The sequence below is a fragment of the Lonchura striata genome, chromosome 4 (genome assembly GCF_050655825.1).
Source record: "Lonchura striata isolate lonStrDom1 chromosome 4, ASM5065582v1, whole genome shotgun sequence".
In the NCBI taxonomy this organism is placed as follows: Eukaryota; Metazoa; Chordata; class Aves; order Passeriformes; family Estrildidae; genus Lonchura; species Lonchura striata.
This window is the reverse complement of record NC_140706.1, coordinates 31,035,902-31,180,080: the sequence shown is the minus strand read 5'-3', so window position 1 is coordinate 31,180,080 and position 144,179 is coordinate 31,035,902. Positions and strand designations below refer to the sequence as shown.

The 144,179-nt window shown below is 35.9% G+C and overlaps 1 protein-coding gene and 1 long non-coding RNA gene across 2 annotated transcripts; one reads left to right on the top strand and one right to left on the bottom strand.

The window, feature by feature from the left end:
* Positions 1-85,018: 85,018 nt before the first annotated feature.
* On the bottom strand, positions 85,019-135,584 carry MTNR1A (melatonin receptor 1A). The gene is made up of 2 exons (XM_021538652.4): positions 134,730-135,584; positions 85,019-85,887 (listed from the first exon to the last, which is right to left on the bottom strand). The coding sequence occupies exons 1-2, from the start codon at positions 134,920-134,922 to the stop codon at positions 85,019-85,021; spliced, it is 1,062 nt and encodes a 353-aa protein (XP_021394327.3). The 5' UTR covers positions 134,923-135,584.
* LOC110474933 (uncharacterized) lies at positions 102,992-119,797 on the top strand. The gene is made up of 3 exons (XR_014954774.1): positions 102,992-104,903; positions 105,764-108,699; positions 109,218-119,797. It is a non-coding gene; the product is annotated as an uncharacterized LOC110474933 (long non-coding RNA).
* Positions 135,585-144,179: the final 8,595 nt, after the last annotated feature.

Sequence of the window (144,179 nt, the reverse complement as noted above, 5' to 3'; positions counted from 1 at the left end):
AGCTGAGGCCTATTTACTGTTTGCATTTCTCTTCAAGTACAAAGCAAAATTTTCAAACTAGAAAATGGACACCACAAGAAAAAAAATTAAACTGCCTGTTTATTTTTTTTCCTCTTGTTTTTTAATAACGTACAGCCTAAAGGAAATTACGTGAACGCCTCTGAAAAACTGATGACAATATTGAACAAAAACTGAAGACTGCTTATTCAACTCCTATGCTTTAAAAAGGTTGTGAGAGATAACTGGGAAGTTATGAATCATTTAGTGTGAGCTCAAAGCTGAATATCTAATGGGGTGTTTAATTTAAGATTAAAAATGTAAGATTAATTTGTGCTAATCATTAGAGGTTTTTTGGAATTTCATCTCCTTAAACAAACTCCATGGTGTTTTTAGAGACTAGCTGGAAGTGATGATAGCTATGATTAAAGACAGAGGGATTTCTTCAGAGCTTTTGATATACATTTTGATTAAAAAACATACATAGGGGGAACTCACAAGATGACTGGACTAGAAATAGGATCATTGATAAATTTTGAATGTGACATACAGAAATGAATAAATGTATTAAAGTAGGATTTTTAGAAACCAATTCTTTATTTGTCCCTACTTCATTTCTTCCTCAGCTGTTAGGAAGAGGACATCAAAAATATCCTGGACAAGTTTGCAGATGGATACAGGCTAGGAATTATGTTACACAATATAGTCATATATATATATATATATATATATATATATATATATATATATATATATATATGACATATATATGTATGATATGTATATTACATTATAGAGTCATGGAATAATTCAAATTTCTCAATTAAAAGATCACCAATGTGTTTGCATACTACCAAGAGACAATGAAACAAGGACAACAGACTAAAGCTACTGAAATTCAAGTACAGAGAATTGTTTTAGTTCTCAGATTATTGCTCAGAAAATGCTACTGTATTCATAAAAAGAATATCACAGAGCAGAGGAAAACTGTAGTTTGTATTTGCATGTTACATTGATGAACCAACTACTGAAGATTGCTATGTCTCCTCCTGGGAACCATATGTGGAGAAGAGTGTTGAAATAATGAAGACTTTTCAAACTAGTACTCCAAAAATTATGTGTAGCTGGAAAAAAAGCCCTTAATAGGCTCATTTGATCAAGGAGTTGTGTGAAATATTTCTAAATCCCTATGGAAATATGTCTATACATGGGGAAAAAAATCAGATAATGAAATGCTTTTCAATTTTGCTGATCAAAGTGTAACAAGATCTAATAGTTGGAAGTTGATGTGAAGCAATTGCAATGGATGTAAGAAGCAATTTCCTGGATGTAAGAGTAACTGAAAAGTTTCCAGAGAAAATGGTAGACTAACCATTTCTTAGTGTGTTTTGGATGAGACTCCCTTTTTTCCCCTTAAATATTATAGTTTGATATAATATCAAGGAGAAATTCCATATGAGTATTTGCATTAGTTCACTAGGACTATTCTTTTAAAGCAAAAAAAAATTGAATTTACATGTTATTTACTGATTTCCTTCCTTGCTAAACTGTAAGAAAATCATATTGCCCTGTGGCTTTATCTGCTCACCCACAGGGATTAGGAAGAGCTGTATCCCTAGAGGCACAACTGATCAAATATGGTTATGGTTGCAATTGTTTTTTTCCTTCTTTCCCTGAAACATCACTGGGTAGTATAGCACTAACTAAATGTAAGAATAGGAAGACACTTTTCCACAAAATGGGCTGTAAAGGGGAGGAGAGAGAAGGAGGAAAAGGACACTTGCATTCAAACTTGAATGCAAACTTGACAATTTCATCTCCTTGTATCATATGTATGCAGCTGGTGAGTCCCCCGCCTTTGCGTTGATCTTTGTTCTCCCCACTCTCTATGGAATGTGGTTCAGCACTGCACTGGAACCAGAGTCTGTGTAGGTAACACAGGCATATTTGGAATGCTTATATGGCTGCACATGGCTGCATTGTATCAGAGGTCTGAGCAGATGCTATAATGAGACTTTTTGTAATAATTAATTTTATCGTGTTCGGTTTTCACCTCATAACTTGCCAGGTTTCCAGTACACCGAGAATACAATCATGGTAATCATCTTATCTGCGCCAGCCTTTGAACCTAACAACTCACCATTGCTTTATACTGGCTTTACTGTTACAATTTTGCATTAACACTGAAACTGTGTCAAGAGCTGACCACTGTTCCATTTGTGAAGAAATTTACTCACTGTTTTTCTTAAAAGTCTGGGCATAAGTTTGATGAAGTTCACTTGTCAGTGAAGGCCTAAGTACTCTAAAAAACTGTGAGAAGCAGATAAATAAGAGAGAAACCAAGTGCCATACATTGTCTGCATTTTCTCCTTTGAGCATTCCACTCCTCAAGGCCATTGTCAAAAGTAACAACTTCTCATTTTATGACCTCACAGTCATTCTAATTCACTGGAATAATTTATGACAACAGTGGGTTTTTTGCTTTAGAAATACAAATCTTTGTTTGAAGCCAAATTTTTTACTTTTAAGCTGGAGAAATATTCATTAGGACTAGACTGTAGTTTAAAAATATGTTAAAACATAGCAAACAGACTTCAGAAAAACTGTGGAAAATATAGTAAAGGCATTTACACAAATTATTGTCTGTAAATAAATTTTAAAAGTATAAAAATTGACTACTGGAGTACAAATTATATTAGGAATACCTTGTAATTTTTGACTGTCCATGAAGGATAATAGTAACAGTCAAAAACTATATCTGAAACTATCAAAGGATTCAGATCACTGCAAAGACGTTACTAGGAGCAAGTAAACCATAAGCATCTATATCTACGTATCTCTTAGCAAAGAAGAAATGATCTCCTAGAAAAGGAGTTTCATTTTCTGCCACTTCAGGCCTTTATGCTCCTTTGTAGCTTTTTGGTGTTTTCAAACATAGCCAGTACCATCCCTCATAGCATCTTATTGGCCTTTTTTTTTCCAAGTTTTTTCTATCTTTGCTATAAGGATGAAGGGAGCTAGCTAATTCTTTAAATGGAAAAAACAAAAAAATCTCTTTGAGAAAGGAACTAATTGCTAAACAAATGTAATGGACTGAAACTGAGATGGTGTACCAGTAAAGAGACAATGTGAGCAAATTGTTTCATAAATGATTGTCAGCATGCACCAGAGCACTCATCTGAAGTGCTGTACTAGACAATACCTTCAGGAATAACACAAGAGATGCTTTCCCCCTTGAGATGTTGAACACTCATAAAATCCATTGACTTGGTAGAAAGCAGAAATAATCCATCTGTAAAGTGACTGGATGCTACTGAACATATTTAAAGCAGCAGATGAAAATGATGGGCTCAGATAAACTTGATAGTAAAATTCCCTAAGATAGAATGAACTTTCTTAGCACAAATATTTATTTCAAACTGCATTATACACAATGATTTTTTACTTAAGGTATTTTATGTATGTCTAGGCTGGAATCCATGTTTTTGTCCATGTGATTTTTACCAGGGCAAGATCTTGAAAAGATTCACTGACTTTAAGTTTTCACAGGCTAGTCTGACCATATGTTGTCACTGAAGACTGTTAATTATAGATTTGAAGAATTTTTAAGGGACTTATTTTAAAGGTAAAAGGGCAATTTTGAGATGTTTCTCTTTCTTCTGGAGACTACTTACTTATGATAAAATTATATGTGCTTCAAATACTTATCCTTTTCTTCTCCAAATAAAAACACTGAGGGTTTCTAAGTAAAGCATAAACATTTGTAACTGCTTAAATAACTGCCAATTAAATTCTGCTTTGCCCTTCAGACCCAGGAAAACTGTGAGATGATACACTTTAGCATCCACTAATCCCCATGAAAACATGTTATGTAAAATGGACTTTGCTATCATAACAAATTAAACAGCATTATTTTAAACTAAAATAATTGCTATCAATTTAGTTTTGCCACTTCTCTGCATATTGAAGTTTTGGTCTTTTTTTCAAAATCTTGAGGAAAGAAGGTGCATTTTAGAAAATTAAATGCAATTTTTTCAGCAACTGTCAAGACTTCAGTATTACCTTGAGCACACGCTCTGCAGCTGACATGAAAGGAGTTGTGGCTGCATTTTTTTATGAGACCAAAAGACTTTATTAGGCTATTTGCATTCTTCTCAATTCATTCTCTTTGAATATACCCTGAATTTTTCAGTTGTCCTCTACTTCCAGATATCATAAGACAAAATAAGCAATTATCATCTGACCCAATTTTCTCAAGTCATGCTAAATGTTAAGCTGTCCATCTTGTATTGAAGTTCTGCAGATTCTCCAAGGGAAAAATTCTCAGGTTCTCTATTTAGTTTCCTCTAAATTCAGAGGTTGCACCTACAATTTGTAGCAATCAGTCCTTTGGGGCAGCAGAGGTTCTATAGAATCATTCAGTGCAAGTGTATCCCAAGACCCCAAGATAAATTGGTTGCTGGATTGTTTCTAGAGGGCCTCCTTATCAAAAGTTCCTAGAGAGAAAAAAAAATGGAATTTATTTTCAGCCAAAATTTGGGTAGCTCTTACATTTCTCTGGGAATTGGTTGCCAAGCACCAAACATTCAGTTCCTGTGCAAGTATAGCCTGCACTTCCTTGCTCAAATAAACCTGATAGTGCATGAGGAAAAGAAAAAAATTCAAAGAACATTGAGCTGAGGAACAATAATCTCACATATCTAATGCAGTATCTCAAGAATACGAATTTATATCAAAACTATTTCAAAGCAGAGAGCTTGGATTGTATGACAAAGCATACAAAATTCTTCTGGACCAATGAAGTTTGGGAGGGATGGAGGTGCACAGATATTATTTGTAGTCATGTGGAAATTGATGCCTTTTAAAAATATAGAATCTCATCCAGCTGAATTAGTGTAAATTTTACTGCAAGGTTTATAGTTGAACAATGTAGTATCAAATCAGATACTTAGGATGAAGGATGATGCTGTGTTTACTCAATGACAGATTCAGCATGTCATGCTGCTCAGTGTGTGGGAGAGGTTGCAGATACATCTATGCTGAGTGTGCTCAGTGACTGTGAAATATCTGAGCAGTTTGACTGGGAGCACCTATCATGCTTCTTTTTACAAGCAGGTCATCACGGCATCATGAAAATTACATGCCTGGAGAAAGGGGTAATGAAACACTGATGATCCTTCTCTGCACTGGACTCGGAATTAAGTCTCCATTCTGTGATTTAATTCCTTTTTAATATTTCTAATTTGAATATTTATAATCTTTCCAATCTAATGCAAATGCAGAACACAAATATATAATTACTCCTTGAAACAGATGGCCCTAAAAGAAAACTCCCATAAAAAACATAATAACCCTCCATCAAAGTCTTTGAAATTAAGGGAAACATCCTAATGGCAATGTTTTGGTCAAAGGTGTTTATTAAATAATATAAAAATTCTTTTTGACCAGGAGCACGTAAAAATTTTAAATTTCATTTAAGTGTATAAATTATTAGATTTAATTTAGTGAACTGATGATAATGGAGTCAGTCATTCTAACTCTTTCAATGCTTCTGATACTTCATCTGTAAATGTTCATAGCTCACTTTCTGTACATATAAGTTAAGTATTTAAGAATATGAATCTGAGGTAGCTCATGGGTTAATGAGTCTAATGTCTTGGAATTACAGGAAAATCTAATCCCCTTGGAAATTGCAAGATGTGTTTTCCTGTACAATTCCCCAGAGAAGAAGGAATGACATTAAGAAGATTGTTTTATATAAAAATTTTAATTGTAGTATTAATGAGCCTTTTACCAGTATATACAATGTAAAAATCTTTGGCCATAAGAATATTTTGACTGCTACTCTTGGAGATCTTCTCCTCTACAATATGAAAGTTATTCTACACCTTTCTTAAAGCTTTCTTACTGTCATGGTTGAAAGCTTTCTCAAGGGTTCAAAGTATTATCATAGTTAGTTTATTTCCAGTTATTCTGATGGCAGCATTACTCCATGGATTTTATAAATTTTTTGTCCCATGTTTCATTTATTTTGCTGCTTTAAATTGTGTTTCCTTTAAAATTTATTCTGACTTTTGCAGGGTGCCAGCTGTGTGATATCAATCTGTATAAGGTCTGGTAAAAAGGAAAAGTGAGAAGAATCAACAATGCATATCATCTTATGCAGAGCCATCTTCAAATGAATTTTCTTGGTGTTGTGTTTCTTTTTTAAAATAAAATATAAATACTAGGGATAAATTTAAGTATAACAGCACCTACTGGTGGATTTAAAGCATGAACAGAAACTTCAGACCAGAGGCAAATTATTATTCTTTTCCATTGTTCTTTGACATGTTACATAATGCCAATTATAAGTAATCAAAAGTTTCCTGATTAATGTCAGAGATATTTCAATTGTGGGCCTCATATGATGAGGCAAGTGATTAAGATAATGTGAAGGCAAGTGAATAAGATAAATGCTAGTAATTTAACAAAGCCTTGGAGCTGATAAAAGTAACCTAAAAAGCGCCACAGAAATTTGGGGAATGAATCTGTGTATGCTCTGCTGAGAAATTGTAATCTCACACATCAACAATAATCTCCGATGCATGATAAAAGTTACATAAGAGAAGAGATTAAGAAAAAAGTCAGTGGTAGGAAACTATCAAGATTCTATAGTTTGAAGTAAAGTTTAGCTTTCGGAATCCCACTGGTTACTTGCAGCTTGTAGGGGATTAAAAAACAGAACTTAATGCAAAAACTTTTAAAATACTATAAAAATAGATAATTATTAGCAAAACAGTAGAATTTCAAGCACAGAAATAGGAGAAGAACAGATGGACACTGAAAATTGAAATCTTTAGAAGATTTCATCAACTTCACACCTTCTCCAAGCAACATGGAAATTAACACAAAGAGCAGCCATTTAAAATACAATCAAGGGACAAGACTTCAAGCAATGTCAGAAACGCAAGTTCCTTTTCAGGAAAGGGAATGAAATCTTGAAATCAGAGAACAAAGGTTAACAAACACTCTGGAAAGGAAATACGATCAAAAAAAGTGCAATTGGAAAAAACCAGAAAATTTGGAAATGGAATGTCTACAACTAAATGGACTAAGATGAAATGAGGGGAAGTGAAGAGGAGAAAACTTGCGAAAACTATTCCAAATAAAATCATAAAATCAGGGAAGAAAGGTACAAAAAGAGAGAGGAAAAGACTTTGAAGAAATTAAATGCTAAAAAAAAAGGAGAAAATTCTGAAATCAAGTGAAGACAATAAAAGTGAATGGGATGACAAGTAATGCAGGGAAATGGACCAAAGCTTGCCCAATTAACCCTCACTGAAATAGCAACATTTCCTTCCCTTTCCTGAAAGGACACCAGAAATTTCTTATTTGTATGATCCTTAACCTGACAAAATATAGTGTTGAGAAAACGTGACTTGGCACTGCAGGCCAGAGTGGCCAATAACTGACAAACCAATCCATACAAAGGCTTCTTTCAAGTTCATTGACTTTCAGTGATTCTTTTTCTCACATTAAGACTGAAAGTTGGGAGAAGCTGTTTGGGGTAGAGAAAAGGCATTTAGATTACTGCTCTTTTAATCATCAGTCTTTCTCCAACTGATTCTTCTGGCCAGCTTCATCCTTTTTGGCACTCTTTTAAGGCTTGTGGGAGTTGGCCGGAATGACTTTAGTTAGCTTGGTAGGCTGGGATAAATAGATCTGTATTGTGTGTAAATTCAGATTCTATTCTAGCAATACAGAAAGCAGCTTTTGTGCAACAATTATCCTGCATAATCAAGCACTGCTACTCCTCACTGATTAGAGCAGAGCATGAGGGTGCACATCAGTATGCATAACTTATGAGGTTAGGAAACACGTAGAGCAACCTGATAAGAGTCTAACCTTATCCATGAGATTAGCTATTCTGAGGGACAGCTACAGCAACAAAAATATAAGATAGAACCATTCAAAGTTTTTTCCACTTTAGGCATCCATAATCAATAGATTTAACATTTCTCTGCTCACTGTTGTCTGTCTCCTGCTCCTCAAATTTTTAGTGGCATTCCCTATGAAAACATCCAAAAACGGAATTTTAGTTGCATAGAGAGTAATATAAGGGAAAATAATTTTACTTTATGAATATTTTCATCATGCTGGAATTCTAGATTTTATCCACCAGTTCCCATACTTCTGACAGTCCATCAGTTTAAACCTCCCTGAAAATTACACCAAAAAAAGAGGAGCATCAAGAAGTAGGAGCATGTTGATGACTTACAGCTATAGAATAATTTTGCAGGAAAAAAAACAAGCAGAAGGTTGCAAGTATTGCCTCAGTCTAAAAAGCTGCTGGGAAGAAAAAAAGACAGCTGAGAATTATTAGAAATGCAAACAGAGTAATAAGGATATGTCTCCATGTCACGTCGTGACACCCCCAGGCACCTGAAAGGACAGAACTACGTCTGACAATTTTCACTGCAGCATCAGGGAACAGAGTGCTACTTATGTTACCCACAGGATGCATTATTGCAGGAAGGTGCTACTCTCTGATTAGCTCAAGTAGCTCCACACAGCCCTGTAACCCGCAGCGTCAGAAGAGGAGCAGAACTCCAAATTGAAACTGATGACTGAACTAGGCTGCAGTTTCCTACTGTGGTTGAATGTTCCTTTGGAAAGTCCTGCTTATTATTTTTACCCCTCCTGACCAGATACATGTGTGTCAGAAGATCTGCAATCTTCAGCTAGGTGCTTTGCTGCCCTATTCTGAAATACTGATCGATCAAAGCTAACAGTGTTTATAGATAAGAGTTGTGTGCCTACTTGTCCATTTTTTGTAAAATGTAAGGAAATGCTTTATTTAATGTCAAAACTAATTTTACACAGTTGTAATTTAAAATACAAGGCATAGTAGGCTCAAAAGTTAATAAGCAGATCAAAATACGAATTGAAGTAATAAAATAAAGTTATGCTTATTAAATGTATTATTAATTAAAATAAAAATATTTTTTGAGAAAAGGAACTGAAGGGGTTGAATGAAGATGAATTTTGTGCAGAAAAGTTGATGTATTTTTCAGACAGGAAGTTGAAACTTTCAATATACAGCAGGCAAGAGAATTAATTATGAATAACATGATTTGCACTTAGCAATAGCTTAAAACTCACTGATCCCAATTCAAGCAAAAGAAAAGATCTTGTTTAAAAAAACCCAAACCATAATGTTTTAATTAAAGTACCTCTCTAAGCAGCAATTCTTATTATGTTTTAACGTGACTGTCTTTAGATTTCTTAGATTTATGGAGGTCCTATACATAATTTAATATCATATTTACGCTCTGTGTATTTGCAGAGTGCTCTATAGCCCATGCATAGTAAGAGATCTGTGGGTTCCAGCTTATGAAATTACTATGCTAATAAGGCACAAATCCTGTAAAGTAACTTTACATCCCCCACAGTCTACCAATAAATTAATTCTGGCCCTTTGAGTCATCAGACTAGCAGGGCCTGAGATACAACACTGGAAATAATAAGAATTATTATTCAAGGACTGATCAGCTCAAAAATGTTAAAGCAAGTGCATTGTCTGTACCCAGCAGAAACATTTAAATTATGTCTCATATAATGTATGTTTCAGCTTGGAAAGGCTTAAAAATTACATATTGAATAAAAAGCCAAAGGTTTCTAAAGATCAAATAAACAGTCTTACTCTGTAGGAGATATCACTTCATAGAAGAATTTGAATAGGAGTAGAAGAATGACTTCAACAGCAAGCAAATGCAAGTTTCATGGGATTCAAAATCCTAAGGATAATTAACAGTTCAAGTTTTAGTAGAGTTTACTGAAAAATAATGGTGCCTGTCTGCTACTGTAGTAAAAATTTAACTTCTTCAAACATTTAAAAATATTTTTGTGATATTCCTGTTCATTTGTCTTCATAACCAGGGGATGTCTTCTCTACTAGTCCATCTCCAGTGGCACAATGACACTTTCATAATGCTGTTGACAGGTATCAGTTGATTCACTTGCTGCTAAAGTGCAGGATGCTGAAAAAAAGCTCTCTTTTTTCACAAAAAAATTGCATTTTATATTGAATATATGGTGGATGCACACTTAGTGGAATTGTTAAGTTTAAAGACTTTTTAGCACCCTCATCTGAAAACAGAACTGATCAATTCACTCTGGCAAATGCAGGAAATCCAACATTTAAAGCAAAAGCCAATATATCCTGGAAAGTTGCTCTCTACACAGAATTACTTTACAAACTAATAAGCAATTCATCTTATGTTTTTTTCAGTGAAAAAAGTTAGATTAAAAGTATGAGAAAATATACTTATGATTTTTTTCCCTAACCATGCAGCTTACAGTAATTACAGGTTATTTTACTTTCATTGTGCTTTGTGATTCAATTTAGGCAGCTGTTCAGTTTCAAAACCTTTTGTGAAAGTATATGAAGGTGGTTCATCAGCCTTAATTCTTCTTTGCCATACAAGACCATGATACATTCTAAATGTATAATTACATATCCTTTTACTTTGACCCTCTGGTGCACTTAGTGCAGAAAATGCCTATTTGTACAGCAGCAGTATGCTGTGCACCAGCAACAAGTCTGTTTGACTCATCTCCACCTGAAAGTGCACCATTTCCCAAAAAAAAAACACTCAATAATAATAGTAATACACTATTTGGAAGCGTAATACAGAATCTATGATTCAACGTCTCAGTAGGTACTGTAGTCACTGAGTATAGCTAAAAAAGAGTGCAACTGGTGCTTTCTTCCCCACCAGACAACTGCTTTTTTTTGAGAAATATTTGCCACTTGATATGTCTCAGTGATTTCAAACCTTAGAGTCCAATATGACGAATTGTAGCATAGCAGCAATGAGTTAAGTGGTTCTTCACTTCTCATGCTCCCTATTCCTTGCAGTCCAGGATCATTTGCTTAACCTATTTATTTTTTCCTTCCTCATGCTTGGCTCAATCATCAGTTCAATCATCGGGGAAAAGGTTCAGCCAGAGGCAGACACATGGCATGAAGAAAGTTGGGGCAAATCACTGAAAAATTGATGAAGTTACTTGCAAATTTAAACAGGGTGAAATGCCAAGAACACTTGTAACTACTCTGTCCCCCTGTATACAAGGCTATTCAATGATTGCATGTTACAGATTTTGCCTGTGTGGGTATTAGGATGCATCTAACAGTGGGTGTTCTTAAGAATCTAGAGGTAAAGGGACTTTTTCTGAATGAGTACAAACCTCAGCTCTACAAAGACCTTTTATAAGTTTTCACATAGAAAACAGAAATGAAAAGGCACAAGTTAGAAGTGGGATAATACACAACAACAGATTCTAGATGCCTCTACGAATGCTTATGGTAACCCTTCTCTACAGCTGCATCTACCTGGATTCACCTTTCTCTGGGCAAGGTGGTCAATTACAGACACTGCAGGCAGCCAAAATTATTTCAGTGGTGCTTGGTAATAATGGCAATGCTATTTGTTTCCATTGCATGCAAAGAGAAACCTTTCTCTGTAATTATTTTAGTTCCTCTGACACTACAGGCTGCTGTAGAGATTACATTCCAAGTTATGTTTATAACCTACTTTAGACTTTTTTGGTTTCCTAACCTTCAAGTTGCTTGAGGCATAGCTTGATCATTCAATCAATAGCCATGGCTGCTCATTCACATTCCTTATATCTGCTTCTTAATATATTTTCTTTCTGTGGCATGTAGGTTTAAAGGATATAATTTATTGAATGATGCCATTCAACTCTAAGGCCTTTGTGCATAAGGAAGATATTTAAAGTATTTTACAGGCTACACATCTAAACCAGCCATTTCTTGACATATCTGTCCTCAAGCAATGGCCCAACTTAGTGAGCATGTCCTGTTGTGCTAACAGATGGCCATTGGTCTAGACAGCTGAGGGACATGAATTCCCATTCAAGGGATGTGAATTAATTCATCTGGGTGTTAAGTGCATGATACACAGCCAAAAATTTCAAACAGTTGGATTTCTTGAGGCTTTGTGCCTTAAGTAACTGAGAGATTTTGATCTGCTTTTATTAGCAAGGCATCAACATTTAAGCATCTGTTGATTTGGTCTTCTAGATGTGCTCAGGAGCTGAAATATGTATCAAAAGTAGATTTATTAATGATTATTCTATAACATCAGAGCACATTAATTAATTCTCTTTGAATTCAAGTTCTTATGCCTGCAGGAAAATTGACAAAATGGGGGATATTATGAAATGTTTCTGTTGAACTCAGTCCAAAACCAGACCAACAATGATTGCGTATTATTTGGGATTTGTGTGTGCATTAAGTATACCTATGTACTGCACTAACTGTGGCAGGAAAATAGATGGGATTTACAACCTCAGTTACATACTGACCATTTCCAACAATGATTATGGCCTTGGATTCAAGAACATCTGTTCTATGTGCTATGTAATCCACACAAAGTGAAAAATACCATAGAACTTTCCCTGTTAAGGGTCTGCAATAAATTTTCTATTAAGAAAGTTGGAATTTTCTTCTTGTAAGAAGAAAAAGTATGCGTCTTCATACCTGCCTACCCCACTGAAAGAAAATCCACTTATTTCAAAGTCATAAAATTGGCACTGTCTATGCTACCAAAACAGAAGTCATAAAACACACTGCAGATCGGGCCTTGAATAAAAATTCACAGTGATAAATAGTTGTCCAGATGTTTTATCTGCTGTAATTCTCAATATAAGAAATCACTTAGATATTGTCATGGTCACTGTTCTGTTAAAGGAAACTTATTCCCAACAATTAAGTATCAATGAAAGGAAATATTGAATTTTTATACAATGTCACTAATACCAATAAAAATGTTGTCAGAAAAAATAAATACTGATGACAATTAGTCTACAATGTTGTGCTGGGGATGTATTTCAGAGCCTTATCTCAAATACCATTCTATTTTTATTACTACTAGTCTGTTTTGTAACGATTATGATTATAAATCCTACCCAGAAATGACAAGATAAAATAGCTGCTGATATTTGATAAAGACACACACTAGAAAAACACTTAAATCTTAATTATATAGCTCTTGTAAGAAATAATCAGTCCACTAAAATTCCTTTTAAAAAACAATCTTTTTATGACCCCAGACCTGTATCTCTGAGTTTTAAAAACCTTCCTAAGGTGCCTTTCCCCAGAAGAGAAGACAACTACTATGGTCATTTTACTAAAAAACAAAGACAAACATGGGTATGACAATCTTTGGTGTGTACCACTGTGAGGTTGCTGTTAGTTGAGAGAGCAGGAGTCTAAAATTTATTTCATTTACTGCTAATAAATTAAGAAATTCATGCAGTGCTTAATTTTTTATCCAAGTTCCAAAAGGAATTATTCTGCTGAATTCTCAATAATAAGTGAATTTACATTAAAAGTTTAAAAATTTCTTTAGTCATCTTGAATATAAGATATAATAATTTAGAAAACTATTAGAATATATTGCTACACTGTAAATTGTATGGGATCCCTGAGGGTTTATGGGAATATTGATCAGTAAAAGATGTGAGATAGATATTATCACAATTTTGTGAGACACAGAAAAGAACCCCACACATTCTGTTAAACTGCATCAATGTATTCTGCTTTGGTGAAAAATTAAGTTGCAGGTGATGTGTCTCACATTTATTTGTGTTTGTTTTATTTTCAGGCACTATCTAAACTACAGTGTAGAATATAGTTTGGCTCTATGGAGCTATGACCATTTTCTATTGTGAAAATGTCAGTTACAGCTTTTACCAAGATCATGCTGGCTAAAGACCACATTTCCCACTCAATGAGGTGCTTCTAGCCATCCCTAATCCATGGTTACTGATCATATCTATTGATGACAGGGGCTTGTGTGATGTTTGGGATAGCAACAGTGTGATGACATTTCTTGGATCAAATACTCCCTTTCAGAAAAAAGCAAGAGGCAAATTATAGGAATTTAAAAGAAATGTTGAAGAGGGTAGATAGAATTCCACTATATGATACAAGGACTGTTATAATGTTTAAAGATCCAGGGAAGGTCTCAAAAGGGAGGAATAATTTAATGACTGCTCCACAGATTCATCTTTTCTTTCATTGTTAAACAGAATAACCTCTACTTCTTTGCTCGATAAAGCAGTACTGACAGATTTCAGTATATACACTGTCTTAAACACCACATCTTTTCTAAACATGTAGTTGGGTTTTTTTGGTTTGAGACTTCTATTTCATTAGGTCTTACCTAGGGTTTTACATGTTTTAGTATTCCTTCCTGACTCTAACATTTGGTTTGATGTTTCACTGAGGTTTTTGAGTATGCCAAATTATTTTTGTGTGTACGGGTCATATGATAAAAGCCTTGTGAAAGATATGCACCACCTTTGGATCTAGTGACACTCCTTGAGTGCGTTGTTGAAAACTTTTCACTATTTATACATCTTAGCAAACACAGTAAGTAATGCTTATTGGCTACACAGCTCACTTACTTTATTGGTTAAGCAATTCCCTCATTTCTAATTCTACCACTTCTAATGGTAATTAGTCCACATGCTTTGGCTTTCCCACAGGCAGGTGTCCAGCCATCTCTGGGAGAGCAGAGCTCCATCATGTGTAAAGGCCTGGGAAGAAAAATGTCATCTCTCCAGGTGCCCCCCACTTCCTTCTTCCCCAGCTTTATATGCTGACCATGATGTCATTGTTATGGAGTATCCCTTTGGTCAGTTAGGGCCAGCTGCCCCACCTCTTTTCCCTCTCAATGTCTTGGACACTCCACGGATGACATCTCCTCATCATCCCCCATCCTCCTTGGTGGGGAGGGTGAGGAGCAGAAAATACTTTGACTGCGTGCAAGTGCTGCTCAGCAGTAACAGAAACCTCCTTGTTTTATTTACAGTTTCCAGTGCCAGACCAAAACATAGCCCCATATCAGCTACTCTGAGAAAATTAGCTCTGTGCCAGAAAAAACGCAGAACTTGGACTTAATGCTGGGCAAAGAAGGCTAATTACTTAGATATTACTAAAGTCAGTCCTGTCTGTTAAATTTATTGGGAATTAAAAGTTATTTCTTCAGGTTTTCTATGAGAAATTGATTTTTCCTACAAACTCCTGCTAGCATCTCTGTCCTAACATTTTTCTTTTTCTACAAAATAAAAGCAACATTGTCAATTATATGACAATGCTTAGAAGGTACATGACTTTGCAATCTTTGCTCTGTTCCCATTCCTGAAGTCTTTCACTGCTGTCTGCTTTAATTTCTTTACTGCCTCTAGAATTTATCATGCCATAACATGTATGTGGTCTCCAAGAATTACAGAATCAAAGAAAGTGCTCCTGAACTGAGAGTTCACAGATGGAGGAGCAAGCCATTACCCCAGATTTAACTATTCAGACAGTGTACTTCAAGAACATAGCTAAGAGTCCACAGAAAGACAGTAGCGTAAGGATTATTTTGTCTGCATGGAGATAGGCCTACCTGAATGACAGTAGGCAAAATATATTTTTTTCTAGTTACTGTCTAGTTGGCCAGTGAGAGCTGCATCTGTATTTTGTACTTCCCCATGCTTCTCTAGAAGATTGTCCATCACACTAATAAGAAAAAAGTACATCCACTCCATAAGAGAGTTCCCTCATACCTAGTTCTATATAGGGTAGGATTTCCAAGTTCTACCAATTTCCAGAGATTCTTTTGGAGTCCCACAGATCATTCATCCTTGTGTTAGAAAGGATGTTTGGGATCTAAGTGGGCCTATGGTAAATACAGGGCAGTAACTGCCTGTAGCACGAGTAGGGTGTGAATCAACTGCTGCCAAAACTGTTGCTGTTCTTGAAAGAACCTGATAAACTGATACTTAGGTCTAATTATTTCCCAATTGTTACTTTGGGGCTATGGAATATGGCTGCTACTCTTCTCCTATCTATTTGAATACATACAATCTTGTCTTTATGGAGAGTCACTGTTTCACACCTAATTTGTGCAAAATTTTCATTGGGAAGACAGAGCGCTCTAGAGATGTAGCCAATGTTATAGCTGGAATCAATCATCAATATTGAGGTGGATGGAAGAGGTAAAATTGCAACCAGAATACTATCTGAACAGCAAGGCCAGAAAACAGAAAAATTTGTGCCTGTGTGACGTAGTAAGTCTTTAGAAAGTAGAAGAATTCCTACCAAAGAACTTAGAGCAGCTAAAAGTGTTTGTAGTGCTGTGAGTTGTTCATCAGTCATTTCAGAGAGGCAATAAGATGAACCAGGTCTCTCAAAAGGAGGTTTCTCCATATTCCTTACATCCAGAAAGAAAGAAGTGTGAATTCCTTAGTAAACAACTCACAAAGGAAGCTGATAGAGAACATGTATGTATGTATGTATGGATGGATGTATGTGGGCTTGTGTTTCTTCTGACTTTTTGTTCTGAGACTGTCTAAAGAAAAATGTGCCTAATTCTGAAACTCTCTGAGTTCAGAAACAAACACACATCTATTTAGTTCAAATATACATTCTGGAAGAGGTGAATTGAAAAGATCCAAGAAGAGTATGTTTATGCATGTGGGAGGTTCTACATTGAACTGTGAAAGAATAACAGAGACATAACTCAAAAATGTGCTGAACAAAAATGAACTAAAATTGTTTCAACTCAGGCTTAGAGGAAAGACTGAGCTACAAAGTCTGCCTTGACTGACACAAAATTGGTCCTCCAGAAAAACAACTTAATTACTGAAGCATGAAGTTTTAAACTTGTTCAAATTAGTTGTAAAATAATTCCAAGGAATAGAAAGGATTCCATTCAGGAAAGTAACACAAAAATATGCTATTGTTGACAAAATTTGAAAAGAAAATGTCTTAAGTTTTTATTTGAACCTTAGTTCCCTCTTTTTTTTTTTTTAAATAAGTTACATATCTTTCAGTGCTATCTTTATGCAAACACAGCAGCTCTTCTGTAAGACAAATTTTCATGTGTCTATTTTGCAAAAGTATGAGATCTTTGACTACCTGGAACAATCATTTATACCATTCAGGTTTTTGTGCAGTCTGAAGTTAGAGAGTGACTGTACCTACAACAAAGAAGGGATATAAGTCCTATTTTGAGTATAGAAACATGGCTACAAAGTGTTAATACACTGCACAACAGCTGTTTTACAATCATCACTGAGTTGACTAGAAAATTAGGACAGTATTTTAAATTTGCATTGTCTAGTTAATTATGCTGAATTATAAGTGCAATATTTCAGAAGTAATATAAAAGAAAAAAAGAATGCTGTCACAAAAAAAGAAATTTCAGGGTAAGATATAAAGAAAATCCAGTAATTACTTTTAAAGCTGGAGGCATTGATTCGGTTATATAATTTTTTATTAAAATTACTTTATTCTACTGCAAGTGTTTGACAGCAACATAATTTTCTTGTCCCATAGATGACGATGAAGTAGCACAGTAGTTTCTCAATGGGTCATTTTTATACAGAATTTGAGCTCCCCATGGAAATGTACTGTTTATTTCTGCAAGGTATTTCTCCATCTTTTCTAGAGATGAAGCCCTGAATTAATTTACCCTTCAGCACTCACATCCATGACAACTCCCCTACTAGTAATCACCCTTATTGGATAGGAAAAAGTCTATGTTTTTATTTAAAAGTTATCTGCAATTTTTAACCACATAACCTCAAAATGGCTATTTAAGATTTTGCAACTAGCAGTTGTAGTTAATAATAATTTTCATAGAATTTCATCATGGACTTTGCAGGGGAGGAAAACCTTTTAAATAGCATTACTTTCAAGTAGCATTTGCTAGTTGCAAAATGCTCTCTTCTCACATATTCAGCTCTTTAATGGTGCTGGTGTAGTGTTTGGGAAGGAGACTCAGTCACATGCCCTGAAAAGCAGGGTCACATACTATCAAATTACATGTAATTACATGATATTTCATACTATTACTTTTTTTAATCAGTTCTCAGGCAATGCAAATAGGCTGTATGACAGCTTCTACACAAATCCAATATGGTGAACACAAACTTTTAAGCTGTAAGAATTAAATTACTTCAGAGTTTTAAGTTAAAAGGGCTAAGTTTACAGTGGAGTGATGTCAGCCCTTCATGCAATTTGTTCTGCTGACTTTAATGAAAAAAGTGATAAAAACATCTGGGGTAGATTCCATATAAATTCTTGCCTTGCTGGTAAGATGCTGTTACTCTGTGCTACATGAGCCCCTGTTCACCATGAATGAGAAGATGAATCAAATGTTTGTTTCAATGCTGTCACGAATACAGTGAAATCTATGACTAAAAAAACCGTCTGAATTAAATATTTCATTTCTGTTGCCAAAACTACATAAGTTTAATAAATTATTTGATAGGAATATCAAGAGCTTTGGATATTTAGATTAATATCTATAGTATTAAATTAGATTTGCTGTAGTATGACATAATATATTTGAAATAATGTTATCAAAATGAGCTAATTTTCTGTGTCTCTTCTATGAAGTCAATATTTACTAAAATATTGAGGTATAATATTTGTTGTACCAGTAAGTGAAGACGGATATTTTATTATGTCCCAAGGCAAACAAAATCAAACACAATTTCTCAGTTTAAACATTGCATCTAGAACTGTACCTGATAAGGCAACTCTTGAGTTAATTAATTATGGCTATTTTATGCAAATTTTAAAAATTAATCTAATTAAAATGTGAGCTGGTCCACTTGATTGTGCTCTGGCAAAGGCAGTGCTGGGCACTGCAGACTAAATTTGGACAACATGTCATTCTAACACATTCTCAATGTGCCTTTAATTTCCTATAGACTGTCTCTATTGCTCTCAATATTCTGTGTCAAACAGCAAGTAACTGTACAAATAAAGACTTCAGTGGTAGATAAACTGATTAAACTTGTGTTTCAAAGCTTATCAAGAAATGAAATTCCTTTGTTGTGGCTCTACCATTTAAATTAGTTACTCAACAGTGTAACAGTGTGACTAATTGTACAGGGACTGAATTAATCCAACTCTTTGCCTCAAGACTGAACAGATTATTTACATTTTCATGGTAAACAATTTCTCTTCCTGTTTAATTTTATGTTTATGAAGAAGATACTCTATATCTGATGTGAATGATTCTGTTCCTGAAAACTTTTACCTATGGCAAAAGATCTCCACCTATTTAGTTTGTGGAGGTATACCAGCTGTTCAAACAGAAAATAACACCAGTCATCCTTATTTTATTTCTTACTTGATTCCTTTATATTTTTAATCCATCACTACAGCATGGTATGCTAGGAGTCTGGGAAAATAAAGTAATCTCACTGAAAAGAATGAAAGGTTTAGTGGAATTAACAAAATAAATATTACAACTATATCATTTCTATAATCCAGCTAAGACTGTTCCTGACCTCCTGTACCATTAAATTCACTTTTATTTTATTCCACATGTGTTGTCTTTTGCAATTTAAGCTTTTTCAGTCATCCCAGCAGATGTGCCCTTGGACAGAAATTCCAATCTAAAAAATTTTTCCATTTATTGTGTAATCATTTTTTTTCCCTGCACTCAGTTCTAATTTACTTCAGTTGTATTCAATTCCCCTCCTCTGATTCTGCTTCTGAGCTAGACTGAAATTTCCAAATTGTTTTGTTTTGCTATTTCGTATTAATAATAAATTCCCTCACATATTCACCATGCTCTTTGACTATTTTCTCTGTGTTTTTCTGTTAACATAGAATAGTATTTAATCAGTTGTTAAATGCATGTTGGAATTTTATAGCCTCTATTTTTCGCTTTGCAGCAACTGGGTAATCAACAGCCTACATTAGTCAGTATAGGTGCTAAGAGATGACTTTAATTTGTAAAGTCATCTCAGGTACTATTAATATTGACAAGTACTGTTGACAAGATGAAAGAAAATCTGAAAGTTGCAAAACAGGTTTCTCAAAGAAACAAGAAATTTTCTTTAAAATTAAAATTATTTAAAAACTCGAAAAAGATTGTGCAAATGGTGAAAGGCAAAAATGCAGTCCTTATTTTATTTTTCTTTTCTATATTTTTGTAGAATATGTATAGAATGTGTATATGTTTCCATATTTTTAAGACCTAGAATGGCTTTGATCTTCTTTGAACAAAAGGTATTGCACAGATCTTTTGCTTCTAAGTGGCCTGACAGGGGCTTTGCTCAGGGGAAAAAACATTTGAAGTTCTAAAACTATCATATAATTTTTTTGGTTCTTGGGTGAGGTCAATAATATAAACATAAACAAAGAACAGGCTACACTCCACTTGCTACACACAGCTTATAACATTTCACAGTAATAGCAGTGTATGACAGTAAGCACCAAAGTGTGAAATAGATGTACATGTAATGATATTAGGTAGGTAGACCAAATCTCCAGTGGAGCTTCATGAGTAATTTATGTAAGACCTAGATTGGTGGACATAATTTAGGAAAGTGAGTATCAGGTATTCATAGACAATAATCACTGCTGACAAAAATGCCATGTGGCTTTTTAGTACACAGAAGTTCAGAACATTTGAGTTTTTGTAGTGCTCCATATAGTTTTAGATATAATAAACCATAATAACTGCTTTTCAAGGAAAAAAAAGCCTGTGTGGTAAACCAGAACATTAAATGCTTGACATTTTGATGGAGGAGGGAAATTTTGGGTGGCATAAAGTTGAGCACCAAAAATCATTACTTCAAATAAATCTGCTAATATATTCCAGCTAACACAGTTATTTAATTTTCTAGGCAAAATGAAATGGCTTCTCCAATTATGAAATAGTATTTGTTACTTACTTTTCAGGGTTTTCTCCCCCCAAGGGCTAGTTTGAGCGGTAGACATAGTGGAGAAAAAGGAACAGCACAAACAAGAGCATGTAGGCCTAAACTAATGAACTAATACAATTTATAATGAAGAATACCTATCAGGCCCTAAATTTTGTAAAGAACTTGCATATGTATTTGAGTCCACCTGTACTCTATAGGATAAATATGTGGTTTATATTTGGTGTTTATTTACATCTCCTTTTCAGAGGAGGTATTAAAATAAATTATGGGGGGCTTCAGAACTGCAACACCTTCTTGAATGACAGATAAGTGACCCTTTTGTGTGTACTCTTGCTCTTATTTGTACTATGACTGTTTTTAGAATAGCAACTGTCCCACATAGATTACTCCTGGAAAATTACTGGCATAATTCTATACCCTCAGTCAGGTTTAAACAAGTCTGTTTCACTCAGTGTTTCCCAAACCACTACAGAAATTCTAAAGAGTTATTCTTTTTTCCACTAAGTACCAGACCAGCTAAGAATTTTGATACTAATATCAGTGGAATGAGAATGCATTTTTTACTGCGTACGAAACATCATGTTGAGAGCTACTGTTGGGTGTCAGAGACATTCTAGCTGTTCTTGCACTTTCAGTTCAAATTAGCTCCTTTACTGGCTTATTCAGGTGCTTCTGAAGAGCAGAGAAGCAAAGGAAAGGTGAATAAAGGCAATAAAGAGTGAGCAGAAGCAGAAAAAGCATGGTCTCTGAGATAGAGTATTGGGGTGTGAGCATGAGCATACAGACACAACCACATATAGGCTGTAGTGTGGGCTCTGCAGAAGGCAGGTTTCCCCTAGGAGGCAAAGCCTATTGATACAAAGCTACATATTGGGGAAAATAAAAATCAGACTTTGGAGTAAGCATCTGTTAAATTTTCCTCCTGGGATTTTCCTTGTGCTTCTATTAGCCTTGTGAGCTGTTCCCTGGTGGAGCATCTAATTTCATGTCTCTGTATATCAATCAGCTGTCACTTATGAAAAGACTGCCTTGAGTCAAATCCTACAATTCTGTTCCAAAAATGCTCCCACAAAAAGAAAAGGGATAGTTTTGATGGACAAGATAATACAAAACTCAAGCCTTGGTTTATAATCTTCAACCAAATTTGGCTTTTTCCCTTGATGTCAGACTAGATTTTTATCATTATTATGATGTAAAGTATTTGGTTGAAAATCAGTTATATTTACACTTCAAAACCACCAAATCCTTAGTCATGCAGTCCTGTTCTTAACAGCTGAGATCATTACAAAAGACTGACTGTAGCAGTTCAGTCTGCTTTTATTTCCTTTTGGCTTTGAAGTGTTTCAGTTAAGTTTTTCTACTTCATTAATAAAAAACAACATTTTCTTAGTTTCCTCTAGGCAAACTGAACTATGTGAAATAGTCATAACCTGGCTTAAGATTGAATGTCTAATAAAATGTCTTCAGTTAAGTCTGAAGTATGCCTAAAGTAAAGCAAGAATGTGAATGTAGTAATCAGCACACCTCAGTAGGAACTTGATTTCCATTAAAGCTTATCTACGTTCAATCTTTATTCACCACTGAAGCAGGTTTAATTAATTTTATCGTATTTGAACTGTTCATGGCTGTTGCTCTAGGAATTGCACAAAGCAATTAACTGCTTTCTTTGCTATATTTAGGAACTTGAAATGTGGTGGGAAAAATGGGTGTCAAGCATTTTGTTACTTGGTTTCATATAGAAAATCCTACTGCCATAGAGGTCAATCTGACTGTGCAACTGCAACATGAAATCATGCAGAGGATTCAAATTAGGATCTTAATTTTCAACTGATAGGAACAGCTAAAAATACAGGGAAAAAAAGCAAATAAGGAAAGGAGTGTCTATTGTTCAGTGATATTTGAAATCAAACCAAAAAAACCCACTAAAGCACTCTGAAAACAACTGACAAGCTATGCTGTAAAAGATACAAACAAGCAAAAATTCAAGAGAACATAAAAATTGGAGAACTGTTTTCTATTTCTTCAATTTATACTGAGAAGACAGAACATACTGGGCAAAAGGTTCCTGATATACATTTGGAGCAGACAAAACATTGTGTCATCTTTTATGCCGGTGTTAGTAAGGCTGTACACACAAACTTGCCATAAGAAGGATTAATTGGTGTTTCTTAATGCCATTTTTAAGGCAACATTCAATCTCTTAGAGGCAGAAGCAGATTGCACAAGAACAAATACAAAAGTTTTTCAAATCAAAAAAGACCTTTACATATTGTTTGGTGTTGAGGCAAGTTAAGACATAAAACTCATCAAAGCTATACCCCTAAAATTTAAATCTGTTCTGATTGCTAGCCTGAGACACAGTTTTTCAGTTCTGCTTTAAGAGATATAATAATTGGGGATTGAAGTAGATAGTCAATACTATATTAGACTGGATTTGTTCTCCGAGCAAAGTGCAAAGTGTTCCACTGATACCTCATTGTAAATACGGAAGAAGCTTTCCACCTGAAGTTATTTCCAGAGGAAACCAGAAAGTACTTATTGAAAGAGTTGGTTGCTCTAAAAACTTCAGTGTTTGGAAACTTTACTCTCTATTTCTAATTTTCCTGCAACTATCCTAATGCTCAAGTCTCCTACATCTACAGAACTTCTCTAGGAATAGGAATGGATTTCCCCAGGAATGCAGGAAGAATTAGTTGCTTTTTTGTGAGTTAAGTGCCACATTCACTTTCCATCATATAAGATGGTTCTATTTCCTAAGTGGAATCATATTATTGGGATGGCTTCATATATCAAGACCACAAAACATAGGGACAGAATATAGAGTAGGATACACCAAACATAAATCCATGGACACGCTTTCAGAAGTCAAATGCCATAGTGCTATGCAAACACTGAGATATCTGATTTTCACTGGTGGTGGGTATACAGGAAAGAGGATTGATAATGAGAAAAGGGAAAGGCAAGAAAAGTTAAAGTCCTCTTAGAGATTTCCATAAAGCTGCAGCTGAAGTTATCCCTCCTAGAAGCAGAAACAGGAAAAAAAGTGGGTTTATGTATTCTCTTGTTTTATGCAAAATAGGCTTAAAAAAGTTATTTATGTGCTATGACATAATAATCCCTTCATGGAATATAATCTCACTCAAATGGGGTGCAATTTCAAAACCTTTGCAAAAGGTTTGGCTATGTGTGAGCTACTGAAGCTGCTGCCAGTAGATGCACTATCTATACAAGAAGAGGCTAACTGTGTCAGGAGAATGGGACAAAAGGAGTTGTGCTGTCAAAAGAGAAGAGGGCAGAGAAATTTATTAAGTGCATTATAACTAATAGAAGGCCTTGTGGTAGAAATGAAATTTGAACATCCTGATCAGGACACGTGGAAATTAATACCCATTTAATGTGAATACTATAGAGCATACAGTCTGAAACCACGAGACTTTTGTGTTTTGCTAGGGAATATAATGCCATGTCATAACAGCAAAAAGACTTAATGCCTTGTCAAAGAGGGTTTATTATAGCTTTCCAGACTCCAAAGCTGAATGAGACTGTCACTAAACTTCAGCTCTTTTTTTATAAGACATAATTAGCACTGGTGTTTCCAGACTGCAGCTGCTCTGACACTAATATATTCAGGGTTACAACTCTAAAACACACTTCGCTATCAGATAGTGGATACAGCTCCAGGAAACAGATAACAACATTTTATTTAAGAGCACTTTTTTCATAGGCAAAGCCTTGTTTTGGAAAATTTCTCACTTCATGGAGAAAAAAAGTAAAAGATCTGGCTGAATATTTCTTATCTATTTTGAGTTTTCCAAATGTTAACTGGACTAACTCCTATAAAAATGGGAAAGTTCAAATTGTTTTGAGGTTGTTGAAGCCTATTGTTTTATATATACATAATACATAAAATACACTTTTGACTGGAGAAAAGGAAGATTAGTCCTTGAAAATTTTGAAACTTTGACTTTTAATTCCAATTGAGAATAAGGTTCTTCTAAATTTCCATAGTTTTCCCATGGTGAAAAATTGAGGACTGTTAAAATATGAAAAGAATAGTGAGATTTATAGATTTTGTAAATTTGTCCTTCAACACTAAGTAGTAACCTACTGAAATTGGTAATCACTGAATTAGACTCATTGAGACTCATTCCACCATTATCCAGTAAAGAATTACATAGTCTTTATCCCCAAAAAATTGCAGGGAAGAAAAAAAGGTTATGCCATTTTTAATGGAAGTCAGTCAAAGCTTAATAGGAATGTAATAATATCATTGTGCTGATACTTACATTCCTAATGAGCATCCCAAAATTCTCCAAGTGATCAAAGTTATAAAATCTTCTTGGTGCCAGGAGATGAAAACAGCTCAGTAGAATGTTTGAGCCATTTTGATTAACCAAGTGCAGAAAAACTTCTGAAAAACATTAAAGCAGCCACTTGAAGAGGGTCAATAGGGATGAAGACAGTATGTTGATAAACCCATACAGAAGAGTGAATAAATGGATTTATTCTTTAACTTTATAGGGTTATAAACTTTTGGTATTAATTCAGTAAAGGGCCTGGACATCATTGCAGGCTGCTCAGTGGAAACTACAGCTCAGTGAACAGTTTCAGTCAAATGAATAATCAGGTTACATGAATGCAAGGTGTAGAAAGTGATTATGCCTTGAGAATACTGGAGACAGTGCAAGTCTTCTTTCTCTCCCTCAAAGGAGAACTTGAGTTTGGATTAGAGATTCAGAGAGGGCTAGTGAGAAAGAACAAGTGCACAGAGCAATTTCCCGTGAAGAGAGACTGAAACTACTTGATTTGTTTACCTCAAAAAAGGGATAAATGAAAGTCTGTGTGCTGAAAGTAGTTAACATTTCACACACATTCTCTAGCAACAGAATTAAGATGACAAAATCAACCACTAGGAGGTTGGAAAATGCCAAAACTAATAATACTTTAACAGATGTGTCTCAAAAGAGAGAGAAATAATACTAAGAAAAATGTTTTGCAGAGTTGCTTAGTTGCTTTCTCAGACATAGAAGATTTCATTCTTTGAAAAGAAATTTTATTTCAGGTCAATTTTTGCAATTTAAAATCTTCTTATGATATTTACATTACAAGAACTCTTTCTAATGATACTTGTGTTTACACTCATCAGAGACTTATATTGCATAATTGACAGATGAACCGTAACCTGTCACAAAGACATGCACTTCAAACTTCATGTTAATGTACCTCTAGATAATACCAGAAATGGAAATAATTATTTTCAAAACATTCACCTCTAAAACAGTTTTCCTAGACTTTTTTAATCCCTTCCATTTTTTTCCTCTTCCTGATTGCAGCAGCAACAATTTTAATGGTTAAAAAAATTTTACATGTTTATTCAAAATGTCAATATTTTATTAGTTATATATTCCATATAGAGACAGTTATATAAATACAGGGAGGATATATAAAGCATAAACAATTTTCATGAGTGCAAATATCTTTAAGTCATAAAAATAATTTGCCAGCATGTTAACCAGGGAAAGTAATCCAGTCCTGATTTGCAACTTAATCTAGTAAGAGATGGAAACATTAAGCTTCTATCATGCAGTCAATTTTGAACTGCCAATGACTCTTCCTTACTTCAGATCTTCCAAATGAAAACATTATTCCCATTGGGTGGTTCCAACATTATTTTGAAAGGATTCTAAGATGTAATGTGTAGTATTTTCTGATTGTTAAACCAAGGAGAAAACATTTAGGACTAATTTTCTCAAAACCATAAACATGAACAAGATAATGGAGATAACTGATAAATGTAACTAAATTGCATATGATAAGTTAGATAATACAATATTTAGATATTGTATAATTACATAATTATATTACATATGCATGTTTCTACTTATGTCAAAGTCTACCAACATGGTCACAATGTGAATATGAATATCTGAAATGTAAACATATCTTACATTCTAATGTTTTGGGAGATACAATTTAATTTTGAATAAGACCAACAAATCATATCATGTTTTACATATCATTTACAAAATTATTGCTTGTGAAAATAAATTACAAGGTGAAAGTCTTTTTATCACACTCTGTAATCATTTTTTTTTGCAGCAGTTCTACAGAGGTGATAATCTTTAGTCTTGAAGAATGACGACCTTTTGAAAACAGACAACGTCCTACTAAATTAGCACACAAAATATGTTTTCCTTACAATCATGCAATTCCCACCCCCACAGTATCTCACTTATATACTTACGGGTAATAAATTATCTATGGACTTGATTATGGCTCTGTGTGTCATGACTATTTGCTGACTCTAGTCTGAATACTCAATGATGATTATGTCAAGCTGCAGTCCATACTTTCTACTGTTGCTTCTAACTGCTTATTAAGGACTGAGTTTAAATTAATTCTATTTCAGGCACAGTATATTGGTGAAATAAAGCTTGAAAGGGAAGAGCCAGTGGTACATGCAAAGTGCAAATTTCTTCTACATATGATCATCTTCTTTTGACATAAATTTGCCAATAATCAAACTAGGTTTATTCATTTAATTCCAGAGATCTTTTCAACAGACTGAATCTGTATATTTTAATTTTAAAAGTAGTTATTCAAGAGATTTTCATGGCAGCTGAGAATTCAATACTGCTTTGTTTCATCTGAGTATTAGAAGTAAGAGATCAAACTCCATTCTTATTTGGCCTGAACTATTGTTATTTTTTTATGTAAAATACATGGACTCCTAAACAAACTAATTTCAACTGCAGTAATAGAATGTCATAATTAATAATAGGCAGAATAAAAACAATTTCTTACCCTATTTAAAGATGGTCTTAACCTGCTTTCTCAAACAAACAAAACTCCAGAAAGTCACTATATTTTTTTCATGTAATGTAAAAACTAGTAAAGTAGATAAGACATGGAATCTAATATGGTGTACTAAAATAAAACATTGAATAGAGCAACTTAATACCAGCTACTGAATCCTAGAATTCTCCTCAAAATGTAGCCATTTATGTTTAAAATAGGTATCACAGTAAATAAAGTAAATAAGTATTTACAATACAGGAGAATACTTGACAATGAAAACATGAATTACTTGGTTTTTGTCCATTAATAAGTCACAGCATTCATTCAATTACTTTGTCATGACCTTCACATGAAAAACACTAAGGATAAACTGTGGATTAGCATGTATATTTCCAGTTTCTATTCAAAATTAAATTAGATAAATTAGGAGTGCACTATGCCAAGAATAATCCTTCCTTAGTCAGGGAGTTTCAGAAGTATGGCTTATCTGAATGAGTAACTGAGCTGGGATCTGTATCCAAAGGAACTTATTCACTTTATTACATGTGAGGAGAGTGGCTACTGAGAGTCTGTATCATACATTAGAAAAAGTGATAAGGGAAAGAGAAAGGAAAGACATAGCAAACTTGACTATATGCCAAAATGATCATGTTCCTAGAGACAAAATTTGATCTGTTTTAATACCACAATTATCAGTAAATGTCCCTTCTGAGTCCATTGGTGGATACCAACTTGCTTTCCTGGAGAATGGCAGTTTTCTCTCTTCTATATTTCTTTGTCTTAGGTTGTTTCCTTGAATGATGCCAAGATTCCTACAACATTTTGCTGGGAATATATTATGATCCCACTCTTTTCTTCTTTTGCTTTTTCAACATCATTATTTCTTCATTCCCTGCTGTAGTAATAAATACTCCATTCCCATTTTGAAGTAAACTCAGGCCTCTTTCATGATCCTCTTTCATTCTCAGTGACATCTCCTTCTTCCACCAAATGCCATTGCCATTTCTTGGGCTTTGAGTGTCACAGGTTTGCTCCTGTCTCTTCCACTTCTCCAAATTTTCATTATCAGAAATCTCCTCAAAATATAGTTTGAAATGTAGAGAACTATAGCTTATAGTCTTCTGTATATCCCTGAAACTCTGTTAGTAACACAAGACCTATGAATATTTGGATACCTAAGTTTCATGACAGTGCAACCTAGATATCACTGTAAGTAGGACTGCTGTGATCTGTGAGAAAGCATACATAAATAAAAATAGCAAAGGAAGGAATAATGCATCTCTGCAGTTCAGCAAGATGGGGCAGATGGAGCTCTGTAGTGGAAGGTTAAAAAGCATTTAATTTGAATATGTAGTGTATCACAGACTAGATTTTCTATGGACAACCACAGAGTTCACCCACATTATGTCACTAAGTTGGTATTTTGAAAGAAGCCTAGAAAATTCAAAAAGTGATATAGATTTCAGCATGAAAAGTAACACAAATAATGTGTACCAAACTAGGTAGTATTTCTGTGACTTTCTGGTAAACTTGAATGACATATTCTACCTGAAATAAACAGAAAAAAATAAAATTTAATTCCACAGAAACTTTTTAAAGGTTTCCTGTAACTAATAACACCAGTGAAGCAGTACTTTCAGCATCAATGTGTATGACTGCCTAGGGAATAAAGAAAAGAAGAAGCTATTTCAATAATATTTTTACAAATCTGTATAATGTTAAGCATAAATGTGATCTGGAAAATATTCTGCTATTACTAAGTCAGCAGTATGCCAATTTCTATTATCTCTGTTATGGTCATGTATAAAAGCTTTAATCAAGGATAATTTCTATTTCCTTAAAGCACTGTAAACCCATCTATACTTAAAATCAACTATTTGACTAATAAGGTACCAGTAGGCATAACTACTGTCAAAGTTCAAGTAAATATGTGATATTTAATCACAATTAAATTTAGTTTTGTTCAATGTCATGCAAGCACACACAAATCATGGTTATTTTAATTTTAAAGAAATTCAGATTTCAGGCAGTAGCTGGTGTAAGATACTGAAGCTAATTAATCTCTAATGATATATCCAATATCTTTAAACAGATCTATATGTCTGTCTGTATATGCCTGTGGAAAATAAGAATATAATCGAAGAAACACAAATGATGCCCTTTGAAACAGACAACTCTACAAAGACACTAAAAGAGCAATGAATAGACCCTTGCATAACAAAGAAAGACTAGACAGTGGCAATTAAATAAGAAAATAGGCAAGACCCCAAAACATACATCAGACAGAATAGTGGTTATGTTTAGCCTGAAGTGTCAAAGTACAAGAGGGGACAGACTGGAAAACAAGTCTGGTAAAGAAAAACTACTCAATATAGGTAGAGTAGAGGAAGCAAAAAAGCTTCAAGAGAAATGACCATATAACTTCTGAAAATACTAAAAAGCCTAATAATGGCTTTGAAAGCAATTGTAAGGTGTTAAATAGAAATTGGATCATGGTATTCTTAAAGTTGGAAAAGACCTCTCAGATTTCAAGTCCAATGATTAACCTAGCATTACCATGTTCACCACTAAACCACATCTAGTGCCACATCCCTTTTCAGTAATGATAATTCCACCACTTCCATGGGCAGCCTGTTCTAGTGCCTAACTCTTTAAGTGAAGAATTTTTTCCAAATATGTAATCTAAACTTCCTGTGGTGCAACTTGAGGCCATTTCCTCTCATCCTATCACTTGTTACCTGAGAGAAAAGAGTGGTCATTGAGAGATACTGGAGGTCCTGTAATTTAAATGCTTAATATCAGATCCTATGTATACCTTAGTTTTGTTGGCATGTTTGATAATTGAAAAACCAAACACGTAATTTAAGTGATGAAATACTATGTCTTTGTAACCAAATGTGTCCATAGGAACAGCATTTATGTCAGCAAAATCCTATTACAGCATTAACCTTATCCAATTGATCTGAAAGTAGGAAGTAAAAACAGAGTTTAGAAAGTTGCTAAAATTGTCAGTGTACATTCTACATTGTAGCATGGGGTAAATGGGAAAAAGGAGAAAATGAAAAGCTGCATCATCAGTTCAGAAGTGCTTTTAAAGCTTCTGGTGGTAGAAGGAGAGCCAAATCTAAAGTTTTAATATAATTTGACTTTGTGCCATATTCATTTTCTGTATAACAAGTACTCAAACTCATCTGTAAGCAGTGTAGAAGGATAAGGCAATGACACAAGCCAAGTAGAAAAGCATGAACTATAATTTTGAGGAGATTTGTGTATGAAAGTAAAGGAATTTTAGTAAATATATGCATATAATATTATAATTTTCTGACTTTAAAGATTTAACAAAGAAACCAAACAGGATTGCCTTACAATTATGTCACAAAATACAATCTACCTCATCATATTTCATTTTCATTTTTTATCTGAACCAGTTTTGCAAAACTCCTGATGTTCATAACTTGCAATGAAATTACCTTTTAAAGTTTTCTAAAAAAGGTGAAATGTGGGAGTTGCAATTTTTATTGTTCTGTAAATAGCAGTACATAGAGTACAATGAGTCTGAATTTCTAACTGATCATATGTTTTGTAGGCTTTGAAAAACTTAAATGAAAAATCCCTCTGAAAGCAAAAAAAAACCCATTCTGATATTTTGAATTGGAAAAATAAAAATGAATTTTAAAATTTTCCAGTAAAATATATAAACATATTCTGATTTGGAGTTCTTGAAATATTTAAGTCTGTATAATTTCATTGTATTATTTTCAATAATTATGGTATACCATATTATGTATCATTAACTTGTAAAAGTGCTAGTTTAAAAATATGAAGCTAATTATAATGAATAAAAAAATGATTATGATTATTAAGTGTATTTTAACTGTATTTAGAATATTTAATTATAATCTTTAATTTTAAATGTTTATGTGAATGAAACACATATGTTAGGTTATGTGCATGAAAGTTACTCACAGGCAACACAGCCGTCGTGCCAGGACTGTGGGAAAAGCACAGGCAGATGGGCACTGATGACCCAATGATGTTCTACAACCAGTGTTTCCAAAGACCATCAGAGAAGACTCACTTGGCCATTGACCCCAGTGGAAGCCCCACCAGGATCAGTCAGCTAAACTCTCTCCCTCTTCATCAGGATATCTGTTCTATCAGGGGTGATTGCCTGAGTGGGTATAGAACTTACTACTGATGCAGGAGGAAGAGTATTTTGGGGTGTGAAAGCTTCTGATATGGCTTAAAGAGGCTATGGGAATAAACAAGACTTATTGTGGGATGCTGTACTTGGACTGGCTGGACTGTGTTTAGCTTCCTCTGTAGTGGCCCATACAGTGCTGTGGCTTGCATTTGTGATGAGTAAGAGCACTGATAAAACACAGGAATTTTGGCTACTGCAGAACAGTGCTCTCACAGCATTAAGGTTTTTCCTTTTATTCATCCACCAGCAGGTTTCATTACTGAGCAGCCAGAGAAACTGGACCAAGTTCCTGCTGTTCCAGCTTATGTGAGCGCCGTGTCTGGTGGCATGGGTGCCCTCCAAGGCACTGTTTTCTCTCTGTGTTGACCTGTGCAGCAAGATGTGTTAACAGTGTGGGTGTGCTAACAGGAATTCTTGACACTGTCTGGACCTGGGGACATGGAGCCACATCAGCCTCATGTGTATGAGGCTGAGACCCGAGAGGTTCACTTGAGCCCTGATGTCCATCAGATGTGGACTCTAACAACTTAAGGTCCATGCTCTTAATTGACACACCCAGACCAGGGGATGCTACTGAATTTGTGAAAATCTGGTGGCGCGGCTGTTTACCTTGATGTCCTTGGTGCTCTTGGGTATTCTAGAAATGGAACACCATCCTTTTATAGTCTTCTCTCCTGAACCTGATTTAATTTCCTTATTTAGGTGCCTCTTACAGATAATACAGTCTCCTCTCTGACCTGTACAGCAAGTTCCTCTCAGCTTCAGCTGATGTGGCAACTAAAGATTTCCTCTCTGCCAGGAAAAAATCCTTTGTTCCTTCCTTGAATTAACCTCTGTTTCTAGAGGTCTTCAGCAGCCTTTTTTGTGTTTCTTCTTTGTCTGAAATATTTTCCCTTTCTAGTCTTCTCAGTCTCTGAAGAGAAGTACTTTATTTCAGGTGCAAGGTTTACACATTTATTCACGGATGTTCATCATCCTATCTGACAACCACTAGAGATGGCAGTCACATGACTGTTAACTGACTTACTGTCACTGCCAGAAGTCCAGTGCAGGAAGCAAGGACAGTACCATGGCAAAAACTTGAATGGGACTCTTAATCACAACATTTTAAATAGATAGGATTTTGTCAACCTATAGAATAGGGTCCTGAATTTTATTGTAACATGCACTTACTCATACCATGTCAATAGCTGGAAAGACGTACAAGCAAAAAATACGTTCTAAAAACTATATGTATAGTAGAAGAGATCTGTGACTTTTTACAGAGATTAATTAAATTCTTATGCCAAGAATTATGATATCACCATTTTAAAGAATACTGTGGCTTTAGTTTAAAATTTGTAGGTGCTCAATTAATTATTTGCTACCCTATTTTTGCTTTAGGAAAGAAAAATAGAAATTAATATATTTAGAAGGCAATAAATACCATATGAGTTGGAAGTGTAATTTATGGTAAATTACAGGAAAGTTTTCCTTTTCAAAAGGAACATTTCTGAAATATGCTCAAGCAATTCTAATATTTCTAAACGCTGTCCAGACTATATATATCAAACACTCTGTTTAGAATAATAGCTTTTTGTGCTTGAAGAGTTTATTTTTTTTTTCCTGAACAGCAAAAGAGGATGAAAAAAATTATTTTTTCCTATTTTATTTCAATTTATCCTATTTTATTGAAGCCCATAACTGTTCAATTAACAACTGAGTTTAGTAGCTAACTATCAGTAAAAATAATTCAGAAGAATTATACAAGGTATTAGGAAATTATCTGAACTGATATAAAAGGTCTGTTGCAATCTGTGGGTGCATTAGTTTTTGAAAGATGAGAATCAACTGTGCTGGACAGTAATTGAACCTCATGAGGTCATGCTATTTCTATGCTGAATCTGATTCTTATCTGAAGCTATTTTTTGATGGATTTTTTATGACAAGAACAAACAAAGACAGCTTGTCCAGTAGTGGAACAGGAAGATACATATATTTCTATTCATATTTTGTGATAGCTGATTGGCAAATGTTGCTTTTCTATGCAACACCAAAGTACTATCAAAAACCTGTTAGGAAAGTTTTACACTCTGTTTAAAAGCTTTTTTTTTTTTTTTTTTTTTTTTGTCATCATATCTTTTATTCTATATATCAAGAAAATTTTGGAATTATTTTTAGAATACATAGTTTAAGCTATTGATAGAGGTCATCAATTAGGATTTAGGATGCATGATCACAGGTCATAACTTTTGTAGATTTTTCTTTTCCTTCTGTTCAGAAATAGTGTGCAAAAAAACATACTTTTAATGAAAAAACACCAAAATAATCAATGTATTGATTTCACAAAGTTGAGTCAGAATGAATATAGAGGAGAAATAAGGAAATTATAAAGAGGGAGACATTTACTATTGTACTAAAGAATGTTTTGGTCACTGGGATTATAAACTAATTAATATAATAAAAGAAATTGCTCAAAAATATTCTAGAGACAAACTGAATATTTTTGTATCTGCTTCTCTACAGCCAAATAAGCTTGAACTCTTTCAGGTTTGTATCAGCAGGTACCTACCTGCTTTTGCCAATCTGTAGCACCACTTTGGCCACAGTGCAGCAAAAAATTTCCCCACTAGATGGTAGTGGCACCACTAATTCCTGATCCTTCATCTTAAAACTGTATTTTTCAATTGCGTTGATGCTTGTATCTTCAAGATCATAATTAAATCATACTATTTTTTAACCCAATTATAAGCCTATAAAAGGTACTGATAAATTTAACAAATACTGAAATTTCCACTCTATTGGTAGCCATTTTACTAGCATTTGTTGTTGGGCTAAATAGAATAAAAAAATAAATATCGAAAAGGAGCTGCAAAATTCAGAAATCAATAAAGGACACTAAATGAATAAAAGAAAAAAAAAGCCAAAACCTTTCATTTTGATTCAATTCAAGATTAAACTATAATTTTATATAACACCCTGACAATCATCATTTAGGGAATGGGTCTTTTGTTCTCTAGATTTCAGTCCTTTACTGAATTATACTTTTCAAGACTCACCATGCTTCTTTATCCAAAAAAAAAAAAAAAAAGTTACTGTGATTTAGAAGAAAAGGTCATCCTAAAAAGCTCATGAGAAAATTGTTGTAAGCCACAATTTTCAAGAGACTCTTTGCCATTAAAGAGATGAACATTCTTTATAACTAAATGGTTTCAAACTGAAAATTTATAATCAGTTCAATAAATGATAATACTCAACATCCATTTCCACACACAAAGTGGTTTAGCAAAACTGTATACAAAAATTTTTATACACAAACAAATAGTGCTATCAGGAAATCATTTAAACCAACATTCCCAGTCTGCTCTGGGGGATATCAGTCCTATGTTATGTACTTTGGCTTGTCTTGATGCTTTTCTGCCATTATCATTATATCGTGTGCGTGCACTAGCTCTCTTGCTTTGCCCCTGTTTTAGGAAGTGTCTCTGTGAGCTATTCTAGCCTCTAATACAGTCTCTATATACTTTTTTAAATGGCTTTTTTTTTTCTTTCTGAAGTACTCCTCTATAGGCCATTTTTTGCAAAAAATCTATATTAATCTGTATCTTCATGCAATCATATTAGTCTGCTAATTTTAGAGAAGCTTTCAGTAACTTGGGGTTACTGCTTCTAGATTATTTGATGCTTGAGAAGATAAAAGAAAGGAGCCCAGAAGTAATAGCAACAAGCTAAAAATTAATACCAAGGAGGAAACAAATCAAATTAAATATATTGGGTCCATGTGTTGGGCATAATCTGAATATCCTAAATCGAGTAAAACTCTATTCACAAGTAAATCTAATTCCCCAATGCATCTACAGATTAAAAATACCTTCTTCTAGAAATTCCACTAATTGTTTTCTTAGGGAGGATATTGATGTTTATATAAGCTGTTCTGTCTGCTGGCAGACGTTTTCTTTAGTGGAAGAGACTTCAAGGAAACAATTCCCTTTTCCTGGCTATAGCCACTGAATATCATGAAAACCGAGTCTAGTCATCTACCCTGCTAACTTTTGTTGTACTTAATGCTCATTTCAGACTGATTTATGCATTTTTCCGGGGTGCAACACATGGACACAAGAAATCCTCCACTAAACATCAAGATAGTTTCACAGGGCTTTTTACCCTTTTAAAGCTTACAAAATCTAGCCTGGAGATGTAGCCTTCAGACTTCAGCTGAAATATCTGCAGTCTGTAGTCTGTGAAACAATTTTGTTTCCCTGAAACAGGGAGAAATGTGGGTAGTTCCCTGAAACCTTGAGTGCACTTTGTTGAGTTTCTCTTTTTGAGAAAAGGAAACCCTATCAACTTTTTTATATTTATATTATTCTGTTTGTTTTTCTGTGATTTAAGTGGCCAGAGGATATCATCTGGTGGACTTCAGGAGCCAGTTCCAACTTCATATGAGGTTGCTACAGCTCCAGGTCCAGCTAGTAAAAATTTCCCCTGTCAAATTTTAACCCAGGTAGTGAAAATAAAAGGCCTGGTAGATCATCAAAAGAAGATCAAAAGACTTAGACAGATGTCTAAAGTCTGAATTGTGATTCTTAATTCTCTGCTTAATTCCTGACTAGTTCCTGAGGTCCAGAAACTCAAATAATTTCTCAATTTCTCTTGGCATCTGTGTTCTATTAGTGTAAATGACCCTAATATTTCAGATCTGACTCTGTGGGGATGTTTTGACCCCATCTCCTAGATGGTGTCTAAATATACAGCTACAAACTGAATGGGACAATATCTATCTACCAAAGGACAGTAGAACTAGCTGCTGCAGTAGCTATAGGATGGAATATAGTTCCCATGGAATTGGAAGGATTTATGTTAAACTGCTGGCATCTCAGTGACTACAGCTCTCACTCAGGACCGCAAGACCAAGGTTCAGTTTTCCCCTTTCCCTGGGGATGTGACTTCAAATCACCTGCCTCCCTGATTAGATAGTAAACTGCTCCTGTTGAAGCCATTTAATCCAAATAAAAGCCAGTTGAGCCAGGAGAACTGTTATGTATTTTTTAATACCTATGTCAGTCTCCTGAACTGAAGAACCAAAGAAGGAAGTTGAAACCACACTAGCTTTAGCATGAGTTGTAAGTTCTATGGCTCTTTTCTTTCTCTCAACCAAAACCAAAGAAAGCCTAAAAACAAAGAACAGCACATTTTATTTTTCAGAAAAAATCACAGAACTTAGTCTAACAAAGAAGTTTCTGCAGACGTTCTGCAAGGAAGTATTCACCTTGGTGAAAGAAAGTACCCTAGTTCTAAAGAGAAAACTTGTAGAAGCTTATTTCAGCTTTTCTGTCTCAGGATACTCAATACCTAGACAGTCCAGTATTTAATTTTCTTCAGACATCATGCTGAGGGGTTTTATCCTTAACACACTCATTTGGATCTTCCTTGGAGAAGTAGGAACTTCAAAAATACATTTTTAGAGCCTCTGCATTGTGTTACACATACCGTTTTTCAGACTATAGCCCTTTAATCTTTTATTATGTAGAGAATATTGTAGTCTGAGGTATTAGTTGATTCGATTATTTTTGGAGCTTACAAAGAAAAGTGCCAATTTTATCCCAGAGTGATCAGTTTGGAATTTCTCAAATTCCAGCTGCACATTTTAGATAGTTCTACATATAACTGAAAATCCTGCTGCTGTAAAGAAAGGCTGCTCATCTCAGGAATTTATTATAAATATTTTATAATCCAGGAAAATTAATAGGGAAATTAGACAGCTTCATGTAACAATTTCTAATAAACAACATTACAATATATCATGTGTTAAAGAGGCAGAGAGAAAATTAGTTTTATTTTAGTTTATTTGGGGGGTGGGTGGGTTTTGTTTTGAGTTTGATTTTTTATTTTAAAGGATCTCTTCTTTCATACACAGGTTTATGGGCAATATGTTCTGGAAGGAAAGATTTTTACAACAAATATTAATATTTACAATATTTTGATAAATCCAATTGAAAGACAATAACAAGTTTGAAGTCTATAGGAAAGACAATTGCAAGTTTGAAATCTTTATGATTTAATATTATTCCAATTTAAGATTAGTTAAAATACTTCACACAGAAATCAACCCCTCATTTTCCTGAGGATAGGAAAGTGTATCTCCCACACTTTTCCCACATATAACTTAATGTTTATACTAATCACTGACAGCAGGGTATGTGCCAACAACACTTTTTCAGATGGCTGTCATTTTAAGGTAAAATGAAAATATAGATCCCAGAAGCCACTAACACCCCCCATGATTATTCTTCTTGAAAGTCCTCTGTGATGACAGTGTAATCACTGAAAGAATAGCAATGGGGACTCTGAGTGACCTTGAAGACTCAATAGATTTCTGAGTTGTGATGACTTTCTTAGATAACTCTTACTGGGTTTCTCTTACTGCCATAGAAAAATCTATGCTCTTCTCCTCTCATATCACAGAATAATGGAATTCTGGAAACATAAAGTTTACTGAAGACTTTACTGTGTAAGAATCCAGTACTAGTTATTTTTTAGAAACAGCATAGCAAAGTGTGAGTATTAACAGATAATGAGGTAATTGTAAATTTGGGAGCCATCATATTGGACTGGAAATTCAGATTCTGTCTGTTTGGACAAATATTGTTTTCTCCTAAAACATATTCTTCACACTTCTCTGACACTTCTTTCATGTTTGGGATCTGAAATTACTGGAGTGTAAAAATAAGATTATCCAGTTTTTTACAGACAGAGAAATTAGGGCACTATGTGGGCAAATGGCTTGCTTAGATTATGGCAGAGTTGAGAATTAAAACAGCATTTTCTAACTGCTAGTTTTGGTAGCAAATATTATCCTGGGTTTGTTACCTTTTCTGGAATTTGGAGAGCTGGGATTTTTTGATCCCATTAATGTTAATTCCATTTTTATTATAGTAGTTTAGTAGCCTAGGGTCTAATTTGTAGTCACCTGCAAATTGGTAATCCAATAGACATTTATTCCAATTTTTTATGTGCAATGGGTTAGCCTATGGCAATGTCATGTACAGAAGAAATAAGCAAACCTGAGAAGAAGTTTCTGATTAGCAGCTGCATACTGCTAATATGAACATATGTTGCACATACAACATATGTGTTGTTCGACTGCTCATACAACCTTGAATTTAAAAGGCACTTGGAAAAGTTTTAATTTTTCATCTGTCTTGGCTAAAAGAGTTAACTTGTTTTAAATCATGCCTTGTGTAATCCTGTCCATAAGACAAATAAAACAAATAAGACAAATAAGTCTACAAATCCTTTGGAAACTCAGCTCGTGATAAAGGTTAGTGGTTTTGTAGTTTATTTTCTCAGTCTACTTGCTAAAGAAAGAGAATAATACATAATTCTTTTAAATGTTTTCAAAAATGTAAGTTAAATCTTGTAACTGATGTAATTAACAAAAATGTTTATGTTCTCTATCTCACAGTTCTAGAAGGCTGTAAAATTTTTCTTCAACAAAGATGTTAGAACATACTATCAAAGCAGTTAAATTGTTAAACCTTAGAACAAAAGAACCATGAAGCCAAATGTGGAATTCAGAAGACATGCAGAGGGGAAAAAGAAAAAAGAAATAAGAAAACTTGATATGTCAGTGCACCTGAGCAATTAAGAAGTTAAAAAAAAAAAAAATACTGAAACATCAGCTAACTTACAAATACAGATAGAAAAGACATAAGCCTATGTATTATTGCTGTAGGATGGAGTACTTGAGCATTTTATTCTGCTCTTTTCCACCCTTAGTGTAGCAGCCACATTTAAATTACTCTATCACTTTGCTGAACCTGGGGGATTCTCACTTGCACTCAAGTGTTTTCTCACTTATATTCTCTGTCTACAAAGGCTATGTTTTCCTTAGATGGAAGCTGGAATACTCTGTCATTCCCTTTAAGTTTTCATTTTTTTATCCAGGACAGCTGGTGTCTTAGGAGAAGTAAAAAGTAATTCTATGTACAGAAAACCTTTGCGAATAATTTGCTTAAATACTGTCACAAGCTGGAGTCAACCTTTCCTTATTCATGACTACTTAAATTTTGATTTTTATCAGTTTTAAAATCCCAAATATGTAAATCTGATGTAAGTTATCAGATGTGTGATACAGTCCTTTTCACCTGGCCAGCTTTATTTGGTTGGACATTAGCCAGCAATGAGTGCTCACAGCCCAGAACGACAATCGTATTCTGGGCTGCATCAGCATAAATGTGACAAAGAAGTCAAGAGAGGTGGGAGTCCACCTGAAGTGCTGCATCTGGCTCTGGGCTCGTCAGCACTAGAAAGGCATGGATCTGTTGGAGCACATCCAGAAGAGGGCCATGAAGATAGTCATAGGTCATAGAAAGGTTTGGGTTGGAAAGGGCCTTAAAGGTCATCTAGTTCCCTAGTGATAAGAAGAAAAATTCAAGAATGATTCAAAACCAGACAGACAAGGTCTACATTTTTAAATGAGACTATATTCTCATTTTAGTGATGTCTCCATTGCTGTTTAAGAAACATTTTATTGATTTGATTTTTTAGGAAGTAGATTACTGCATTTTCAATGCTGCACATAACAGTGCTGGACATAATTGATCAATGTAGAACCTGTAATTGCTATTTTAAATTAAGGTTCCCATGCTGACAATTAGGATGAAGAGGTTAGGAATCTTCAAAAGATTCTCTGGCCATGCAAGACATGCATCACACTAGGCAGATTTTTGTGATTTAGCTGCAGATTGCTGTGTTTCTCTTAGAGTTCACACAAAGTGCTTTCCTTGCCAGGAAAAGGAATGTATAGATGGGAACTTTTGTGCATCTGGTCTCATTCTGATACCAGATTAAAATATGCCTGGAGCACTTACATGGGCTTAGGTACTAAAATGTGCTCATGGATTGTACCCTAATATAGCTCATCTGTCCTAAAAGGAGCCACTTCACCACTTTGCAGTTCCTTCTGTTTGATGGTGCCTCATTGGAATTCTGACAAAATTTTCTGGGGACTTTCTCTCTCCCAGATGAGTCTGATAAAATGTTGGCAGACATTGGTAAGAACTTAAGCATGCAATGAGTTAATAAGAGATCCATGGTGACTGAGATAAAAAGATCTTTTGGCCTCTATAAGAACACTGCTTCCTTGTCTGTACTACTGCACCACTATATTTAATTAAAATAATATTAAATTTTCCCTGGTATATTGCTGGAGAGTCAGTTAAATAATCTCAAGTGTCCTTAAATGATAATTGATTGAGCTGCTTGGAAGTGAGTTTGGTTGATTTAGCTGCATCATGTCTCCTTCAAGCTCATTTCTCTGAGCATGGGGTAAAGATTTCATAGCTGATCTGCACTTGATTTCACAGTGTGTTTGTCATAAAAATATAATTTTGTACATATATTTCACTAGCTTAAATATTCATATAGGCTCTTTATTTAACAACATCCCTGACATTAGAGGAAATTATTCTCAAAAGAATGAGATAGAGACAGAATGCTCTAAATTATTATGTGGCTGAAAAAAATATATGGAGAGGAATACCCTATTAATTGGAAAGCCCATGGGAATATTCAGCCAGTGAAATCCAGTGATTGACTGCATGTTGCTAACTTACTAGACTTAAATAGATGTTGACTCATCGCAACAGTGGCCATAGCAACAGATCATTCAATTTAGAGGCGAGAGGGATGTAGAGCAATACTGTGCTTGAAATATGTTTATACTTAAACAGACAAAGATATACAGAGAGATATAGATATAAACATCTAAAACATGCTTTCCAAGAGCCATATAGTCATTTTACAACCTGTTAGGAACTTTGCCCTAGGCAATACTTGTAGTCTACACACTCAAAGATATAAAAGGAGAATTGAACAATTTTGCTGCAGCAATTCATATCCTGACTTTGTTCTGCTTAATCTTTAAATCAATTGTAGATTAATCATCAAGCAAAGTAAATTAACAGAATTATATGAGAGTAGGTTAATACAGTTTATATTGATTTGAAATATATGATTTTTAAGAGAGAAATATGAACTTTTAAACAGAAAATTACTTATTATTTACTTTCACTCTAAGTTTTGTTGTTTTTTTAGTCAGAAGGGCTTGTAAGAATTGTAAAAGTAACATGCCAAAGTACCACCCACACAGTGATATTTTTAACATTCACTACCTCAGGAACATAATGCCCTCATCATTGATGAGTTCCTGAGGAAAAATGGTTCCAGATGCTTCATTTATAACAAAACCAATTTTTTTTTGAGAATGATACAGTAGTGGAACCACACTCTTGTTATTGGAATAATCCTACAATAAGCTTTTATGTTTCACCTAGTTCAGATGTTGAGTCCCCTGTAGAATCTAAAAACCTTAGTGTCTTTATTATTCTTGTGATAGTATTAATAATAACTTTAATAATTTATGATAGCACCCTTTTACACTTAGTGATGTAAAAGTACAGAAAAATGATGTGGTGGAAGACACAGTTAGCAATTTCCCCATCATAGCACTCGAAAAGTTGGACTGTATTTCATCTGAACTGCTGCTGGAAAAATGTGGGTGTAAAATTTTCACAGGAATTTACTACCTTTTCCCACTCACAAACAGACTTTGCTTTAACTGGACTGCTCCTAGCAAGTTCTTATATTGCTGCCCAGAATCCTTGTTTCTTTCTACAGAACTACCTCACCTTAATAAAATTAACAAAAGAATATGTACTGTGCTGGCTTTTTTTTATTAATAGCCCAAGAGAGATACTTCCCCTCAAACTCAGAGACTTTATTATAGAATTCACTTACTCAGAGTTCAGAAATTCCGCCAGAGGGAAAATGCCTACTGAATAAAAAGAGGACACCTCTTACAATAGTTGCCCTAATGTTTCTAATGAGGTTTGAGATTGTATGGCTTAATCAAATATACTTAAATTTATATATATAAAACTATAATGTATAGAGGGAATATAAAATATGTATAATGATAATTTATAGTGCACATATGAAAAATTTTAAAAAATTTTGCCATTTTGGATTTTTTTAATATTGCTATTCATCCCTAAAGAATTGTTTTTTACTTTTGCATTTTTTAGTATACATTTATACATATTTTTATACCTGAAATCACCTTATCATAATTTTTAAAATCTCTATTAATGAATCCTGATTAGTTAAGATTAAGAAACTTTTGAAAACAGATGCTGACAAGTGTGAGAACAACTTTAAATCATTAATTCGTAATATGAATATATTTAGCAAATTTCTATAATCTGATGCTATGGATAGAAACAAGCACAGCAGAAACCAGTTACCTTAATTTGTTAATAGATGTTCTATGATTACAGTGTGCAAACATACACTAAAGTAGCTGGGAAATGGCAACAACATCACCCAAAGAAATCTCTAAAGTTCCCTTGACATTCAGACCAAGAACTTCCAGAGATTTCTCAAAAGGAACTTGGAAACAGTGCTCACATGTGGGAGTTCAGAGAATCGCTCTGTGTCCCTATATAGATCCTGCTCTCTTAAAGGTAAGCTTCAAACCCAGTATCCAGGCATAGGGTGCACTTTTAAAAGAGTTGAACCTCCTTTCCAATGCTGCCAGTGTTGAAAACTACAAAGCTGATAGGCATGCTGAGAACTGTCTACACAGTGATACAGATTATTAGCAAGCAATGGTGCTTACTTATTTTCCTGAATAATTTATTTCTTAATGTATCTTAATTGTTCTGTATTAAGAACTTAATGTGATTCCACAAAATTATTCATTAAAGCTGTGTCTTCACGTAGAATATTTCTATCCATTTTCAGTTATAGTATCTGAAATGCAAAAATGCTAAAATGATAAGGTGATAAAATGATAAAATGACAAAATTAACTGAAAAAATAACTTCTAGAGTTCTAAACACAGTCATAAGTAAAAAATACAGTTGGTGGAATGTGAGTTGTATATTTCCACAGGGATGGTAATTTTAAAGAAACTGTGTTGAAGTAAATGGAATTAGAATAAAAATAAAATAAGGAGTTTGAGAAATCAGAATTTGGTTAAATCCATGAAATGAAAATAAAAGAAAAATCTCAGATTTGTCTTTCAAAGTGTGGGACAGTGGTATCAATACCTATGATGGTTATAGGGTATGTGAAAAAATTATACAGTACTGTAAAGAGGATGTGTGGTGATTGAGAGCACAGACGATGCTATGCAAGCCAAGCCAGTTTATTACACTAATCACCAGTATTTATAGTTCTCTAACATCCATACAAAATTTTCCACTTGGGCCCCTTTGCCTCGGTTCCCTTAGCAACAAAATCTTTTCGGTCATCAAGTCCCTGTTACATTCTTTCGTGTCAGCAAGGTCCTTGTTACATCTTCTCTCATCAGAGGTGTCAGAGTGACCAGCTCAGCTTCTGTAGCTGTCTGGTCTTCCACAAAGATATGTTCTCTTTTCAAGCAATTGATCAAGAAAGATAGGCCATATAAAAACTGAGGATAGTCAAGAAAATCTTGACTATCTAAGTTGCTAAGTATTCCAAAGTACTATTTGATGGTAGTTTTTATTTATGTATTTGTATCAAAAGACACAAGAAACAGGATGTGTCACAGGACAGTAGCCAAACGCTTCTTTCATAAGAACATTTGTAAAAACTAAAAAACACCTATTGATGTTCTTCAGTTAATAGGTTGTCAGTTAATTGGAGGGTAGACTATCTCATTATTAAATTATATAATTTGAAAATGATACTGCACAGTGATTAGGATGGGGTATATGTTTTCTTCACTGAGGTAGGGACTGCATATGTTTGAACAGCATACACCCCAACTGAGAAGACCAATGTGCATTTTAATCCCCATTATTCATCATTGTAATTCCCATTATTCAGCACTGAAACTGCAAATAGAAGAGTTTGGATTGTTTTTCAGAAGTGTCTTTCTCTTCTGCTGACTCTCAGATTACAAGTTTGCATCAATCTTTCCAGTCAACTACTTTGAATAAAAAGACTTCATCAAGAGGTCTTATTGTTCAGTCATTTTGTCCAAGAAATTGTAGCACAAGTTCTGATAATGTGAGACTAAACTTAAAAATATTTCTCTCATGGTAGCTAGGTATCTGCCCAAAATTTTAGGCAAGCAATTGAAACACACAGTCACAAAGGACAATATATGATGCAGTACTAGGATATAGTTTCAGTAACAGGATGAAGGACTTTTTCTATTTGAAATTCTCACACATTCCTACATCATGATGATGTACTAATATTATCAAACATATGTAATTTCACTGCAGTAATAAAGTAAGACATGCTCATACATCATAATCTAAAACACTGTCATCTCTGGATGTATGATAATTTATATGGTCTGAGACTAAAGTTACATAAAACTTGATGTGAAAAGGTCTGAACCTATACTCCATCTAAGCAATTGCTCATTAGAGATTCAAAAATAATCCAGACGCAGCCAATGAATGTAATTAACTTCCTAATCTAAATGCTATAGAAACTGCAGAGCATTTCCAAATAAGACCAACCTTAATTTAAAACCCTCTAAATCTCCTCGGGTTTTATCTGTAGTTTTTAAATATTATATTTTCATTTTTAGAAATATTCAGAATTCAGAGATAAGTACTTGATAAAGCTTTAGGAAATGAGAATAGAGAAATAGAGGCACAAATATAAACAGTAGTGACAAAGGCAAGTGCTTAGATTCTGCACTGCATAGTGTAAAGACTGGCACATTCTCCTGGTAATGATATTTACTGGACTATATGAAGTTTATATATACTAGTACTTGAGGTGATTTATGGAAAATCCTATGACAATAATAAAAGAGAAGATTCATACAGTTCATAACTCACAGCTGCTTTCTTGAAAGGGAATATACAAACTTTTTTATTAGAATTATTCTGCACATTCAAACTATCACCAAGTAGTGATTTATAGGCTTTTCTGATTCTCCACATAATTGCATTATGCATGGAGTTCTGAGACATATGCATCCTTGGCAGACTACACATTATCTAGTAATTTTTCAGCAATAAACAGTAAACATAAAATATCACTCCTCATTCAAGTAGTTCAAAATGTATCAGTGCTTCAAGCTGATGAAATAATCATGTTATCAAATTCAGCTATCAAAAAATCATGGTACTCTCTCCTTGATTAATGGATTAAAATGAATGTAACTAATTGATGTATGAACCAATCTAAATCACTGTTTTTCTTTGCTTTTCCAGAACATCTGTAATCTGAAATTCCCTTAAAAAAAGCAGATATAATCACGTCTCTCCGGACTTCTACCTTTTTGTTTTTTTGAGATTGCTGGGGTTTTTTAAATACAATGCATGTTGTAATCTCCAGACTCTCTCCAGGTTCTTATGTGTATTATAACATCTAGAAACAAAAATTCAGATATGTCATGATTCTCCAGTAGTATACTTTAATGAAATATTTTTACAAGTGCAAAAGTAGTAAATGAAAATAAAAATAAATTTATTCTGTTAAATCAGAGTCATATAAACTGTTCTTCAGTCCTCAGTTTGTACAATATAGAAAGTCCCTTGTCTCTTTCAAAGCTTATAAAAACAAAACCAATAAATATTTTTATTCCATGCAGAAGGTCAATGATACATCTCTTTTTGATTCACAGAACCTTTGCAAGTCCTTACTTCTGGAAATTATCCTACGAGCAATCCCTTAGCATCTGATTTTAATGATCAGAACTAGATATATTATCATAGATGTTTTAGATCTTTTTACCATAAACAAATACCTGAAATTCTTGCCAGATTCTTATCTCTCTGAGATAAGCACATGCTATGTCTGCTAGTTACTTTCCTTAAATCACTAATATTATTTAATTTTCAGGTGACTAAAGCCACATGCAACTATTCTATATAGAATAAATGGAATAAAACAGAGAATTGGTGAATTTTATTAAATAATGTAAGCAATTGTAACATAGAATAAAATAGAGAATTGGTAAATTTTATTAAATACTATAAGCAATTGTAAAATAGAATAAATAATGGGAATAGAGAGGTAATAAAAATGCAAGAAAATGGAAACAGCCTTGATGATTATTTAGAAAAGACTGAGGGAGGATAGAAAATTCTGTGACTGTCATGGTGAGCAGAAAAGAGTCATTAGATTGAAACTTCAACTGTAGCTTCTGTAACCCTGTAGGATATCCTGAACTAACTTAAAGAACACAAAGTGTTTCAGAATTGGCTTCTAAAAAAGTTAAATAATGTCTAGAAAAATTTCAAAATAAGAGTAAACATTATGCCTTGAAAAGCTAATATAGCAATATCTTCTGTACTGAAAATGAAAGCCCTCTCTGTGTCTCATATTCCCTATCTGTAACATAAACAGTGTTTATCATAATGATTCTGTCTGTATATCACTTTAAAAGTCTATATTAAAAAAGCCTAGATATTTCTAATAAAAATTGAGTGGACAGCTTTCAAAAAATGAAACCTGAATATTTTAAAAATATTCTAAGAGAAAGACTTACAAAGAAAAGAACTCTGGAAAAAACCCAAATTTTTTTCAGTGGACTATAAAGCAGTAATGAATTAAAGAAATTCTCCTTCCCATAGACCCTGACAACCTTTAAAGTCTCTGATGGGTTCAAGTAAAATTAAAAGAAAAAAAAAATCAAGGCATCGAATTGTACATCCAAAGACAGTAACAGAAGCCGAGGTTATCAACAGGTTATTCCCTGTAGGTGAAAATATCACTCAGTAGATTACGAAGTGATTGTTAAAACTGTTTAGCCATAAAAAAACTCCTTGGATTAATGATAGTGATAATTCCTTTGTCTCAACTCTCAGATTAAGACTTGTCTATTATTGAATCAAAGATGAAGTAGATAGGTACTACATAAATTTCAAGGAATTATCTGCAACTTTTTAGAACAATCATCAACAAAGATACAGCAGGTGGGGATCACAGGACAGGATGAAATGAAGGGCAGTAGACCTAGTGTTGAAGGTAAACAGTGTGAGACAACTGCAGGCAGGAACCAGGCAATACAAGTTTAATGGTGGTTAATACTGAATGCTATATTAACAATCATATGAGGTTATCATTGATGACACAATTTATTAAAATTCACCAATCTGCTGTGTTGTGCCATTTGTCCTATATAGTACAGTTGTATTGATTTATGACAACTTACAACTCCCAACTGCCTGCTGAGATTATGAGCTCTAATACCTGATTTTTATGTTGCCTAATAAGTGTGTCATAGCCAGCAAATTGCTAGGGACAATTTTTGATGCAGATTGGACACAACAATCTGGAAGGTTCTTTTCTCCTTGAAATCAAAGACGAACTTGCCAAATGCAAGCTTTTGCTTAAGGGACTGTGAGACAGTAGAGATTTAACATCTCAGGAAGTGAGACAAGAGACTTCAGCACAGAAGGCTTTGGCATTGCCAGTGTATTAATAGGCAGGAAGCAATGGGATGCTGACGGGCCAGAGAAGGGGGTCCAGAAACAGTGGCTTCATTTTCTAGGACAACCTTCACAAAGAACTCTTTAATGGTCTATTCCAGTGTGCAAGAAGCTGAATAGGCATGGCAGGTGGCCCAACTGGTTAAATAAGGAATTGCTGACTGAACTAAAAAATAAAAATATCCTATATGGAAGGTAGAAAAGGAGACAAGCTACCAATGTGAAATGAGGAAACATCACCTAAATTTGCAGCAGTGAACTTGAGAATGGCAAGGATACGAAAGACAACTGCAAATTTTCTTACATACTTAATGAATTTAGATAAGCTTCAGATGTGCCCCTCAAATCTTTTCTCTAAATGTCATGAAGCATTGCTAAAATATGCACTAAGACCACTCTTCATCATATGAAGAACATTTGGGAAGCCAAGTGTTCAGAGGGAATCACAAGTTGTAGCAGCATAATCAAAGGCTCATGTCTCTAAGTGAATTGTGTTGGTTACATTTTCTGCAAAGTATAATGGGGGGAAAGAACATATACTGTGATCAAATGAAAAGGAGTTACTGAATCACATCCTAAAATTTAGAAAGGTGAAGTGATTTTTTGATTCCAAAAAGCATATATATTTTTCATTTAGGCAATGATTGAATAGCAATTTAGATAAATTTGAATCTAAGAAAACTGCAGCTGAATCCATGAGGGAGGAAGGAAAATTGATAACTTGACAATCTGTGATAGGTTTATCTTCTGAAAGTGCTCTAACACAGTACTGCCCTAACCTATCTGGACTTATCTCGCTGCCAAAGGTTGCCCTGTAGAGACAGCACAGAACAGACAGCATGTTCTTACAGTTGCTTTGGTTCACAGCCTGGCTGTGGCACTCCAGCTCCTAATAAAAGGAACTATTTATTAATATGTCAAAGTGCAGCAGCTGACAAGCAATCTCTGCTGCTGTAGCTACTGAGGTGGTCGTGATCTCTGGCAGAAGGGCAAGGAAATATCTTCAGCTAAAGCTGCAGTAGTAGATCTGACAGAACTTTAAATTAGTGCTTCCCATTTCAAACTGGACAAAAATTGAATTTTTCTCTCTTCTAATTGTGCTCTAGACTTTTTCTTTTACATTTTTCAGCAGGAAATTTTAAAGGAAAAGTGAAACATAATTGAGGGAATAATTTTTAATTACCACTGGCATTAAATACACTTCAATCTAATTGTTTGTGCCTGTCTCACACTTACATAATGTTAAACTTCCTGTCTTTTATAATGTTTTGTCTCCAAATTGTTGATGCAGGCTTTGAAATAGTAGTTAACTGCATTTTGGAATTTAAATGATCTGTGACTTATTTTATATTTTTTTACACCCAATGCCAAAAACACTGTCTTTCAAAACAAGTTGTATCAAAAATCATTAAATTTATGAGGGAAAAATGTTCGCTTCTAATCCATCAATACAAGCACAGCACTGTAGTGCATGATAATGAATATGAAGAGATCATGGGGGACTCACTTGTGAATTTGATGGACATTTTCTACACATATGTGATCAACTTTATGGTACATAAGCTTATCACCCTCCCACTCATATTAGAAGACCTCTTAACTGCTGCAGAGAGCCCTGTTCTTGGCCAACAAATGTAGATTTTTGTGGGTACTGTGCAACAATAAAAGTATTTTTTTTTGTTAATTTAAAACAACAAAAATCCATGGGTGATGCTTTAATTTGTAAAAAGACATTCCTAATTGGGCAGTGCCTTTCAAGCAGAATAATCTGCTAATAGTGATGGATTTACATTGTCATGCAGATCAGCAGGTATTACTGAATATTTTGTAACAGTTGTATGGCTGCATTGTCTCACAGACTGAATTAATGTACCAGTTGAAAGGAAGGCAGTAAGCACAAAGGTATCCAGGAGATCAAGCCCTCCTCCAGGATTCCTACTGGCAATTTCTTGTAGCAAATTTTATTCTTCATCACTTTGGTAACTACATATATGATATAATAACTGTTCTTTTATTCTCTCTTGCTGTCTCCTTTGTTCAGATTGTAAACCCTTCAGAAGAGAGGCTTACAATGCTTATGCTCAGATTGATCTACAGCTCACTGCAAAACATTTATCTAGATCACCTACCCCTATATCTATATCTATCTATATCTATATCTATATCTATATCTATATCTATATCTATATCTATATCTATATCTATATCTATATCTATATCTATATCTATATCTATATCTATATCTATATCTATATCTATCTATATCTATATCATCTATTTATATCTATCTATATCTATCTGTATCTATATATCATCTATATCTATCTCTATCTCTATCTATCTCTATCTATCTCTATCTCTATCTCTATCTCTATCTCTATCTCTATCTCTATCTCTATCTCTATCTCTATCTCTATCTCTATCTCTATCTCTATCTCTATCTCTATCTCTATCTCTATCTCTATCTCTATCTATCTCTATCATCTCTATCTCTATCTCTATCTCTATCTCTATCTCTATCTCTATCTCTATCTCTATCTCTATCTCTATCTCTCTCTATCTCTATCTATCTCTATCATCTCTATCTCTATCTCTATCATCTCTATCTCTATCTCTATCTCTATCTCTATCTCTATCTCTATCTCTATCTCTATCTCTATCTCTATCTCTATCTCTATCTATCTCTATCTCTATCTCTATCTATCTCTATCTCTATCTCTATCTCTATCTCTATCATCTCTATCTCTATCTCTATCTCTATCTCTATCTCTATCTCTATCTCTATCTCTATCTATCTCTATCATCTCTATCTCTATCTCTATCTCTATCTCTATCTCTATCTCTATCTCTATCTCTATCTATCTCTATCTCTATCTCTATCTCTCTCTATCTCTATCTATCTCTATCATCTCTATCTCTATCTCTATCATCTCTATCTCTATCTCTATCTCTATCTCTATCTCTATCTCTATCTCTATCTCTATCTCTATCTCTATCTCTATCTCTATCTATCTCTATCTCTATCTCTATCTATCTGTCTCTATCTCTATCTCTCTACATCTACATCTACATCTACATCTACATCTACATCTACATCTACATCATCTACATCTACATCTACATCTACATCTACATCTACATCTACATCTACATCTATATCTACATCATCATATATCTATATCTATATCTATATCTATATCTATATCTATATCTATATCTATATCATCTATCAATCTACCATCTATCTATATATCTATCTACATCCCTGTTTTTCTGTATATATCTATATATTTTATCTCTAGATAGATATACAGATAGATAGATAGATAGATTTACAGATAGATAGATAGATAGATAGACAGACAGACAGACACACACTGTGCCCAAGAACTGTGCTTCTTTCGGAGTAGGTCCTTTGCTTACACTTGAATTTCAAGAAAAAGGTGAAGAAATAAATTACTTTAAATTCTGGATGAGTATAGCTATTTGATGTATTAAGTGCAACTGTAATACATTATGAAATTTGAAATACAGTTATAAACACCTTCATGATTTTCAACTAGAATTTCTAGTAAGAGAACATACTTTCAGTAAATATTTCTCCCTAAAATAGTGATCAAGAATAACAGAAACCAGAAGAAATAAACAAACTTACAAGTAAGATAGCAAAATTGTACCTCAGTAAATTAAGTAAAAACACAAGAAAAAAATAGATTTTGCAGAGAAAAATTCCTTCAAGTACACTTTAAATCTCTAGTATAATTTTAAGTAAATTTTGAATGGAGATTTTTGTAATAGGCTCTTAGGACAAAAAAAACAACAAACAAGGGGACATGGTATTTTTATTAAATAAATAATGGACCTTGTAGTAGATTTTTAAAGTGGATTTATAAATATGTAAAAGATATCAATATAATTTTCAAGTATTGATTTGAAGGGCTTGGTATTTCATTAAATATTTTCTTCTGCCCTTCCCCTCTTTTTGAAGAATTAATATTTAAGACATAAATTTGATTTACTTTTCTTTTCAGGTTGTTAACTGTGTCTAATTTCTAACTCTATGCAGTAAATCTTTAAGTATTTGCAAGTATGCACACAAAAATCTTCCTGCATCTCAAAGAAAAAAAATGCCTTTTAAGTAATAGTAATGAAAATTATTTTATTATTAACAAGTTGATTTTCTGATTCCTGAAACTTTTGTTCCATCCTACAGCAAATATGTATACAAGGAATATATTTGAGTGACTATTTTTGAACACAGCCAGTTGGATAGCCATATGGAGCTTGTTACAAACATGTAGGTCCTTTACTTACACTTGGACTTAAAGAAAAAGAGGAGGAAAAAAGTTTAAATTCCATTTGTGGTCATTCCCGAACAACAGCAGATAAAATATGTCCATATGTTCAGCCAATTAAAAGTTTTGGGGTTAATATTAAAGATACTCTGCAGTAGTCTATGGAAACTTTAATATCCTGTACTAAGAATAGTTCATACTACCACAAAAGGTATGAAGTAAAAACCCTAGAAATTTGTATTATTACCTGCACATGAAAGAACACTTAACTCACAAAAGCAGCACACAAAAGGCAGACATCTAGGTAGCACAGGAATTGATCTTCACAGGAAATAGTAAAACCCCTGTGCACAGGTTATGATCAAAATGGAAAAGTAAAACAGACATTCATGACCATTCACTTTTGAGATAAGCAAGGAAAGCATCAGTTCTGTCACTTCAAAATACATGAGCACCACACTTGCAACTACAGCTTTTTTGATAAGTACTTTTGTTAATATTCTATCTACATTGATCAGAAAAATGCATGACTTAAATTTTTATTTCATAATTAAAGACTGCTATAAAAGCATGAGAAAATTATGTTTGCTTTTGTGAATCGGATGAATCTTTAATAAATCAAGGACAAATCTTCCTGTTAAATTTTTAGAGAAAGGACTCAGAACATTAGGCAATTTTTTTAATATAACAGTAGATAATTGTATGAATTCAATAGACATCTTCTGAATGTACATTTTGTTGGACAGGAAACTAATGAACTGCTGATGAAATTAAGCTTTAGTCTGTGTAATATTGCTTCTTAATATCTGCAATAACTTCTGTAAAGAACTAATACGTATCCCTCTGACGAATATTCTGTCCAAGTTATGTCAAAGACTTAATTATTTTTTGGGATCAATTTGCTCTCATTCTGCTTTTCAATCTCTTAAAGAAAACCTAGGAGATAAGTAAACGAGGGGGAAGAAAATGAAAAATATATCTTCAGTCATTTTTCATAGTAATATCGTCTAGACCTTCCAACTAAAATGAGTACAAGAATTTAAGCAGGTTCATTTTATTTTTACTGTATTTATATTTACTTTATTTTATATCATCAACATCACTATGTGACTTTCAATTCTGCTTTTAAAAGTTCTTGACACACTTGAGCTTTGTACATATTTGGTAAGGAAGTTGACAAACTGGTGAATTCTCCTGTGTACACCATTATGAAGTAGAGTGCAAAAGAAACTAGAAGAATTAATTCTTCTATAAAGGACTTTTCATTTCCTAGTACTGTTTTCAATTACATCAGCTTCTACCATCAGAATAAAATGTCACTGCAGAAATGCACATATCAGGAGAAAGGCAAAAACAGTTTTCACAAATTGGTAAAACCACTTGTAAGACATCTATGTTTTCTCTCAAGGGGAACCCAAGAAAAATATGAAGATGCTTCTTTTTCTCCTCCTCTGTAGTGTCCCAGTATTATCTGCATTTGGACATACTCCTTTACATTGTCCTATAAAGACATAAATGTGAATCTGTCCAAGACAGGGGAAAAAAAAATTCTGCTTGCCTAACGCTAGTTGTTCCTTGTTTTAAATGGGATTGAGGGGTTCACCAAAGCAAGAGATATTATTAATAATCATACTACTTTATTAGTATGCCCTTAGGCATACTAATATATACTACTAAAAAAAAGTCTCAATGAATTATTTATAACAAGAGATTTAATTAACTAACTTCCTTACTCCTTTCTGCTTTAGATTTGTCTAAGCACAGATTGCCATTCTAACACTTTTGTTTCATACTCAGAATAATTTTTCTTAATCAAACTTTGAGTGAGTAGTTGTTCGTTAAAAATTCATCATAAATATCCACTGTTTCTCATGAATTCAAATTAGCTTGGCTTGGTTTTCTTTGTGGCAAGAGCATTTGGTTTCCCTTCTGGAGAGTAATTTTAGAGTATTTGCACCAATGTATTTGTTAGGTAAGGTTTTCTATTTGGCACCAGCCTTAACAGTATTTGTATTAGACATACTTCTATAAATAATACAGTAATTGCATAGAAATGGGTGCCTAAATATTTAGATACCAATGCAAAGAAAGAGGAAGTTGCTTTAACCACAACTGCATCCCAGAGAAAGACCGCTCATGACTGCCCTTCCATTCATTGTTTGCCTGTAATGGACAGCCAAGGGTTCAGAGGCAGCCCCCACTGATGGCCTCTGTGCCCATGTGTCATCATATCCCTGGGGGCCACCGGAGAGGACATGGGACAGGGAGGGAGCTGGCCGGGCTCCGAGCACAGAAGATGCCTTAGCATGAGTAGCTCTACTCTCGCCAGACATATTGGCACTGTGATTGTCTAACTCATACCAAGTCACACTGCCTTACTTATGTAATTATGTGAGATGACAAGACCAGCCTCTTGTGGGCACATAGATGCACGTTTGCTCCATGGTCCCTGAGTCAGACCCAGTGTATATATCAGCATTTCGTAGCTGATTACCCAGACTTTTCTCTGCTGGGAACTCAAACTCCATGCTAAACTGAGAAATGCCCTTGTCACAGATGATCAAGAGTGCAGAATAAATATTAATTAGGTTTCAATAGACATGACTCCGGCGTCCTAAGTCTGAGGTCTTGCAATTACAAAAGTTAACTTAAGTTGTTAAGAATATGACTCTAAGCACTGTGAGATCTATATAAACATATATACATGATCCAACACATATCCTGGAAAACAGGGTTAGTCCCATTAAAAGTCCTTGAAATCATGTAAGTATAAAATTTTCATTTTCATCTTACACAGTAATCTTACACTAAGCTTACTATAGATTCTACCTTTGTTTGTGAATTTGACATAGGATTACTTCACTGTTTTTTAAATAGAAAATACATTTTCCTGAAATTCAGTCACAAAAGAATGAAAATGATTCCATGATGCAAGAGAGTGGAATGAATGTTACTGTACTTATTTACAAGTCATAACATTTTAAAAGTGGCTTTTCTCTTCCAGCTTGTCCTTCCCTTCTTTTTTCTTTTAAAATTGTTACTTACATATATGTTCAGTGTCCTGCCAGTTATGAGAACAAGACAGCTTTGTGAAGCATTATGGTCTTGATAGCTGAAGGAATTTAACATGTCTTCCTAAGTCTAGAAAATAAATTAATAAATTTTGCACTAAAAAATAAAAGCATGAGCTATTTTACTACTGTGCTGTGTTCTCTTTCTTACATAGCAGGGGAGACACCAAAAATACATGCTGTGAAGACTTAACCCCTGAATCATATACAACAGAAAGAGGGACAACAGAGAAAAATGCCATGCATTTTTTTCTGTAAAATAGTAATCTTTAAAATTTAGTGCAACATTAATCAACAAGAATGCTTCTACATTGCAAAAGTACCATATGCCACTTACTCTTCTTCAAAAACCAGAGACATATTTAAATTACAATGTAGAACTAAATTGTCTTGAATCCAACTGGAAGACAAAGTAGACAGTCTCTACTTTCTGAAGTCCACATTTCACATCTCACTATGGCAAAGCCCTCTCTTGTTCAGCATCTAATGTGCAATAAGGGCTACATCAAATGATTCTTGGTACAGCAAGTTTCTGGCTGATCTCAGTGTGGACTCTGACTGACAGTGACAGAACATCAAAAATGGCAGAGCAAAAAAAAAAAAAAAAAATAGAAGAAGAAATAACTGCTAAAACAGAGCTGTACAATGACAGTGCTGAGACCACAGGTCCAATTAAGACTGCTGCCAAAATATTCCTCAGGATGCTGGATAATTTCCTAGAACTGTTGGGGCCCTTGTTAGCAAGATCAGTTCAATCTTCTTTTACAATCCAAAACAAAGAACATCCATACGCAGTATAAATTTCTATTATGTGTGCAATTCCCATCAATAAAAAAATTAAATGAACTGACTTGTGCAATGACTGAGAAATAATATGCACTGGCTTCTCTTTACTTCTAGTTTGTCTAGTTTAGGCCTCACACATACTTCAGAACTACAGTGATCAAAAGCACCATTTTAGATCCCTCTCTCGCTTTTCTTGAAGAGAACTTTCTTGCTCTCTTCAAATACCAGCTGCTAGCATAGGCATTACTGAGTAGAATAATATTTAAAGCGGAAAGAACACATCATTCATTTTAACCCCTCCAACAACACTGTCTACGTATCACAAATGTAAAAAACATCTACCTCACCTATATAATTTAAGGACCAAAACATTATTTTGTTAGTACTGTAACCCTCTTTCCTTTTTTTTAATAGCTGCACCATCTAATTAACTCCATTTGGATTGGTTATGACCTTCTTTAACTCTTCAGAGTAATAGTCTTTGAACTCCTTTTCTTCACAGTCTTCTGCCTAGTTGAAGGTTCTCTGTGCACGGTTAATAACTTCCTCCACTGCCAGAAAGACAAATTCATTAGTCTCTTTTTGTGACAGAAATTTTAAAATAGTCTCCATAAGCAAGTCCTTATACCTTCAGAAATTTTCAGGCTTACACAATCCAAAGTCCAGTAGCAAGACATATTAGTGAAGGCTGTGATTAAATATGTCTTTGTAAATGCAAGCAACACACAAGATACTGTGATTGTAAAATATTTCTACATTTTAGAAATTAAATACTTTACAGCAAAGTTTCTACTTCAGTGTTAATTTCAGAGCTGTGAAAACAATATTATTTTACAAGAGGTTTAGTGACAGGTTCAAAAAAATTATCCGAGTCTGCATTGTTTGAATTATTTTTCTCTCAATATTCTATATTCAATAGTCTAAATAGGTGTATTTAGACTTTTACACATAAGGCTCAGGCAAATTTGGCCCATTTGCATAATTATAAAGACATCATAGAATCATAGATTATGCAGAGCTGGGAGGGACCCACAAGGATCATCGAGTACGCCTCCTAGTCGTGCACAGGACAGCCTCCAGAGTCACACCATGTACCTGAGAGCATTGTCCAAACACTTCCTGATCTCTCTCAGGTTGGTACTGTGATCCCTTCCCTGGGGAGCCTGTTCCAGTGCCCAATCACCCTCTGGTGAAAAACCTTTTCCTGAACCTTCCTTTTCCTAAACCTCCCCTAACTCATCTTTCTGCCATTTCCTCAAGGCACTGGTCACAAGAGTACAGAGATAGCTGTGTGCCCCTCTGCTTCTCCTTGTGAGGATGCTGAAGCAATGACTGCAATGGGGTCTCCCCTCAGTCTTGTCCTGACTAGGTATTATAAATGGAGAACAATTCCATACCTACCAGGTTAACACACTGTGGATAGGACAGCTGAAACCTTTGTTTCTTTTACAAGGTGTTTGCACATATTTCTCTAGACATCATGCTCTAAGACTCAACATGCTACCTTCAGCTTGTTTGCTAGTTGTTTGCAACCTTCTGAAAGCCTCAGAGACCAAACCATATCCTTGTGATTGCAGCTGTAGTGTGGATTTTTTTCCACCTCTCAAGTCTGTGCAAAATCTCCATCTCACCTGTTCCATTTTCTTTCTGGTTGCAGGAATACGCAAGGCAGACTGCAACCTACGCTTTTTTTGTAGCACCAAATCTGCTCTCCTGAAAGCCAGATCTAGGTGTAAAGAGCATCTTTTTGTATCTGCTATTTGTACAGAGCATCTTCTATATGGAAAAAATCTGTTTAGTTCATTCCTTTTGTTGACATTTCCATCTTATTACTATACATTCTCTTAGCTTCAAGGGTTTAATTGCAGACCTGTGATTGAGACAATGAACCTGTTTCTTTCTGTCTGAGACTGATACCTGATATAAGTGACTGAATAACCTCCAGAAGTCCCTTTCAGTCTCAACCATTTTGTGATTCTCTGATAAGGACTGTATTTTGCAGCGCTGATTAAGAAGAGTCTGAATTATGATGTTAAAGTACCACCACACAGAAAAAATAGGATATTGTGCATGATATCAGAGTATCCAGCAAACACAGTGTATCAACATCCCCCTGGTGTCTGTCACAGCCATGCTGATACAAAAATGCTTTTGCCATTTTAGGTTATGTTATGCAGGGTAGGTAGTGTTGCTATGACAGCTGAAAAGGTTCTCCTGTCAGCCTAAGCTGCATCTCTAGCAGGAGCTCTGCCAGTGTGGCTGTGCTAGAATTGGCCTTGTAATGTAGATGTGTTCTGAAATATCAATGGAGCATGATGCCTGGAAACAGAAAAGCTCGGGAAGCTGGTACTATTGTTAGCAGAAAAGGGATGTTTTGTGTTGTAAATAAAATTAATTTTTTCTCAGAAAATTTGGAGCTGTGAAAATGTGGTTGCATGATAAACGGATGAAGCCCTCTGAGAAACTCAGGGCATTGTATAATTCTATCCAGATATCATGCCTTGCTGCAGGACAAGCCCATTTTAGATGGCATGTATAGAAGTATATATGCATTTGAGTGTCTACTGGTTTGAACTCTGAGACACAGGTATTTGCATGGGAGGTCCTCCTTCCAAAGCCCTTAAGAAGAATGAAAATTTAAATTTTTTGTAATTGTCAAATGTGATTTGACATTTCTACCTATTTTGCATCTCCAGATCTCTTTAGAACCTGGAAAGGAAACTCAAAATACATTTTAAATTTGTGATAAAAAAAAACCAAAACAGAGTAAGGAAGGAACTGCACTCCATTATATTATGCCATAAGCATGGGGAAATCATGTCTGAAATGCTGTTTACTAAAAGGTTCAAAATATAATTAGTAAATTTCATATGCACTGATGTTGAAAATACTGTTAAAAATAGAACAAAAATTTGGTGCCAGTACAAGGCAAATGACATAAAACCTTTACAGCTGCAATATAAAACATGTGTGATGGAAAAATAGATTTGAATTACAGTACTTGTGAAGTTGTATACTTAGTTGTATGAGAGAAGGTCCTGAAGTTTAGCACATGTGTAGGTGCATTCCAAAGTCTTTGAATCTTTTACAAAAAAAAAAGGAGGGAACCTGAAGGTTCACATGAAGCTTAAAGAATGACAAGTAAACATTAAAATTTCTGAGACAAGGTGGATTATGCAAAGAAGGCATTCAGTAACTCTATATCCTTTGTTACCAGGATCCCATCTCTATTTAGCAAGAGGCCCACATTATCCATAGTTTTGCTTTTGTTGTTGATGTATTCAAAGAAGCCCTTCTCCTTGTCCCTAACATACTTGGCCAGATACATTTCCAGATGGGCCTCAGCCTTCTTACACTTGAGCAATGACAGAAATTCCTTGTACATCCAGGCAGATCTCTGGCCCTTTTTGCCTGATTACTTGCTTACTAGGAAGCATTTTTCTTAACCTTGGGAAAAGTGATCCCTGAATATCAACCAGCTCTCTTTGATCCTTCTTACCTGCAGGGCCCATTCCCACAGGACTCTTTCAAGAAGATCCCTAAGGAGGTTTACTTAGGTCTCCTGAAGTCCATGGATGTAGTCTTACCTGCTGCCCTGCTTTCTCCTCATCTGATCCTCAGCTATATAATTTCATGGTGACTACAGCCAAGACTGCCCTCATCCTTTGCATCTCCAACAAGACCTTCCCTGTTATAATGAGGTTGAGCAGCACACCATTCCTTGTGGGACTGTCCACCATCTGTGTCAGGAAGTTGTCATCGACACTTTCCAGGAACATCTGGACTGTGTGGTTTGCTTTGTTTCTTCTCCAACAGATGTCAGGGAAGTTAAAGTCCCGTTTAAGAACCAGGGTCTCTGGCTGTGAAGCTGCTTCAAGCTGCCTGTAGAAGTTCTCGTCCACTTCCTCATCTTGATCAGGCAGCCTATAGCAAGCACCCACAACAGTGTCACCCTCACTATTATGGTCTGTTTTCTTAACTCATAAGCTCTCAACACACTCATCCTTCGCTTCAAGACAGAGCTCAGTACATTCCAAGCATTGCCTCATGCAAGGGCAGCTCCACCACAGTGCCCTCCTGATCTGTCTTCCCTGAACAGTGGGTGGTCTTTCACAACAATGTTCCATCCATGTGAGCTATCTCACCACGTTTCTGTAATTGCAATGAGGTCAAAGCCCTGTGATTGCACACAGATCAAGCCTTCCTCCTGTTTGTTTCCCACAGTGCATGCATTGGTATACAGACACTTTATAGGAGTATTTGACTGTGTCAATATCCCAGGTAGTGTGCAAAGGGATGTCCCATAGTCCTGTCTTGTAGTTATATTTCTGGCTACTTGCATGTGCTGGAGGTATCTCCTCTTATGCCATTTGGCCTGCTGCTAAACTCTCGCCTTCCCCCACCTTTCTTAGTGTAAAGTTCACTTTACCAAATTGGCCATTTTACTGACAAAAAACATGTTTTCTGAACTTAGTAAAGTGGATCCCACCTCTTCCAAACATCTGTCAATCTCATCAAACAGGGTCCCAAAGTTAAAAATATCAAACACTGTTGACAGCACCACAGACATACCCAGTGATTTACTTGGTAAGTCCATTTAACTCTGCTCTTGTAATTTACCCTAACTGGCAATATTAAGGAAAAAACTACCTGTGCACTCAGACTGAGTTCCACAGAGACCAGAAAACTGTTTTATTGTTTTCAGTTTACCTTTGGTATCATGAGTGCTCACAAGAAAGACCAGCAGGGAGTAATAGATATGTTGACAAGCCTTGTCAGTCTTTCCATGACATCTCTGATTCAAGCCCCTGGCAGGCAAAAAACTTCTTTGGACAATGGTGTGGTCAGCAGATGGGTGTCTCTATCTGCTGTGGCAGGGAGTCACCCATCTTAATCTCTTTCTGCTTCTTCAGGTCTGATGACTCAATTGCCTTACTTGAAGCCTTAACCATCTTGTCTGTGGTTTGGAGGGCACTAAACTTGTTTGCTAATGTCAAGTCTTCCTCTTTGTATGGAGAGTGAGTGATTTCTAGTCTTCCTCTTTTACTGACATTTGACTCCTTGTGAGATCAGGTGCAGAGGTCACCTTCATCTCTGATGTAGATGGGGGTTGAGACTCCTGTGTCTGTAATATCTCTGTCTGTAATATCCAATCTATTTCTTTCTCATACTCAGGAATGCTGCTCAGCTTACTTACTTCCCTGTGTTACTCTTTGACCTGGTTGACAGCAACTTGACAGGGACACACTTTCTGCAGAGGAGATGACTGTCAGCCCTAACTTCCTGTACAGGCACCAGGCACTCCTTGCAATAAGGCCTGCAGAGCTACCTACACCTACAGTCAGGTCTGTTTGGGTGAACAGACACTGCTGCTGCAGCAGCTTCAGTACTGCTGGGTAATTAACTCCATGGTGCATATTAATCATAATTTTGGAAGTTCAGACAAAGGCTGGAGACAAGAAGCCTGCTCTTTTCTCTCCCTCAGCATTAACTACTGCTCCTATTTGCTGCTCTATGGCTCTGCTACTCTGTTGGCCTTCCTAAGGCAGGGAGTTCTTCCTGCACCCTCCCTGTGCATCCTTCCTTGCAAACTGCTGCACAAATTGCAACACTCATTCTAGTGCTCATCCCCACAGAGTTTACTATAGGCACGCTGCTGTCACCAGTTGACTGAAGCTTTCAGCCTCACCAAACTGAGGATTTCAGTTTCAGATCACTGAAATCTCTCAACACCTATTGCCAGGTCAGTCCTGCTCACAGGGGCTGCCTGTTCCTGGTGATTTCCTGGCAGGTTGCTAGTCAGTCTCTCAGCTCTTGCTCAGGCTTCCCTAGCTCTAAAAACTCCCTGCAGTGCTCTTTCTATTGCTCAGCCCCACAGAAGTTATCATAGCCATCCATCTCTATATATCATATACAAAAATGATGCAATATAGCAAAGTACCATGAGTCGTAGCAAAGTTGTTGCAACCCACATGCTTTACTTTGTAAAGAATATACAGAATGCAACAGCAAATGAATTCTTTTTCAACTTGTAAAACTTCTTATTTAAACTTGTAATTGGCTCTTCCATTATGTTTCTGACTATTTTTACTATAGTATATTGTACATTCCTAAAGTACGTGTGATGAAATTTGATGTGGTTGAGAGCAGGGGATGGAAGGCAGGTGACATAATATCAGAGTCGAGACAATCAAGAGTAGCAAGATCTCAGGAGCTCAAAAAGAAGGCAATTGAACCTGAAAAGCCATTGAGTTCAGTTTCTGGAAAAATGCCCGTTTCTTTCAATCAATCTATCTATCTATCTATCTATCTATCTATCTATCTATCTATCTATCTATCTATCTATCTATCACATAATACAGATAAATGCAAGAATATTTAAAACTTAAAAAAATACTCCCTATTCAACATAAGATGTGAAATAAAAATAAACTATTTCACTCATTTCTCCATTGCCGCCTAATGCACCACATTTTTAATGAGCATATGAAATTTGTATCCTACACATTGCTGTAAAGTTCATTTTGCTGGAGCCTGCTTCTATAGCTGCAGAAGCCCAAGAGAAAGACCACACCACAGAATATAGCTGTAAGGAGATGTTAAGCTTTTCTAAAATTATTCATGATACTGTATTGGATAAATTTTTGTTGCTTGTATACCAAATATTTAGCACTTTATAGCAGTGGTAAATACACATACACAGTTCAAAACAGAAGACTTTTCTTTTCACTGCCCCAACACAGAATAGTTATCACTGTCTTTTTCAGACTGCTTATAGTTCAGTTGACAGCATTTCACAACTTATGATCTTATAGGTAAGGGAGAAACTAAAAGGATAACTGATGCCCTATTAGGTCCTGTCTAGGCACAAGGATGATGTTTTTTTCATTCATTAATATCATGTTATGGCTAGTTATAAAGAAACATAGATTAAAACTGTCCTTTAACCACAGCAAATTCTTGTTTTTTTATGATCCAGTATAAGAGCAATTTAGTAGTCACAAAAATCCTGAAATCCTGTGTACTCTAGCTGGTGGTCTTTGAACCATTGTCCTCTAGGCACTACTACCAGTCCATGGTGCACTTTTATTAGGCAATGATTTTTTGCCTTAACCAGACTGTATAATAAACTGAAAAAGATTATCAGTTCAGTTAAAAAAAAAAAACAACTTAAAAATAGGTGAAAACTACATTATATATATCACATAATGGCACTGGAAATGCTAATGTACTCTATGAATTTATAGAGGATTTAATGCTAAATCTGCTTAAATGAAACATTGAAGTTTTTTCATAAAAGAAGAAGAACTACAGGAACCCAAGGGAAGTAGAGAAAAGCACTAATAATGTCATTATTTTCTGACATGTAAGACAAGTTGGAGAAACTATAAAGAATTTTTTTTTCCTTTTCAGGCCAAAGACCTGTGATCAAGGCAACAGAATACTTTGTTTCTCTTAAAAAGGGCTTTTATGCAGAAAGATACAGAAATCATGTAATTTAATACAATAAATATGCATTTTACATGTAGGGAATATAAATTAAGCTAAACCCTTGTTAGAAAAAGAAAAATCTCAGAATGAATTCTCTAGGTGACATCTTATAGCACTGAAGATGATGATGAATAAGTGCTGATGTTTCCACAGAGATGACACTGTCATTCTAGTTGCTTAGTTTTTGTTGCTATTTCCCTGCTAGATCCATTAAATTGGTATACTGTGAAGAAAATAAAATATCATCCTAATGAGACCAGGTGCTTTTTATGTAGTACTAGCAATATGCCTAGATTTTGTTCCTTACTTCTTGTGTATAAGTTCTTTTTTTATTTATTTTACAAATGCTGAAAAAATGTTTTTAAACTGTGATTAAAGATGCAATACTAAATGTTCAAGATCTTCTTGGCTTTTCTGGTTTCCTATGGAGCTGTTCATTTTTCTCTTCCTCTAAATTTATGAAGGAACTGTATTTAGAAAGGCTAATTTAGTTGGAGGGATTAAATGTGAGGAATTAGTTTACTTACATTTCACCTCTGGTTATGCATCGGAATATTTGTTATGATGAAAAGTTCTTGATGAAATTGTTTGTCACATCCAGCCTATACAATCTCTTGCTATTAGTGACCACTTTGAGGAGTCCCAGTATGACTAATCAGTGCTTACTCATTTAAGCTGTATTATACATTTTTTAAGTAAAATCTAAAAGACTGCATTACTATAAAGTGTTTCTATAGGGTGTACTCACTGCACTTAAGTTTATTCCCTCTGCACTACATGGAAGGCATTTCCATCCCCCAGAGAATGATGAAAGCTGACAAACAAAATAAAATCATGACAATCATCAGGCTGCTGTTCTCACTGGTATTGGAGGACTGGACTCTTAGGGCTGGGACTGAGTCTTGACATCTCATGTGGGGGGAAATATTTGATGGCTGCAAGTCACTCTATGTAACATGATTCCAGCACAACATCTGTAAAGTTTCAGAACATTTTATACCATCTTTGATGAGAATGAAACTTATTTAAGTCACACAGACAGTGTGAATCTGGTAATTCTCCCTCAGAAGATGGATACACACACCCAATCCCACCATCAGTGTCAGCAGAGTCAAAGCTTACACAACAAGAGAATTGTATTGATAGCTCTGAGATCCTAAGCCACAAAGCCTTTGAACTGCTTGTGATGGATAAAAATCTTAATCTATCTGGTTCTTTATGCCTGGGTCACAGGACAAACCTGTAAAGCAGACTCTTTAGACTAGGTACTAAAAACAAATGGCAGAGCAAACAGGGTGCTGCCAAGTTTCTACTGTCCTTATGACACCCTATACACTGCAGTATACCGTTTAGGAATCACTGGCACTTGGGCTACATTTACCTTTGGAGAATTTGCACTTTGCACTGCAAAGCCACAGCTTTTGCCGGGTCATTGGAAGATACCAATTTCTAAATATAAAACTATAATCAATTATATACTCAATCTAAGTATACATATCAGCAAACTTCTCACAAATGGAAACTGACAATTTAATATCCACAGATTTATTAAATAAAAGGAAACAATGGCATATCTGAATCAAATTGTAATATTGATTTTTTTAAAAACAAACACAGATAGATTCTCTTAGTATTACATCAGCTAAAGACTTTACACTTGCATTTAAAGTTAATAGAATACATCTTACAGAAAAAATCCAAAAAATTACTTTGTGGCCTTCAAAATTACAATATTTTTTTTTTCTAATTATCTTTGTTAGTTTTTTTGCCAAGCACAAAACATTTGGATTAAAAAGATGATTTAGCAGTTCTTTCTTCAAGGCATGGTGTTTATTGATAATTTTTTTTCTATTTTAGCTAAGGTGACAGTTTTGAAATTATAGAGAAGCTGATTAATACGAGCCTTGGAAAACTGGCAATCTGTTCACGTGCATAGACTTAAACTGAGAAAGGTGAAATCATTTGATCTGGCACATTTTGGACCTAGTAATAGCCCAGGTTGCCACCTGGAGCTGGACATTGAAAGATCTAAAAAACAAAAAAAAGCCAGGAGCTCACCAAATGAAGAAAAACGGATCTGTTGAACCAGACTTGTCAGCAGAGAAATCAGGAAGAACAAACTTTTGGTTAGCAGATAATGACAGCATTTGTAAAATTATAGAACTGAAAAGGCTGGTATCTCTGATGAAGGACTAGTGTCCTCCTAGTGTCAGGTGAAAACTTTTCAAGACTGGAAAGAAATACAGCGTAGCTGTGGACACACACATTAATCTAGACAGACATGGCGGCAGCTAAGAATGAAATTTGGTGGCAGAAGGAGTCTAATTAAATTCATAAAGGCTCTGTGAATGAACACTATATGTGAAGTAATCTATCGAGCACAAACTGTACATACTTGTCACCCATTTTTTTAAACCTTGCTTATTTCTGAGAACAGTTTTTATATCCCACTTCTCAGTGTGGTGTTCATCTTTCCAGGAACTACTAACTAGTTTGAAAGTAAGAACAAAGCAAAACATTTGAACTTTGGACTTAGAGTTGAAGTTCCAAGCACCTGAGAGTTTTTGTTTTAGGATTAAAACTCAAATATTTTGTTTAATTTGAAAAAAAAAAAAAAAGGAACTGCTAGACATAATACTTGGACTGCTTCTTGGTTTTGCTAATGATACCTAATAAAAAAAGAGTATATATAATGTGGTTTGCTTGATTTCTTCTGACATGAGTGTTGTGGTCTAACCCAAATCTCCAACTAAGCACCATACAGTCATTCACTCACTCCCCCACAGTGGGATTGAAGAGACAACTCAAAAGCTAAAAGTGTGAATACTCATGGGTTGAGACAAACACAGGTAAAGGTGAAGAAAAAGCCACATATGCAAGCAAAGCGAAACTATTCAACAGTTCCCGTGGGCATGGGCAGGCAGGTGTTCACCTTTGCCCAGGAGAGCAGGGCCCATCACATATAATGGTGACTTGCAAAGTCAAACACCATCACTCTGAATACCCCCCCTTTCCTCCTTCTTCCCTCCCCAGCTTTGTAAGCTGACCCTGATGCCGTATGGTCAGTCGGGGTCAGCTGTCCTGGCTGTGTTCCCTTCAGACTTACAGTGCACCTCCAGCCTCCTCCCTACAGGGGTGAGGTGAGGAGCAGAAAAGGCTTTGACTTTGTGTAAGCACTGCTCAGTGAGTGCAAAAACATCTCTGTGTTATCTACACTTTCCAGCAGAAATCCAAAACATAGTCCATACTACCGATTGTGAAGAAAATTTACTTAATACCAGATAAAACCCCCAGGAGGAGATTGCCAAATTCACTTCCCACTTCTACAGGAAACAGTTTCACTGGTGTGATTCTGGCAATCTGTTTTGGAAACTAACAGTTGGTCTGGCTTAACCAAAACTGACAGAAGTTGCTTAGATAGCATTTCAAGACCATTAATTTGATAAGGAAAACTGACGTTTTGCAAATAATTTTTCCATATATCTGTTAATTTACTTGAGTATAGACTCTTACCTCATCTCATATATATTTTCATGCATTTTACATTTTCATACATTTAAAATGTGTGTTCCAAAGAGAGAGAGATAGCTAGAGCAGTTTTTATATACCTCCTTCATCTTACTTAGATAAGGCTGAAGAAAGCATTCCTGAGGGAAAAAATGTTCAGATTCTGGAGCCATACATTCTTGTGCACATTATACCATTCTTTAATGCAGTGATACAGAGAGATGGTGCTTTCTCATCATCATCATTTTTTCCATCTCTTACATTCCATATCTTCCATAACTGTCATGCTGCTGTATGGATCCTAAGGTATGATCACTCTGTAGTTAACCTGAAACTTTAATTCCAGTGAATACTTGTGTTACACATAGACATAACTGGTATTCATCATAAACCATTCAGCAGACAAAGAGCACAAAACATAAGTAGCAAGGTTGCCTCAAGATCTACCTAATGAGCCAACTGTTATTTCTTTTCTGCCAGAGACTGTTGTTACAGTAGTCATTTGACATGTGGAAACTGAACCTGAGTTTACTTCCTTGAGGTAAAATGCAGAGCCCACACAAGTGCAAGTCACCATTGCTTTTGTAATATTTGGGAATTAGACCAGGAAAGCGAAGTCTAAATATATTGGTTCTTAACACACTGCAGGTGTAGAGAAGGTTAAAATCTAATAAGATGAAGAGGAAAGATGAGGAAAGGTGAAAACAGCCTTCTAGAGTCTGAGAGAAAATCTAGAAAAACTCTTTTGAAGAGGGCAAGAACATGAAAATAAAATCCTGCTTTGGATAAAATCCCTTTTTTTGCAAGGGAAATGGATGATCAATTAACACTGTGTATTTGGTTTCTCTAGGCTGATTTGTAAATCATGTTTGCAGTGTGATTCTCTTCCTTTTGGTGGAGAAATCAAAGCCTCTTTCATAACTCTGGGAGAGAACGTAGTGTTTCTCTTAAAGCAGACTCGCTGCTGGAAGCTGTCTAAAGAACCTGTCATAATACTCTGTAACAAAGACGTGGCTGAATCACTAAACATAATAAAGAGCAAGAGCAAACTTATCATTCCTGGAAACTAATGATCTGTTTTCTATTAATTCTACTTCTCATTAGCTCTAGTATATGAAAGGTAAACTGCCTTTACTTTTTCTTTAAGACAAGAAAGGCTACTATAAGTAGCTTTTCATTTAGAAACTATGACAGACAGAAAACATCCTACTGGGTATTGATTTTATTGGATGGCAGGACTAAAACCTACTTTCAGATGGAAGTAAGGAATGTGAGCTTGGAGTCACATGCAGAGGCTGTTTGACAGAATGACGCGATGGATACGTCCTTTCGTTGCTATGGTGATGGCTCATCTGCTTATATGTCCAAGAAATAGGGCTTTTCATTTTTTCCTCTAAGAAGAAAAACTGCTAACTCATAATAACAAAGTGATTTGTTTTTGCACTAAAGCATAGCTAATGCAAATACCATTGCCCAGTTTTAATTTGGACATGAAATTAATATCCTAGAGCAAATAATATGAACTAATAATTTTCCCATCCTCTACCTACTTACTCCCATAGAATTTTTCAGCACAGCAACTGTTTACCTCTTCTGTGAACCTCCAATATATCTGCAACAAATTGGATTTCTGGAATAACTGACACAAGCTCCCAGAATACTGGGGTAACTTTAATAAATTTATTTCAAAGTGGCATTTAATTTTATTTTTTTTTACTCAAGCCATCCAGATGTTAGAACTGAACAGATTTTACCAGCATTTTCTATCAATAGTCTCCTGAATATTTAAGTGAATTCTGTTCAGATGTGGCCATATTCTATTTCTGTTTATTGTCTTCAAGTGCCCTCTGACCAGTCTCTATTAGTGGGAGTGTTTACAAGAAGCTCATACAGAAATGCACAGATGAAGCTCCAGAAAATAACCTTTTTTTTTTTTTTTTTTTTCTGTACACAGGGAATATTTTTGTTAGGATTGCCTGCATTCACAATCCAGGATGAACAACACCAAGATGTGACTAATCATATCAATTTCATGTGCCAACCAAAAGTATCTATTTGATAACACTTGATATCTCAACTATTTGATTTGAGATGCAGCACTATTTTTCCTTATGCAATAGAAAAATCAGTAGAATATTAAACAAAAACAAAAAAGGCACAGGAAATCATGTTCTGTCTGCAACAGTTTCAAATGAAAAATTAAATTCTCAGTTAAGATTATTTGCAGATACATCAGTCATGCCTTAATTAAATGTAGCTGTCGTTTCATTGTAGCAATCCTCATGCTGTGTCAGAAACCCAAATAAAATAAATATCAAGATCAACCTGATATGGAAAGCATTTCAGAAATTACAGATGTATTTGTGAGTCATTGAAGTCATCCTCCCATTCAACTCATTCAAAATCAGAATGCAGGACCATGTTATTTTATCAAATGCGGTAGGGGCTCTATGGCCTCCAGGAAGTATTTTTGTAGGTTACAATAACAGTAATGGCAGTGTGACACTTATTTCCATGTGATACTTATTTCCAGATGTCCCCTTGATAATTTTGCCAGATAGAAAAACCTAAAAATCTAAAAATATATTTTAGTTGGCATGCAGCATCAAATCTTCAGGTACCTGTCGAAGAGTAAGCCTGTTTGCTTTGAATTAATTGTGATATTTGTTTTCAGTGGTTTTCCTCCCAGGTATATTGCATTACAGAGTATATTATAAATTCCCTTTTTAGAGCACTGCACAGCTATACATTTTGAATAGCAATAGTCTTTCCTGATATAACAGGAATTACTTTTTTTCAAAGGAAAATAGATTGCATGAGTTTTCACAAATGCCTGTGAACACAAACTTCCAAATTATCATCTAAAGTCCAGAGATGTATCCTTATGTGTCTTCTATAGATGGTCCATTTTATTATAATAATGGTTTTGAGGTTGAAAAAAAATACGGCAACAACTTTCTGCAAGTATTAATGGTGATAACCTACACAAGAAAGCAAGGACTAAAGCTCATGGAAGCAATCACTGATATTCTACCATAGCCATTCCCATCGCAAAATATTTGTACAAATTGTGTGACATGGTAGACTCTCCAAAGTGTTAGATAGGATCTCAGTCTCTCTTCCCACTTTATAAATTATGTTTATGTTATTTATATATTTGTGTTTATAAATTTGGGCTTTGTTTTCATGTGAGTTTTTTCACCGCAGATTTTTAAATGATGGTATAAGATTGATAATACAATAGACTAATAATACAAGTATGCTGAGTGCATGCTTTTTTTTTTTCCCCCAGAAATAAAGCAAATTAGCCACCAGTAAACTAACCATCTGCTTTATGCCTGAGCAACTATTTAGCAAATAGCTAAATTGAAGCAAATAAATGTAGAGGCTTAAAGGTCCGTTGCCATCCAAACTGTCTGTCTCACACAGGTCTAGGCCCTTGCCAATACTTTTCTCCAGTCCATATCCAGTCGCCTTTGTGTGCCGTCACTCTCTGGCTGAATTTCAGCTGTTGGTCTGACAGCCAAGCCTGTGATGTGGCGAGGAAGTTCTGCTAACCACACAAAATACTGACACCCTCACCTTGGCGCTGACGGTACCAGACGCGCACCGGGGACGCTCTCCGTGGTGCTGCTCCCCAGAGCCGAGAGATGTGTGCCTGCTTCCCAGCAGTGACATTTCTGTTTCTAATCTAGCCTCAGATCCTGCTTCAGCCAAGGTGACGTCGGTCGCAGCTGGCTCAGCAGAGTGCCCCTGGGCTGAAGCAGCAGGTGCTCTGCTCAACCTGCCATGTTTTGCCTGAAAGAATATGCTGAACTTTAATTGAAAATTGCCTTCCTGTAACAGACAGAACCTGCGCATTTTTCTGTGATCCTCATTCTCTTAAGCATGCACACACACCCTGCACTCCACAGGAAATATCTATAATTAAACTATGTCTGGCATGTGGCTTTGATCGAGCTGAAACCCACTTCTTGGGCCATGTTCCTCACTTGAGGCTTCTCTTCAGCAAGTGCTTGTGGATGTACACTGTACCTTTTGGGTAATATGCACCTGCTACAGCACTCTGCAGAGCCCTGGCCAATGATTTAACTTGCTGATAGTGTCCCACTGCATGCAGGTAGTGGATATGCCAGGCACCACACATGAGCATTTTGCAGCTGTCTTGATGAAGGAAGAAGGCGAAGGCCTGGTGCAGAATCATGGCACTGCGAGCTGAAGCCCAGGTGTTTGGCTGGACCAGGGGTGGGGAGGTGCTGATAAGGACAACTATCTGGCAGCGGAAGCCAAGGAAGCCCTGACCCCAAGTCCTCTGAGGGAAGACATTTTGCTGTTCTTTTAATTGCCACAGTGGCAGGAGATCCTGGCAGGCAGGACACTTCGCCTGGTCATGACCATGTGCTTTTGGCTTGGGTTTGGAAGGAGCTGGAGCCACACAGCCAAGGCACCAACTGCTGTTCTGTAGAGGTGGTGACACATAGTCGTGGGAAAACTTACTTAGATAAAGGCAAAAATTTATATTTCGCCGGGGTAGAAAGTGCCATTAATCCCCTACACTGTGACTGAATTTGGCCTCTGCTGCTACCTCAGCATTGCTTTGATATTAAAGCAAGGGATGTTTCAAGATAAAACAATTGCAGAGCATTTTTCCTACTGTGTTTTATTACATTGTTTCCTGCAGTTACTAGGTGTGTTTCACCTTATGACTGAAAGTATAGCTATGAATAAATTTCTGTGAAATCTTATCTACATTTCATTCCTTGAGAGGGGCAAGCTCATCAAACCTTACTATTGTCAAAAGGATTGCAAATCTGGAAGCAAATATATGCAGTTACAGGCAGACTGATGGTGGCAACATTTTCTGTGCCCTCTGAAAGAGCTCTAGCAATTTAGATAGCTGCGATCTTTCCAGCGCTCTTTTGAAATTAGTTCCCTGGAATTAAAAACTATTATATAATATAATTGCTATTCATTAGATAAAAGTGCATTCTGAAATCAAAATAACTCATCCCTGGACTGAAACAGAGAGAGTTGCACTATTAATTCTTAGGAGAACATTATAACTTTTTAAAAAAATTTATTTTTGTTCCATATATCTTTAAGAAAAAAAGAAGTAATTCCTATGTTTATTATTTGAATTTAGCAAGTTTTCTTAAGGAATAAAAACCAGAAATTTTTGAACTTTGTATTTAAAACAAACCAAGTAATTTATCACAAAACATTTTTACTATTTTTCAAATAATCTTATACAACAACATTTCTTATGTTACATTAGATAATTGAATTAAATAACAATCAAAATTTCATACACATTGTCCTGTATATTCTAGTCGGTACATCATACTGTGCTGGAAATATGGGCTACAAGTTTCAGAACTGCACACTGCCTAATACATTAAAATAACAAAAATCACTTGAATTAAAATAGAGAACAGAATGCAACTTACATAACAAGTATTTTAGAATTGATTTTCAAATGTAAATTTTCTCAAGTCCAGTATGTAAAATTTCTCTCAGAGATGTGTCTCTACCCTTTTCTAGATTAGGAATACTCAATTTATGCAAGCTCTATAAAGCCCAAGAAGCTTTTAAAAAATCATGTGTTTTCATGTAATCACAGTGATGTTCCAGTAAGCCAAAATTTTTCACTACTCAAAAAATTGACAAAACTATACCTCAGTTTTCACATAAACTAGCTTAGAGTCCTGCATATTATTCTAAGGACTCAGAAAATAAATAAAAAATTATAGTTGATCTTGTGACCTGTAACAGTGTGACAGGAAGATAAATATCAATTATGTGCAAGGAAAACAAAGATTTGAAAAATTATAATTTTAGGCTAATAATGTTAAAGTTTTTAATTTTCATTTATTTTGTAAAGTTTTGAGTGAATGTTGGGTAGCTTATATGACCTCTTTTATGAAATATTAACATTTTTTTGTAACCTATTAATGTATTTTGGATACCTACAGTTAAATGGATATTTTTAGATTGATGCTTTAGTAAAAAATAATGGGAAAATTATATACGCCTTTGATTAAGTATGCTACAGTATTAATTGGTATGTTAACAAAAAGAAAAAGCAAACAAAAAAAAGTTTTTTTGTTTAATACCAATAGCTCTAAGATCCACTCTATTTGTTGGCTTGGCTTAGAAAAGTTTAAACTTCCAAATTCCTTGTACCTTGGATGCCTCCAGCCTTGATTAAATAGATTTACAGTGCAAGAATCTGAGTTTAATGATTACTGCATTGTGTGAGTAGATACACACTTGTCAGGTAAAAGAATGACTGCACATGAGTCACATAATAATTTCATGTGCAGTTCCATACTGGAGAGGCTGCACTTGTGGGCCATTTGCCAGAACAACTGACTCAGCACATGGCTTACTCCCCTGTTATTTCTGGAAATGTCCTACGCAAGAGCTTGGAGGCTTCTCGTCTGCAAGAGGCACAGGACACAATTATTCATGGGAATTTGAGTGGATAAAAGTAGTGTCGAGTGCTTCCCATAAAAGAAAAATAAAAGGGCTAAGAAAATTATCTGAGAGTTTGCTTAAGGCTAGGAAAAAATTATGTTGGCTCATGAACAAAGGTAGCTACATCTTAATTCTCAAAAATTAACCCAAAATTTTATATCTTAAGCAGGTTACACTGCCTCCATAGCAGAATTAAGCCTTGTCAAAACCAGACTGATCAAAATTATAATTTTTTATTCATTAAGGCATCCTGACTTTGGTTTATTTTGTTTTGAATTCTTGCTTCAGTTCCTCTATTTTTAAAGCTATTTTTTTAAATGTGGGGTTTTTTAGGATTGCAAAATTTAGCTAATTATTTTTATGCATATTTGAAATGACTGTGCATTATTAGGTTAATTTGGTTTTAATTTTTAAGCCAATAATCTGGAGACAATTTAAAGGCAATCAAAATACTGAAACTTTTCAAAATAATTCCTAATTCTGAAATGGTTAGGTAAGTACAGATAGAATTATCAAGAGTTGTATGCTGCTGTAAAATCCTGAATGATGTTATTAAACCAAATCCACAAGATTAGCTTATTCTACTGGCACATACTTCTTCTCTGCTGGTTGCCACTAAAGACTGTTGCCATGTGGAGTCCTGAAGTACACTCATACTTCTGCAGTCAGACCTCTGGGTTTGACCTGCAATAAATCCTTCCTAAAATGGAATTTAGCCAGCTGTCCCTAGCTGCTCTAGATTTGTAGAAAAGGTTGTACAGATAGGCACCAAAGGAGTGCATGTATTCATCAGTACTTGCTCATCCAGATATTCACCTGTTGGAAGTGATGGATAAACCAGCTAAACTGAAGCCTTTCCTCCAGGTCTTCCAGCTGGCATGCACTCATGATGCCCTGAAAGCCTTATAGGAACAATAATCAAAATGAGTGAATTTTGTTGTACAATTGTCTCTATTTTAAGCATTAAAAACTTTGAGGGTGGGGAAAAAAAGGATTAGAAAATTATCTAACAGGAAAAAAAAATAAGCCCTGAATATTTGGAAGAATTAGCTTCTGTATTTATTTTTTATGAAAATATATTTTTGGAATATGCAACCTGATTCTGAGGTCACCATTTCAGTAGTAGCATTAATTTTTTTTTAGTTTATTTTAATAAACAAATTTTTCTTAGTACTGAATAGCAATAATAATTTCAGTAAAGATATTATACATGCAGTTCATTTACTGTGCTTTCTTCACACTGCCTGATCCTACCTAGGATTACTTGCAAATAATAGAGGAAAAGACTGACAGAGTGGAGGTGTTAAATAATGGTTGGGTGATTTATCCTCCCAACTATTCACAAGCTATTTTTGCTTTCAAGTTATAGAGGAACACTGAAGCTTATTGAAGCTCCTTGTGCTGTTGAGCCTGGGAGCATTATATGGAGACTGCTTTTGCTGGTTTTCAAATATGTATCTTACTATTCACTTTCTAATTTCCTCATAATTATGATATTTGGTGCTTTCCATTTAGAGTTACAGGGGAATATCTCTCTTATCTTGAAAAGTCTTTATTTTAAAGAAGAATCAAAAATCTGAATACAGTTGCATTTTTAAGACACAAAATTGAAGGCAAATTAAAGTACTTTATTATTATTATTTGAAATCACCTTTTTATTTAATGCCATTCTCAGGTTTTTGTGTGCTTGATTCATGGTTTGTGAAGGATTAAGGCTGGCAATGCCAACTTTCCATGTGATCCATGAAACAACTTCAGTGTATTTCTTTTAATTCTGAATGTCTCACTCTTATTCCAGAAAGAAAACCAAATTCATGGTGTGGACTTGAGTGGGGAGAATTTATCCCATATTATTTGCAAGTAAAGCATACATGTGTTTGATGGCTGGTTAAAGGAACTGGTTTGTGCTGCCTCTGTCATTTATTACAGAAGTATAAGCACACTGGGAGTATAATTCCGGTTGCCATGGAGTAGCAATGCATATCAATATTAGACAAACTTTAGGATATGAAACAAAAAATATACTGGACTAGGTCTAAAACAGAGAAGGGGCATTTAAGCAGAAAGAACATAATAAGTCAGTCTTAAATTTGAACAAAATTTATCTTTTTTCAGATAAGATCTGTGTCCTTTAAAAAAAGACAAACAGTGGTGTCCTGATGATGCATTTCATCTAAATGAGATCACAATGTCCTTCAATTTTCCATAATAAAATTGAACTAGTATTGACTATCACGACTGCATAAAATTCACTTCAAAAGTTCAGATGTCCTGTTCAAACACCAGCCAATTCACACTCTTCTTACCTGCAAGACATGCTGACATAAATGTGAGAGAAAAAAATTTAATAAAAGTAGTGGTGTTGTTTTAATATGTTACTTACATTCTATTTCATTTTATCACAAGTTAAAATACTTGTTTTTTTCAGAAGCAGCAAACTCATAGAATTCTATTTTACAATGTCTAAAAGTTAAAAATAAGATATTGCCAATTCAATTCACCTTCTGTTGCTGCAAGCTTTGAAATTAAGAAAAAACTTTACAGACTCTACTGTCACAACTCAATGAGCCATTCATTCTCACACACACAGAAAATCCATAAATACTTTGATCCCTGGTATTAGCAACTGTGCTCTTTGTTGTCTAGGGAGGAAAAATTAAGGACTAGTGGGCAGTAAAATGAAGCAGTAATGGCTTTTACCACTGTGGTCCATTCCCACTACATCTTCATAAACACCAGCAAAACCATTAGGAGATGTTACCCTCTTGCAGTACTTGTGTGTGGTGCTGCTGCCAGTGCCAAGCCCAGCACAGGTAAGCATCACATCAGGAGGTGTGCCCTGGAGTGGGAAGTTTGCTCTGCTGCAGAGTAGCCACTGTGGTGATCTAGAGCTGGCAGAGATAAACACAGAAAATCAGGCTAAAAGAGAAGGAAGACCCACTGCAGGGGGATTTAGAAGAGAGTAATCATTCAATCACACACACCCAGATGTGTAGAGTGAACTCCCTAATTTTCTGTTGGCATCTCCACCACCACCTAGAAAACATGATAATTAAATGAAATGAAATAAAAAGGTAGGATAAAAAGGGAAATGTAAATCCAATGGTTCAGTATAGCTTACTTTGTTGACATTTGGTGTTGACAAAACAAATGTAATACATATGATTTTCAAAGGCTTTAGTCATTCCCTATGACTGTTACATTTCCTACTGAATGCAATCTTAATTTTCATAGCTGCCTACAATTATGTATGTGCAGCTGTATCCAAACATATTTGGAATGTATTATCAGGGTTCTCCTCGAATGCCTTTTTTTTCAAAATAGAAGAAGAACTGAAACCAAGAATGTCATAAGCAGATGATAACCAGCATCATGGAGCACTGCCCAAAAGTTGTGGTGCTGAAGAATGAAACTAAAAAGTAAAGTAACTGATGAGGCTGAAACTAAACCCCATTTTTAAGAATGCTTTCATGTGGCTACAGACAGTACTCCTAATTTCCTTATTTATGTATTTTCACAATTAATGGAATGTTTTTCATTCCATCTGCCCACACTGGCATCATCCTGCCCTTATTGATGATTAGATGATGAGTTGGCACTACCTAATATTCAGCTTTCAATGTGACCCTGCACTGCAGTTATTCAGGAGAACATTCAACAGTCTCTTGGCTTGTCTTCCTGAGTATACATACTTATCTATGAAAAAACAATGAGTTTGTTTTGTTGGTTTTTTTTTTTTTTTTTTTTGCTTTTTTAAAATTAGGGTATTGGTTTTTACCTGCCAGCAATAGCCTAAGTAAGAAGAGCATGAAAAATTATTTTTTGAAAGCTATACTAGAAGCTTCACCATATTTTATTTCAAATTTCAATAAAAATGTTACATAAGATTGTATCTTTTGATTACTGCTTTTCTGGACATCAGCATTCTAGGACTATGTGAATCATATGCAAGTTCTGCCTAGAAGGTGTAATTCTGAAACTATTTCAGAAGGAAGTAGGAGAGTCCTGTTTAAGATCAGTCTGACTGCCTGTCCCAGCTCACTGCAGACATCTGTCTAACAGACCATCAAGTCTGTTTGGGATAACAAAACACCTATCTTCTGTGTCCATGTTTCATGGACCTCCCATGACAAAAAAATTCCCAATGAACATAAGATTTTCCACTATGGGCTGTTGTGTTTCTCATGCTGTTTCCCATAGGATGAAGGAGTGACAGCTCCAATACTCCTGTCAAATATGCTGTTAAGAATCAAAAGAGAAGAATGTTATAAACAAATCTACACAAACAGAAACTGCACCCATGTTGGTCCTTTCCTTCAGGCTTGGAGGTTTTTGGTGGCTTTATAATTTTACAGTTTTACAGTTTCTTTATGGCTTCATCATCTCAGCAAATAGGAGCATCACAAGAATTCAGAAGTACTGAGAAAGGGTGAGTGTTAAAAGAGGAAGAAGGGCTTGGTGTCAGATTCTATGTATAAAACTATACTTCACATATAGTCATTTAAATGACTTGAATCTTGTAATAAATAAATATTTTCTACAATATTGAAATGGTTTAATTTAATTTAAGCTTTAATTTAAAAATTTAATTCAAGCTTTAATTTAATTGTAACTGAACTAGGAATAACTTTCACTTTTTAAATAGGCCAATAAAACATTAGTTAGACTAAAAGTAAAATCTTGATTTATTTATAAGACAGGCTCCCTTTTTCCCCTAACAGTCTTTTGATGGTAACATCAGGGGTGATTTCTAACTAACTATTCTTTCTTGCTGAGCTCCTCTTGAAACAAGGTCTATTTTCTTTCTTTAAAAACTTTGGGAACAGACAGTTATTGTCAAATGCTTCAATACTTAATGTTGTCTATTCACAATTTGATTTCCATTTCTGACATAGCCCATAGGAGACTTCAAGTGCAACCCTTATTCTAGCAGGTATTTAATTCCTCCCTCAGCTCATAAATTGCGTTCTTGACATGTGCAGAAAAAGATAAGGGATAAATGGGATTAATGAGCACTTAAAAGAAAAACAATTAATATAAAGGTTATAAATCAAAGTTTATATTTAAAGAATAGAACCCCTTGGGGGTTCATGCTGTAAAATTGTTTGCTTGTATTAGATCAGGGATTTTTCAGAGTGACTAGTACTAAAATTATTGTATGTCATTTGTCTGTAAAATAGTATTTAATTGATATCAAACTACTGTTAAAAAACACAAGTGGTCATAACAGATCACAATAGGACAGGGACATTTTGGAGTCAAGAGCACAATAGCATATGTTCACTGGTATGAACAGGTAGAAAAGGGACAGCCATGCTGATAGTATGGTCAGAGCCAAGGAAGGAAAACATGATATTTGGGATTGAGATGAGAAGGGATTATTTTTGGAAGGAGATGTATTTCTAACAGTTGTTCTGAAAAAATTACATCAACAACAAAATTGGTTGGGAGAGATGACAGGTATAAACATAAATATTAATGAAACAATATTTCTGCTTTCAAGCTAGGTGAAGTTTCTGGTAAGAGAGATATTACATATTAATAAACTATCAGGAAAGACTAGAACAGAGTGAGCAAATTATTGGCATATTAGCTATTCAGCCAGTCTGAAACAGAAGTTTGGGGATCTAAGTAATCTATAGCTGGTTTAATGTGCCTGTAGCCGCAGTGTTTCTTTATTATGCATGTAAACATTTTGAAACTTGAATATAATGTTTGGAGAACATATATTTTTACATGACTTAAGGTTTATAAAGCATGTATATGTAGTCCACAGACCTACACAATATTTTTATGTAACTTTAAAAACTATCACAAAGGGCTTAATGATGTTTTTCCATGTTATTTTTTAAGCATCTGATATTGTATGATTAAAAAGTAAACAGAATCTTCTTTCTGTGAATCAGTGCAATTGTTTCTTTGGGTTCATGTAGGCAGTGCTCTATGGTAGAACAATTCACAGCCTAAGTTGTATGGAAAAATATTCTGGTTTGAGACATACACCTGATAATATAATTGTATTTCTCTGACTTTTATAAACTAGCTGAATATTTGTACATATTTTAGAATCTTGAAACAAATGTGCAAAGTAAAATTCTTGGTGTGATTAAATGAAATCCGTGTGCACACATACAATATAAGCAAAAAGAATAATGGCAAGTAGACTTCATGTCTCTAAATCTCTTAAGTTTGTTATAATTTTCTGCTAAATATTGCTATTTATACAATTAAGACTGAAGCTAAGACTTCTGGATTTTTTATATTTATTTATAAAAATGACAAATCATTTTTTGGTTTGCTGGATGAGGTGAATTTTGCAGATCATTAGCAGGCAGATTCACATTCTCCTACAACCTGGACATCTGACAGAAATAAAGTATATATTGTTTGTGTAATAGAGTAAAATAGCTAGTTTTTAGATTTATTAACTCAAATATACCAAAATTCTCAGATGACAGGAATCAGTGAAACTGTATTGGTTTATGTGAGATGAAACAGACGCTGTGTCTCAAAGGCTATTTGGGTATAATTTTGGATAATCTTTTGGAATAATGTATATACTTTTATGAATAACATGGTTCTCAAAATGTGTTTACTTCGGTCAGTGTTTGGTAGCTGGGATAGTGTGAGTGATGAGTATTTCATTCAATTGGGAAAATATTTTCTATAACCATTATTAATATATGAACTTCTCTGCTGAATTTATTTTTGTTTATATTAAAAACTGAATATATCGAAGGATATTGAATTATACTGTGAGTCTTTTCCACCATATACACATTGCAATCTCTCAGACACGTATTTGAGGTAGGAATAATATTTTTAATAAGTAGATTCATAAAACCACATAATGGAATTCTTATTACAGGCAAAAATTTGAGAAACAGTACATGGGCTATAAGCCAGGCCACTACTTGTATATTTTTTCTGCTAAGAAAGTCGGCTTTAGCATGTGTGATTTCCCAAGCGTCAGTGACAAAATGACAGACATTTGTAGTTCTTAATTATTCATAAACCACTTTAATTATACTTAGAAAGTGCATTTATTAGAAAATAATTAAAGAATAACATCACTAGAGTTTATGAACAGATTGTTCAAATAAAAGGAGTTTTTGAAATTTATTTCAAATTGTATGACCACATAGATTGATGTACTTGTGTATTACATTTTAAGGATTTTTAATGATGTTTTTTTCTGTGCCATGTAAGGTAAATTACAGTTCCCTTCAGTATATCATAATTAATGAGATCTAACACGATAACATTTCAATAGTGGTCAAAAAGAAGACAAAGATGTGACGATTATATAGGAATGCACTATACACTGATACGGATTGTTCATGATAGTCTCTTTATTATGGATAATTCATATACCTGCCTTCTAAAACAAATTAGAAGAAAAATAAGTAAAATCATTGCTACATATTGTGTCTATTGAAATAACATATACTTGTTTCATATCTATGCACTTGCACTAGCCTAGTGATAGAAGAAAATGTGCAAAGAGAAAAGTGCAAAGCTACTCCAAATGAAACTACATTGTTGCATACAGCTACAGTTTAAATATATACCCTGTTTGATATTAATATATTCATTATGATTCTCTTTGCTGGTAAATATTTAATAATGCCAAGCTTCTTTGTAAACATTAAGTTTGCGATGCAGATGACCACCAATAAAACAATCTATCTGTATGGGTTCAAGGTGTGCTGATAAGATCATACTCAGATTGTCAACATAATCAAGATTGTGATATAGGAAAGGAACTCTTGCAGGAATAGGTAGCATTCAATAAGGCTGTAAGTGTGTTGCATACAGGGAGGGGGACAGGGGTGTTTCACTGCTCCTTCACAGAGGTCCTTTGGCTTCACTGGGGCTCAGATCAGAAATGCAAGGGAAGTAGGAAAGGGATGGGCATTTTCAGATGCTGCAGAGTAAGACTAGCATTTTAGGAATAAATCTATCCAGGGCTGATGACTGCTATAGGATAAGTACACTAGATAAATCACCCAGACAGAACTCTTAATAATGCAATTGTGCTATGCTAACCTTTCATACTGGAGAAAACTTAATGACTTGGACTATAAGAAAGCATACCATGGCTCATCCACTTTCACAGAAGCAAGTAATCCCAGATGTTTCAAACTGTGTCTCCTTAGAATGGACAGAAATAATTATTATTTTCACCAGTCATCTTTATGTTGACCATAAAGAGTCAGATCTTGTGACGGGCTGACTTACACTGTCATGCTCATTGTCAGTGAACAGCTGGCAAGGCTGCTGATTGTCTTGCACAAATCACTTTGAGTCTTTGGAAACAATAGACTGAAATTAAAAGTAACCATTGCTGCAGAGTTAAGCATCAGTCATTATTCTCCTACTTTTGCAATGACCAGTTTTGCAATCCTTACCTAAAACATACTTCAGAATGGCAGTAAATGCAAAAGTAATTTCAAGAGGGCAGCAGGTATTATCCAAAGATTTCACCCATAGTAATTTAAGCAAAATTATCAACTTTCCACCCAAAGAAGAACAAGAGATAAATTTCTTAAAATTATTGCTATATTTAGCAGCTCATAACATCACCAACATGCGCATTTCTATGATTTTGATTTAATACAAATATTTCAAAATACAGATCTGAAAAATGCTCTCCATTTTTATTACAGGCCCATTCATAAAATATATACCTTTGGTATAATATGTTCTGTTGTATATAGCAAACCATTTTAATTATCATCAAAAATATATTTTAGCACTTGAAGGGGACTTTAATTCCTCAGATAACCCACATATTGGATACAGTATCTTGAACCAGCTCATAAATGGGTAGACATGATACAGATGTACATTTTCTGTAGGAAATGGAAAGTGAGAGGTCGTTTAGAATTCTAAACTTACTAATGATTAAGCTACTTTAACTGTCTTTATGCTACTTTCATAGATATATAAGAAGACATTATTTTCATTGAAAATATGCTTTAAATAAGGCAATTTTTGTAAGAATTTAAAGAATATTTTTGCTTGCATGAAAAACTCATTTACTTGTAAGGTGGTCATGCCTCCCTTGCTATTCACTACACACAAAGCAATAAAATTACAGAGCTAAGCATCCTCCAAGGATGAATTCACAGTGAAGAAAGCTGTGATATATTTTATGCTGTAAATCATGTTGTATCATATCATATGATGATACCCCAGTAGAAGAGAGCTGGTTATTTACACAGTGGTTCTGACTGGAAAATGTAAACAAAGATGAGTCAAGCACCTCAACAATGCATTGACTTGCTAGTTCATATCCAAGCTTTTTTAATGTTGTTCATTTAGTTCCATTGACAACTTGACATGAGGCACCTGTTTTTGAGTAAGAAACTGGTCAGATGATGAGGTGTCAGTGGGGATTTCAAGTAAATATGAATCGATTTCCTTTAGTCCATTAGTAAACCAAGGGTATTCTAATCTATGATTGAAGAAAGATGGAATGCTGTGATATGCAGGCTATATGCAATTTAAGGAGCTCTATGACAGTATGACAGTTGTTTTCTGATACATATAAGCTCAAGAAAATCTCCAGTAAAGTAAATAATGTTTTAAAATAATTGTTTAAATAAAATTCACATTTTAACATAGATTAACAAAAGTCTCATGGCTATTCAGAAGCTCTTTTCCCCACTGATATTGTTGGAATTGGCTTGGAAAAGCTCAAGTGTACTTGAACGTCACTGTAGGTATAAACAATTGAGCATTAAAAGGTATGACAATTGGAGCTTCTTTCCAGAACTAAATGCTCTTTCTTTTTAAGGTCAATTTGAAGGTGAATCCTATCGTTGTGAATTGCTTTTCTCTGCCAGAGGACTTCATTATAAAGAGAGATTCATTGTTGCAGGAGACAGCCTGTCTTGCTATTCTTCCTCATTTCACACTGTATTTCCCCTTACTGAAGAGGTCCCTGCTGTCTGTGGAAAGTCCTGATAATCACATGTTCCTCTTTGTACTACTGTTATAAGTAGTATGTTCTCTTTTCTGTTATTTAAAGGTATCTAATTGTTCTAGGTTATTACACTATGTTCATAATTGAGGCAAATACCTAATTATTAATTTGAAAATTTTATCAGTGGCAGACTAAAAAACAACTGCTAGCCTCAAGTTATTCTCAGGAGGTCAGTTTCAGAAAGATGTTAAATACTCACCCTGGGTAATAATATTATTACCCAGTGTTTCATGGGCTCAAGATTCCACTAACTAGACAAAACTTCCATATTCAACTATCACTCCTATTAGATGCATTAATCTTCTTCTCACAGAGATTTAGAACTTCTGTCTTGTACACAAGTGAGATATAACAGTTCTTCCTCACTTATTTTTCTAGGTGTTTCCTCAGAAACTCCTCTGGGGCACTTCCTGATTTCATGAGTTACAGTCTCTTCAGAAATAATGGTAACTTATATTTCCCTTCCCAACCCTCCTACACCCCTTTTTCATGCTGAAATGGCCTGAGCTGATGAATCATGGCTCTTTTCCTTCCTTGCTGTTTATCGTCCTGCCCTTGGAGCTTTGAAGATAATAATTCAGGCATGTTTCTCCTCCTAAATGCTATTTTAAAATTAAGAAGTCAATTGAGAATGTCATTCCTAGGAGGGATGGTGAGGTTTAATATACAAAAAAATTATATTCATGTCTATGTTAGTAGCAAAGAAATATGGATAGAAGTACTTACCAAAAATCCTAATGAATTTTCAGTTACCTTGATTTTTCACTTCACCTCTCATAATATATTTCATAAAGGCCTGATTTCATTTTTTTAAAATAAGTTTTCAGAGGTTTTAGAATCAGGACTGTAACATGGACAGAAAAAGCATGTGGAAAGTGGCAGGAATAGTTTTATTACTTGTTTTACTGAACCAGGCAATATGGATACTGCTGATTCAATCTCTTTCTAGGTGCTTATCTCCATCTAAGAAAAAAAAAAGGAAGCCGTTCATAACTTTTTATTTCCTCAAGGATATCACTATGTCATTATACAGGGGATATACCATTGCATAAGAGGCTCTGTATGTCAAGGCTCTGTAACAAGCTTCCAAACACCATGAGAGGAATTTGATCAAAGTGCTTTCAGTGTAGAAGGTATATTTCACAATATTTAACAGGTGGTCTAATAAAATGGACAATTTTGTTGAACGCTGTTGAGTGATAATAGTAAAATTCCCTTTTTCAAACAGAGTCCACCTTCACTTGATTGTTGTTTGTAATCAGTGGAGAAGGTTTGCTTCTCATTCTGTCTCCTGCATCATTAGAACTATCCTGGAAAAAAACTTTTGCTGTACAAAAATTGACAATAATTCTCTTGTATTCTCTTCTGAAGTTCTGGTTCAGGAGTCCATATACTATAGCATTAAGGCAGCTGTTGAAATATGCCATGTAATAGCTGGACACAAACAACCACTCTGGAATCCTAGGGATTACAGTTTTTGGGTTGACAGCCACTGCAATGCCTATAAAGTTCAAAGGAGCCCAGCAGACTGCAAACAGTACAAATACCACAAACATGGTTACAAAGTTTCTGAAGTCGTGTGGTTTCAGCCGAGGGTTGTTATCCGGTTTAACCCTTCGCCTTACCTGGATAACGAGGATCCATATTCGCAAGTAACAGAAAGTAACTACGGCTATGGGAAGCAGGAAGTGGAAAAACACAACTGCTATAGTGTATGCTGAGCTCACAGACTGTGCAAACGTACACGAGTAAATCCTGGGGTCATACTGGAGCGATCCCACAAACAGGTTGGGCACGATAGCAACAAATGTTAGGAGCCATATGAGAACAATATAGCACAATGAATTCCTGTCGCTGTACAGCTTGTCATATTTGAGGCTGTGGCAGATATAGCAGTACCGATTGATAGCGATGCCTGTAATATTGAAGATTGATCCAATGACACTTAGGCCCATCAAGAAGCCACTAATCTGGCAGTGTAGGTATCCCAGTTTCCATCCGTTGTGAAACACAGATGTGAGGACCAGTGGATAAGGGTAGATAGCTACTATCAAGTCGGCAACTGCCAGGCTTACAACAAACACATTTCCTGTAAAATAAATATAAAAAGGCAAGTATTAGTTTTTCTTTTGCTCTTTTCTGTCATTTCTGCTCTAGTTATATTAATGAGCAGTCTCAGTGGAACACTTTAAATGTAATTAGTTTATATTTCCTAGCTCAAAATTCATTGTCATATATCAGAAATAAGAGACTCAATTTTAGTTTTCTTTCAAGAATTGCATCTTTAAGTTAAGCTACCTTTTTAAACTGTCTTTATCTACTATTTTATCTACCATGACCTATTATTTTTATCATGCCATTTATTTGGATTCTTTCAATCACACAGACTTAGAATCCATATCAAATTAAAACATTCATAGCTTTAAGGTTTGTTTTGGTTTTAAATAGTCTCACTTGAAAAATAAGCAAAAAACACTATTTCTAATAAATTTCCAAACTCAAATTTACCTTCTTTATTTAACTTCCTTTCATTGCATTAACTAGCCCTTAACTTGTTCAGTCCTGAAACTAAAATCTTTTCTCCCATTTATATTTCAAGCTTCCATGACTTGTGTATGACTTTTACATTGTTCTCTTTGAAACTGCTAGCAAGTATTCAAATATTCTTAACTTCTAAGAGTCATTTTGAAAACAGACGCAGTTGTTTTTCCTAAAGACATGCTTTTCAGTAAAAAAAAGAGATGCTGGGCAGTGGCCTAGACAGCTCCCAGACAGTACTGATGCTCCATTTTTCTCTGCCTCTAAACTGGAAAATTAGGCAATGGAACATTCTGCTGATTCATTTTTAAACAAAGGGATATTATATTCTTCAAAGACAACAGAATCCATCATGTTTTGAATTCATTTTTTAAGAAGAGATTATATTTTCTGGTTTTAGTTGCTTAAATGATAACCTATCTGAATACCTCCCAACCATTCTAATTTCTAAGAAGAGACTCACAAGAAACATTGATGTCACTTTTATTAATTTTTTTAAGATAACTATTACATGTAAAGCTTTAGTTATTCATGCCCATAAGTACAGAAAGCTCTCAATTTTATCTTTACATGCATGTTTGTAGGTATATAAATGCATATATACATAGACATTTGATATTCTACTTTGTAGTTTTGAGATTATTCATGGAAGATGAAATACGAGCTTCTATTGCAACCTGTAATAAAATATATTATTAGTTTCAGATTATGTACAGTTTCAGTGCTAATCCAAGATGGGCTTGGTGAATTATTCTATGCATTTATTCTCAGCATGCAAAATATAAGCAGATAGTAGCAGGTTAGTAGGAAAGACAAAACTATCTATGGACCAATATGGTGTTTTAGCTGCTAAAATTCTCAAAACTACTTTTTTAACAAATTATTTCAAATGTCTTCAAATGCATAGTCCCTTACCAATCTCAGGCTTTAAATGCCCAGTTAGAAATGTTCAACCTGCAAATACTGTCAGAGAAAAACAGAAATTATCTTTCTCTGGATGCTACCTATGCTGTTGTTTACATTTTGATACATGCACAAAGTACCACATTTGATACTTATACTAATGACACCTGGAACAAATGGCCTCCATTAAAAGACTGCTGCACCAGTTTTTCTTGATTTAGTATCTGGATTTATAAATAACTTTCTTGTGATGGTGTCTGTAGCTGTTTTATCTTTGACTGGGGATTCACTGCCAGACTGAAATATGCTTATCCTGAAGCCTTTGGCAGAATTCCAGACCATTTCAGCATAAACATCACAGCTTCTTCAAGCAGAAGATGACACAGGAAAAAAAGCACTGCTTTCAGAATTTATCTTTGACATAGTGGCAACTGATACAAGAACAAGAGACTGTATGGAACTGAAAGCTCTTAGTTTATCTGATGAATCAAGAAGTGGAAAGTAAATTAAAAGGTAGTGTTGCAGGTTTTTTTTCCCCTGTCCGGAATATTGCAGGATTGATTAGGTGGTAACATATAAACCCCAGACACTTATTAAAATGTAATAAGAATAGAATAGAATTTTAAAATAGAATTTGAAAATAATTCTATTTATATTTTCTTAGTAACATTCTGCTTAGCTGGAGACTTCCTATTCTAAATTTTTTTCTTTGCCATCCACTAAAACTTCTGCTGCTGCTCACCATTACAATTTGCTAACATTGCAATCATTTACCTACTTTACTCAAATGATAAGGACAAAGTTAAAAGGGATTTTTTCCCTTTAAAAGGTGTTGTATTGAAGGGTGATAGAGGATATACATTTCTCTCTGAATAGTTTTAACTTTGGAAATGCATGAGTTTAAGAAGAGTAGGTACTCTTGTCTCTGAATCAGCCAAATTTCAGGCTTTCATAAACTTATATACCATGGTTGTTCCAGGCTTTTTCAACTGGCTGCTGTAGAATGACAAACTGAAAGTCTTGGAAACACAAGCTGTTTCATGTGAAAATTGCAGGCAAGCAGGAGTATAGGAGGATATCCTAGTAGTCTAGCTTAAAGGAAAAAAAAAAAAAGGAATTATGAGTTTGGAAATCAAGCCCCAGGCTGCCAGCTCATGATTAGTATGTCAGCTGAATGAGTAAAGTCCTGGGGGTGGAAACTGCTTGGAAACCAGATACCTTTTTGCAGACAGGACTTTTAATTTGTCTTTCAGGAAGGGTTCTTTTAAAACTTGACTTCAGATAAATTTTTGTTATGAGCATGGAAATTGTTTTGCTAAGACAGAAAATTTAAGTAAAAAAAAGATTTGGCGTTAGTATGATTGTTGAATATTTTGGGGTTCATTTTTTCAGACCTTGAAGCTGAATCTGGAGCTGAGCTTTCATATGTTATATAATAAACAACTTAAAAACATGATCCTATCTTTAGGTACCACTATTACTGGAAAATATTGGTAATTGAGGAAATTCTCATATTATAGTAGCATATTGTGAAATTAAACTCTTATGTTTGTAGCATAAGTGGTATTTTAGAGGCGAGTATCATAAAAAAATGTGTATATTAAAGTGTTAATTTTTATCTTCAGAGTTGGGTTTGAATAGAATGCTATAAATGAAACCTGAAGCTCTACAATGAACCCTTCAAAAAGGCCACAAAATCAAAATCTTGAATAACTCTTCCTTGAAGAAAAAGTATTCATTCTCTTTAGAGAGTAAGATCACGTAACTGTGAAAAAATGTGATTTGTGTACATAAAGAATATATTATTATGCATTAACATCAGCTGGCTGAACTGAGAAGGCAGAGGTTGAATTTCTTGACTTTGACATAAGCCAAATAAGCTTTAATAAATTTAAGCAAATGTACAGTGGATGTATGTGGGAAGAAAGATAATCTACTGGTAACCAGCTTGAGCAAGTTATGTTTTTCAATGCTGTCTAAAGCAATGTTCCACTAAATATTTTCACCACCCTTATGGAAAAAGAAACCTTTCTGCTCATCAAACACATAGCAACATCAGATCTACCTGCTGAATATAAGGCTGCATTAATGCAACAGAAAACAAGTGTTTTCCTAGACAACTTGACTTTTCTAATAGCACAATACAACATTAACTGAGTGTAAAAATCTCGACCCTGACAGATTATAAGAAAAAATGCTTATGGGATTGCCAAGATATCAAAATGAATATAAGAGCCTCAATAAGAACTACATTATGTAGTTGTATCAGTAGCAACTTGTGTTTGCAGAACATATACAAATTACTGTGAGGGTTGTTATTCCCTAGATTTAGTGCTAAGTATGTCCTGAATGATAATTAGAAAGTCACCAGAAATTTCTAGCAACTGAAATATATGCAAAATATTAATGGAAAAAGATTAAAGTTACATAGACTAGGTGGTGCTGAATGCCTGCCATAGAGTTAGAATGGAGGGCTGAACACTTTGCCAGAAGGTCAAAAATTACTAATTCTTCTGGCAATTTTAGGAGAACTGAGGGTGATGTGGTCTACAAAGCCCTTTCCTCAAGTGTTAGGACTGTGAAGTACTCTTACTCTTCTAAAATATTTAGCCTGGGGAAAATAATCTACTGTAAAAAAGGGAAACAGCTTATGTATGGAAAAAACCCCAGTCTTTTAAAGCATTAGTGGTATTCCAGCTACGATATTTGGTACTCAGAAAATCTGAGTGAATTTTAGAAAAGAGCTCATATTCTGGCAACATCAGTATGGCTACTTTTTCTTCTTTTTTTCACAAGTTATTTCTATACCTTTTAATATTGGTTGCCAAGTCATTATTCTATTTACCTTTTTCAAAGTTTTTCCTAGATACAACAAGTTTTTCCTTCTTACAACAAATACTTTCCACAAGCCATCATGTTTTCATCTTGCAGTTGCATTTTGAAACACATACCATCACATTTCCATTTCTGCTTCAGGTTGGAACAATTTTAGGTGAGGGTTTTTTATCTTTATGCCAACTGGAGTTGCTTTATCTTTTAGGTAAGACTAAACAATATGTGCAGCTGTCATTGAAGTAACATAAAAGGATTTTGTTTCAGTGGCCACTGTCTCAGACAGTCTAATGTTTACTTGCTAAGTATATCTTTAAGGAAAGAGGACAGTGTAATTGGTCCAACACCGTTAATTTTCAGAAGATGAAACTTCGTTTCTAATGATCGGATTTATGTAATTCTTATTTACTGTCTTTTCACCACTTGTAAGATATTGCCAGATACATAAACAGTCATTTCCAATTGTTTCATAACTACCTTTTTTTAACAGGATGCTTTCCTATAAATTTTGATCATGTTTTGTAGACATTAAATATTATTTAAATATCATACAAGTATCATATCATACAAGTTTGTTATGTACACATTTTTTACAAATCTAATGGCACAAAAAAATTATTTACATTTTTAAGCACTGGTTTCTGATAATTCTAATACTTTACAAATTTTCTTCAAGGATAGCTTACTTTTATTTTTTGGCATTATAAAATCTTTCTGATTAATCTAGCCCTTGTTCAGGATGTTAATTTGGGAGTTTATGCTCCTAGCTGAAAACAAGACTATGATAGATGCTCACCAGTGAATGCCTGCAGCATCAGAAACTTTAAATGTGATACCTCATAATGGTGCAGCATCAGATAGATGAACTTCTTCCTTAGAAAGGCATTTTGTCAGGCCTGTGCTTATTTAAGGATATTTCCATACACAAAATGGTGTCCCAATGACAAATATTAAAGCTAGATTTGTTTCATATTCCATGACCATTTTTGCCCTGAATGTTATTCCATTACCACCAATATTTCACTTATAAAATATCTTAAACAACTACAAAATCAAGGAGTGAAATCAGTTTTTGTGAGTACCTAATACAAATATAATAAAATTTTCTGTACGTGTATCCAGAAACAGATCTGAGCTCTACTCAGTGTTCCTTCTACCTGTGAGATTAACCAGTCAGAAAGTTTCAAGAAAAAAGATCAGTTCATAATCTTTCTAGCATTAAATTAATACTGGATAGTTGTTGTACCTGGCAGCACAGTTTGGGTTTTCACAGAGATAATGCACAACAAAAATTGGTAAATTAAAATAGTTGTAAGTGGGGACAATGACCATGGTTTCTTAGAAAAAATCCCAAAGTCAAGTAAGGTTACCTAGACAAGTAAGTGTGCAGTCCTAGCTTCACTGAAGAAAGATTTGAAATGTCTAAGAAACCAACAGTCCTTGCAGCTCAGCATCAAAATGGCACAAAACAGCGAGCAAAAATGTAGGAATAAATATTACATAAGCTCTAGTTACTCCTGGGAGCTTCATTCACTTTACAGATCATAATATCAACTCCCCTAGATCTGAAAAGCCTATTTTTAAACTAAAGGCACTATTTATAAACCTGTCCTGAATCAAGAAGTCCATGTGCACATTAAATTTGAATAGTGTGATGGGCCTGTGGGGTTTTCTTCTGATTAGCAAGTTAACCCTGATGCTGCAGGTGATGATGCAGGGAAATGTGAAATATTTAAAGCCCATAGTCAACCTTGTAGCTTTAAGAATATGTAAGAAAACCCCTCTCTTTCCTTTTAAGCTGAGAAAAGACCTTGTATTACTTTGTCATTTTTATCAAGCCTTATTCCAATGTACAATTCTGTCATATCATAGAAGGGACTTTCAGACCTTCTATCATCTCATAGGGATGCTAATGAAACTAAGAGGGCAATTAAAGACATTGCCACTGCATATACAGGTAATGATGATAGGCAGGTAACTTGTTAGCACTGAGGAGAATATTAAATATTTGAGGTTTAAACTAATTTGCAATCTTACTAAAGTAGAAATACTTAGTGTCAGGTAAGTTCAGATGCTGAAATGACCTAAATAATCTCAACATTTAACTCCAGTTAATAGATATTCAGGGTTCTGAGTCTTACAGGGTCTGGACAGCTGGAGAACTACCTAAGAGTACATTAGAGAAATATTGAAGAATAGATTTGTTAAAGAGATATCAGAATAATCTATATTGTAATATTTTGTTTCACTGTGCTGAAAGTTGAAGAAAAATTTACATAATCAGTACAGCATAAATGAAAGATTACTGATGTATTCAGAAAAGAAAAAGCTATACTGTATTTAGATTAATTATCACACAGAATCTTCCAGTGAAGCTGCAGCAACAATTAAATTTGAAATGCCTATGCCATCTTCTGGCCAAGAAAATCAGACGCATGGAAGTTCAATTGGCAGAAAATGGCAGTGACAAATTATGTAGTATTCAGACCAAAGGAATGGTTGTGTATCAGGTCCAAGTTTACTGTAGCCAAAGAGTATGCAGATGAGATTAAGTGTTTTTACTGATATGACAAACAGCATACAATTTTCTGTGCTTTTATCACCTACCATCTTTGTCTGTAATCCCATGGCACACATGTGAGTGAGAAAGCTCCTGCTCTCCTTCTCACAGTCTAAAAATATCTGTTGCTGCTATTTTTAGTGGTTCAGTTATGAGAGGAAAGTGATGTGAGTTTACTCTCAGGCACAGAAGGGAATCGAATCCATATGCTGGATGAGTCCTACAGACTTGGGGATGTTCCTTGCCTGTGGCAGTTTTGTATGACATGCCAGGGCTGCTTTGAAATTATCCCTTATATTGGACCTCTCACATGAGAGGCATGTACAGATTTAGGCAGATTTAGGAGGTGCAGGGATATTGAATACCTCGGTACTGATAAGATTGAGGTATTTCTGGGTATGTCAAGAAGAGCAGCACTATCTACTGGATTAATTTACCTGACATGAAATATAAAGCATTGAGGAAAGCTGCACTAAAGAAAAGGCCTGGACAACCATTGCCTACTTAGGCACCTAACACAGGACTAAACAGGAGTTAACATTGACTGAAAATCTCTTGGGAAACTGAACTTAAAAAAAAATCTAAAAGTGGTCAGATTTTGGGTCTTGTGGTCAGTGACATGAAATATTTTGCTTTGAGATTCTACATAGTGGGTCCATATCCAAGATATTTTGCTTTAGAAACAGCATCAAATTAAATAAGACTTCTATTCTTTTACAGAAACTTCTAAAATTTTATCACAGCTATCTATTTACCTGGGTAACAAGATAGTATTAAACTGGCATGGTCATAGGGTTTTATACTTTTAAAACATAGAAATATAAGATAAAAGTGACTCTTTTCACCCAGCCAAGAGTGAACTAAGACCTAACATAAAAGATCAAGTAGGCTTGTAATGACACTGATGTGAATCAACAAATCCTGCCGTCTTATAGGTGAAAGTTGGAAACCGGGGCAGGCTGGCTGAATACTGCTATTCAACCAGGGCATACTGGTGACTGTCTCAAGTTCTGTGACCTTGGTTTTGGCTCTGGTATCTACCTGGACTGTTCTTTCCACAGTTCACTGGGTGGGTATCTTTTCAAGGTCAGAATACATATCCCCTTTGAACATCAGCTTCTTCTATCTGGATGACAATATTTCAGACATCAAATAGATTTGCCTGAATAACTTATCCGCTTTTACAGAAGGGAATTATATTACCACTTCTGGCTTGATCTTTTCTATCTCTAATTTCTATGATTTATTTGGGAGGAAAAAAAATCCTGTGGACAGCCTGTTCTCCAACAAGGTATTGCCTAGATGTTACAGAACACTGAGGTTCAGCAAGCTGTATGAAACCAATTAGAATAACAATCCTGCTGATGTCAGAGGATCACGCAACTGAAGTGCATCACAGCAGAGTCAATGTGAGAGTACTTTTCTTCCCTTCAACTGTATTTGCACTAAGGACTGGAAATATGTGGAAAGACAAAAATTATACTATTCACAGTAATATCAGAGCTCAGATAAATAAAACTAATAATACAGTTCGAACATAGGATAGGGCAGAGATTGATGCTTATGAAATATAATTATGTTTTGTGTCTATTTAAAATCTCACAGATCTGTCAAGACTAAATAATGTGAAGATGCAGTCTATTGCCTTCCAAATCCTAATATGTATTTTGAGAAAACAAGTGGGAGAAAACAGGATAGTGAAGTTGCAACCACAAAACTGACGGGAGAGCCTGACAGGAAAGGCTTCTCTACTGCATAAAACATTGCAAACACAAAATCACTTTCCTGAATTTCTTTGAAAGTCACATTTTTATGTAACAGGGTTTTGTGGTTGAATTTGTCCAGAATTTTTCATGGGATGAAAAAGAAATTTAAAAATTCTCAAGAAGATAAAATAATCCATTTTCTTTCTGTTATGATTAATTACTGTATAGCTGGTCATTCAGCCAATGTAGACAGCAGACAGCAAAGCTATTAAAATGAGTTCATAAAATAGTCTTCCCAGTTCTTTCTCTTAAAATCAACAGTGGTAAGACACCTGCCAAGAAAGTCAGAAATAGCATTATAGAAAAAACCCCACTTATAGAGTTACACACATACGTTTACTCTTCCCTCCTCTATCCATTCTCTATTTCTCTAGTCTTCCTTTTACTCCTTTTAATATTTATTCCATCACTGTGTTTTTTCTCACTGCCTTACACCCCAAAATATTTTATTTCTGGCAGAAGCCTTTCTCCCCCATATTTTTCCCTTTTCTCTCCTCTTTGTTGTCCCAAGTTTCTTAGAAAAGAAGGGTTTGTTTATGAAAGTAACTGATGGTACCAAGAATTCTTGCTGTCCTATGCCATCAGAAATACATCACCACTGAAAACTGAAAAATAGGCAAATAAGTGTAACTTCCATATGCATGGCAGCAAGGTGAAGAATCTTAATATCCATCTTCTCTACTGTTTGCCTATTCCTCTTCATGATGGACAATCAAATCAAGGAAACAGGGTATGGGAAAACAGCTCTGGATTAAAAGGAAGTGAAGACCCCAAGATGTGCAGTTCCTTTCTTCTGTAAAAAAGATTTTAAAATTTTGTGAAATTTGCTCCAACTATTGGACCAAAATATACTCTCCAGCCCAACACTAGACACCTATACTACACTCCTTTTTCTGTTGCTTGTATATGTCCACAGACTGCCAGGAGAAACCTTTACTTAACACATTCTTTTCTAATTTGATGGGAACCCACACCTGCATCAGGATTCTGTACTATCTACAGTGGAGTAAAAATGGGGCAAGAAATATAAATTAGATCTTAAACTGGTTACACTGAGTTTCAGGCAAATTCAAAATATGACAAAACAACAAAGCAGATAACATTCTTAGAGCAGATATTCTGGATTGTTGCAGCAAGCAATTAAATTATAGCCCTTATAATTTAAATGTGTCAAAATCTTAGAGGTAAGGTACATTTTTGCCCCTTGTATTATAAAAAAAATGGATTTAGATATATGGTGGGTTTATAAGAAATTTATTAATTAAGGAATAATTAAAGAAGAATAAATATAAGAAATATAAGAATATAATATAGGAATATAGGAATATAGGAATATAGGAATATAATATAAGAAATATATATGAAATTAAGGAAGAAGGTAGTTTATTCATTATTGCCGTCATTCATTAATCATAATATTTTAGCTCCTGCACAGCTCCTGCTTCCTGACTCAGAAGTAATGTTTGTTTGCTTATATTACATGTGCATTTTAAAATATGTTGCTGATGAAATGTACAGTTGAAATTTTGTATTGGAGGAGAAAGAATGAAGGTGTTGCACTACCTTAAGTAAAATCTGTATTTTAATTTGTATCAAAAAATTTGCAGGAAACATACACTTTATCTGCACCTAAACCCCCTTGTTTTTGTTCTTTTTTTTTTTTTTAACTCAAGATCTAACTTCTAGTCCTCTCATAGAACTAAAATAGATGAGAACCAATAAAATTCTGAGTTTTTTAATGTTATCCGCATTGCTAGTAGCAACAGTCTATAAAGAATTTAAGATAAAGTTTAACATTTGTGACATTTGAAAGACCATAAATTATTTTCATTTATTCCAAGGCTCCCTGGGATTTTTATCTTTGTACAATTTAGTTTCTTCATTACAAAAGCAACTGTCAAAATAGACAAAACAACAGGAACAATCTGACTATAGATTTTACAGAACTTTAAAAATAGTCTTAAGTAATTTTTCCTGTAATTCAGACAAATAAAGATATGAATTTTTTTCAGTATTTTTTCTGAACGGTCTAAATTAGACACTCTCACTTCACTGCAGGCAAAAAGACTAAGCTCTCCTAAATTCATGCCAATACCTTTACAGTATATTTGAGAAGTACTGATGCTCATGTGCATCAATTAATTATTCTGCAACTGGATGCACTATTATACTTGAAGGTAATTAACATACCTCCACTTAAATTTCAACTGAATAATCTATTTTTTACTATTGGTCTGAATGATGGAATGATGAATCTTTCACAGAAGTTGGCTCTGGGTTGACTAGATCTCTGGAAGTCATAATAAGGAGATCTAATTTGTTGCTTGTTTCTTTGGGGTTATTTTTATTTTTCCCTGTATGATGAGAGTTCATACAGAATAGAATAAAATTTTCAAGCAGTAATAATTTTAGAGAAAACTTGTTAGACAAATAGTGATGCTATTATTATAGCATTATTATAATATGCTATTATTACTATCTAACAATAGTTAGTATGATTACCCTTTGACATCATAGAATATTTCAGGTACTTCCACACCATGAAAGTGAGGTCAACTTGAAGGATTCTTCTTCTCTTTAGTAACTACTGATATTGAAGTAAAACATTTTTCAATATCCTCTTGATTATTTAATTAGAAAACACATGACTTTTACATTTAATGCTTATTAGAATAAAATGGGGTTTGGATTTGTGCTTTTTATCTTAACAGTATTAAATGAAGTTCTTTATTGAGAGCTCCATTACATAGAGATATCTAATTCAGCATACAGATGAATTTGCCAAACCACTGAATCCTTAGAAGTAGGCATAAGAAAAGAAAAAAAAAAAAAAAAAAGGATAAAACAATGATTCAGCTAACTCTACTGACAAGTTGAAGTAGTGTAAGTGACCAAATAAGTGGGCCATTGCATTATTGAATTGTTATTTTTCTCCATTTTGTTTTAGTTATTTGCCTTTTCTCTGGGTTTTACTTTCATGAAGAGTGGTGTAGAATTTCTCAGAAAGAATTTATATTTTTGTTGCTTAAGACCAAACTGCTTGTTTATTAGTGAATGCAGTCAAAAAACTAAGAGTCTATGGCACTAGCTAATATGCAAGAAATATATAAATGGTTTTGACTTTCAGTACCTACATATGTCTTCAGAACTTATCACTCAATGTTCTTACTTAACAAGATGCACAAGACTGTCCAGCACAATAATACTGAACTGCTGAAATCTACACTTGCTGTCAAAAGTATTGGATTTTGTATTATAGTAATTTCAGTGTGGGTGCATTTAAAAGCTGTGTTATGATACCTGAATTATTTGTACCCATTGATTTTTGTTATGACTCAGAAATATCCTAACTGAGCACTTTGAGAAACCAAACACAATTTGTAAAATTAAGTTCAATACCTTCAGTGTAAAAATGTGAGCCCGTTCACTACATGACAATAAAATAAATCTGGAAAACTATACCACAATTATAATCTTACAGTGTTATGTATGTAATAGTTGTGGAGCTCCTTTCCTTTTATAATGCCTATTTTTTTCTCTTACACTTCTTTCAATCTTTGTTTAAATGCTATCAAGAATCTTACAGAAAAAAAAAGCTTTTAAGCAAGCTGAAAAGCTATATATAGACAGCTAAAGATAGTATCCTTTTAAATATTCAGTAAAAACGTTTCCAGTTCTCCCTCTGAACCTTACTGCTCAGTTCTTCATCTTTTTTTAGGCACAAGCTTTCTGTGTGCCAACATAATTCATTATTTAACAAAATTTAGCAAACCAGAAGTCAACACTACTACTTATGAAACTAAAAATAAGAAACCCAAAGAAATGTGGGATAACAGCCTCAATGAATATTAATAAAAAGTATGTCTATGTTGAAAGGATGCCAAAAGAGTAGAAGTTCTGTGCATTAGTGTATGTCAAAGATGCCATGTACTTATATTGTGCTACAAAACCTGACTCGAAGTTTATTGTGAAGAAGAATGGGTGGCAAGGAAGCCTTAACTTCAAACAGCACTGAACAGTAGGTTCACATTTCTTTACTTTGTTCTATTGGGGAATAACCACCTCATTTTTAAAACAATATTTTTGTAAAATCTACAGGTGACTGAATGCTTAAAAAAAGGTGGGGGGAAAAAAGCATCTTTCATACCTCATCTAAAACTACGTATATTTTCTTATTTTAGTTTCAGAAAGATCGATATTTAGCTTTGCAGGTGAAAAGATTTCTTCAAAAATTTTAAAAGACAGCTTGAGCTCCTTAGAGAAACACTTTAGCCTTTTCCATGAATGAGTACAAAAATGTCTGCTTTAGCACATTAATGTATTTTTAAACTAACAGCAGAAGAGCTTCCCCTAAAGATCTGAATAATAGCTTTAATTTGTGTTGTGTAAAACTGGTCAGTTCATGAATCAGAATTTAATTATTTTGGTAAAAGGTAAAAAAATCTCCTTGTAAATCTTTCATTGAAATTGTTTGTGCCAATTGAAACCATTGATAGGCTATAGTAGAACTTCTCGGCATTATGGTCACTTCCTGATAGACTTGAATTCAAATTTTAGGAAAGGCCAAGTGAATTTTCTGTTTATAAATTCCAGTATCTGGAATAGGACTGTTTCAGTTCTTTACAGTATTTTTAGATATATTTTAACAAGCTTGCTTTCTGTAAGTTTGGTGTGGAAGGCTATTGCTATGGTCAAAGCTTTAAAACAGATCAATCAGCCTTCTTACAGTGAGCTCAGTGAAGAAAACAATGTGAGACAGAGAACAATAAAAACAAGCCAGTTCCACCCTGCATTTTTTGTATTTCTATGGCACCTTCTTTCTTCCAGAATTGATTTCTGTCAGTTCCATACTTTGATGGTCTCCTGTGGGCTTCTTCTCATTTCTTAGGCCTGATGTGTTTTCTGTTCTTCTCAGCCATCCCAATTCCTGCTGTAGCTGCAAGTTCTCTTCTTGATGCCTTCCTGTTTGCTGGTCCTTGCTTTTATTGACTCTGCTCAGCTGCTTCTGAGGGAGAGTAATTTCCCCTTTATTCTGGGAGATAAACCTCACCCATATATGCCTTTACCAACAACATGTGGCAAGCAGAGTGAGGAAAAAGGTAACAAATACCCTTACTCAGACTTAAGGGAGAGAAAAACAGTAGTTAAACTTTTCATTCTAAAGGCAGTCCCTGAAAATGTCTTTTGCAAGTCTGCAAGGAATTAAAAATCTATGCCAAATTGCTCAGTCAAACAAATGAGTAAATACATCCAGCTTTATTCTTCCAGCATAAGAAAGTACTTAGTTATACGAGATTTTCTAGGACAGATATAAAAGTGAGAAGATGTAAAAGGCAGGGCCAGTATTAAAGGAACAAAGCAAAGTATTGTTTAGCTTATCCATCAATGATTTGGATGAAGAGGCAGATGCCTCCTCAGCAAGCTCAGTGAACACAAAGCTGGGAGGAGTGGCAGACAACCCAGAGTGCTGTGCAGCCCTTCAGAAGGACCATGACAGCCTTGAGAGACAGACAGAGAAATTGATGCACTTTTGATAGGATGATGGGGAGAGACTTGCTCCACTTCCCTTCTGCCCCAGGGAACTGAATTTTGGAAAGTCTCTCCACAGATGAAGCATGAGAGCAGCCAGGTTCACTGTGAAATGTATCCTCTCATGCTTGAATTCTACAATATCTCAACAGTAAAATTGTTGTTGAACAAATGTTCATGCAATTAATTAGTATTGCAATTGTGATTTTTACCATAAACTGCAGAAGTATAACTTCAATGCCTTTTAATAAGAACAACAAAATAAATTTTTTTTGCAATTAATATCCTGTGTATTCTAGCCTATTTTCACTCACCCAGATCACAGAATCATCAAGGCTGGAAGAAACCTCCAAATTCAACTAGTCCAATCATCAACCCAGCACCACCATAACAACCCCTAAACTGTATCCCCAAGTGTCACACCCAGATGTCTTTGAATATTTCCAGAGATGGTGAACCCACTAACTCCCTGGGCAACTTATTCCTTGCATTTTTTCCCTAATATGTAATCTGAACCTCCCCTCCACAGCTAAAGGCCAGTTGCTCTTATCCTCTCCCTTGAGACATGGAAGAAGAAATCCACCTTCACTTCACTACAATCTCTCAGGTGCTTGCAGAGAGCAGCGAAGTTGTCCCTGAGCCTCCTTTTCTCCAGACTAAACAATCCCAGTTCCTTCAGCCTCTCCTGTAGGACTTGTACCCCAGCCCTTCTCCAGCTCTGTTGCCTTTCCCTGGACTGGCTCCAGCCCCTCCCCATGTTTCTTGCAGTGTGTGGCCCAAAACCAAAGACAGGGTTCAAGCAGCAGCCTCGCCGGTGCTGAGTACAGGGGGACAATCCCTCTCCTAGTCCTGCTGGCCACGCTGTCACTGACACAGGCCAGGATCCCGTGGCCATGGCCACCTGGGCACACAGCTGGCTCCTGCTCAGCCAGCTCACATCCCGCACCCACTGGTGGGGCACCTCCATGCCTGGGTCACTTACCAGCTGTGCCAGGCCATTCTGTACTCTCCAGGACCCTTCTAGATAGCCTCTTCTCTGCTGTGCTGTATTTCCAGTGGACATCTAGCAAGTTGAAGTCCCCCAAAAAAGCAAATATAGGCTCTACAAGGCTAGAAACAGTCTTAGCTATATGGCGGGGAAAAAAGTAAGGACTGCCATGGGTTTGTGTCTCTACAAATAGGGAAGATTATTTGAAATCACTGTTGCCCCTAGTTCATAATAAAAATTTAGATGTTGATGTAAATTTGATTACAGTCCATTCAAGATTTAAGGTTTAAAAATCATGCTGTACATGGCTTCAAATTACAAATCAACCTCACATCTATTTCAGTTAATTGCACAAATATAGAGTACTTGGACTAGGGTTTATAGTATTAAATGACTGCATTAGTATTTTATAATTTATAAGCACATTGTTCATACATAAAATTATTCACTGAGAACACATTATTATATAGTGACCTTTTAGTGCTTCCTACAGAACCTTGTTCACTGAGATTATTGAACTTCAAAGAAATGAGAAGAAATCTGAATCCCCAAGAGAGCCAATAAGAGGAATCTAGCAGAATTATCAAACCACCATGAATACATTGTGTATTGTATATTACTCACACTTACTATTATTGGACACAATCAAGCTCTGCAAGGAACACGTGGAAATTTCCAGTAGCAGCTATTACTGCATTAGACAGTATTTTAGCCATTTCATTCTCCCCCACCAAAAAAAAAAAAAAAAACCTAAAAACCTATAGTGATATCAAAGCAATGTTTTTCTAGGAGAAAATTCCTAGAAGCAATAAAAATATTTTTTAAAAAATCAAATCCCGAAGAAGTAGCATCATTATAAAAAAAAAAGAGTGAAAAAGTGTAATGGGGGCTTAGTAGATTGGGTTCTTATTTTCACATAGTATCTATTTAGATTTCTATTTACTAATTCATCATGATTCAGTATCCAAAATTAAAATATCAGGCATAACCTATTTACTTGTAAAGTTAACTATTCTGAAGACTGAATTCATTTCTTTGCACTCATGTATGTTTAAGAATGAATAAAAGTACCCCAGTAGATTCATTCATATAAGGTTCTGAAAAATCCTTTGAAGTAAATTCAAGGGTAAAAAACCAGATATCTCAATGCTTTGGTTTTCATGACAAAGATTAAAGAAAATAATGCTTTTTACAGAAAGCATAAATATTTCACTATCTGGACTGAACTTTGTGTATAGAAAAAAATTGAAATTCTGTATATAAAACTCTTGTACAAAATACCAGAGAAATTAATTATGGAGACATGTCCCTCAGTCTGCAAGATATTTCAGAGAAAAAATCATTAATTAAGTTCTTAAGCGTCTTTTAGGCTGATGGGTGATGCTTTGCCTTGCTATAAGATCAGTGTTTGTTGTAGAGCCTTAACTTCATTTTCTGAGCAAAGGAATTATTTTTAAAAAATCTCATGGTTATGAGGCTGGATCAAGAGTTTAATTTAAAAAACCCTAGCACCTAGTACAAACCACTTTGTGTGTTATAGATTTTGCTAAAAGGTCAGAAAAGCAAAATTTCTATTTTCAAAAGAATGGCTGCCTTCATTAGGACAAGGCTGTAACTAATTCTGGGTTTCCAGTAATCTTAAGAGAACTGCAGTGTGGTCATGTCCAGCCTGACCTGAGCCAGCAGAAGATATTGAAGATATGTCACTTCTATAGACAGTAAATTGATGGATCACTTCCAAAATTATACTGGCTATTATTGTTATTATTCTGCTTCCTTCTCTGTTCTTTGATTTTTTTCTCCCATTCCTCTACCCCCAGTTTGAGGCACAAATAGTGGAAGACATGATAGCTCAAAATTACAAGCTCTGATTTTAGCTCATGGATGCTCCAAAAACAAAAAGAATGAGGCATTTGAAGATAATTTAATCACATTAGGATGAATCCTTTTGCTTTTTGTTTCTCATAAGGGTATATTGATGTTGGATGGCATATGGGGAAAGACAGCCTCTGAAGAAAAATGTTTCATATTCCTTAGTCTAATAGATACATGAAAGGATATCACAGTGTCCATCACTAAGTGATGGACAGCTTTTTGTCCTGAAGTTTTTTATGCCATGAAGTTAATAAAAAATTGATGCCTTTTCCAGTGGCAAATGTAAATTAAAGTGAATTTGAATGTGTTTCTTATCTAGCTAAAGGAAATCTTCAGAAATTATAATAAAAATACCCTATCCTGGTGATCTTGACATTATAAACACATGACAATGTGTTATGGAGATCATACTAGAATTTCTATTAAAAACTATCAGAACCATTAAATATTTGAAAGAATGAAAAAAGATGCTTAGATACTTTACTAAAACTTTACCATTAAACCTACTTTCAATCTTTCAGGTAATTTTTTATTCTAACTGGCGAATACTTTTTTGTGTCTTAAATGTTGGTGCAGTCACTGATGTTAACATATCTATCAAGTCTGACATTTTCTCCTGCAAAGTTTAATGTTCTGGGAATAGAATTGCCTTATTTACTATTAGTTGTGTTGTGTTTAAGAGCGAATGCAAGTTATACATTAGATTTAGCAGCCTGAATGAATCTTCCAGTTATAGCCCTGTATTCCTTTGGCAAAGGCCAGCTATAAAAGAACATAACAAATGAAAGGGACAGTGTTTGTGCTAATGTGCGTTCATCTTACCATCTCTAAAAAGGGTTCCGTGTTTGAGAGAATTTGTAATTGCAATGATCATTGTAGGAAAAACACTGCTGCTGGGTCTGTGCTCACCTTCTGGAAGACAAAGGGCGATGACTGCTATGTGCCATTTCTTGGTGTTTTCTTGTGATTATATTGGAGGAAAACTTTCAGGTCCAAGTATGTTTGCTTAAGTTAATCAACATAATCACAGCAAATTTGAGGAAACTGCACATGGCTGCAGGCACTGAGAATAAATCCATTTAGTGGTTTCTCGGTTTTAAAGTCTTATACATTTGACAATGTGTCCTTATCAAGGTCTAAAATCAATCATTACTATTCTGTGGGATTTTAAATAACCCCAATTTTATTATATTGAAATCTATCCAATAATTTCAGCATAATGCCTTGGTAAAAATAGAAACTCTTACTAAAAATGATGATCATATGCTTAACAACATTAGTTTTTAACTTTTATTTAATAAAAAAAGCAGTTTTAACATCACATAGCAGGAGCATTTGGAGATCTATGCATGTTGCATTTTCAGAAAGCTGGCAGAATATAAATAATCCACTGGTTCTATGGTCTGTTTCTCATCTGTACTGCTCTTTGTATGTGAAGACAGGGTGAGAATGTTCTTTAAATCATCTCATCCATCATGACACAAGATACCCACATTTCTGGCTTTCAGATCATTTGAACAATACGCACAAACAAAAAAAGGAATAAAAAATGTAGCATGTGTAATTCTCAATTCATAATGACATGTGCTATCTACTGTGATAAGTATAACTTCAGAAGATACAATGTTTACCACAGCAACAAGTTTCTATTTCAGAACCTGAACAGATATACATTTTATGAGACATTAAGCTTTTAGATGTCTACTTATTCCTCCTATTTACAAATCCCATGCTATTGGGGGACATAGCAGTTCTGTATATCATATATGAAACTTCTGGACAGTTGTTTGAGCTACAGATCTGTGAAAAAAAATTAGTTATTTCCCATACATATTAAAAATACTATAGTATTGCAGGGGATATTGTAATTCTCACCAGCTGGAATTCTGTTTGTTAGCAACATTTTATTTTGGTTCAGATATTACTCTGTAAATTTGAATTAAAATAATTATAATTCAGGTAAAGTATTTTTTTTTGCTATTGTTGTTAATTGTCAGTATTTTTCTTGGTAGATGACTCTGAACTTCAACAGAGCTAAACACTGAAAATAACAGACAGCTCTCCTAGTCAGATAAATCAGAATCACTGCAAGAAGATCTGCATAGAAGGAAAAGGTAAGTTCTTCAGAGTCCTGAAAGCATGTCTGTGTGCCAATATGCCCAAATATTTGATAGAGCCAGGGATCAGACTTGGAGGAAATTTACTTAAGCTTCCATTAAGCTAGAAAAAGTATACAGATAAAAGCTTTGGCTCAGGTCCAGATCATATCTGTATGCAAAAGATGGCTCTGGAATCAGTCACATCTAAGGCGAGTAACTGCTCAAGATCCCCAGTTACTTCTAGTTTTTGTAAGACAAAATTATGAAATCAATCTGAATTTTCATATTAGACACCATAATTCTGCCTACTGACTTTTTGAAAGCTATGATCATACTACTTGTGTAAAACTCCACAGAGTCAGCCAAAGCCATCACTAGGAATATGCTTGTTTAATTAAAGGATGTCATTAATCCAGTGAATAATGTTGGCATAGAGAAGATTTCTGTTGCTTCACAAAGTTAAAATTTACATTTGAAATATGTTTTTAAAGTATTTTAGATAGCATTCAAGTGTGGATTAAAACATATCGAGAGAACCATATCCTAGGTACTTTTTTCATGCAATAAACTACACATAGTATTTACATGCCTGTCAAGCTCCACTTATTTCAAATGATATTAAATGCCAGCCTGCTCTCAAAATTAAATACCCAAAGAAAAGTCAAGTATAAAGTTCCAATGACATCTTTAAAATATTTTTTTGGAAAAACAGATGGGTATCCAAGAATCTTTTCTGAGCCAATAATCTGTAAATTTAGCATTTCATATGTGCGTCCATGAATTAGCCCACAAAAATATCTTAGTAAAGTAGTAAGTTAGTGACTTAAATGCAGTGCAGCTCTCTCCTAATGCTTGCATCTATGATCTAAATGCAGCCATCTTCAAAAGTTAACCAGCATTGGATTGATGATTACAATGGTTGCTTCACTTTTATTCATTTGAGGTCTGGTGGATGATAAAGTTAACATGAGTGAAGAGTTTGCTGCTGCAGCAGAGAAAGGATGCTGAGTAGCACCAATGGGGGCATCCCCAGCAGGCAGAGAGAAATCATTGTGCCACTCTGCTCAGTGCTTATCATGCCACACCTGGAATGCTCTGTTCAATTTTGCTCATCCCCACTATACAAAAAAAGAAGCGTATGGGCTGAAGAGAGTCCACAGAAGAGCTACAAAGATGATCAAATAACTGTAAGGCTGTAAGTAAAGCCTGAGAGGACTGGGTTTGTTCAGCCTTCAGAGAAGAAGCCTTGGGAAGACCTTATCACCATGTTCCTGTATTTAAAGGCTAAAATAAGTCCCTTTATACAAGGAGTCACATGGAAAATATGAGAGGTGATGGGTGCAAGTTACTCCTGGGAAGACTCCAATTGGACAAAAGAATTTTCACAATGAGAACAATCTGGCCTAGAACAATCTCTCCAGGAAAGTCTGGGATTCCCCTGCATTGGACTTTTTTAAGATTCAGCTGCACATGGTGCTGAGATATCTTGCCTAGACTATGGTTTTACTATGTTCTTGCCAATAAAGATGAAACCCCCTTGAAGTCCATTCCAACCTAGTGTCCTATGATTCTGTGAAAATATCTCAGTTAGGAGAGATGATTTGGGAATATGCAGAAGTAAGTAACTGGAAATGTTTGAATTTTTTGCAAGACAAATGATTACTGGATAAGTAATTACTGATCAAGTCAGCTGATTGAGTCAGCTAACCAGTTTTCCCTTTCAAAACAAAAAATTAAGTACAAAATGCTTAAAAAATTACTAGGGAGAACTCTTATGTAATATTCCAAAACTGACCGAAGTGCACAAGCTAGCAACCCAGTGCATGGCAGTAGTGAATCTTTACTGTCATTTTTTAAACTAGGATATTATGAAAGCTGTCTGTAATATTTGACAGTGGTCTATTCTAAGGAGTAAGCAAGCATGTTTCCTGCACTGTGAGTTGCAGTGGAAAGATGGCTGTACATATATAAAAGAAGTACTTTTCAATCTACTTGCTAGTCAAGACACAGAGATGACTTTGATTCTTACTACTCTGTGGGGAACTGGCTGGAACAGAGTCTGCAGTCAATTCAGCTGCATCAACAGCACAGACCCCAGAGAGGACCATCCTCCTGTGCTAGGAATATGCATAATGTAGACTTTCATTTTGTTCATACAGAACTGGTTGTGTAGGCTGGTTACACAGCCAACACACACCATTTGAAGAGTGGGTTTAGTAATGATTTGACAGTAGAGACAACAGGGATAAGAAGCTGCAGCAGATTCAATCATAGCCCTTTTTAATAACTTTAGTTCAGGTTTTCAAAGCCGCATTTAATGTTTAGACTCACATTTGGTACCAATTTAAACTGGAATTGGCCATCTAGCAGCTTGAGGTGGCTTTACAAATATTACCCACCAATTACTATTTTACTCTATCAGCAGCTGGTGTTTAAAATGTCCCAGTTGTTATACTAGGCACTAACCTGGGGTTGTTGGGTTAGAAGTAAAATGACAGTACAAGAGAGCATAGAGGAAAAGCATTTTTCCATCTACATGAAGAAAGCAAAATTGAATGGAGGTAGCTGTGATAAAGGCCCCTAAGAGTATCAGAGAAGTTTAAGTTTATATCAAGTTAATTTATGACAGAAGTCTGACTCTGTTACAAAATTGATTTTTTTTAGGTGCATTGTCTTGATAATTCATAGTATAGACAAAGTTGTTGACAAATAATGTTAGAATGCAATGTGATAGAATAGCAGACATATCTACTAGTTAACATAATTAGAAATCTCGGTGACAACTCTCATTCATTAGGGATATATTTTCCTCTTGTTGAACATACATCAGCCACATTGATATTAGCAGGGGTGATTTAAGCTTCCTTAAAACTGAAGATGACATTTAATAACTGTATCATCAATGGATATGTGTTCAGGTAATTCAGCTACTCATTTTTGGAAATCATTGTCTGGAAATTATTTTAGCTTTGCTAAGCAGTCATATTTGCTATAAACTGTGATAGAAAACTGTCCAAAACATATGAAGTGCTCCCTTTTATATATCATTCCATTATAAATACATTACTTTTACGTATGCATTGCTTTGGTTTATCTAATTAATTACACATTTTGATTAAAAATAAAGCTCTTAATTTGAGAGAGGCACAAAAATTTGAAGAATTGCTAAGACAATTTTCAGAAAAATCTCTATAAATTTACATTTGTAGAGGAAAAAAATAAAAGTATTAAATCTTCCTGGTTAATCAATTTATCTGTATGGAATCCTGTCGAAATTCTGTATTTAACTGTCTCTCTATAAAATTGACTACTTCCAGATGACCAAACCGACCAATGTGGTTTTAAAGATCATTTCCTTCATGTTCAGATATATTTACACTTTAGAATATAACCTCACCAAAAACTTGGGGTCTCCTAACAACCAACAAACCAATCAAATAATTTTGGACTTGCTGTGGTCACCTCTTTCTACCTTTGTGGCCCCCAAGTGTACTTGCAGCCTTGTCTTCTCACCTACCAAATGAGTATCAAATAGAATTTCATATTATTCTTTACTTGTCAATTCATCTTTTGTCACCTAGTAGAACTAGCACAGCATCATTTCTCACTGTACTGTAGCACTCAGACAAGGGGTAACCAATTATATTGAGTAATTCTCCTGGTTGGCACTCCTATTTCTCTTTCCTCACTTTTACTCTGTTCCTTGCATCTATCAAGATGAAAACAGAACAACACACATCTCTGCCCTACCTGGAGTATTCCTACACCTTCTACCAAAACTAACCTGCTAAGAGTCAGCAAAGGAAATAAGGTAAGAGATGTCTTCACAGGATAACCTGGTCTGAGCTGCTAAAATGGACCACAGGGACTTGGATTTCTCAGGGACCACACACCTCAGGTTCAGGAGCAAGAAGAAATCCTATTTCTTTGGGCTTCTTTGAGACTCTCAGTCACATTTGTCAGCAGTACAAACAGCAGGTTGTATTAAGGAATTGTAACAGAAACACAGAGAAAATAAGCAGGACACAACCCACTGATTCTAAATACTGTCCTAAAATGCCAGATATAAGATATTCCAGCAGCTGGGTTAGAACATTTTTCAGCTTAGTTTGTGGAGCACACTTGCATACTTCTGTTGTTCTGCCTGTGTGACATTTCTGCTTTCTGTGCCTGTCTGGGAGAACACAGCACTGAATTTTCTAAAAATCTGATTATTTCCAGCAAAATGTATTGTGAAATATATTTGGACATGAATATGCAAAGTGTTTGGATTTTGCAAAGCTCTAACTATTCAAATTTTTTATTTTGTTTTTTTTTGTGGTAAAGCAGAACATAGAGAGTGTGGAGTTCAAAGAAAAAATGAACCTGTCAGACTTGTTTGAAGAATCACAATCACAAACAAAGAAGAATTCTTTGTTCTCACAAAAATTAGGATATATTTCATAGAAAAGAAAAAATGCAGTTTCTGTGAATGAACATGTTCACAAGAACTTATCTGTACGCAGAAATTAAATGAATGAGCTACCGTCACCTGGACAAAATTGTTACAATTCTAATTAAAATACATTGTATTTTAATGGATTTTCATACTCTGTAAGGATTAAGTAATCAGACTCTATCACATCTTGATGCCAGCTTACTATTTAGTAACAAATACTATTATGAACCCCATGTCTGAGTGCTAATTTAGTGAATCAATATGAATACAGTATAATTAGTCATTTCCTGCTACAAATAGAAAATCTATAACAAATGTATTATACTCTGTATTCTTATTCTGAGAAGTGATGCATAAAATGGAATACATTACAGCTTAGTTTGCATCTTAATGGCCTAAAAACATGGAACATTTTTCCCCTCTAGTGTCTGTTAGTGGAAATGACAACAAGTTGAATGCATTTTTTAATTAAAAAGCTGTATTTTTTAACATGAACATGTTAAAGTCTATCCTAATGCATTATTTTGAAAATATTTTCTAATGAAGAATTAATATCAGACCCAATTCATACTGAAATTTTTACTACAGTTTTATTGTTGATGTCAATGAGTTTTTAATTCCTTTTTAAAGTAAGAGAGTGGGGAAAAGATGCATCTTCAGAAATTTCAGATTAGTTAAACTCACATCGTAGTACTGAGTTAAAAGCAACTATAGCAGATGTAGATTGGAACTTGCATTGATAATGTGGATCTTTAACTTTTGGAAAAGGTCTAAAACTTCAGATGTATCAATATAACCTTCACTACAAAGTAAGAGATTCTGGGAATAGCATCTGTTAACTTGCAGACTGAGCCTGGTCTGCCCCATCCAAGCTTGCTTCTAAGCTTTATATATTCAATAGGGTGAAGCCATAAATTGATCTTGGCACTTTCTAGAGCAGCCAAATTCAAGAAATGCAGAAGAGCAATTCAAGGTGGCTGCTATCTGTACCCATCACAGGCAACTCCTCTGGAGCCAACAGAGAGCAGCAGGCACGTGCTCTGGGGACTGAGAGCAAATGTTTTGCATGTGGCCTTTTCCTCTGTGGGGGTGCTTTGGGGAACAGACAGGACCATTAATTGCTAATTCCAGTGTCATTGCAGTGACCAGATTTTCTCACAGGCCTGAGAGTGGTAAATATTATGCAATCAGACTAAACAATGGAATGTTTCTAATTTTCTGCACTGAATGCATGTTCCTACAGCATCTACAATCTATTTTACAATGACATTAAAATAAAAGCCTTTGTGGGTACATGTGACTTATCTAGATTTTGCTAGTTTTTCTCAGCTCTTATTAGAGGAGTCTACATTTGGAAGTCTATCTATTTTCTCCAGGCATTATTTTAGTGAAAGTTATCCCTTTAGACAAAATTTAACTCAGATAACTAAATTTCCATAATAACTTTTAAAAATTGGTTAGAAATGGCAGATTTGAACATTGTTTCCCTTGGAGTTTGGATTTTTGGAGTTGGGTTTGGGGATTTTTTTCCTTTGTTTATTTCTGTGTTGGTTTATTATTTTTTCCCTAAAGGTTTGCTAAGTGTGAAGGAGAGCAAGCTAACTCCTGCACACCCAGATTCCACAGGCAAACAAATAAGCATGACAGTTTCAATTGTTTTATTTTCCAATCAAGGTTTTTTGGAAAAAAGAGGTAAAGAGAAGCAAGAAATTGTGTCTTTCTTTTCTTAGTCCCTCTGCACCAACTTGCATAAACATATGCATAAACATTGTTTTGGCTTCTTGTGTCTCCATAATGATGTTCCATACTGCTGTATATTTGAGAAAAATTAAACTTCATACCTTTCAATGAAACCACTTGTTGTTCCTTCTGTGTTATAATTAATAGGCCTCTCTCTTCCTCTCAGTGATTCAGATACACTATGTTTTATGTATGTTTTTAAGAATGAGTAGTTATCCCAGTAACCAGATTGAAACCCAGAGTTACTAGGGGAATGGAGCAAATAACAACCAGATGTTATTAATGAGAAAATGACTGCTCTCAGAATATTCATAATAGTTCTCCCTATTATCAACCTCTTGCATGGCACTCTTATGAAGATTTGAGACTTTGTGAAAAAACTTGATGGGGAATTCTGTCTCAGCTGACCAGCTTTCTTGAGGCATTTCCATTTATTTTATAGATGTCTCTGATACTCTGCTCCTAACTGAGGTACTCTAATTGCTACTTTACAGCAAATTTGGTTGGTACTTTAATCTGTAGAAATGTTGGTGTCTAGCTCTTTGACAAAATATATACCTCCTGTTCAGGAAATTGCCTAAGAATTTTTGGCCTAGAAAATATTCATGGAGGAGAAAGAACTCTTCCAATATGACAGTTTTATTTTGACACTCCTATGAAGGCAAAAAGAAAATATTACAAAATTTTATAGGAATTTTATTTATAAACTTAAATACAATACTGAAGACGATTATTGTTTAAAGTATTTGGCACTCCAATAGAAGAATGAAATCAAGTAGCTAATTTCATTTAAAGAAGATGCTGGTCACCTTCATGGGAACATTCTTACAAAAGTATGTCATGCTTAACAAAAATTAATAAATTGCAGTCCAAAAGAAGAAAGTTTCAATGTCCTGTAACAATCTCAGAAAGATATGCCTTAGGTACCTCAAGTAATAATGGAACTTCCAAATTGAAAGATACCAAAGCTTATTATTTTTAGTGTACTTAACTGAATATAAATTCCCTACAGGGAATAAAGAGTTCTAAACAGCTTCATGCAATAATATTGCATGATTTTTATTGTAGTATCTACCCACTTCCAGAATCATTGCTAACAAAACTTTATTTTCAAAATCTCAAGAAAAAAATTTTACCAAGTGTGGGTGAGCTGTAAAAATCTGACGTTTGTTGAACATAAATAGTGCCAAGGAAGGATAAGTCAAATATTTTGCCTAAAATGGCTCTTTAACAAAATTCCTCAGAGTTTTCTGTAGATGAATTAACAAAGAGTTGGTTGCAGAGGGAGTTCTCTGTAGATGGCATGCTAATGAATTCTGACAGGCTGAATGGTGCAAAGATAATGGGCTGAGCTGTCCACTGACTGTAAAGCAGAAGATGATTAAGGTTAAGACTTCAGGAAAATACCCCCCAAAAAATTGATCAAAAGGAACAATTTGACTTAGGGGTTGAACTGCAGGGGTCCAGTTTCTCTGCTAATGATTGATGTGTTAGTCAAATTCAAGCACCTGAAGTTTTACAGCAGTATCATGACTTGCTGCATAATTCATGATTGTTCTAATATTGCCATTCACTCTTCTTTTCCAAATATGAAGGGTCAACCAACATTTACTTCATTCATCTTAATACTGCCTTTGAAATAAATTCAGATTCAATTAGATATAGAGAGTTATTATTTCATAATTTGATGGAAAACTTTTTCAAAAGAGAATACCTGAAATTAGATTTCAGAAGATGAAAAAAGATTAAATAATATTAGAAATATCTACTGAGGAATTGCTACAGAGTTTTTCTTCCAGAAGAATTGTCATTAAAATCATGCCTGATAAAATGAGGACTTTATATAAGAAAGGTGGCAAGACATGTGAAAAGATTGGGAGACTTTTTTTCAAGCCTATAATCAGTAAAAAAATATGTAGTACTTGTTAGGCAGAAAATAAAGTTTTGCTTCTAGAGATATTAATTTATCTTATGCACAAAACAGATTAAATATCTCAGAAATTGCAACAGAATTGCACCATTTACCCTTTCTATCCTCAGCAGAATGAAAAGCAATAAAAAATATATTTTTCCCTTTTTTATGTAAATTGTTCAGATGCACACTGAATTGTTCTAGACAGTGATGTGTATCATCCAAGGTTGGGTCCTCTTATCATTACTCAAATATCATCAGACCGAGGTGCTTTTCTTGGACATGTTTACAAAGAATAAATAAATTCTACAAGACCAAACCAGGAAAAAGGAAACAGAATCTGAAAGTGAATTTGGCAACATATCAAACTTACCAAGCTTTCATAATTAGGCTCTGAGTATTCTGAAAGAGTAATGGATCATTAACATCAGTAGGGGGCTTTCAGGGAAAAAGAAAAATCCCAAACAAAACTTCAGCAAAGAGATAAATATTATTTTCAACACACAAGTATGGAAACTTCATTGTTAAACCATACCTTGCTGCTTTCAAGCTACAGAAAAAAGCCTTATTTTTTAGTTAAAAAAATATTAAAAGTATTTTTCTCTTTTTCACAAAGTTATAATCTATCTTGAAGCAAAAAATCCTAATATAACTTAAAATTAAAGATTTTGCCTTCAAAAACTTTAAACATTTCAACATATGCAGCCATTTTTTGCCATAAACCTAAATAAGACGATTCACAGGACCCAAAGTAGATTTCTAACTGGTCAAAATCTTTTGAAAGTTTTCTTCATAAAGTCTTGGGTGAAGGATAAAGGTCAACTGAATATTTCTCATATTATTGGAATAATGATTATGTATTTTTAGTCTCCATAGGCTTCACAGACATGTGACAAAGACAGGCTTCTCACAAATTGATGGTGATACTTTTGAGTTTTCATCATCAATTCCACATGTCATTAGAAGCAGGAAGAGAAACAACTCTGAAGAGAATGAGAAAGTAGTTCCTGTACACATAGATATTAAGTAATTTTTTATTCCATAACCTTACAGAATAGAATTAAGCAGAAAGATTCTGAAATCCATTAATGAATTGGCTGAGGAGATCCTTTTTCAGGGTCATATGAGTAGAGCTGATCCTGTGTCAGGTAGGACACCTTGACATTTTACTACAGCTGTTTTCTCTTATCCCTATAGAATTTGACATACCCACTATTTTGGGAGCTATTAATGCTGCTTTCTAAATTCCCCAAAGACTAAACAGTTGAAGAGACACAGAGTGGAACAAATAAAAATTTCCAGCTAGAAAGAAAAGTGTAATTATATATACATATATATATATATATATATATATATATATTGTAAGTACCCAAACATTTTATATTTTAAGGTCATGTTTATACTTTGCATTCAGTATTCAAATGCCATTTTAATGTCATTGATCATTTTTTAGTCACTACTATTTGCCAGGCAGAAATCAGACAGCAATCACTGTGGCTATATAATTTCTAAACTGTTGAAAATATTGCTGTGAGACGTTTTTCCATCCTGGATAACTACAATGCAGATGGAGTCTAAAGAGACTTTCTGCTTCATGCAGTTGTTAATGATATTATTCACAAAGCATATACACCAGGCAGATTTGGCTTGGCAGTCTCTGAGGTAGCAACCTCATCTCATTTCTAAAGAGAAATTATGTTCCCTTATGACAGTCACGCTCTTCAAAATTTTGGGAGTTAAAAAAAACCTGCAAAAAGTGCCATTTAAAGTTTGTGATTAGGGGAAGGAATCACTAACACAAAACAGTCAGCATTTTCTTGCTGGAAATGGTCAAATTTGTCATTTTCAAACCATCCATTTACCTTCAGAAACCAGAAAAACCCTGGCTGCTTCATAACATTCATAAGAGCTTTCATTTGAAATATATTGAAAGATGGGGTAAAATGTAGAACCACCTGGGAATTCATATACATGCTAGAAAATTTAGCTGAAATTTCTTTCTGAATTTTAGACTGCAATTGATGTGCACAGCTTTGGCCTAACGGTACGTAAAAAACATCACAAACTTTATTTTGATGAAAAGCAGCTGCCTTTATTAATATGACTTTTGTGACAATTCAAGCAGCTAAGGATAAGCCAAAGGGGAATGCAGTGTGCTGGAATAAATTTTGATTTTAGATAGATCCATGTATTTGAGCGACTGGAGCATGGGTACAGGAAGTATGTAGACCCAGTGACATAAGAAATCTTTCAGTTACTATTGCTAGGAAACATGTCTTAGGAACTTCATTTTGAAGACTTTGTTTACCGCAAGAAGAGTTGAGTCATTTCAGCAGAAAGTGCCTTGAGTATCTGGATAGAAAACAAAATATTTTTGCCTCTTCTTCTCAAGTATAACTGGCACTGAAACTATTTTTCTCCCTGTATGTTTAATACATCAATCATGATCTGCTTTTGTGGAGGTGTTGCAATAGGATGAAGACAGAACTATTTGAAGTAACTGAAGTATTCCTGGGACTTGTTGCAAATTTAGTGTCAGCACTGTTTGTTTACATTTTAATCTTAAATTCAATTTAGACAAGAAAAAAAAAAAGAAAAACAACGACAAAAAAATCCTCATAATGGCTTTCATTTCCAGACACTTCAGTAGTGACATGCATAGCTAAGCACTGCAAAAGCATTTCAACATATGTTAGCTTCAGGGATAAGCACTGTTTGATTGGGGCACTCAATATCCTTAAGATGTTTAGGTGTTTAAATGGAACTGCCCTGAAAAAGAATGCTGTCTGAAAAATAACTAAACCACAACAACCCATCAGAGACCACCTTTTGCCCTCTTCACCTTACAAAAAAAAAAGGTCATATGAAAAAAAGAAAAAAAGAAACTTAATGTGAGTTCTCTGTAAGGTGACTATATTTGAAAGACAGCAGGAACTGAATTTCTAAAAAAGTGCTTACAGCAAACTATAAAGTCTTGCCTACCTATCCAGGTTTTTCTGAAGAGGACAGAATGAACTATTTCCCAGTCAGTAGCTCCCAAAACACAGAAAATCTTTTATCTCAAGGAGAGGAAGAGAAAATTGCTAATACTTACAGATCGCCACAACTCTGTGCTTGCCCCTTACAGTACAGGAGGGACGAACACTGCACACTCTTCGGCTGGCATGTTCTATCACAAGAATCTCCTGTGAGTCCAACATTCCTGCTGTTTTCTCTACTTCAAAGTCAGGGTGGAGAAGCTTGTACTTGCTTTCCCCCTGTCAGTTCTTCTGAACTGCAGTCTTGGTGTATCAATACCTTTGACTCGGGAAGAATTACTCGGGGGTGTTGTTGACACAAAAAAGCTCAACATGACCCAGTGAGGAGCACTTGCAGCCCAAAAAACCAATTGTGTCCTGGGCTTGTGCATCCAGAGCAGCGTGGCCAGTGGGACAGGGAGGGGATTCTGTCCCTCTGCTCTGGTGGGACCCCACCTGGAATAACGCACCCAGCTCTGGGGTCCCCAATGTAAGAACAAGGTGGACCGGCTCCAGCCAAGGAGGGCCACAAAGCAGATCAGAGCACTGGAGCACCTCTCCTAGGCAGGCAGACTGAAAGAGTTGGAGCTGTTCAACCTGGAGAAGAGAAAGGGTCTGATGAGACCTTAGAGCAGCCTTCCAGGACCTAAAGCTGAGGGAACTAACAAGAGTTAAGGATGTGGGTTTTTGATTTAAATCAGATTAAGAAGACAACTGCCAAACTCTGTAGAGGCACAGACACCCTACTTGCACACAAAATCTGTAGGCAATACCACAGCTATTAAAATCCCCTGATAATCTCAGTTCAAGGTAAAAAATCCACACAGCTGAATTCAAGGGAGCAGATGGCTCTGGATTTTCATACAATAGATGAAATACAACACTGAATTCAAAAGAACAGTTTGACATACTCAGTCCATCTGAAATTAGGTTTGAAGATAAATATATCAGTAAGTGTATTCTCACATACAGAGATGTCAGAAAATGTGCACCCAAAGCTATGCAGATGTTAATTATAAATTAAATTATTATTGTAAGGGGTGTTGTTCTGAGCAATACAAAATATATCACATAATAGGGATATATTTCCCCTTAGTATATGATATACAGAGTACATAAATACCAAACAGTCTTTCAGCCTGCCAAGTCTTGCCCAGCTGTAATACGAGTTATGGCTCTGACACACATCTGGAATAAATGATTAGCAGAGAATTCTGGAATACTGCTTTGATCAGACTTTAAATAATAAACAATTGCACAAACTGAGTTCATAATGGCTTAATTGTAATGCTTTTAAGAAGTAAGTCTTTTTTTGGTGCTTTTGCAATGTTTACTACATAGGAGCTCAATCCATGATGAGCAGTATAGATAAAAGCATGAAATTGGTAATATTATTCCTATTGCTTTGTAATTTAATTTCTGTTGCCATAAACATGTGCCGCTTTCATCTTTTTCCTCTGGTTTAAAAAATACTTTTTCAAATTGGTAGATAAAGCTTGTGGAAATGAAAACAAGACTCTTTCCATATTTTTGCTTTCCCCTTAAACTGGTCATGAGAGTTTCAATTTTTTTAATCACTGCACTATGAACAGAGGGACCACTTAAATTCTTTTTAGAAAATTTATGTTTACAGCTGTGCTAACAAATCTTTGAGCCATGCTAGTGGCTTGATTTGTGGTTTACTGTGATCTCAGCTCTGCTACTTATTTTCTTCAGGGACAAGATTCTTCAGGAGTCTTCTCTGATTAACTTAGCTTCTATGAGATAATATTTGGCTGCTAGTGCCAGACTAATGTTTTAATGTAAAAAGCTTGTTAATTTTCTCTGATTATAATACTTCTAAGTCAAAGTCACTCATTAGCCCTTAAAATTAACATCAACATATAAACATCAGTGTCAGCAGAACAGAAACTTATCAGAAAGTTCTGAAGTCTGCAATTTAAGTGGCAAAGACCATAGCTAGAGTAGGAAACAGTATTAGCTTTTCTTGTAGTGATTTTAAAGCTATGCCAAGCCTATATTTTATGACTACTTTATGGCTGTCAGTAGAATTTTCACACATGCATAGTCACCATTGACTGGTATTTCACCTTGTTTACAAGGACATAAACAATTTTATTAGAAGTTTAAAAATTCACAAGCTAAAGGAGACCTGTAAAATTTACTGTAAATCTATTCACAGAGATCCTGCAGTCTCCTGAACATGATCATCAGACATGCTGGTCTTGAGAAAACAGACAGAACTGCCTGTAAATTAGCAGCACTGTAGGTTTCCCAGCAAGTACAGAAGTGTTTTTTTGGATAAACACTTTAAAACAATGGTAACTTCTTTGATGGGAGCAATCTAGCAAGGAGAGATCTGCAACTCAAGCTCATCTACTGCTTATAGCAGAGTACAGTATCCTCTGTGAAGTTTCTGATTTCAGCAGTATGGAATGCTATGAAGTGTAGTGGAAGAAATGACACTCCACCTGGTAAAATGAAGATTTTAGGGCCAGCTCAGTGAAGAATACAAGATTTAGGTACTGATGCAAAAAATGACAGAAAATATATTCTGGGATATATTAGACATTACTTAAATTGTCATTTGAGTGCAAATGTCTAAAAGCTCTATTTTCATTGAAGATTAGCAATATGAGGCAGAAAGGTCAATTAAACAGCATGGCTAAAAGGGCTGACATAAAGCTAAAAAAATTCCCATGATCTATGAGACTTGTATCTCACTAGTGAAAAATCTTCATGACATACCAGATCAAAAAGACAAAGGGACATGGGAGTTTTAAATGGTATTATATGAAAATGCTGGAAATTAAGATGCTTTAGAGGGGGTCACAGTATCCAGTACCTGTAATCCAGTAACAAATGTTTAGTTACAGCTGTACTGAAAAGATCATGCTGTAGCTGAACCAAGGATCAGCTGAATCAGTCTCATGAAGTCCCCTAGCCTTGCCATCTAACTGATGCCTCTCAAAATGACGCATTTTGGAATAATCAGAAAAGGAAAAAAAAAAAAAAAAGCAAACATCCCCTAATGTTTATCTTCATTTTATCACCTCATCCAAAAACATCTGTGCAACTTCAGTTGTGTCAGTGCATGATTATAAAAAAACCATGTAATTACATGAATAATTTCATTTTTTGAAGGTGTATTGGACATATTAATTGAGTATTCATATTCACTGAGTTTTGTAAGCAAAAGAAATTTATAATAAAGGATGTTTGGAGAAAAAAAAAATCAAGTGTTTCAAAGTTATTTATGCATCATACAAGGTACATTTACAGAATTTCAAACGCTGCATAAAAATTGTTTAAAAATGTATGGGAAGATCAAGACTGATTTGCATACTGACAGACTCATAAAACACTAACAAAAGAGCACAGAGAGTATAAAACTTGAAGTTCAGAAATTAATATGTGCAATGATATAGCACAGAATTACAGAATATACTGAGTTGAAAGGGACCCACAAGGATCATTGAGTCCAACTCCTGGCCTCACACAGGATAACAGTCTGCACTCTGTAAAAAGCCACAAGTCTTGAAGTAATGGGTCACAAATGTGGGAAATAAAATCACAATTTCCCATATTCAGAACTGATGACTTACCCCAAACACAAATTCACAAATCTCTGCCTCACCTCAAAAGTACTACAGAATAAACAGCATATAAGGCTTGGGATTTGGAGAAACTTAGTATCCTTCACAATATTTAGAGGTTCTCTCTAGCTTTTTAAAGTGACTGAAGTCAACATGCTGCATTATTATGGATACTCACTTTACAGAGATAATAGGTTTCACTCAGGTAAGACAGCCTGACACTGTCTTACCTGACACATGTAAGATGTGAAAGGTGAAATGACCTTAGTAAAGCAACAGTCCAGAATAAGGACAGTTCTTAATACTTTCTCTCAAAAAGTGTTACAGCAACACTGAAATTGAAAAGCTTCCTTTTTGCTATACCTAAATATGCTAAACTAGGCATGGTCATAGCATGCATCCATCACTCAAATAAATCTCATTATGCAGCACCTGAAATTCCTTGAGAAGTTGGGGGCATTGTATTGATCTTGAAGATCCTAACACAACGATTAAGAAACAAGAAGAGTCCATACATATGACTTAAGAAAAATTTAAGATTACATGATCAAATAGGTGATGCTAACAAATTAACTGTTCTGAAGAAAACAAAAAGGACATTTTTAAAAATACTCCACTAAAAAGTTCATTCTAGAAACACAATATAAATATTTTTAAAATTATTTTTGGGAAAAAAAATCGAAGTGGATTAGTGCAACACTGACAAAAGAACCAAGAGACTAATTCAGGGACACCACAGGCATCCATGCAATAGCTAAACACAGGACACAAATTCAGAGAGAATATGAGGAGACACTGAAGAGAATGAGTAACAAAACAGAAAGATTATAAAATTGGGGATGTAGTAAAAGAAGTTAAATGCATTAACTATATGTTCATTCTATAAAAACTACACTGGAAGAGAAGCTGCATTTATGGTCTGTTACAAGGCTTCTTTATGGCACAGAGGTGCTATGGATGATCCTTTCTGCAGTTATTTAGGATGAAGAACTTTGGCAGTCATACTGGGACAAAAGACTGTTCCAGAATGAAGCTGAGAAGCAGATTCAGTAGCAGAACTATAATGCTACATACAAGCCACTATCACCCGAACAGTGAAGAGCAAAAATGGCTCAGAAACTGGGCTTTTACAATATTACAACAGTAGATGTAACAGGAGACAGCTGTAAAATAAGAAGGAAATTCATTCTCAGCTGATAAGAAATTACTTAGCAGTGCAAATGCCTCAAAAAATGTCAACAATCATATAACAGTATGGGTTCAAATAAAGCAGACTGATGTCAATTCCAGATAGTATTTCATTTTCTTGGAAAATGCTTCCCAACTACTAGAATTCTGAAAATAATCACGTGGTTGTAAAATTTTGTTCCATACATAGAAAGGTCTTACTCTTATTATATTGTTACATTCTTCTGTCACCTTTTTTGGTGTCAATGGTTTGCACAATGCATACACTACTACAGCTTGAAAGGCTTTATAGCGTTATCAGGGAAAAATCAGTTTAGACCCAAGCAATAGTTAACTGTATCAGTAAAAGTTACTAGTGACAGGAAAAACATACAGTGATTTTTTTCTGGATTCCCAAAACTAGAAAATAGGAATTTCAGATTCAAAATTATTCTACCATTTACTTCACTGGGACTAATTTCAAAATTCCTATTAATTCCCTTCTATTAATTCCCTTCTCCATAGCCCCTCCTCTCTGAACAGTGCCAGCACACCATGAAATTTTGAAGGCACTAAAAGAAGCCATCTGTCTGGACAATTAACAAAGCATTAGGTACTGGTTTAAAGAGCTTAACTCCAAAGAGATTGTCCAGTGGCCATAATCCTAACAAAAATTTGAACAGCAAGAATCAACAAATACTTACCAGTAAATCCTAAATGCTACATTTCAGATTGTTCAACTCTTCCTCCAACTTATTAAAAAATTTCTGTCTTTGGAAATTGTTTTGACTGAAGTTGCATTGTTGCTGTACTTTCTTCCAGATACTACTAATAGTAGACATTAACTGGAATGCTATCAAGCCTACCTGTACATGTACAAAAGACTTCATATCTGAACATTCCTGGTGTTTCACAGTGCAAACTGAAGTCATTTGATGTAGATGCAGAATATATGAAGTAACAAAGTGTAATTTTAAAGTCATTGTTTCCTAAACATAGTCATAGTTTAAAATGAAACATGGTTTGATATAGGAATTACATGTGGAAAAAAATTGTCTAGGGACCGCAACAAGCAATAGAAGACAATGGATTTATATTTTCTACACTGATAGCCTGAAAATCATGACATAAAGCAAGATCTATGAGAATATAAAATGAAATGTACTGAATTATAAGCTTTGGCTGGGAACAAATATAGAAAAATATTCATGACAGATAGAAGAAAAAAAAGGACAGTCCTAAAAGCAAAAATCTCAGGGAGAACAAGACAGAAGTGACATGTGTGCAAGTGCTCAGAAATTTAGTATTCAACATATGGACAGAGATTGAAATATGAAGGTCACATCTGAACTTTGAGAATGGATATGGAGTCACTGAAGACTACAGAGGACTGGGAAGATGGTTCTGGAAGACAGTAAGGCAAAAGGGCAACTGATGCCCTTTCATTAGGATTTCAGTAGAATATTTTTTTAAGTCTGCTCCTCCAAAGGAGCAAAATTAACAGCATTGGAGAGACTGCTACCACTTGTTGAAGAGTTGGAAACACAACCTTAAGCTGCTTAACACTCCAGAGAAAAAAAGGGCAAGAAAAAGGACAAAATTAACTGCCTACTTGTACATATTATATAGACCTTTAGGGCATGCTGAATAAACATGCTGTTTTGTTTTACTTATGAGCAACAAAATGTTTCATTATCCCTGCCAGATAATGATCAAGTAGAAGAACTGAATCAAATGTATTTCCTTAAGAGTGCAATCTAAGATGATCAGAGACCTGGTGGAAGCAAGACGTTGCAAACAAAAGCCAAGACCCTTCTGAAAAGCCTCTTTGCAACATGGTTTATGATAGCATCTAGATCCATGAACATCCACTTCGCAGATGGTGCAGAGGTATTCTTGAGCAGATGTACTGTTCTGCACGGTGGCCAAGAATAATTCCAAGTTGGAGCTAAAAACTAAGTTGAATAATTAAGTTCAGGGCAAATAAGTCAGGGTACTTATCAACTATATCAATACTTAGCAACTATATATACTTATCAAATGACACTAACAACAAAAGACTCATCCTGAAATATTCTGGATTCTGAAGGGTCTCATTGCTTTTCCAGAAGCAAGAGAAATTAAAGCATACAAGAACAGCACCATTTTGAGGCTGTTGGCTGAATGGCACCCTGTGGACTGCAATCATCTCGAAAGAATGTGAGTTTGCAGTGAGGCCTTTTCTGTTCACCAGGAGCACCTTAATTACTGCAGCTGCAATCACTGCGTGTGGGGTGGGGCTTTTAATCCTCAGAGCAGCCTCTGTTAAAACAGACTCCAGCCCCGAGCAGTCATCCAGGTACCCATGCAGAGAGTAGAACCTTACTTCTAATAACCATCTCAGTAATTACACCTGTGAGAGGAAGGCTGTGTTTAGGATTACAGATTTACGAGTGCCCTACTATAGCTGACATATTAATCCAATTTTTCCCGTTACACTGCATTCCTAATTTGTCAGCTCATATGACTCTTTTCTTACCTCAGTATAGGCTCAGAGTTTCTGAACATAGAAGACAAAACAATTTTACTTTACAGATGATAATCAGTCACTTATTTCCAGTCTACTAAAAAGTCAACATTTTGTGTTTCTATAAAAAAGTATTTGATCACATACTGCATTTGCACTTATCAAATGAATATGTAAAAATCTTCCAACAAAATAAATCCTTAAAATAATGCTGCAAATATATCTTCAGAATAGGTATTAGCTTGAATGAAACATACTGGAGCTTCCTCGCAATGTTACTACTGAAAATTTAATTTACTTTATTGGAATACCTGAATAAGAGAGTAGACCAAAAATAACACAAGCAAATCCATTCTTTGAAATTTATTTGCAAGATAAGCAAGTTTCTTGTTTTTAAGTAAAGTAAGCAAATATTCTGTCCAGTCATCACAACAAATGATCAGCAATTCAAAAGACAGAAACAGGTGAAATCTCTGTGAAATCTGAATTTCATCAAGAAAGTTTTCTGAGTAAATACGGGGAGAGGAGATAATATGAATACCTATATAAGCAAAAGATCTTAGAAATCAATTCACTGCTTTGGTGATAGTTACATCTGCACTAGAAAGACATGCTCAGGCAGCTTTACCCCAGGAAACATTCTGGCAGCAAAGGCCTGCCACTGCAATAGCTTGAGAAAAGGAAAACAAAACACCCACTAGCAATGAAAAAAGCTTGCAATGAAAAGATGCGTCACTCTTGGAACAGATGGGACATCCCAGTACAAAACAAGCACCAACAACAAGCAGACTGCAAGTTCTACACCCACTAGGCATAGAATAAGGTGTACAAGATAAGTTTAAGTAACCTATTGGTTACTAAGTTACTTAAACTTACCTTGTACACCTTATTTTTTTCCACATTCATACTTCTGCATGTCCACATTTGTAAGATTCAGCCACACCTTTAGGTCACGTTGCAGGTAAGAATAGCTACAAGTGGTATTAGCAAGGTACAAGTGCAAGATTTGCACAACTGTATAATCTCCCCTAGGTTGTCACAAATTATGCATTAGAAATTCTTACCAAGAATAATTACAAAAGCAGCACTTCATTTAAAATGATAGTATTCCTAATGACCCTAAAAATTCTGCAGCATCTCAGAATTCTGTTTTTACAAAGAGTATAAATATCAGCTTTGACACAACATGTAAAGGGGACCATGAGGGAGAGACTCAAGTCAACAGCAACTCTAAAATAAGAGCTTTTCGGAAAAAAACTGACATCCACACTCAGTGGAAAAATGTAAGGGAAAAAAACCCAAAAGAAAACAAAATATTCAGCAGCAAACAATTTAGCAGAAAAAGTGAAAAGTTGTTCTTCAATACAGGAGTGGTCATCTTCATGCCATCCTTGGCACAATACCCAGTGGGTATGGATCATCCGAAGTGCAAATGTATGATGAGCAGAAGCATGTCAAATTCATGCAGAAATAACTGAACAAAACTGGATATGTAAATAAAAAATACTTTTGGAGATTGCCTACAAAGGAGACGAGTATTATGCAACAAAAAGTAAGAAAATCAAGGCAGTTTCCCACCAACCAACAAAATGTTCATAGTCATTATCAGGCACTGCAGTAGTGGGATAAACTGAAGGGGCAAGAGAAAAAGGAATCAAAACATCTGCAAAAAACAATATGTACTCAAATTTGGAAGTGAAAACACAAAAGGACCAATTATTTGCCAAAAAATTGTTCAAAAACCTTTGCTGCAAAAGCAAGAAAATCTAACTGCATTTTGAGCTCTGTATTAGATATTTAATACATGCTAAGACACAAATTGCTGTCTTCTCCATACTTACCAGTATACAGAGATGAAACACACTTTTACTGAGCTTGATGAGGATTACTTTGTTAACTCTGCAGTCCTGAAAGTCTGCATCCACAACAGTTAGAATGAGCTTGGCCAATGAAGATTATGTGTACATGATACGAATAGAAAAAATCCCACGGGAAGCTGTCTCAATAACCATGAATTAAAACACACCGAAATTCTTCTAATTTACCCCAAGAACTAAAGCCACCACCTGTGTCTAGATGCAGCAAAGGTAAAGATTACTGTCCTCTCTACCCTCAGAAATGCTAAATATTGTTCTCCTGTGAATGAGAGACTAACTTCTGGAGTGTCTATATCCACAAGCAATACACAGAAGTATGAGTTATATGCCAGCAGATGTTGCAGTAGGAATAAAAAAGGTTAAATGAAAAGGCCCTTTCTGCAAAAACCACCAAATTAGAGGAAATATTTCTGCATGTATCTCTAAATTCATGAACGCAAACTACACAAAATTAAGCAACTATTGGTTTGAATAACTTCTGCAACATGGTAAAAATCAGTAGGATTTACATGTCCTTTAATATAAATGTGGTTCTGTACATACCCAAGACAAGACACCACCAATACTATGAAAATCTTTAGCAACAGATGTTGGAATGTGTTACTTCATCAGGAACGGAGAGTAAGATGGGTTTATAAGCACTGAAGAGATTCTCAACAGTACAGTTCTTCAGACAAGGGGAAAAAAAGACAAACTGAAAAGTTAGTGGTCAGAGACAGCCAGACTGAGAAATTTCCAAAGGAATATCATACATGTATGACATAATTCACAACAGAAATACCCATCTATATAGTAAGGCTAGAGCAGCAAATCACCAGTTTACTCTGATTAATGAATGTAATAAAGAACACTGAGTTCCTAGAAAGTAGAAAAGGACAAATATATCAATATACTTGTGTGATCTGACCAGACAACTCTAGTACAACTGTCTTTGTCCTAAGAAATAATTCCCATTTGTAACCCTACAAAGGACAGCATTGCAGAAGCAATCATTGGTGGTCTCTTGTGTTTTCTTTATTCCCAAGTGTGTTCTTGAAGCATCAACTTCCAGACTTAATAGCTTGCATACCTACTATATATGAAATTTTAAGTGGCTTCCTACAATGCACCCACCTAAGGATATACAGGTCAGGCACTTATGACCCTTGTCTTTACTCAACTTTATTACAACACTATCAGTGAGCCAACAAAAAGCCTATTCCAGCCCCAGTGTTTTCTGCTTACTGCACTTGGGGTTTAAGGCTATGGGCAGTAGATCAGCCTTCTTACTCACTGGCAAGTATTGCAGAGATAGAGTGAAATGAAACAGGCACCGACCTTGGTAAGAGATTTGCTACTGATTTCATTAAAAGCAGGATTTATTTCACTTTTAGGGAAGTTATTTCCAGAGATCAGGCACACATCTGGAGATGGTGCTCCCTTGCAAAGTGGAAAGATTATTTTGTAGAAAGACTAACATAATTTGTATCAACCTTTCTTTGACTAGCAAAGCAACAGTCAAGAGGCGATACTCTTATTCTCATTACAGGAATAGCAATGCTATGTAATATTGGTATAACAGCAAAGGCATATAAACTGACACAAAATGCATTCAGGCAATGAGAATCATAGAATGGGTTGGGTTGAAAGGAACCTTAAAGATCATTTAGTTCCAACCCGCTGCTGTGGGCAGGGACACTTTCCACTACACCAGGTTGCTCAAAGCATCATCCAAACTGGCCCTGAACACTTCAAGGAATGCAGCATCCAAAACCTCACTGAGCCACCTTCCAATGTATTAACACATTTTCTGTTGGGGCATGGCAATTCCAAAAGGATTTCTGTGAATACCTACAGCACCTGAAAGTTGTATTTGATGATTGAAAAGGTGCCATTCAGTCCTGTGTTCTAAGAGAGAGCTAATTCAGTGACAGATTCAGGGAAGGTTCAGATGCAATATGGAATAATGGGAATGTGGGGAAGAACCTAGCTTTTAAAAAGTAGATTAAATTATGTGAACCCGCATGTTAGTTGCAGTACATTGCAATACTCAAACTACAGAAGGCAGACCTCATCATTACACTGTCAGAGAGAATCTGGAGACATCTTTAATGTAAATAATTACTATAATTATGACAGGGCATATTAATGTAAAATACACAAACCTTTTTATTTAAAGACTATGAATTCTTCACCCAGAATGAAACAAAAATGCAACTGAAGTAAATTATTAATTTGCATTTATTCAAACTTTGATTCTTCACAATATACAACTTGCATATTTTCAAAGTATTCCTAATAAAAATGTCGCAGCTTAGCTGTACTGGACTCTTTCACCAGTGAAAATGAAAATACTTTTGTCTCCCAAGTACAGATAGGGAGATGAATGTGTCCTTAAAAATCAAGTTAGACTAAGGAGTAGAAAACTGTTTATCAGTCATTCTGGAAAACAGAAACATAAAATGAAACCTGTAGTCACTACTGGGGAAAAAGAAAATTAATAATATTTTTTTTTTTCCCAGAATGCAAAGACCTGGTGAAACTTCTGCATGTTGTGACTGGATATAAATTTTCAAACCTGATCCCTGTATTCATGCCCATTGACCACTTTGGTTCATCTCCACAGAGCTGGCCACTTTGTGTGGCTGAGTAACAAAGTTCTGGCAGCTGCACCACAATCTGAAACAGCTGACTAAAAAACAAGTCACATTGACCTCAATACCAAGCATGGAGCTGACCTCTGTCAGCACAGGGGCAAACAACCTTTACTTGATAACCTCTCCCTGCATACAAATCAGTTTTGCTAACCTTGCATCTGCAGCCAAAACCAAACCCCAAACAAACAACCCCATGGTGAAATTATATAAGCACACCTTATACTTCAACACAATGTGTAGAACACAATGTACACATCGTGCTGAATGGGGTTTCTGTAGGCCTAAATGAAAAAAGTACATATCCAGCCAAACTTTCACAATAAAGGTAGCTGAACAGTCAAGTTTGAAGGTGTTAACTGAAAATATAATTAACCTGAAACCATCCATAAACCTTTCCAGCTGCTTAGTCTGTGTTTGACTAGAGAATTGCAGTGCTTGGTCACACATATAAGTGTTTAAAATTGGCTGCTTCTGTTTTCTCTCATTTTAGAAAACAGGACTTCTTAGGATAGGGTAGAGAGTCCAAATGAAGCATTGAAGGACTTTACAAGAATTCTAGCAATGGAAAAGATGAGTCCTCCACCACCAAGAAAACCCAACCCACCACCCTGCCCAAAACCCAAACAACCAAATTCAAGTTCCCAACTCACACAGGATTCTTTGATATAATCAAGAACTGAATTTTTATGAAGGCCTGTAGCGTAATACCTATTCTTCAAAAAGCATATCTAACTACACAGCCTGATACTGTATTAGGAAATTTATAAAACTAGAAGAATGAACTGACAATTTTTACTTCTTGTGTGCTTCTTCAAGGAAGTGAAGTTTACCTCCTCATTAAAAAAAAACTACAGAACATGAAACTTTTCACACATACTGGTCAGTGACTACCACAAAGCTACTTAGAAGCTACAGAAGTTACTATTTAAATGTTGTAAACAGCTTTGTTGTTTACTTTCAGTTGCTGCTCTATTTGAAAAAAAATGGTAGTATGCTTGTCACTGGAATTTAAGGACAATGGTGAAGTTCATTTGCATATTTTATCTATTTTTAAAAAGTAAGAAGCTAATCAGACCTTTTTTCTGTCATTTAATGCAGAAACCTTGATTATCCCACCTGTCTACCTGTGATTTCAGGAGGGCTAGATTTGGAAAGAACTTTGGATTTGTTTAGTAGCAGCATCTGTATTACAATACCAAGCATTACTTAACTATGCACATTAAATACATGTTCATTTGTTCACGTAATAAGCAAACATTTTTTGCTTTGGTAACAATTTCATTTTCTGCTATCCTGAGGAATTGTTAGTAACACCTGTCCTCCTGAAACAGAGGTCTAATTTGTTTCTCAGGAGCAGAAACGTGGTATTTAAGGCAGCTCAGAGATGTGACTAGATGAAAAACTGCCAACAGCAAGGGAAGCGAGTTCTTATTGACCTTGCCAAACTTAACTGTGATGCCTAGCATTGAATTGACACCACAAGGTTTTTATTGCCCCAGGAAAGCAAGCCTCACCAGAGAAACAGAATGGACATTGCCACACCAGCACTGGATGCCTACTCTTGGTAGCATTTTCTGTCACTTAGACCGGCTGATATCTGACTGCTGGAAAGACATGAAGTGTCCATGTTATGAAAGAAAAGTGGATAGTGTGAAAATAAATAGGAAAGAGATGAGAGCAGAAGTAAATTGGATACTGCTAATGAAAAAACTAAAGATGAAAATAAAGTTTATGAGAAAATGGAAAACTCCTCAAAAATAACCTAACAGGGACACCAAATAGTAGAGCATAGGAGTATCACTGCCCACTGGCAGCAGCTACACTAGAAAAAGTAATGTCTTTAAAAACTTCAAAATGCATAATCTTGCAAAAAGAACAAAAACCTGAGCTTGATGCAGTAAGATTATTAATTATTTGGAATACTCACCTCTACCTTTGGGTCACTAACAGCACAGCACCATTTAAACAAGCCTTTGAAGCAAACCTTTGATTCAGTAAATTATTCAATCAAAACCAGTCTGAGGAACAACTTTATTGAAACTATTTTTATGCTCACTTCTGTTCAACAATTGGCAAAATTCAGCATCTCCTCTAGACTTTTTCCTTCTCCCAAACAGCTTACCATTTTTAATACTGGAAGTTATTAATTTCTGAAATAATGTTCATTGCCATCAACATCTCAGTTTTTATCAGAACCCTGAATTTGTGCTATAACTTGATCTTCTAAGCTCTCTTCCTTGACTCCAGGATTTGTCAGGCTACCCAGAGTCTCTCAGGGCACAAAATGAAGTCCAAGGTTCACCTGTGACAAAAAGAATGATTTCATTAGTCTCAATTCACAAAAAGTTTCATTTATTAGATAAACAATCTTTACTAGAGCATTTAACACTATAATTTCAAAACTAAAAAAGAAAACATCATCAAGAACATAATTTTTCTGAAAAGGCTGATAATATCTCCAATCTGGTTATCAAACTATAGCTCCATTATTTTCAAAATTTTTATTCTAGAAGATGCATTAAAAGAGGAGCACTCTTCAACTAGATTCTTACATTGCTTAAATCAAAACCCAGGGCTAGTTTGAAAAGTCTCCAAAATGAAATTCTTGTTGATAGATTCCCAACCCTAATTCTGCAATGGCTGCAATATTCAGCAAAGAATGAAAAAAAAATCAGAAGTAGCTGTGTTACTTAGTTCTTTCAAGAGTGACTTCACTGATCTGAAGAGATTTTAGAGAGACTACCCTAACTCAATATTGCCCTTGAGTTCATTGTATTCTTTTGAGCACTCACAGAGCTGTCTTCTCAGAACTCTTGGGATCTAAAGCAGGTGAGGCAGATTGAGCATACAAACATTGGGGATTTTTCCCTTTGTCATTGCCATCTCATTCAGAAAAGTAGTTACCACACATAGGTAAGTTTAAGCATGTGTGCAGTCCTAATGAAATGAACAGTATCTTGCTGCCCAGGGCCTCAGGAGTGTCAAACTTCCTCTATGCCTTCTTCACTAGAAACACAGTTTTAGCAACAAAACATTTGGGCCAAGGACGTGGAAAACTAGAAGAAAAGTACAAAACCCCAAATACGCCTAGCACAGAACAGAGATCAGTGAGAAGCAGGTGAATGCAGCTTTCTGCCCTGATTTAGTAGGTGCTGGTTACCAGCTCGGCACCAGTCCCTGGACTATCCCAAGCCATGCCAAGTGCTAGCAGACAGGACAGGCACACAGGAGTGAGGCTGAGCCTGCTGGGCCTCCCTTCCCACACTGGATTCCTTTAGAGGGGGTAGTCAGGGAACCTCTGGACCTCAGCACATGAAGCACCCAGAAAAAAAAGCAACCCGCCAGGCCAAGAGAACACTTTCAAAATGAAGAGAAAGAAGAGCAAGAAGTGTAATACCATTCAAGAAAACTTTCATCATTGACTTTTCGAATGGTCCAGTCCTGCAAACACTGAATACCCAAATCCACCTGTCACCAAAAGAACAGGTGTGCGTTGACATTTTAATGTCACTACCAGAAAACTAATCTCCATAGTCAAGGACTTAGAACTGCTCCCTCAGCTTGTTCTTGATGCATTGTTTTTCTTGGTGTGGGTAACAACAAAGGCATAAGGATACCATCAATCACCAAATTTGTGTGTAGTATTACATAAATCACTTAAATGATCTCCTCGGTTTTCTGAGATATGATGTTGACAGTTTCAAGTAGAAATTCCACTTGTTAAAAGTACTAACAGTTTTTCAATACACCTTCCCTACGGCTAGTTATTGCATCTTCCCAGGGTGGATCTGTTGAATGACCTTATTTCTGATCTATGAATATTTATAAGGGTAAATGAGACAAGGATTTACACAAAACTTCTTTCTAAAATGATCTGCTCTCATTCTTTTTAAAAATTAGCTATTAAAGAAGGCACATCAGTTTAAAGTTCAAGCTGCATGAATATGCTACCAAGATATGGTGTCATTAAAAATCCTTATGCCTTGAATGTTTCCCTTGAACTTTGTTTCAAAGTTAAAAGATTACATATATCATAAACCAAATTCAGTCTTTGTGTAGGTCAGCTTCAAATTGCAGCCATTCCCATCAGGACTGAATTGGTGTCAGGCACCTCTTGGATTACAAGCCACTATAAAAGAATTAACAGACCAGAACTATGAAACTTATTACAAGTCAAGTACATTAAATAAAAGAGGATCCTACCAGTTGCATCATCAGCTTCTGTGTCTAGGAGAGCATCTATTGAAGCCATGCTTGTGCCTATGAAGGAGTCTGTAGTATCAGACACTCCTCGCTTGCTGAGACAAACTTCTTTGAGTTACTGACTTCTCTGCTTTGATCAGTGTCTTTTACTAACCTTCTGACTGTCAGGAAGGTTACACAACTTGTTGAGAAGGTTTTTCTAGGCCTTCCTACTATTCCCCAATGCACTTTTTAAATTGTACATCCACAGGTTCAATTTGTAGTATCTTCCAATAAGTATACAATAGAGAGTAGGACAGAGATGAAAGATGTTTTCCCCCACCAAATCCACCTTTTTTTGTGAAAGGGTTAAGTACTCCTTATTTCTGTTAGTCCTCTCTTGCAAAGAGGGAAGAAAATCTTCATTGAGATACATTTTCTTCAGGAGGTATCTTCTGTTCCTCCCTGACCTTTTTCCAGTGGAATTTTCATCCTGTGTCCTTTTTCCTCAATAAATGTGCCAGCAAGACTTAATTAATATAAGTTGTTGCAAAAGTAGAAGTTTCTTTCTTATTACATTTCTGTAAAAAGTTGTAACTGCCTTTGGCATTACCAAGTTATAAATTAGTTGTATGGATAAATCAGATTATTTTCAATGTAATCTCTTCCTGAATAATCTGAATTAGGAAACCAAGACTTGGGAGACTTTAGTCTTCAAACTTACATATATGAGGCCAGGGTCTTCTAAATACTTGCTCCCTGTTATAAATTTATTTGCCTGAGGAAGCCCTAATTGAAGGCTCAATTAAACAGTGGTGCCCAATAGTGGTGCTCATAAATAAAGTTATTCCTAGGCACAGATTTTTGTAGGATTAGCCAAGAACACTTACAACACCTTTTTAAAACTTGTTTCCAAAGATTCCTTTAATCCATTTACTAAAACCCCCATATTTAAACCCTCAAACTTAAGAACTTTAAAAGCTTGCTCTTATTTTTTCCTAAATCAAGACTATAAACTATTCACCACATTGTACCAAGTATGTTCTTGTTTTAATTAATCCTTCATTTCAGAGGGTCAAGCAGTTATCTAGTTCATGTTCCAGTCTCAAAAATTTATGTTCAGAAGAATGCTCTACTCTCCTAGCTGTTGCCAGTTTATTGCAGCTCTTAACAGTCACTATGACAGAAAAGGCAAGAACAAGAAATGCAGTAAGAGTGAGCAGGTGTTTTGATTCAGGAAGAATTACACAGTATCTACAGTAGAGATTATGTGCATACATAGAGCCCAAGGATTCAGTTATGTCTCCAGACAAAACACACCATGTTTATTTCAGACTGTACCGGACTTATCCATATTGCAAACTACCCACAGAGGTGCTAAAGCATTGATTTATTAATTAAGGAGGAGGACAATAGAGTACTCTCCTAGAGTAACCCAAGTAACATGCCTGTCTCAATCCTTTCTCCCTCCATCTAAAAATGCTCCAGGGAACAAGGGTAGTCAAGTGCTCACTTGGACTTCTGGAGTTGGAGTCTCCTCTCAATTACATGCACGTGTTACCCTGACAGTTCCAGTGAATGAAATTTCTGCCAATGAAAGCAGGAAGATAATATATCTTTCAGAATTTACATCAGTGGCAATTGTAGGGAAGAAAAAAATCTGTTACTCTTCATTTTGATCTTGTGTGTGGCATTCCACTATGGCTGAATGAAACTGAAGCAGACAACCCACTAGAATTACCTGAATTAACCTTAGAAAGATAAGCATGCCACTGTTTGCCAGAGTCCAATACTAGATACCTTTCTTAGGCTAGCTCACATCCCAGGTTCAAGTTCCCCCTCAGATGAATTTTAAAGCATTAACTAATTAACTCAGTGCAGTAGTAATGAAGACCCTGACAGCCCAGTTGTGAAAAAAATAAAAGCAGCTTTCCAGTTGTCATGGAGTGAAATTCTGCTTTCATTACCAATACAGCTCTCCTCCCATGCTCCTGTATTTTTTTCAATGAAAGATGCATAGGGTTTGGAGTGCACAGATTTGGTACACGTGCGCAGCAGCTGGTCTGACATGATAAAGCAGAATGAATCTGAAGAAGTTCCTGCCTGTGTGACCAATAATCCATGAACTAAGAGGGATTTACTCAATAGACCAGCACAGATTCTATCCTGTCAAAATTAGAGACTGATTTTTTTTTAAAAAGTGCCTAAAGCTGTTTTCTGATAGATGTTTTCCATTCCCCAAAAGACCTAGACAGCAAGTAGGAGGCGAACAAAGGTGGGGGGAGGGAATTGTCTGAATCCTGCAATGTTTATAACTTCGTATTCGCTTGATTTGAAGCTCCAACCATAGAATTTGTTACTGAAGACATTTCTGTAACTCAAAGAAAATCAATCAGAAGAATAGCATCCAGCATGCACACACACTGTATGCCAAGGTAGCATCCCCGACACCATGCCTAAATTTAATTCTTAAATACGACTTATTCGCCATTCTCTCTTGCTAGGTGGGAACTGCCGAGAGCTAAAAATAGCACCAGGATTCAGTGGCTGGAGCTAAAAATACCCTTTCCCGCTCGATTACCGACTCGGTAGGAAAGACGGAGCTCTTGGCATCTGTCACAGCCTGTAACCGCCAGCTGGGGATGGAGACAAAGAGCCCAAGCCCGGAGTTCCGCGCTCGGGGAAAGTTTCAGCGGCAGGCGAAGAGGCCACGGGACCCCCACCCACCCCAGCCCGGGCGGCGCCCCCGGGCCTCCCCGCCGCCCCTTACCCGCGTTTCGCAGCTTCTTGTTGCGGTAGACGGAGAGGATGACCAAGAGGTTGCCCAGCAGGTCCACCGCGATGGTGAAGATGAGGATGGCGGCCAAAGTGGAGGTCACCCAGGGCTGGCGGCGCGGGGCGCCCTCGGCCGGCGGGTCCCGCGGGAGGACGGAGCTGTTCAGCTCGCTCTCGTTCACTCTCATCCTGCCACCGAGCCGCCCGGGGCACAACCGGCTACCGGCGAGGCGGGCGCGCTCGCCAGCCCAGCCTCCGGCGGGGCAGGGCGGGGCAGGGCGGGGCAGGTCAGGGGTCGCCCTAGGGCCGCGGGGCTGCCCGCCCTAGGGCGGAGCGGGGCTGGCAGGACCGGGCGCAGCTCCCATGGCGGCCGGCACTCCGGCAGGAAGTTTCCCCGAAGTGTGCATGTGCCGCGGCGGGACACTTTTATAGGCCGGCCGCGCCGCCGCCCCGCCCGCCGCCACCGCTGCCGCCAGGTGACACCGAGCCGCCCCCGCGCCGGCACGTGCGCGGCCGGGGCTCCAGCTGCTGCCGCGCGGCGCCACAGCGCCCCCCCGCGGCGCCCGCGCCGCCCCATTCACGCCGCGCTCCGCTTCCCCATTCATGCTCCCGGCCGCTCCATTCAGAGCCGGCCGCTCCATTCACCGGCGGAGGCGCGGCGGGGATCGACGGGGCTTGCTGTCTGCGGTTGGGTGGTTTGCAGCGCTCGGCGCTATTTTTAGCCCTCCTGGTTAACGCCGGCTCTTAATTAGGCGCCCGCCGAACTCCCTTCCCCTCCTCCCCCTCCTTTATTTAACATCGCACCCGCACGGTAACGTGAGCGCGGCGAGAAACCTCCCATCGGGGAGCGGGTCGGGGCTGCTATAAAAAGCTCCTCGCGAAGGAGACTGGCTGGCTGGGCAGGGGGGGCGTCTGAGGACCCGCGTCCCGGGAGCACCACGTGCTGCCGCAGCGAGGGGGCGGCGGGGGGGATACGCACCGCCCGGCAGCCCCCCCCTCTCCTCCTCCTCCTCCGCAGCCTTTCTTCCTCCCCCGCACCCTGGGCAGCGGGGGCGGTCTGCACAGGGAAGACGGAGAGAAAGGTAGCGGGGATGCCCCGTGCCACCCCTACGAGCCCGGTGATGTCTGCATCTCCTGTCCCCCAAAAGTAGCATTTGCTTTAAAGACAGGAGGGAACGGGGAGCCATTGCCCAGCCGTGAGGAGTACCCAGTTGACTGAATAGGGTATCCTTCACCCTCTTGTGCGGTGGGCGCTCTGGTAAATAAATAAACAAATTAATTAATTAAATTAAAAAAAAAAAAAAGAAAGCACTTTCTTGTGACTGAATCTTCTCTCTTGCACGGTGTAGAGCTGTTGAAAATCTCTGAGCAAACTGGGCGTGGGAATCACTCTCCCATTCAGGATAAGGCGCTGGGAGTGCGGACGGCAGTGCGCGCTGTGTTCCGCCGAGCGCGGGGCTGGGCGCGGTGCTGGCGGCCAGGGCCGGCTCCGCGCACCCACCGCCGCCCGGCCGGAGCGCTCACGGGGCTGCCGCCGCTGGGGACAGGCGGGGAGCCAGCGCGGGGCTCCCCTGCGCGGGGGCTGCTCCTGGCGCCGCGCAGCCTCCGCCGGCCGCTGCGCAGCGCGGGCGGTGCCGTGCGCGGCTCTGCGCGGGGCGGGAGCGGCGCAGGCGGCCCAGCCCAGCCCGGGCTCACGGCGCGGTGTCCCGTGGCAGCCCGAGGTGAGGGACAGCCGAAGCCGCCGCGGTGACCAGCGCTTACGTAACGCGGCGGTGTGACGGGACACCGCGCAGCGCCCGGCCCGCAGCCGCGGAGGGGCGCGGACAGGCGGTGGCGGCGGCGGCAGCAGCGGCACCCCCGCCCTGGCAGGCGCCGCAGCCGCAGCCTGCACGGCGGAGTGCCAGGGAAACCCCGAGCTTCCCATTCACCCACGGTTTTCTTACGCCACCGCGGGCAGCGGAGCGAGGAGCACCGCCGCTCAGCCTCCCGCTGGTGAATGAGGCCGCTTGTGTTTCGTGCGGGAAGTGCTGATTTATTTGATCACTTACTGGCTTATTAAAAGCTCAATATTACGGCAGCGTGTTTTCCCGCCGCCTAGATAAATAGCAGTCCCGGGGAGATATGTCGGCACTACAGAGGATTCCTTCCAACTGCTTCCCGAGCTGCATCCAAAGCCCGTCCATCACTGGAGATGGAGAGCAGCAGCCCGCCCTACAGCCCCTCAGCGCGGCGCCGCAGCTCCTGGGCAGGGGGTGGCGATGAGCACGCCCTGACAGCCACATCCACCCGCCACCAGCCCCCGCCCTCCATCCCCCCCGGCAGGTTAGTGCATGTGTCCGTATAGGTGCATAACAAGTAGGTTATCAAGCTGTGGGAGAAGATTAAAAAGAGGAGGAGCCAGTATCAGGGGGATATCAGATCAAGGGCAGCCACACGTGGAGACAGGCAGAACTGCCTGGTCCTCAGTAGACCTCCACGGGTGTTTCACTGGACAGGGAGGGGCTGGCTGCCCAGAGACAGCTGTGAAGTTTCACAAGGTCAGGTATTTTTAACCAGAAGGTAGAGCGACGATGAGGATCAGCCCAGGATTTTGCTTCAAAGAAAGAGAATCTGGTCCATGCAGGAACTGCTGTTATTTGTCTCATTCTTGGGATGATCAGTGACATATTTGCTACTTAGACCCACAGGGGAATGAAGATATCACTCTATCCATCCCATTTTAGTCTTGTGGACCAGGGCTGCTTGTGTGGTGGGAAGGGAGCACTTCTTGAAAAGGGGTCTGAAGATGTCCTAAGGCATCACTACCAGAAAACCCTATATGAGAGCTAAGGGTGACCCAAGCACCAGCAAGGGCCATGATACATTGAGAAGCCTTGTATTGCTGCTCTGTGTGTTGGATTTGTTTCCTGCAGAGTGGGAGACGGGCATCAGGATGCGGGTCAGGCTCCAGCAGGAACCACCTTCCCATTCCCCACCAGGAAGTGGGACAGCTTTCTCTTTCCTCCCTCTCACCTTGACAGAGACAAATCATACTAGAAAATGCTGCTCTTTAAGGTTTTGCATGTGTTTACTTACATTCTGGAGAGTTACAGACTCTAAGATGCCACCCAAAACAAGCAAGCTGTGAAAACTGCAGAGGAGCAGATCTAACATCAGGCTCCTTCACACTGATCAACATTTAGAGTCAGTCAGACAGTCTTAGAGGCAGTTTGGTATTGCTTGTTACATCCTCTGAGGCTGGTCTCTCTGCCTTCACATTTTCTGTACTTTTTCTACATGCACATTTTTAAAGTACAACTGAGTGAAGTTAAATGATGCTTTACATGAAAGCAGCAGAAGATAAGATCAGGGCAGAAGAACAAGCAAAACACTTGGGCCAGCCACCCCATATTATAATAATTTAAATCAGAGTTGACTTCACTGTAGTGAGCAGTATTGGCAGAGACCTTATTACATGAAGAAATATAGAACTTGTCTGATCTGTCATAAAAGAGTCCTGATTTAGTTTTGCTTGAGTTGTTTGGGACATACCTGTTTCTCATTCTGTCTCCAGCCAAGTTTCCTGGTGGATCTTGAACTGATGTTGTAGTCTTGGTTTTGGTCCTGTCTCCTGTTGATTCAGCCTGGCCTTTCTGGATGAGTGGAAGGCCTGAGTCATCTTTTTGTCCTGTCTAGGGCTGGCAGTTCAGCCTGTTGTCAGCATCTGTCTCTGGCTGCTGCTCTTAGGTCCTGTGAGACTGTGGTCTAGCTGGTGCAGGCACTGCCCGGGCTCAGGTTTTCCTTGGCTCCTGGATGGCTTTCCTATGGAGAAGCTCTTAAAACTACACAGCAAGGACATTAGATGAGTTGAGGGAGCACCGTCCATCTTAAAAGATAGGTAGAAATATAGAAAACATGAGAAGAAATCAACAATTCAGCTGGTTCTCTGGGTAAGAGAATGGGGACTGCTTGGCAGATGAGATTGAGATGATCATTAACAGGGGCAAGTACTGAGACTGGTACTAGCAAGTACTGGGGCTAGTGTGGGTGCCTGGCAGAGAATGGGCAAAAGGCCCATTTGTCTCCTTAAGTAGTTTTCACCATGGTACAGTGTGGTTTTCTTACATCAGAGGAAATAGCTGTTGAGGCTGATGGCAGATAAGATATCTTGGAAGGGGTCGACTTGAATACAAATATGGGAGGAAGGCCTTGGAGGGCTGTACTGGAACAGGGAGGTAAGTTGATTGTGGTGCCTGTGGCAGAGAAGCAGCAGCTTCTGATATCCTTTATGTTTTGGTGCCCTTCTCTCCTTCAGAAAAGCCCAGGAGCTGCATGAAATATATAAATGCAGACTCTATTCTGCTCAATCACAATAGGTATTTCTGTAGAGAAAAGCTGAAACTTAGCACCGAGGTGGGAAAAAATGAGGTAAGCCAACTGGCAGTGTGTTTCTGTGATGAGCAATAGTGTGGAGAGTAGGAGCAGCTGCTCATTTGAATGCTTAGCATCAAATTAGGTGGGTGCAGATTGTGTCTGGTGCTGTTCCTTACTATTTGAAGACCTTCATAATTCCCGTTATGCTGAAGAATAGTTATGGTGCTGATGGTTCTTGAGCACTCTAGGAAAGAAAGGAAACCCACAGCTCCTCTTCACTGCGGTGCTCGGAGATATTTTCACCATTACATTTGCCAGATTCTTGGGCTGCTCTCCCAGCACACTGACACAGCCACTGAGTTCTCCCCACAGCCCTGCCTTGAGAGCTGCTCAGTACACAGATCTTGCTGATACACCTGTGGGGCAATGCCACTTCCTCAGCAGTTAAACTGCTGTGGCAGCAGGTTTGTTGCAGCTCATCCCGTGGCAGGAGGTATCCACTCTTCATTACATCAGACCATTGGCTGTGATGCTGCACTACAAAAAAGAAAAAAAAGCTGTCTGTTGCTCCTTCTGTCTTTTAGAGGAGTGATTCAGAGTGCTGAAATTTTGCCATGTTTTATTTTGTGATGTGCAGCTTTCTTTCCCTGAAAAGTCTTTTATTTCAGTGTTTTTTTCATTGTTAGAATCTGTGGCATCTTCTACCTACATGTTTTAAGTCATAAAACAGCTCTGTAAATCGCATGCTCTCCATGAGTATTGGGTTTGGGCAGATGATGCAAGAGATTGATAGGAAATGTGCCAGGTCTTTAATTCTTCATTCAGCACTGCCTTAGAACATAGTTTTTGTATTCAGAGAGCACTGTTATGACAATTCTTAGGCAACACATGCTGCTTTTGCTTCTGGCTTTGGGGTTTCTAAGGTGAGATACTATTCACCACATAGCTGGGACAGGGAATTTTATTTAGAAATGAAACTACATCCTAGGATTCTTCTCTGCATTAACTAATGAATTAATTCTTATTATTGAATTAATGAACTAATTCTTCTCTGCATTAGCAAAATGAAACTACATCCTAGGATTCTTCTCTTTTCCTCCAATATGAAATGACCTTAAAAGGAAGATATAGCAGCTTCTCACTATAGAATGGCATATTATATAATTGTTAAAGAATTCTCCAGGATTATTAGAAAATTATATTTGAAACTTTGCAAGCAGAAAACATAACTAATCTCAGTTTATCTGTATTTTAGGGTAGGAAAGTGAAATGATGTATATTGTAATTGTTTTAAGCATGCTACCTCATAATCTTGATTTTAAAGAATAATTTGGAGCTGATTTTGAAGCTGGGGGATGAAAGTGGGTAAGATTCAGGGCTTTAAATTCTGATCAGAAGCAGATACGTTTTGAAGCCAGTCACACACCACAGTTGCTGAGATAGGTGAGTTAATACTCAGCTTTGTCTTCAGTGACTTCAAGACTTCTAAATCAGTGCATCTAGTGGCAGATCACACTACGAGACCTACCTTGCTACATGTAGAGTGAGGTTGTTTTTCAGACTGTTTTTTCTGGCCTATTTGTTTGCCATATCCATTTCTTTGTCCTCTGATTCTTCAGGATGTTGGTCCCCAGCCACTGCTTTTGAGAGATGATTGATGTAGATTGTTCCACAATGTGAGCAGTCCAGTGACAAGCAAGGCTGCTGGAGAGGGCACTCTGGATTGCCACACATGTGTGCACCAAGGAAACTGAACTGTCCTATTATTTGTGGCTGCCTTCTGCTTCCTTCAAGTCTGCATTTAAAATGTTAAGAATAAGGATTTCCATGGCACTAGCATTTTATAATGTCATGACAACATGTCACTCTTCTGCCCTGCCCTCTGAGCACAGATCCACAGTTCCTGGTAGATACCATTTACTTGCATTAACTATAGAGGTTTAAATACTCCTGTAATAAAATAGAAGCTCTGCCAAAAGCCAGAATGTGCCTGCACATTCACATTGTTAGCTAGTATTCTTTTCTTGCAAGGCTGTAGCCTGTTTTATATAAAAAGCTGTTACAGTGCTTTTTTATTAAGCAAACTAGAAATCTGCACCAATTCCAGCCCACCCATTTATCTTGTGCTCTCACTATGCTGACCAAATTCAGCCTGTCTACTTAACATTTAAATTTTTTTTTTTTTTTTCTATACAGGAATCTGTTACAGTCATGGAAATAGCATATTCCTTTAACAATGCATACAGAATGGTTTGAAATAGAAATAACATTCACTTTCTTGTTGTATATTTTTATATTTACCTTTGAATATTCTGCCATTGTGTGTTTATGTTTTTCCTCCTTGGCAGCAACTTTAAAACCTTTCGATATCTTCTTGTATTCTTTTATATGACTCTTTTGTCAGTCTGAGTGAATGTTTTCTTTGGCTTTCCTTTTGTTTAAATATGAGGAATAGAGGGAACATGTCTTGAATTGAAATCAGTGAATTGGAAAGGGACTACAAAATGAATTGACTGTAGTAAAGCTTAAGTATTAAAATCCAGCCAGTGCAGTTCTTACCAAGTGTAGAAAAGCAGAAAAAATGCTTACAGCCTCAGAAAATGCATGGAGAAGTTACAATGGAAATGGTTGAGATGAATTAGAAAAATTGAAATTGGTAATCTTGAAATTGGTAGTCTTTGACATGAAGTTAATGAGTCAAGGGTAGGGTAGAGTGGGGTGCTGAGTCTGGAGGATTGGAAGAGGCTAAAATGCTTAAAATGGAGAAGCATAGGATTGTTTTGCATAGTCAATATTCTAGTTTTAGGCTGTTATTAATAAACTGAAATCAGTGGAATAAAACTTGGTTGAAACAGTGATGGCACAATTCCGTGATGTAATGCTAAGGAGCACTTCACAATGGGCCCTATAAGAAATGTGGAGTAATGTGTAATTAGAATTGATGGGAAAACAATAAGATTTAATCTGAATTGAAATCCTCAGATGCTGTACTAGCTATTGAGTGGTTTTGTTACTATAGAATATCACAAAAAAAAAAAAAAAAGAATCAGCAATGTAGTTGCTTTTTATTTTTTATTCCGCAAATATGGGCTGAGCCATTTTCTTCAATTAGTGTATCACCAGCAAGTCCAGGAAGAGATTTTTAAACAGTTTATCTTGACTGCAGTGTTTCCAGAAATCTTTTCAGGCTTGAGTCTACAAATGACAACTTCCAGGTTTGGGGGCTTTTTGTTTGTTTCCGTTTGCACCCACCCTCTTCCCCTGCACACACACATAGAGAGACATCCCCCCAGCACTCCCAGGATAGGCTTGGGTACAGTTTGTAGATGACAGTGATTTACCTTTCCCATTTGCCTATGAAAATTAACAAAGTCCCACTAAATCATCTGGATGGCATGCCACTGTGAGCAGTTTCTAAACTTGAATCCTAGAAGGAGAGAATGTTCATGAAGAAATAGAGGCTAGAAAAGCCAAGCAAATAATTTTTCTAAGATAGCAATTGTGTACTGCTCAGCAGCTCTTTATATTAATTTTCCTTACTTCTTTCAGCAGGTTATTTCATACTTTATCTAATTTATTTTTATTTTCTACTCTTTTCATTTCACTAATAAACAAAAATGGATTTTGTGACAATTTCTGCTGTAACTTTTTAATTCCCTCTCAGTGTGGTACACTAGACTTCATCCATATTAGTAACTCCTCGGGTAGTTAAGAGTTGTGTCAATATAAAACCTAGTCACAAAATAAACCACGAGTTCAACAAAGGTTACTTAGTCTTCTCAGAGGTCTCAAAGTTTGATGTTTTCCTCAAAGACAAAACGAGTGATACATCAGAGGTTCTTTAGAAAGGATTGAACACATTTAGTATTGCTCAGTAATCAAAAAACACTTTTGTGTTTTCAATACAGTGCTCTTCAAAGAGACAACTAACAGCTCTGAGAAATGTTTCCTCTATGTGGAAAAGGTACAGTACATCCAGGGAATAGAAATGCTGTCTCTATTACTCTTGTACCTAAATATATATTTCAGAGGCAATGAGGCGTGAGAGGGCAATTCTGCCTTCAGAGGAAGAACTTGCTATTTTTTTTGAAACTGCAACCAGGATACCTGCTATATTGAGATAGTTAATATTATTCAGAACATGTAAGACATGTCGCTATTCCTGTATCTGCTCAGGAAAAATCTGAAGTGGTGATGGGAGTGTGTAAGATATTCTTGAAGTCAGTGGTCAGCACTACATCACTCTGTCACTTGGTCCAGCTTGTTCCAGGTAACATGACTTGTGTCTTGTGATTCCTCACAAGTCCTATTCAGGCTGATTATATTCATTTCACCTGCTGGTTTTGCATCCTCGAGTCAAGATATTTGTGTGGGCTTGTGCTTTTCTAACACTTAGTAATCTCGCAGCTGTTTTTAGTATTTGTGTTATCTCCCTCTACACGTCCTATCCTCTTGCTGAGAAATCCAGTTTGTTTGTCTGACTTAGTCACAATCCTCAAGCTCAGCCACAGAATTTCTCCTCAGTTCTGAGGCAGTTTCACTCTAACATTTAATTTCTGCCTTTGCAGATTTCATTTCACTTCCATCCTTGAATCCTCAGCCTGGGACAATAAGACAGAGATATTTATTATTTTGTGCTCTCTACTTTTTCAGAGCATGCTCTTTCCTGGTAATTACTTCCCTCTTTCAACAAGAAACTTCCCATGTCTCTTAGAAAAGATGAAGAAAAATGGGAAGACAGTAAAACAGAATAAAATAAATCTGGTGATTAATCAGTCAATAAGCACCACTTGTACACACATTCACTAAGGGAATACCATTTAAATCTATTGGCTTAGAAATCTGACATCATTAATCCATAATTAATTTTTGAAAATAAAAATTCTTGTTTTGCTGAAACTGTTTTGCATTCTAAAACAAAATGGAAAAAGTGACAAAATGCAAATCAAAATGTCATGAGAAGACAGCATGCATAATGAAAGAGTCAAAAGTAATATAAAAATCTTTACTCCATGAGAGTTGTGCTAGTTACCATAAAGTGTATTTATTCCCACTAGTTTATTAAAATGGTGCCCAATTAGCTTCTAGTCAT

Excerpts from the sequence above, each read along its gene's own strand:
- MTNR1A (XM_021538652.4), bottom strand. The coding sequence starts at position 134,922 with ATGAGAGTGAACGAGAGCGAGCTGAACAGCTCCGTCCTCCCGCGGGAC. Across the intron at positions 85,888-134,729 it reads CAAGAAGCTGCGAAACGCGG|GAAATGTGTTTGTTGTAAGC; the intron begins GTAAGGGGCGGC and ends TTTATTTTACAG.